Raw genomic sequence first — 138,993 nt, forward strand, 5'->3', positions numbered from 1 at the left:
ACCTCAGACTCCTGGGTTCAAGTAATCTTCCTGCCTCAACCTCCCGAGTAGCTGGGACTACAGGCATGCGCCACCATGCCCGGCTAATTTTTTATATATATACTTTTAGTTGTCCAGCTAATTTCTTTCTATTTTTTTAGTAGAGACGGGGTCTTGCTCTTGCTCAGGCTGGTCTTGAACCCCTGAGCTCAAACGATCCACCCGCCTCGGCCTCCCAGAGTGCTAGGATTACAGGCATGAGCCTGTGTTGACTATTTTAATTCCATTTCAGTCTCAGACTCCAAATTCCTCTCCCCTTCACTCACTTCTCTGACCGGCCCTTGGGAAGTGCTGGCGTCTTTAGCGCCCCTCAGTCCCTGTGCTACGGGGACCGAAGGCCACTGTTGTGATGGTCTGTTCAGCACTTCTGTATGTACTGGAAGAATGATTGTAATGAAGACACACACTGTAAATATAAGTAATTATAAATAAAATGTTTTTCATGTCCAACTGATCTTTTTGGAGGTGAGGTTAAAGCATTACTGTTTGCAAAGCACTTTGCAGCCCCCTGTTGTGGTAATAGGTAACTGATCAGAACAAATAATAATGTGATTTGCATCCCGGTCTTAGAACCTGGCTCCAAAGGGAAATGCACTGAGGGACGTGATCACTTTGCCAAGGCTGGAGGCCTGTGGCGCAGGCAGTGTGCTTAGTTAGTGGAGCTGGGACGTCCAGAGGAATCAGGGAAAGGCTCAGTGAGGAGGTGGGATGTGAGCTGGTCCTTGAAGAATAAGTCAGATTTGAACAGAAGGGTGGAAAAGAGGGAGATGTTCCTAACCAAAGGGACACCAATATAGGGAATAGGCCCTGTGTCCCTTTTTACTCTTGAGAATATTGTTCCAGGTAGGTGGATAGCCTCTTGCTTGCCTGTTACCTTATTTTGGATGCACTTCGCAGAGCAGGCAGTGAACATCTCCCTTCTCTCACCACAGCCTTTCTTCCCATTCCCTTGTAAAGGAAAATAAAAATCTCAGGACCCCCAAACTCCTTATGCCAAAGGGAAAGTTAAGCCTGGAGACTGAGTCACCCAACACTGTCATCCTTTTCCCAACTGGTTAGCTATACCTTCTCAATCTTGTGTCAAAGCGTTATGCGTTAGCCAGACTCCCACAGAAAGGCAAAGGCCTCCTTCACCTCTAGATGACTGTTCTCGCAAATTGCTTATAAGTAAATTCTTCCCACTCATTCATCCATGTACTTATTTATTTATTTAGAAACACAGTCTTGTCACATTGCCCTACCATTAAATAAGGACATGTCAACCGTAACTTCAGTTCTGCAACTTAAGTCTACCTCCTAAAGCTGAAGGCTGTTAGATTTCACACTGACCATGTCAATTACAAGCGTATCTTCCAAGGTGCAGAACAAGGACAGGATGAGATCAATCATTCCTCCACCTGCTCTGAGAAGTCTGCATACTTGACTCTTCCTCTACTCTCTTTCCTTTGAATGTTCACCTTATTTTGTGTATGATGTAGATTTCCTGGGCACTAATTCAAGTCTCACAGAAATGTAACCATCAGGCTCACAGCCTATCCCTCTCTTCCTACGTGTTTTCTCCCCTTTAAAGAAATGTGTAAGTACTGAGACTCCTGAAAACCTCTTCAGAGAGCACAGACCACAGACATTTCTGTAATTTGTGTTTTTCCCAGACGTGCCTTCAAGCTCTGACTCAAAAACTTTGGTTGATTGAGACTCTTGCCTCACTCTCTCATGTTGGGTTAATATCCTCAACTCCACGTCCCCAGTGTGGATGGTCGGGGAGGCAGAGTGCTGAGAGCCCCAGGTGGGTACAGGGAACTCCAGTCCTCCTTTAGCTTGGCCATGACCTCATCTAGATCCAGCTACATTGACAATCTAGAGGCCACAGGCTCAGAGAAACAGAATAAAATACAATGCAAGACACATGGGACTTAAACTTTCTAGTAGCCATACTAAAAAAAAGAAAAAGGTAAAGGAAACTAATGACATTAATTTTAATTTATTTTATAGAACCCAGTAGATCTAAAATACTATAATTTGAATATGTACTATTTTAATATGAGATATTTTAATTTATTTGTAGTAAACCTTAGCAATCTGGTATGACTTTTACATTTATAGCACATCTCGATTCAGATGCGAAATTTTCCTTGTAAATATTTGATCTGTATTTAGATTTCATAAATTTACAGTTGAAGAAGATTCAAATACTCAAGTTGCTCCAAACACACTTAAGCTTTCCAAAGAACTGCATCAATTATCAGTTTTTAAATTTATCAAAACAAAACAGTTTCTCATTTTAACCACATTCAAGTGCTCAATAGTCACACATGGCCAGTGGGTGAGGGATGGGGAAAAGCAGGGAGGGGGATATGCAGGGAGGGAGGGAAACCAGAGGACAGAAGGAAAATCAACCAAAATGAGCAGGATAGCAAACTTTCCGACTGGGTCTTCCTCCCCGCACCTCTGCCCCTCGCGATCCTCCCCGCCCGGGCGACGCCCCTCGGCTACACCCGGGTCCCTCTCAGCTCTTTGGCGCGGGCTGCAGGCACGTGGAGCCTGGGTAACTGCAGAAGGACCTCGCTCAGGCCTGGCCAGATGCTAACCCCGTGCACAAGCATCCACCTCCTCATCTCCTCCGAGCCCCAGGGTTCCTGCACCCGGCAAGGCGCTTCTCTTCTGGAGCCCACCAGCCCGAAGGCGCCAAAGCCGTGCGCAGCTGAAACGCGAGTGGCTTAGAATCGTAGCCCTGTCCGCCCTCCACATTGTACAGGTGGCCTTCCTCCCAAGTGTCGGGAGAAGTCCCGAGGCCCGCTCGTGGGCGGGGGGCGGGGTGGGGGGACACGAGAGCTCTGGGCCGCCTGCGGCAGTGGGGCACCTCGGCATCGCCGTCCACACTGGGGACGGCCCGGCACATGGCTGCAGCTGTCTCAGGGTGTGAGGGGAGGTGTGAGGCCCAGGCAACATGGGACGGGAGCTGGGGGTGGGGGGTGAGGGAGACGGTGAAGGGACGTGGCGGGGGCGGGGGGGGGGGGTGGTTCCCGGGCCCCAGCCGCGCCCCAGCATCGTGGACTGACGGGGCAGAGGTACGGGCCTAAGTACGGTACGCTGCTGCACTGAATGATTCGCCATAAAAAATGACTGCAACTAGGTCAGCGTCTCATCATGACTGCAGGTCAAGCAGGGATTCAGCCGTGGCTGTCACCGTGCACTCTTGACTGCTTCGGGCACCTTCGTCCGTTAGCACAGCCCCGGGAAAGGCGCCGCCTTGCCCCTGTCTTCCGAGGATCAAGCCATGCTCCCGCAGCGCTGGGATCTTGAGTGACAGCACTAGGGCCACCCTGAGCAGCTCCAGTGACACGGAAACACCTTTTTGTAATAGAATTGACCGTGCTCATCCCAATCATGCAGTAGCCTCATAAAACCACATGGGCTAATGATTTCCAGAAAGTAAACAACTTCCTGCTTCCAATCCTCTTGGTAACGTGAACCCCTGGCCTCTGCTCAGGAAAAATCTGACCAGCGATTGCCAACTGCAACTGGGCAGAGTCTGCTCAGCTCCTGAGATGCTATTCTCACCTCTTAATTTAGCAAACCAAGTTCCCAAGGACACTTTCATTGAGCTTTTTCCTTTCTTAAGGCTGAACTGGAAAGAAGGAGTGAATACACACAGACACTATAGTGTGTCTCTGTATAATGTGTGTATATATAGTGAACACACACACACACACACACAGAGTCATGCATCCCTTAATGACTAGACAACTGGGATACATTCTAAGAAATGCGTGGTTAGGCGATTTTGTCATTGTGCAAACATCACAGAGTGTACTTACACAAACCTCGATGGTATAGCCTACTCTACACCGAGGCTATATGCTATGATGCCTAGGCTACAGACATGTACAGCATGTTATAGTACTGAATCCTGTAGACAACTGTGACACAATGGTAAGTATCTGTATATCTAAACACAGAAAAGGTACAGTAAAAAATGGTATAAAAGATAAAATGTAGGACTGGAAGTTGCTCTGGATGAGGCAGTGAGTGAGAGGTGAGTGAATGTGGAGGCCAGGACATTACTGTATACTACTGTAGACTTTATAAACACTGTACACTTAGGCTGCATTAAATTTATAAAATATTTTCTTTCTTTAATAAATTAGCCTTAGCTTACTGTAACATTTTTACTTTATAAACCTTGAAATATTTTCAAAACTTTTTGACTCTTTTATAATAACACTTAGCTTAAAACACACCTTGGGCCAGGTGCAGTGGCTCACAGCTATAATCCCAGCCCTTTGGGAGGAAAAGGTGGGGGGAATGCTTGAAGCCAAGAGTTCGAGACAAGCCTGGGCAACCTATCGACACCCCATGTCTAAAAAAAAGTTTAAAAAATTAGCCAGGTGTGGTGGTGCACACCTGTAGTCCCAGCCACTCGTGAGGCTAAGGTGGGGGGATTGTTTGAGCCCAGGAGTTCGAGGCTGCAGTGAGCTATGATCGGGCCACTGAACTCTAGTCTGGGCAACAGAGCGAGACCTTATCTCAAAACACACACACACATACACACACACACACACATAGTAAAGATGTACAAAAATATTTTCTATCTTTATATCCTTATTCTATAAGCTTTTTATAAAATTTGTTTTTACTTTTTAAACTTTTTTGTTGAAAACTGAGATACAAACACACACATTAGCCTAGGCCTACACAGGGTCAGGATCATCAATATCAATGCCTTCCACCTCTACATCTTGTCCCACGGGAAGGTCTTCAGGAGTAGCGACAGGCATGGAGCTGTCATCTCCTATGATAACAATGCTTACTTCTGGAATACCTCCTGAAGGACCTGCCTGAGGCTGTCTTACAGTTAACCTGTTATATATAAGTAGAAGGAGCACACTCAAAAAATAATAAAAAGTTTAGTAAATACATAAACCAGTAACAGTCATTTATTATCATTATCATGTATTATGTTCTGTACCTAATTGCATGTGCTGTATTTTTACATGACTGGCCACACAGGTTTGTTTACACCAGCACCACCCCAAACACGTGAGTCATGCCTTACACTCTGACATTACCGTGGCTATAGCACTACTAGGTGACAGGAATTTTTCAGTCCTATTATAATCTTATGGGACCAAAGTCACATATATTAATATATGGTCCATCGTTGACCGAAACGTCGTTATGTGGTGCATGACTATATTCCATTTAATATGAAAAATTCTAAAAAATGCAAACTAGAGTGACAGAAAGCAGATCAGTGGTTGCCTGGGGAGGAGGTGGAGTGGGTAATGGAGGGATTATAAAGGTTTAAAAGAAATGGTTGAGGTGACGGATATGTTCATTATCATTTTTTAAATATTTATTTTTTATCTTTATGTTTTTTAGAGCTAGGGTCCTGCTATGTTGCCCAGGCTGGAGTGCAGTGGCTATTCACAGGAGCCATCATAGCACACTGCAGCCTCAAACTGCAGGCCTCAAGGGGTCCTCCTGCCTCGGCCTCCTGAGTAGCTGGGACTACAGGTGTGTACCACCATATCGGGCTTTTGTTCATTATCTGGATTCTGGTGAAGGTTTCTTCACATATGTCAAAACCATTCAAATTTTATACTTTAAATATGGACCATATATATCAATTATACGTCAATAAATCTGTTTTCATAAAAAGACACCCACCCCTCATGTTCACACACAGCCAAATGACACTGGGTCCCATCCTGGCATTTCCCCTGAGAGCTCATCTCCTCCTGGTCCACCTAGAGGGAGACACCTGCCAGGGCTGGCTTTATAACACCTCCCTTAGACTCGCTCTGTGGGCGGGAGCCCAGGAAGGAGCATGATCTCTACTCACACGGTAGCTATGACCGCTCAAAATTGTAAGTCAAAGTCATTATGTCTGCTTGCGTTCACATGTGTCAAATATTAACCTTTAATTACTTGCAATGAAGACAATAAACACAGGGCACTTGGGTTCAAGGGCAAGACCAAGACCTGTCATGCTCTGTGTTGGTGATGACATGGGCCTTCTTAGAAGAAGCAAAGACTTTTCTGGTGAGGGAGGTAACATAGCCAGGTAGTTCATCTGCTGAAACTAGTTTCCTAAGCTACCTAGATATCCAACAACAGATCTCATTTATCTTAGTGTCTCTCCTCAGTTACCCAACACATAACCACTTAAACAATTTTCCTGAATACGACATATTCTTTCCACGGAGAACCATGCGGCCACCAAGCTCAGGAGCTCATCACTCCTTCCTAACCACTGGATGAAATTGGATTAATCTCCAGGTTCAAAGTAATTTCCAACTGACTTTCTTCCTCATACCTACTCATTCAAAAGCAAAGATCTAATGAACAAGTACTGCCTGCTAAGCGCAGGGAAGTGCTCAGGATTCAAGCCTAATGTAGACAGAGTCCCTGTGTTCAGTGAGCTCACAGTCACGTGCAGGGAGACAAACAGAAACCACTAACCATCATATAAGAAGACTATATGTACAGAATGCTAGGTGGTATCAACAGAAGAATGACCAAATTATGGTATATCCAAACAATGGAATACTATTCAGCAATAAAAAGTTACAAATTATTGATATACACAAAACATGGACGATATCTCAGAAAATTATGTTGTGTGAAAGAAGCCAGGCATGGGTACATTTTTTGTGTTATTCCATATACGTGAAGTTCAGAAACAAGCTAAACTGAATACATGGTGATAGAAGTGGGAACCAGCAGCTGGAGGGGGGTGTGGGTGGACTGGAAGGGAACACAAGGAACCACTGAGGAAGGAAATGTCCTATATCCTGACTTGCAGTAGTTGTCACACAGGTGTAGGCATTTGTCAGAACTAATCCAACTGAAAACTTCAAAACTGTGAATTTTATTGTATGCAAATTATTCCTTGGTTTTAAAAAGAGTGTAAGGGATCAGAATAGAGAAATATATTTGCTTTTCTGAGTCTAGTCAGGAAAGACTTCACTAAGGAAGTGATGTTTAGACAGGATCTTAAAGGAGGAATGGAATGTTTTCTAGTTGGAGCTAAAAGCAAGAAGAAAAAGGTGGAGGTATGAGAGTCCACAGCACATCTAAGTAGAGGAAGCCTCAGGGATGTGAAGTTTTTTTGTTTGTTTGGTTTTTTTTTTTTTTTTTTGAGACAGGGTCTCACTCTGTCACGTAGGCTGGAGTGCAGTGGTGCAATCCTAGCTCACTGCAGCCTCTAACTCCTGGGCTCAAGTGATCCTCCTGCCTCAGCCTCCTGAGTAGGCAGGACTACAGGCACGTGCCACCATGCTTGGCTAATGTTTTTTTTTTTTTTTTTTTTTTTAGAGAGAGGGTCTTGCTATGTTGCCCATGCTAGTCTTGAACTCCTAGCCTCAAGCAATCCTCCCGCTTCAGCTTCCCAAAATGGGGATGTGTTTGAGAGTTTCCAGGAAGGGAATGGTGGGAGGCAGAAAAAAGTGGTTAGCACTGGATTTAAAAGACCTTGGACAATATACACTTTCTACCAAGGACAATGATAAATTATGGAAGTGCTTGGATTGTGGTTTTGTCTGATTAAATAATACATGCCCATTTTTTTAAAGTACAAATAATTAAGTTAGGTATAAACCAGAAAGTCCCTCATAATCCTAACTCCCAAAATAGTGTTTTATCACTAACAATTTAGTTTTATCTTTCCAGACTTTATATATATATACACGCATATATTTTTATATTCATTTTTAAGTTTTTAATAAAATAGTATAATAGGATTAGATATTACATGCTTTATAAGGGCTCCTATCATGCCTGTTTTCACTCTCATATTTTCAGTATCTAGCACAATCTCTGGCATAAGAAACATCTGTTGAATGGAAGAATGGTCTATACCTTGCTTTTTTTCCTAATGTATTTCTGGGTATCCTCATTCTTTTAATGGCTATACAATGCTCTGCTCTTTGATGCAATGCTCTATTGATAGACATTTGTTGCAAATTCCTTACTGTTACAAGACTATCCTTGTGTATTTGGATTTATTTCTATAGGATAAATTCCTAGAAAAGGAATTCTCATTCAAAATATGCACATCTCAAAATTGTATATAGTCAATTTTTCTGAATTACCACCCAAAAAAGTTGTACTAATTTGCTTTCTCACAATATGTTATTTCTACCGTATACTCAACAGTCTTTGCTTTATCAGTCTTTTTTTACCTTTGACAATCTGACAGTCCAAAAATTGTTTTGCTTTTCTTTTATTATTAGTGATTTAGCATTTTGTCTTATGTGGACTATTTGCATTTTTTCAGTGAATTATCTGTTTATGTCCTTTGGTGACTTTTTAACTGTTTCATTCATCTTTTTTTAATTATAGAAGCATTTTATATAAAAATAAAAAATACATATATAAAGCTTCTATACTTAAAATATAGAAATGAAATATATATATACATATATAAATGCAAAGAAGATAAGTGACAATCCTCTATATATGTCAAAAATATTTCTCCTAGTCTTCTTTGTATAGAGTGTCTTTTGCGGTACAGTTTTAAATTTTATATAGTCAAATATTCAAATTTTACATAGTCATTTTTACCCTTTGTGGTTTGTAGCCTCAGTGTAATGCTGAGAGAGACTCTCTCTACTTTAATATTAAACTATTCTAATTTTAAAAAATTCTTTTATGGTTTTTTTTTTTGTATTTAAATATTTAATAAGTAAAAGTGAGGTAAGGACCTAGCTTTACTTTTTTCCCCCCAAATATAATCAAATAACAGGCACATTTATTAAACAGCTGATCCTTTTTCCATTGATTTAAAATATCAATTTTATTTTTTTACTTTATATTTTTTAGAGACAAGGTCTTGCTGTGTCACCCAAGCTGGAGTGCAGTGGCCCAATCGTGGCTCACAGCAGCCTTGAACTCCTGGGCCCAAGTGATCCTCCTGCCTCAGCCTCCCAAGTAGCTGTGACTACAGGCGTGTGCCACCACACCCAGCTAAGTTTGAAAAAGTATTTTTATAGAGACAAAGTCTCATTATGTTGCCAAGGCTGGTCTCTAACTCCTGAGCTCAAGCAATCCTCTTGCCTTGGCCTCCCAAAGTGCTAGGATTATGGGCGTAAGCCACCATGCCCAGCTCCAATTTCTTCCTCTCCAGCCCCTTCTAGCCTTCCTGTCTCATCTAAAGGGTAGTGGGAGCTAAGAGATATCCAGCCTAAAGGTGGGGGAGGGCGATGCAGGCCCACTAAAAACCTGACATTAAACTTTAAGTTTACAGGACACATCTCCTCCCCCAAATCTTACTGCCACACCAACAGGGCTCCAGTGCAATAAGAGTGGATTACAGATGAACAAGCTGCAAGACACAGCCTTTCTCTGAAAAGGAGCATCTAGGGAAGGCTAAAGTCAAGAAGGGAGACAGAAACAAGATCACTAGAGGGATGTGAAGCCTCTGGCACTTATGGCTTCAGCAGACATTAAACACAGGCCAACTCCTACCCAGATTAACATAAAAGCTACACTAAAAGCTTTTTAAATTCTGTTCCTATTACCCAATAGGCGACGTCCAGCTTTCAACAAATTATTACAAGGCACGTTAAGAGGCAAGAAAAAACAAAGTCTGAAAAGATATAGTGATATTCAGATTTTCTTATTGAGTGAGCTTTGTTCTTAAGGAATTTGCATTAACTTGTCCGTAATATTCCCTTATTTATTTAATAGCATAGGAATGATAGTAATGTTTCCTTTCATTGCTGACACTTGTACCTTCTCTCTTTTTTCCTTACCATTCTGGCCAGAGCTTTATCAATTTTACTGATTTTCTTGAAGAACCAGATTTTTGTTTCATTTTCTCCATTGTTTCTCCACTGCTGTGTCTTTGATTTCTCCTCTTTTATTACTTCCTTTTTTCTCCTTACTTTAGCTTTAGTTTGCTCTTTGTTTAGTTTCTTAAGTGGAAGCATAGGTCATTGATTTTATACATTTTTTATTAATCTAACACAAGCGTTTAATCCTAACAATTTCTCTCTCTAGTCCCTCCTCAGGACTTTGCTTTGACAACTATCCCCCTCTCTCCTGCATCATCAATTTTTCCCTTTCTACAGAGTCATTCCCATTTTCATACAAACATGTACTTATAGTCTTCATCATAAGGAAAAGAAAAAGGAAGAACACCCTCTCTTTCCCCCACATCCAGCTCAGACTATCATCCCGATCTTCTACAATCATCCATGGTCTATAAGCTATGCCTCCTTCCTAATCTCTCATCCTCTATGGGCCACTACTCCACTTAGGTGTTCACCCTTACCTCTACACTGACATTGCTTTTATTAAGGTCACCAACAAGTTCTCTCTCTCCATATGCAATGAACAATTCTCTCTCCCAGCATTTGACATCCTTTCCCTGGCTCTCAGGCCACCACACTCCCCTGGTTTTCCTTCCTTCCTGACTCCTCCTCCTTCCCTTTCCAACTTCTCAGTTGGAATGTCCTAGGGTTCAGTCCTCAGCCATCACCTTTTCTTTTTGATCTGTACCCACCACCCAGATGCCCTTCATGAACCCCGAAATTTTAAGCATCTTATCTATTCAAGCTACTCTTTATTATTTCATAATTTATAGTACATTTTGCAGTTGCCTTAGAATAATACTTATGTTTTAATCTGTACAGTTAGATTATATGTTCCCCAAGAACAAAGATCCTCATCATCTTGTCTTTCCCATCCTTTTGAAGTGTCTAAGCAGTGTTCTGTGCATGGTAAGCCTTGAGTGAGCACTATCAACTCCACCTCTGATTTTGCATTGGCACTAAAAAATGTATAGTTTTACTACTAGGTAGAAGCAGAATTTACAGTCATCCACACTTAAGCGGCAAGTATGACCTACAAATTACTGGTCCTTAAAGTCAGGACGTGCTTGGGGATCATAATCTATCACGGTCACCTTAGAATATGTCTAATCCCCCAATTCTTCTATTGAGACTGGGAGCATAAACCAGTCAAATGGTTCCTTCTGTTCAGCATTTTCAATGAGGTGAAAGTAAAATACGTACTTCTTTCCACTAGAGGTTTCTCATGTGTTGAGGCTGGTCACAAGGAAATCTCTGTTCCAACTAAATGCCAAATAAATAACAATTAAATTAGAGCCACAATTTAATGTGGAAGGGCCAATGAAATTGTGTAAGAATCTAGGCTGATGCCTGAGGAATGTGCAGCTCTCCCATTGGCTTACAAGTTAGGAGCAGAGAGCTCTTAGTCCCTGAGAATACTTTATCCAATAATACAATCTACGTAAACCTGGAACAACCTCATTTCAAACCAGAGTGAACGGCACCAAATGGTTTTGAGTTTCACTTCATAATAAGTCCTACATATCCTGCCAGATGGTGAAGGTCAAGTTCGGGGAAGAAAACCAAAAGTTTTGGACTCTCTATAGGCTTCTCAGAGTCACCAAGTAGAAAGTAAATTGTATTCTCCTCTTCACCTGACTCCAAGCTTCAGCTACCATCATGTGATGTTTTATAAATTCACTATTTGACAATTACTTAGCAGATGTTCCAAGTCAGGTTCCAGGATCTTTGAGGATTCTCCTTTGCATGGGGTTTTTTTTTTTTTTTTTTTTTTTGGAGACAGGGGTCTTGCTCTGTCACCCAGGCTGGAATGCAGTGGTGTCATCACAGCTCACTGCAGCCTCTAGCTTCTGGGCTCAAGCAATTCTCCTGCCTCAGCCTCCAGATTAGCTGGGACTACAAGCATGAGCCACCATGCCCAGCTAATTTTTCTTTCTTTCTTTTTTTTTTTTTTTTTATAGAGATGGGGTCTTGCTATGTTGCCTGGGCTAGTCTCAAACTCTTGGGCTCAAGTGATCCTCCCACCTTGGCCTCCCAAAATGCTAGGATTACAGGCATGGGCTACCAAGCCCAGCCCTCTGCTTGGTTTCAGACACCTCAAAGAACTTCTCTGCATCAAACTGTTTCTGAATACACAGATATGAAATAGGCCTTATGAATTTAAAATCAGATAAAGAGTTTTTCTTTGAAAAAAGTCTAAGAACAGATCAGTCATAAATAAGAGAATGTTTTACGAGACAAAAACTGCAGTAACAGATACTGAAGGATACACTATTCCAAAGAAGAGAAAACATGGGAAATGAGTAGTGTGCTGAACAATCTTTTTATTGTTCACGGAAAAATACAGGTCTGGAAAGAGTCTATTGCATTGTGTACTAAATGCACGGTCTGATATTGCAAGTATATGTAACAGTATAACTTATATAAAATGTTACATATTTTAGAGACAGTATCCACCTCTTCCAAATACTAACATTTAATAGAATGAAATAAAGTCTCTTATTAAATAAGAAATGTAAACATTGCAATCATAAACAAAATGCTCTAAGCAAAGCACTTCAAAATTGTTTTGTGTGACATCTACCTTGCCTACCTGGAGTTAGGAGTGGTGAGGCCCAGAAAAAACTTAGCTAACAAAAAGTCAACACCCTCAAGGAGCTCTTTCCAGGAAGCAGGCCACTGATGCCCACGACAGGCTGCCACCCTGGCTGGTGGGCCAGCCAGGCACCCGGACCCACACTGACTGCTAATGCCCATTTGGGGGCTGGATTGAGGTGAGAGGGAAGAATACCAGGTAGGAGGAAGCTGCTGTCACAACTGCTTATATTGCATCCTCTCTACGGATATGAACAGTTAGCATTCTGGGGTGATCTGTCACTCTCAGCAAACACTGAAATGTGCTTGAGAGTAAAAACATTAACACCGGGAACAAAAGCCACTTTCTATGCAGTCTGCAGATATCATCATTAATTCCTTTCAGCCATGTTTTCATTAAGACGCTCTACTAAAAGAGGCTGCTGCTACTACACTGCCAGGCAGGCAGGCCAAGATAGAGGTAACAAAACTTCTCCAGTTACAACTACTGATTCAAATGAGTTAAAAATAAATAGAGAACAAAATCAATACCGTTCATGTGGCAACACTGTCAAGCACTGCAACAAAAGTCACAATTCCCAGGTCAACTCTAACTGTTATCTACCAAACAGGAAGTCCCCCCCGGAGGACAGCATACAACAGCAACACCACCTCCTCCTCTCCAATGTCCTCAGCGCTCAGAAAGCTCATTACAGATAACAAACGAAACATTTTTTTTTTTTTTTTTTTGCATCTATACACAGCAACAGAAGAAGACTACACCCTCCCCCTGGGCTTCTTTGCCGAAGCCAACCTCAGCAAGGCTCACATTCTAAGAGAAATCAGGGTTATAAAGGTCCCTCAATCACAGGTAATGAAGGAACATTAGACAATTTCCTCATCTAAGACAACAGTCTCACCATCAAGTAAAATTTTCTTCTCATCTAAGTTCCTATAAATGAGATTTTACAATATCCAGCTTCTTAATATGAAACTATTAGTGTGCAGAAAATACCTACAAAGCTCAAGTATGAGTAGTATTAATGTAATAATTCCAGGTTTTTCACACTCTACAGATCAGCAAGTATTTGATCAGAATACCCATTTAAGAGACTTGTAAGTCAATAGTAATAAGCAACTATCTATTTTTCTTATTGCATTCATCAAAGAACATCACGTTTCAATACTAGTAAATCCCAGTTTGATGAATATATTATTCCCCTCGACTCTGCACAGTAAATTTCACTGTTCAGTCTCTATCTACGTCCTTGACTCTTCCAGTTAAAGGGAGAAAGCTGGGAAGCTGCAGACGTCAGCGGAAGCACTGGTAATAGCGCTGACATAACCTTTAGGGGGATAACCACAATTGCTTATCAGACTGTTTCTAGCCTTACCAGGAGCCCTACTCCTCTTGACTCTCTAGATTGAGATATTCTAGTATTTTAAACATGGGGAGGGTGCATTGATATTGATAAAGGACTAGTTGTGTGTTAGTCTCTGGAATGATGTGCGTCTAGCTGTAAACACCGGCCACATCTGTTTTAAGCATGTCCACTGTTCTTCCCCACCACAGCACTGTCAAAACCACTTGTCCTGCCACTGTGGGCCCCCCACTGCTGCTTTCTCTTTTGAATGTTCCACTGCATATGTGGGATTCACTGAAGTATCACTTTAACATATAGGTAGTTTCTATTTCACACTACCAGCTCCTCAAAGACATCAACTGGGAACAAATTCTAGTTAGTAAAGGCACAATTCAATGGCATTTCTTCTTTATAATGAACATCAAAAGCGTTGTTTAGAAGCTGAATGAATATCTTGGGTATCTTATAAAGGGAATGCTAGATCTGCTACCAAAGCCCAGGGATGTTTATGAGACTTAAAGATTATATGGATTATGTAACAGCATGAGATTTGGCAGTTTAAGATATAGTTTCAATTTTACACGATACCATTTGGGTAAAAGTGCTGTTTAGTATCACAGGAGCAAACGAAAAGTGTCAACAATACGCTTTTGGTTTGCTTTCCTCGTGCTTTTGGTTACACTTCCACCAGCTCCAGTGAAGCCTGTCCCGGGGCACATGGCTCAGCTCCCTACACAGCTGCTCAGAGATAAAGCAATGAGCTTCACCTCAAGGAGCCCAGCAGCTAGCACTCACATGCTGAACACTGTGGCCAAGGGCCTTGGGGTAGAGCCCATGAAAAGCTGTAAACAGGGCAAATACAGATGTTGCACAAAAATCCTGCATTTTAGAATACTTTCCCAAGGAAGTCAGAAAATAATTGTTTTTAGTTAAAGAAATGCAATCTATACTAAATAACCAAAACTTAGAATGGAAAAACTTCATTAATCAATATCTCACTTTGACTAAATTATCAGAGTAAGCCAGTGTCATTTATTATTGCATTTGGAAGCAGAGCCTACCATGTTCTAAGACAGTACTAGTGAAGTACATGAAACGGTTTACAGAGGTGATAGCCCTTTAGCCTCTTGTGACCTCAGAACTTAAAAGGCAAAGGCTAACCAGGATCCTACATTCAGATACTGACTTGCTCAGCACAAGCTGAGTTAGGAGACAGTTAAACACCAGATTTTCATTCACTTATGGTGTTCTTGGGAAGTTCCCATTTGGACAGTGGTTCTCAGCCTGGATGCACATCAGAATCACCTGAGCAGCTTGCAGAGCTTACCAAATGCCCAGGCCAGTTACATCTGGAGGGGAGAAGCCCAGAACCAGCATTCCCCAGGCGAGTCTAACGTGCAGCCAGGATGCATAGCTCAGACGCATCCCTTTTGAGCACTGCTGCTTGAAAGTCACATGAAGGGGACTCGTATCTAGAGAGTTTTGTGTTTTCTCAATTCCACTGGAAAGAGAGATTTTTAGAAAAAGGCACAATTGTGCTTCCTCTAAAGGACACAGCCTGCAGCTTGGGAGGTGCTGGTTCCCGGAGGTTATCTGGAGCGGTGGCTGTAAAGAAGAAAGTCCTTGTCTTGGCAGAGCAGGCAGAGTTTCAGGGTTCGGCAGCTGCCTCCGGCAACAAAGAATGCCCAGATGCCCATGAACACCATGATTATGTATGCTGACACCAGATTGATTCCATAGTGAGGACTTATGAAGGTCTGCAACGGAAAAAGAAATCAGCCTGGTAATAACAGCAAGTTTATTAAACATGTGGAATAATAAAAGGTACAGGAAAATATGGAATAATTTTAACAGCTGCGGTGTGTTTCACCAAACATGTAACGTATCCCACGTGTTAGGGATCCACAAAGGCACGGAGAACTAAGCTAGATGACAGACACTGGGCTGTGGGTCCTGTGCTTTGCTGTATTGAAATGACAACTCTAGAAGGTAGTCATTAGGCAGAACCTAATGGAATACCCTATAGGAGATACAAGTTGTATAACCTGAGCTGGGTTTATATTCATTTCTGTGTTAACTGGCTCTTAGAATTTGGAAGAATAAAACAAGTCCAAAATTACTTTAGTATGAGTCCTTAGTATTCAAGGGAACATGAGGGAATAGCATCTCTTTTCAGCTGCCCAACTGCTATGGGTTCCAAAAGTTTATTCATTTAAAAAAACACTGATGGCTTCTGTGAATTACACATCCATATCGTTTCATTAATTGTGACAAATGTACCACACTAAGATCTGATGTTGGTGACAGAGGAAACTGGGTGTAGGGTGTGTGAGAATTCCTTACTATCTTCACAACTTGTCTATAAATCTAAATAACTACTCTTAAAAAAAAAAACAAAAAACCACTGACGGAATGCCAAGAGGTACTATGTTATGCAATGGTGAAGACCAAAGTCCCTATCCCTGTGGAGCTTATGTACTCGTAAGAGAAGCAGGTAATGAAGAAACAAATTAATTATAAATTGTGATGAATGCTAAGACAACATAATTATAATTGTGATGATGCTAGACAGTGAAAACAAGGTGATCTCCTTAGGGTAGTCAAGGAAGGCCTCAAGAAAGTGGCATTTAAACTGAGACATATAGGAGGAGTGATCCAGCCCTGTGCTGACCAGCGAGAGGAACCAAAGGAGGGCAAGGAGCTTGGTGCAGCTGACAACCCGAGAAGAGTCGATATTGAGGATGTGTAGGGATGGAGGGGGCAGCACGGGAGATGAGGTCAGAGAGGAAGGCCACGTGTTGGTAAGGGGCGTGGATTTCATTCTCAGTACAATGCAGGGTCATACAAGGGTTCCAGGCAGGGGACCTGAATGACTTGATTTAGATTTTGTAAACTGCAGAGAATGGATCAAAGGAGGTTATGTTTGAAAGTAGGGAGACTATTAGGAAGACATTGTGCTGGATGAGGAGAGTACAGGATGGTGACTTAGCCCAGGGTGGTCACAGAGGTGGAGATGGAGACAGTGGATAATATGAACTGACAGGACTCACTGTTGGGCTGACTGCGAGGGAAAGGGAGAAGCCAAAAACGACTCTCTTGTTTCTGGCATTAGGTAAATGGCGGTGCCATTTAATGAGATAAGGGCTTGAGGAAAACCCAGCTTGGAAGACCTAGGGAAAGACCAAGCTTGGAGTGATGGGTGGGAATAAAGTCCAAAGAGGACGTATTAACAGTAACATGCCCATGAGCTTTCCAAAGGCAGATGGCAAACAATCAGTAGGATATAGGCATATGGGCTCAGAGGAGAGGCCTGGGCTAGAAAAATGAAAGTGGGAGCACAGCGTGGAGACAGTACTTAAAGCCATGGCCATACATACAATTACCCAGGGAGCTACTGTAGGGAGAACTGAAGAGAGAAGTCAAGACCAAGCCCTGAGGAGTCCCAACATTTAAAAATTATTAGGAGAATAAGAGCCAGCAAAGGGATCTGAGAAGGGAGCAAACAGTGAGGTAAGAGAGACAGGACAGCGTGATGCGACGTCAAGAGGACAATGTTTCAAAGAGGGGTGCTCAACTCTTATTAAAGGCTGTCAAGATGGAAAAAGAACAATGTCCATCGGATCTGGAAAATGAAGGTCCTCTTTGACCTTGACAAGTGCAGTTTCCCCCCCGACCCCGAAACTGGGCTGTTGAGAAGGGCAAGTGCAGTTTTAGAAGCGAGGCTGAGCAGAAGCCAGGCTGGACCAGGAGTGCAGGGGGCGCGGGGGGTGAGGAGGTGAGACAGGATTTGTGGAGGTTACTCTTTGAGAAGGTTTGCTGTGACGGGAAATGGAAAGAGGGTGGCAGGAAGAGGAAAGGACAGTAGTGAAGAGTTTTATTTGAGATACGTCTATCTGCTGATGAAGGGCAGAAAGACGGGTGACGTGGGACAGAGGGCATAACCAAAGGAGTGAAGTTCTCAAGCAGGAGGGAATGGACTAGTCCAGAGCCCAAGTGGAGGGATTGGCCTTTGACAGGGGGATACCTCCTCCGCAGGGCTGGGGTAAGAGGGCGGATGGGTTTCCACCCAGCCCCTGCATCTACACCTAACGAAGGAGAAGATTTTACCTTTGCTTGTCAGGGGACTCAGGCCGAGTGTCTCCAAGGCCCCTCACTGTCCTCACCTTCCCCTACCCACACGTGCCCGGCTAAGGCACTGATCCTGACCTATAAGCTCTGGCCAGGGAAATGGGCGGATTCTGTAGTAGTACCTTATGCAGAAAGTATGCTTTTCTCAAGAGGCCTCTGTGGACACAGCTGGCAGTGAGCATTTTCTGGATTCTTCTATACCTTAAATCCACTGAATTTTAATTTATTTTACAGAGTACTAAGCTCTTTTGTATTTTTTGGTAGCTTATTTCTTTAAAAAACATTTTTTCTCTTTTAAACAATTACAAAAACAATACCTGATTGTTGTAGAAAATTAGAATACACACAAATGAGAGAAATAAAACAAAATTTAAAACTTGAGATTTAGCTAGGTTCATATTTATTAAACAGAACACAAAAAGTGACCCCATAAAGAGAAACTGATTAGACAACATTAAAATGAAGAACTTTTGTTCATCAAAAGACAACATTAAGAGAATGTCAAGACAAACCACATCATAGAAGTTATTTGCAATGCATATATCTGACCAACTATTCTCCTATAGAAAATATAAAGAAATCAAAAAGAAAAAGACACATAAACCCAATAAGTGGTCACAAGATTTGAACAGTCACTTCACAGAAGAATTATCCAAATGGCCAACAAACATATGAGGATGTGCTCAATGTCATTAATCAGGGAAATGCAAATTAAAATTTTAATGACATTATAATTTATTGATTTATGTATTTATGATACCATTACATCCATACCCAGCAGGACAGCTAACAGTAGAGAACGCCACACCAAGTGCTGGTGAGGAGGTGGAGGCACTGCAACTCATAAATGAATGATGGGAGCGTAAGTTGATACGACCACTCCGAAAAATTGAGTGGTAAGAACAGATGACACAAGCACCCCATGACCCAGTAATTCTACTCCTAGGCGTACATCCAAAAGAAATGTGCTCACAAGTTCACCAAGAGCTATACTCTAGAATGTTCACAGCAGTACTTAACTAGAAACTAGAAACTAGTTACAACTAGAAACACCATAAATACCTCTCTGCTGCAGGATGAATAAATAACGGTGCAGACACACAGTAGACTACTACACAGCAGTGAATGAGTGCGTCAGAGTTATAGAAAGACGAATTCCACAAACAGGTTGAGCAAAGGAGCCAGACAAAAGAGCAATGTTGTACATTTTCATTTACATAAAATACCAAAAGGCAGAACCAAGCTGTTGTGTCATGAGTCAGAATCATGGTCACCCTTAGTGTGGCAGTGACCGAGGCACAAGGAGGCTCCTGGGGGCAGACAGCATGTTGATTTTCATCTGGGGGCTAGTTACACAGGTGTGTTCACCGTGAAAATTCATCAAGATGTATACTCATGTCTACTTGTATATTTTTCTGTATGTATATTATTTTAATAAAACAATCATTCTCTGAAATCTGCCATTGAGCAACAACTACTGTTGACATTTTGGTATATAATCTTTCAAGTTTTCTGGGTCTTTTTTTAATTATTAAAGAGAGTAACATCAACTATTCAATATAGTTGACTATGTGCCAAGGACTGAAGATACAAAGATTGACAAGACAAAGTCCCGTCCTTGGGGATCAAACTCCAGTTAGAGAGATGTAAAAACCATATTAAATAAAATATGCTAGCCAAGGATAAGTGTCAGAACTATGAGTAAGGTCCAGGGATGGTGCTGTGTCTGGAATGTGCCACCTTCCCAGGCAGGTGTCCCATGGGATGAGTGGGGGAGACGAATCACTGCAGATAGACAGCAAGGACAAAGGCATGCCCACTGGGGACACTGGGTCAGCTTAGATGGGATTATGGTGCTGTGAATTGCGGAGAGCGGCAGGAGGTAAGTTTTGCAGCAGTAAGATCAATAAGAGGCTTACCTCAAACAAAGTCTGAATTTTACAGGCATCTCTACAGCCGACTCCTCTGCTCCTTAACACACCTGGTCTCCAGGATACCTGGCTCTCTGTCATTCCCTGGATTTCTTCCTGCCTCACTGGCTGCTCCTTCTCTTTTCCCCAAGCTCAATGTTGGAGTGTCCGCCAGGCCTCTCGTCTGTGTATACCCATTCTTTGCAGACTTTTTCATCCAACTGCTTACCTGACATGTCCACATGGACGCCCAACAGGTACCTCCACAGTAATGTGCTTAGAAGGGAACTCCAGACCTTCCCTCACAAGCTGGCCCATCTCAGCTGATGGCAACTCTGTCCTTTCAAGGGTCCATGCCAAAAACCTTGGAGACATCCTTGGTCCTGCTTCTTTCTCTCACATGCCTCATCCAGTCTGTCAAGAAATATTGCTGGCTCTACTTTCAAAAATATGTCCTGAATCTGACCATTTCTCATCACCTCCACTGCTATTTCACCCAAGTCATCATCATCCTTCCTAGAGGACTGTAATCTCTTCCTCCACCACAGTCTCATCTCAACACGGCAGAGATCCTCCTAAAACATGAGTCAGATCATGCCCCGCTCCTCAACACCCTCCTATGACTCCTCATTTCACTGAGAGTAAAAGCCAAAGTCCTACATTACCTAGATGTGGCCCTTACTTCTAGCTACTTCCCTCCCACTGTCAACCCTCTGTCAGTATCTCCTACTCAGCTCCCCGCTGCTCATGCCGCTCCGACCACCCGTCTCCACACGCACGCCAAGCACAGCCTTTACTCCCGGGTCCTTGGCCCTGGCTGTTCAGTCCAGACGCTCTTTCTCCACACAGCCACGTGGCCAACTTCCTCACCCCCACACTTCACTTCTTTGCTCAGATATCACCTTCACAACGACGCCTACTCTGACCACCTAATTGTGTGACCCCTGACCCCCCCACACACGCTGAGTCCCAGTCCCCTGCTCTAGTTTTCCTTTTTTCCACAGCACCAATCACTTCCTAAGATACCATAGAATTTATTTATTATGTCTATTATTTATTGCCTGCCTCTACCCACTAGATTATAAAGGCAGGGATCTTTGTTTTGTGCACCTAGAACAGTGCCTGGACCATAGAAGGCACTTGATATAACATTTACTGAATGAATGAGTGGCCAATTAAATCCATAAGAAGGATGTTTGATTTCTGATTATAAAAGCACTATGTCATAGAACATTTGGAAATGACAAAAACTATGAAGAAGAATCCACAAATCCCAACATTCAGAGATAAATGCTATTAATATTTTAATCCATCCCTTTTCTAGTTTTTTTTCCACAAAGATTTGGCTTTCCATAGCTGCCATCCTGTATTAAGAGTAACTTTAGTACCCTGCAGCACTGAAAGGCTTTGGGGAGGAGGGCAGTAAGATGGCACTGCAGATGGATCCGGGGGCAGGGAGCCCAGTGTAAGAAAATCTGATACAAACTCTCAATGGCTGGAGAGCAGAGAAGCACGAGGCAGCACACCGTCAGAAGGAACCTTTTCAGTGTCAGGTGAGAGATGACAAGGGTCTGGACAAGGCAGTGGAGGAGTAATTCTCATGTAAGTATATGACAGATTACAATAAAAGCAGGAGCGAAGCATTAAATAGCACTTTAAAAATATATCAAGTTTTTTTTAAACTTTATTTTGAAAACTGGCATTGTCATGGTGTCAGTGAGGAGGGCGTGAAATGGGCACTTTTGTTATTGATCAGAATGAGTAAAATTGATACAACTCTTATGGAGAGAATTTTAGCAATTTGTATCCAGTGCTTAAAAAAATATTCACATCGTTTGACTTCATAATTCCATGCCTTGGAATCTAAACAACGTATGGAAAACATTTCATGTACAAAGACGTTCGAGACAGCATTACAATAACCAAAGAAACGGAAGTGATCCAACAAGTGATAATTTTTATGTAATGATATAAAGCTATTAGATATATATCTTAAAGGATTTGCAATAAATTGGAAATTGCTTCAGATGTGCTCCATAACATAAGCATAATGCAGGACTGTTTCAGGTTTGACTACACCCATTTAAAAGAAAGATACATGAAAAAAAATCTTTAATGAGACCCACCAAAAAATTAATAGTGGTTGTCTTTCTGCTGTAAGACCTTAGATCATTCATTCATTCACTTAAACGACTTTTCTGAATTTCCTAATTTTCTCATGAGCATGTATTTCATTTAGAGCTGCAGTTCCCAACCCCTAGGCCAAGGAGGATCCTGGCCACACAGCAGGAGGCCGCACAGCAGGAGATGAGTGGCAGGCAAGAGCCAAAGCTTCATTTGTATTTACAGCCACTCCCCATCACTGGCATCACTGCCTGAGCCCTGCCTCCCCTCCCCCAACCCCCATCCATGGAAAAACTGTCTTCCATGAAACCGGTCCCTGGTGCCCAAAAGGTTGGGGATCGCTGATCTACAGTAGAATCTACCATTTAGATATACAGACTTGAGTTCCAAAAAACAGTCTGAGCATGGAGGCAACACTCACCTGGGCTGACACAAGCAGATGGGTCAGGAGAACTATAAGAAGGATGTACCAGTTTTTCTTCTCACAGCCATCAAAAAATACAATGCCCCAGAAGACGTGCAGCAATATGATAACCAGCGTCATGAAAGCTGAAAGACAGCCAACCATTAGTGCTCATTCACACAGACAACAGACACCAAAGCCCACTGAGCACCCTGCCACTGCCCGGGGACTCTGAGGTCCACTGTGCCGCAGAGTTTACCCACTGCCTGACAGAAACAGGACCTGGACACACGTTTGCTCTGATGGGAACTCGAAGAGCAACAGTTCTGAGCAGGGGATCTGCTCTGCAGCAGCTTCTCATCTAGAGTGTGAACCTGTTCAACAAAAAGTCAGCTTGGATCTGGCTTTCAAGTAGTTTCCCTGAGGAATGCAATAATATTATTGCAATGTCTAACAGCTGTTTCCCAATTAGCCTCCCACACTAATTAGAGAGACTTCAATTATTAATAAAGGAGTGACTTCTGTTTAAGCAAGCCTCCTCACTAAAGTGGAATTTCTCCTCACATCTTTTTTTTAAAAAGGCCAAGGGAAAAATAAAATACTAAAAATCACAATAATTACCTAAGATTCTTCCTAAGCAACTGGCACAGAATTTGATCAGCACCAACAAACCGTGTGTTGTGTGTGTATTCTGCGTGCTGGATAACATTCTTTATTTAAAGTGGGCAAGCCCCATATATTCTGCAAGTTTTAAAATGGAAAAAAAAAAAAAAAAAAAGCATGTAGATTTCCCCTTTCAGCCACATAATAAGATGCCATTAACACCCAGCAGACTGGCAAAAATTCAAGCCTGACAACACTCTTTCAACCTGCTGGTAGGAAGACAACCTAGCATTAACAATTAAAGTAGAAAATTTGCATTCTCTATTTCACTCTAGCAATTCCACAGCCAGGTCTATACTCTGAAGCAATTAGTTCTCCAATTAATAGATCAGCAGCACCTGGGAACTTGTTAGAAATGTAAACTATTGGGCCCCACACCTCCTGAATCAGGAATAATGGGGTGGGACCCCCAGCTGTCCATGTTTAAACAGCTCTCCAGGTGATTCAGATGTATAGTCAAGTTTCAGAACCACTACCCTAGAGACAATCTTACACATCTGCACAAGAAGGTATATACAAGATATATTTATATTGGCATTGTCTGTAATAATACACCAGAATGGATAAATGTATCATGGTGTATTCACACGAAGGAATGCTATATGATATGTATTATGAATAATCTCAAGAATATAACACTAAGTGGAAAAAACCTCTGCATACTGCGAAAAATACATATTTTCACTTACATGAAGCACTTTTTAATAGCAAAAAAGACATAACTTGTAGCTAGAGGAAAGAAAGTTGTTACAGCTGGTATAACAGAGTCATCATTTCAGTAAATGATGGTAAGTATTACTAAAGTAGAAGAGGAACAGTTTATAAAACTTTAAGGCTATGGCAGACTAAACTGACATATTTTAACCCCAGTGATGATCCTGGAAAGGGAAGCTCTCCTGTAGATAGACGCCTAGTGATGGTGGGGAGTTGAGACCACTGAAGATGCCCAAAGTTCTTTTCTTTTTTTTTTTCGAGGCAGGGTCTCTGTTGCCCAGGCTAAAACGTAGTGATGTGATCATAAGCTCACTGCAGCCTCCAACTCCTGGGCTCAAGTGATACTCCCACGTGGTTGAGTCTACAGGTGCATGACACCATGCCTGGCTAATTTTTTAATCTTTTGTACAGACAGGGTCTTGCTGTTGCCCAGGCTGGTCTTGAACTGCTGGCCTCAAGTGATCCTCCCACCTCGGCTTCCCAAAGTGCTAGGATTACAGGCATGAGCCACTGTACCCAGTTAAGTTTTAAAGTTTCTCTATGTCAGAAAAGATCAAGGCAGAAACAGGCACAAAAGCGTTTTGTTTGTTTGTTTGTTTGTTTTTTGAGACAGTTTCACTGTTGCTCAGGCTGGAGTGCACTGGTATAATCACAGCTCACTGTAACCTCAAACTCCTAGGCTCAAGCAATCTTCCCACCTCAGCCTCCTGTGTAGCTAGAAACAAATTTTTTTTTTTTTTAAATTAAAAAAATGGGCCGGGCAGTGGCTCGTGCCTGTAATCCTAGCACTTTGGGAGGCTGAAGTAGGAGGATCGCTTTAGCTCAGGTGTTTGAGACCAGTCTGAGCAACACAGTGAGACCTTGTCCCTAAAGAAAAACTAGCCGGGTATGGTGGCATGCCCTGTAGTTTCAACTACTCAGGAGATTAAGGTAGGAGGATCGCTTAAGCCCAGGCATTCAAGGTTGCAGTGAGCTATGATGACACCACTGCACTCTACCCAGAGCAAAAGAGACTCAGTCTCAAAAAAAAAAAAAAAAAAAAGTCCATACTCTAAAGGTTTTCTATAACCTAGATGACAAGCAAATGTGAAGAAAAAGCAATGACAACATTAATGTGCCATCTGTTCGGCAGCTTATGTTTGTCCTTCTCTCTGCATTACCCTGAATATTGAGATGAGCCAATTATGCTCCTACGGTCAAGTCCTAGAGTTCAGCTCTTACTAATGGAATTTTCAGTCTATTCTTGTCCAGGAGCATTATTCTGTGAGCTCCAGATAAGCATCCTCAAGACATCATTAGTCCTGACCTTTCTTTTAGGTCCATATTTCTAGATCCTTCCTGCTAAGAAGTCTTTGATGGATTGACTTTGCCTCCAGAGTCAGGTCCATACATCTCAGAAGCATTCAAGGACCTCTAAAATCTAAACCCAAATTACCTTGACATCCTATCCTCTACTAATCTTCAAATGCATCCTTGTGGCAGAAAACCAGAACACTTCTTTACTCTGTCTATACTTCTGTTTTGTTTTTTTTTTAAACAGATTATCCCTTTTGCCTGAATATTCTACCCCTCATCACCATCCCTCCCTATTTTACCACATTCAAATCTTACTTTTATTTAAGATCCAGCTCAAATGTCACCTCCTCAGTGAATTCTTTCCTGATGTCTATGTCTGTCTTTTTTTTTTTTTTTTTTTAAACACTCAACACACATTTACTGAGCACCTAGACAGTCTGGCTTGAAGATTATGTATATTGTCTTTGGAGTCAGACAATTCTGAGTTAGAATTCCAGCTCCACTCTGTGGCTTTGGACAAGTTATTTAATCTCTGAGCTTCCATTTCCTTTATTTCTAAAATGAGGATAATACCTCATAGGATTGTTACAGGAAAAACAGTGCTTGGCAAACCACAGCTTTTTAACGCATGGTAGCTACTATGTTCCATGGTCTACAGATTCAAAGATGAATAAGCCAGGGTCCTTAGTTAGCTGGACTATCAGGTGGGAAAGTGAGACAAAGCAGCTAGCAATTCCCACATTTATCCAAGTTTCCTGGGCACTTGGCTATGTTTAAAAATGCATTCTTCTTCATTTTTATAGATTATTTCTTCCTTTGACTTTGTACTACTCTTATATTTATTTTCTTCCTCCTCTTCCATCAGTCCACATAACAAATATTTATTCAGTGGCCACTATAGGCCAGGTGCTGTCCTAGGCACTGTGGCTATCACAATGCATAGCATAGTCTCATGGAACTTCCCCCCATCCTCTTAGTTTACCATTTTATTATCACAATATCCAAAGGGATCTCTTAGACGTTTATAAAAATACTATACTACATTTCCACTTGACTGCTATATATACAGCCACACTAGTTTCTGGATGGCTTTAATGGTCATCACAGGCCTTTACCATCACAATGTGCTATGTTAGAATATTGACATTTATTCTTTATTCCCTCTGCAATTGGTAAGAGATCCAACAGAAATTGAGACCTGGATATCCACATTATTCTGTCACATATGTATAGCTACAGCTATATACATATTATTTTGATACTTTTCATTAGTAAATGGAATTAATTCCAACTAGAATTGAAGATTTGCTCATAGTATCTCTAGAGTACCTTTTAATTACTAAACGTTTCTCAGTTCATGTTCCTAAATATAAAATCCTAAAAGTCCTTCAATGAATCTAACCCTAAAATTTGCTTTGTTCTAATATTCAACTTCCCTAAGTTAACCATAAGAGTATCAAAATTAGGCTGGGTGTGGTGGCTCACATCTGTAATCCCAACACTTCAGGAGGCCAAGGCAGGAATACTGCTTAAGGCCATGAGTTCGAGACCAGCTAAGCAACACAGTGAGAACTGTGTCTCTACAAAAAGTAAAAACATTGGCCAGGCATAGTGGCACACGCCTGTAGTCTCAGCTACTCGAGAGGCTGAGTCGGGAGGATGACTTGAGCCCTGGAGTTCGAAGCTGCAATGAGCTATGATCAGGCTGCACTCCAGCCTGGGCAACAGAGCAAGACTCTATTTCAAAAATTTAAAAAAGAGTATTAGTTTATAACCCAGATTAATAAAAGGAGCTTCCATAATTTCTAGTGTTTTGGAATATCAGAAAGCTGAACAATTCTAACAAGTACCGTATATATGTTTGTGCCAAATGTAGCTACCTAGTTTGAAAACGGACTTCCTCTTCTGATAATTTTCTAAGTCAAATTCTCTTGGTAGAGAATATTTCAATGTAACCTATTTCTAAGCAAAATGTTTTAACGTTATTTGGCTCTTTTACCCCTTCTGAATATACCTCAAATTCTCTAGCACACAGATTCCTACGTACCCTCATTTTCACACTTGTTCCTCTCCCTCATTCCTGATAACTACTTTTCTGTCCTTGCAAAGACAATGGCCTAAGATAGCAATTGATTCTAATACTGCATTCCTGCCAGCACGGAAATTGCTGTCATCTGGCTTCCCTTGCTAAGGTCAATGTACCCCTAACTAGGTCAGAAAGAATCCAGTGCTACTGCTGGGTGGTGGCAGCCACAGAGAGAAGACTCCCCAAAGCCAAGGCTCAGCCCAGGGGCAGGATGTGAGCAATAGAAAGGTCTAAGGTGTCTGGATTCCATGAAGTAGGAGACTCTCCTCCGCCCCTCCTGGCTGCAGATTCTTGAGGATCCCCAATCACCTACCACAAGTATGAGGCTCCAGAACTAAATTAAAGCTTTAAAATGTCTTTCCCTAATGGGGATTTAACTGAAAATTTTTGCTTTAAAAAATATAATTTTGTGGCCTGGTGTATTGTTTTTATACACACACACACACACACACACACACCCTTTCTTACTAAGCAAATAACATTCTCCGTAACTAAAAAAAGTATATTTTGAAACCATTTCATATTACATGGTGGTAAGAAAGGTATAGTATTGTTCCATAACATTAATACTAACAAAGATCAAAAAGGAGATGTCCTAAAAGCAACTCAATGACTGCAAGTGTTTACATAGTATTTATCATTTCGTATTTATAAGAATGTTCCTGAAGCATGTTTATGAGCTCAATGGACTCCCAAGGATATGATTTTATGTTTAAAGTCTTCCCAGCAAATGCTGGAGAATGATGAAACATTGTCCTCACGTTAGCTCATCAGCATGGAGAGTCAGCCTTGGGAGGCCTGTCTGAGCCAGTTCCCTAAAGAATGAAAAAAAATCAATCCCACAGGGTCCACTTCAAATACTTCCAGTTTAGGAGTTTATTTCATATCAAATGGCCACTGTGAGAGAGTCCCAAATCTGCCTTCCTTTAACTCAGTGATCCTCAACTGGGGTGATTTTGCTCACAGGAGGGTATTTGTCAATGTCTGCAGACATTTTTGGTTACCACAACTGGGGGGTGAGTATGCTTCTGAAATCTAATGGACAGAAGCCAGGGATGCCGTTAAAACACCTATAAAAGTCAGCTCCCCAACGAAGAATGACCTGGCCCCAAATGTCAATAGTGCTGAAGTTGAGAAAGCCTGCTCTAACTCCTGCTTGTTGATCCTAGGAAGGCTCTTTAAAGACACAATTCTTTTTTTCCATATGTGGCACATTAAAAAATATTTGAAACTCCCTGTATTAGTCAGCTATTATCACAAAAACACTACATGACAAACCCTGTCAAAACTCATTGGCTGGAGCTACTGCTGGGATTGTGGGGTCCAAGGCAGTGCTCACAGGAGCCTGGGGTCCAACTCCCTACTGGGGACCCACCTTCAGGCAGCAGGCAGTGGATGTGGGCTCTCAGGATTCTATTACTTTCTATTATGCTTCAGTAACTTCATGAAATTAATTTCTATATTTGTCATGGCCTAGAATAGTTTCAGCACCATCATATTTACCTTTTTAAAAAATGTTTTCTTCAAATGAGCTCTCAAACCATCTATTCCTGATGCTGTTATAAAGGAAAACCAAGTCTTATCATAAGACCTTGGATAAAGATTTAAACGGAAATTGGAGACAAGATTTGCAGTTGGATTGGATGTTATGAGAAAAACGGAAGAATCAAGAATTATTCAATGAAATAGCCACAGCAACTGGAAGGATGGAATTGCATCAACTAAGATGAGGAAGACTGCAGGAGTGTACTACTTTAAAGATTTCATTTCACCATCTTCTATCTTCCAGAATTTCTGATAAAAAGTCAGCAGTATTTCAAATTGTTGTTCCACTGAACATAAGTAGAAAGCAGCTTACCACCTGAAAACAAAGAACTCTGATTTCAAGAAAAATATTCAAATATAAGTCTTTGGTGAGGATTTTAGAATAATAAAAAAGGTGATAAAATCCCACAGATCTAGCCAGTAAAGTAAACCACAGGGTTGTTTAATTCCTCAAAAGACACAAGATTTCCAAACATTTATGCATGTAATTCTGGTTCTGGGAATGGTGCTAGAAAACTGCATAGTACACCAGTGAAACATTCTAAAATATGAACGATCCCCCTAGAAGTTGTGCAAGGCAGGGGCCCTGACGCGAACATTCTGACTCTCATTAGCAGAATTGTGGTGAGGTAGAAGAGTGAACTGGTACAGGTGGTCCCAATAATGGAGAGCATATTCGGTGAGGAGGGCCATGGAGAAGGTTGGTCAATGCTGGGATTCCCAGCACATCTTCCCAACACAGCCACGGAGCTGCATGGGATCATGCTGAGGTTGCTGAGGAAGGCTACACTGAGCAGTAAAGCTGAAAACAGTATGGTTTTTCTTTCCTTTCGAAATGTAAATATTGGATGTAATAGACAAAAAATATATTCCTATGGAGCTGAATGAAGAATGATACCATACTAGATGATGTTCAAAAAATGTGCCTTTTGTCCAACGTAAATCACCTTTACAAGGTAGTATCCTGTTCATTACAGCCATAAGAAAAAAATCTCTGAAACTCACTGAAGGAAAAGAAACAATGCCCTCCCCCATCCCCCAAAAAACCACCAAAACTTAAAGGCAGCAGTGGATGAAGAAAATAAGGATCATTTTACCCATGAAGAAACAAGGCCTACAGAGAATGGAAAAATAGAGGGTATTCATTCAACTGCCTGAGCCGAAAGGTAGTCAGCAGAGGCTAGCCACACATCCATGTGAGGAAAAAGACATCGGTGACTCAGGGTGGTCTGGAACACATCTAGAAGAGTCATCACATCTTAGAACCACAGCCCGTATCATTCTTTCAGCCAGAGAGTGTGAGGCAATACACTGAGCTGCCTGTTTACACAGCAAAAAGCCCGGGATATGCACATTTTATAATGTGTCACAGGCTACCAGAGCCAAGGTTTAATGAAAGGACATTCCAAAAAGTACAATTTTCTATTCTCAGTTATTTCAGCAGCTTGAAGGAAAAGCTATTATAAAGAAAATAATGAAACAAATATATTTGACAAAATTGATGACATATACAGCACATGGAGTGTCACTGTGTCGTAAACAGGCAGTTAGTTGTGATAATTTATTATGAGAAATTAAGATTCTAATGAATCCAGAAAAGGATAAGAATTGCAGATTAAGCTCTAGTGTCAATCATTTTTTCTGTATCATTAAGACATATTTTCTCTACTGCTTTGGAATCTGGTAATGTAGGTATTGAGACAGTCTTGCTTACAAAGAGCTTTCATTTAAAAGTCTAAATCTTTAACAAACTGCCACATTGTAGAAATTATTCTTAAAATATTGTGAATAAAAAAGTGAATTAATGACAAAATACCTCACTGGGTTACAATAACAAGGATTTATTCTCATGCTTACAGGTCTAAAGGCTGACTGTGTTGGCTGATCAGGGCTGGGCTCAGCTGGGGGTGGGGGGGCTCTGCAGCAGGCTTTTGGGTTGGGCTCTGGTCTGCTCTCTGAGTGTTCATTCAGGGGTCCAGGCTAAAGGGGCATTAAATATCCAGGGCACATTCTCCCCATGACACATGACCAGAGTCCAAGACGGCAGGCCCAACCATACAAGTGCTTTTTAAGCCTTTGACTTATCATATCCACTAATTGGCCAATTCAAGTCACATGTCCAAGCTCAAAGTCAAGGAGTAGCAAAGTACATTCTGGCCACCATGAGGCCATACAAGTGTGTGGATATATAATTCTATTACAGGAAATGACAAATTGGGACAAAAATGGAATCTTCCGCATTTTCTCTTATTTTTCTTCAAGCTCACTATTTCTCTTTCTTTAATCATATCCCATAGGACACAGTTTCTAGATCTTTCACTATACTGACAATGTTATTTTTCTTTTTTTTTTTTAATTATTTTTTTTTTTGAGACAGAGTCTCACTCTGTTGCCCGGGCTAGAGTGCTGTGGCATCAGCCTAGCTCACAGCAACTTCAAACTCCTGGGCTCAAGGGATCCTCCTGCCTCAGCCTCCCGGGTAGCTGGGACTACAGGCATGTGCCACCATGCCCGGCTAATTTTTTCTATTTTTAGTTGTTTGGCTAATTTCTTTCTATTTATAGTAGAGGTGGGGGATCACTCTTGCTCAGGCTGGTCTCAAACTCCTGAGCTCAAGCAATCCTCCCACCTCGGCCTCCCAGAGGGCTAGGATTACAGGCGTGAGCCACTGCGCTCGGCCTGATGATGTTTTTTCTATATGAATTTTAGTTCTTCAGCATTCTTGTTAAATCACAATGCTCAGAACTGAACATTAGCACTCCATATGTGGTCTGACCTGTATTGATTTTACCTAGTGAAATGTTCAGTGGCTAAAAAGTTTAAAACCCTATCTAGATAAGCTCACTGCCTAGAAAATATAATAGAAATGAAATGGTTTGGGGGAAATTTTAAAAATAAAATATCCGCTGTCCCATTTTGTTTTGTGTTTTTTTTTTTTTTTTTTTTTTTTGAGACAGAGTCTCACTCTGTTGCCCAGGCTAGAGTGAGTGCCGTGGCGTCAGCCTAGCTCACAGCAACCTCAAACTCCTGAGCTCAAGCGATCCTCCTGTCTCAGCCTCCCGAGTAGCTGGGACTACAGGCATGCACCACCATGCCCGGCTAATTTTTTCTATATATTTTTAGCTGTCCATATAATTTCTTTCTATTTTTAGCAGAGATGGGGTCTCGCTCTTGCTCAGGCTGGTCTCGAACTTCTGAGCTCAAACGATCCGCCCACCTCGGCCTCCCAGAGTGCTAGGATTACAGGCGTGAGCCACCGCGCCCGGCCCCATTTTGTTTTTTTACTGAGTATTAGTTCAAGACATTTTTTTCTTCTAAAGCATAAGGGAAGTAATTCAGAGTAATAAATCCAGTTTCCACATAATATTAGAGAAGTTACCCTCTCTCTAAATTCTGTTTTCTCATCTCAAGAACCAAATTCTCTACCTCAATAATATTCTTAGGCCATTTTAGAGTTTATAAAGCACTTAAATATATATTCTCTAAATTAATTTCATTTAATTCTTAACAACTCTGAGCTAGGCATTATTTTTGCCCTGCCTGAAAGATCAAGAAATTGAGGGTTAGATGGGAGTAGAATACTTCCTTTGCCCAGTGAATAATTCTCTTACCTCCAGGCCTGCAGGGGAAAAAAAGAATTAACTTATTCATACACATTACTTATAGACTATGCTTGTCTATAACATAGAAACTTACGTACATACAGGCATCATACAACTAACATAGATATACTACAGGTTGAGTATCCCTTATCTGAAATGCTTGGAACCAGGATTGTTTTGCATTTTGGACTTTTTAGGATTTTGGAATATTTGCATATACATGATGAACTATTTTGGGGATGGGACCCATGCCTAAACATGAAATTAATTTATGTTTCATATATACCTGGTACACATAGCCTGAAGGTAAATTTTATACAATACTTTTCATAGTTTTGTTCATGAAACAAAGTTTTGACTGCATTTTGACTGCGACACATCATCACGTTGGTGCTCAAAGTTTTGGATTTTGGAGGATTTGGGATTTTTGCATTAGGAATGCTCAACCTGTAATTAGTGACCCTACATTCCTTACTTATTCTGATTATTATTTAGGCATTTGTAATGGAATATGTTAAACATATTAAGGTATAGATTTAACTGAAATAAATGAGCTCATGTCTAAATGAATGGTAATAACAGTAGTTACAAAGAATATATAACATAAATACAACACATATAAATTTGGGGGTATTATCTTTAAATGTAATAAAAATTTCTTAAATTTATAACTCAAAGTCATGCTTCAAAGAATGATGTTATAACAATTAAGAAACTTGCACATGATAAAATAACTGTTCTTCCGTTCTTTAGGTACACTTTCACAGCATGGCCAGTCTGCCATCCTAACTTGGACAAAGACACTAAGCTGTCTTATTGAATACTGAATTTTTCCTTGAATTCACAGAAATTACAAATATAATCCGCAAATCTCTTACTTTCCTCCAAAAGAATCATTTTAAGGATCTTATGAAAACAGACTAGGTCACTGAAGGGAATTAGCACCACCTAGTGAAAGAATCCAGCAAAACTTGAGGATCAAAGAAAACTGCTTCTGTGGCAGCATAAGAGAGCTGCATAAGAGACTGTATAAGACAATATAGAAAACTGTAGCACTAACACCCCCTTATGACTATGTTTTATTAATATATATTGAACTCTAACAGACTTTAACTATGAACATTACATTTGTTTTTAAAACCTAATACTCAGTGTAATCAATCATTAATAATTTGCCAGGAATATTCTAATTATGAAATGTTTAAAAGGAAGATAATTTGCATGGATAATTTGTTGGAGGCATCATTAAATAAGTATGATCCATTAACACACTTTCCTGTCCTCTAACTTGTAGCCAGATTTAAAGCGCCTTGACTTTATCCTGTAGACCTTGGAAAGTCAAAATATTTTTGAAATAGGGAAGATTATTTTTGTGGCTGCATACGGGATGGATTCGCATGGAAAGTGTGTCAAAGAAAGACTAACCGGTTGGGGACTGAGGGTGGTGATCTAGACTGGAGATGTCAAGGCCTGAACTGAAATGGAAACAAAGGGTGTACTGAGAAGAGTGAATGAGTGTCCACCGCGGGATCCACTTGGGATCACTACAACATGCAGGATGTCTCTGAACTACTACAGTAATTTTTTAAAAACTGATCATACTTCTTTATATCTTTTCCATTATTACCTTAAACTGTTACTGGAACTCCTGCTTTTTAAATCTTATTCCTCCTACTAAAGGGTAAGCTCCTTGAAGACCTTTAGCATTGATGTTAAATAAGTAACGATGTAATTAAAAGAATGCGCTTGTGGGATCACTTATTTCAATGGCATAACTGTTGTGGAAATGACTAAAAATAGTGGGTGTTTTCTCCCTACTGTTTAAAGAATCTTCTTGTGGAATTTAGGAATTTTGCGTTAATTATGTACATTACAAACTCTCAAATTTGTGAGCATTGCATCACAATTTTTTTGCTGGTGGATGAAAAGCCAATTTGAAATGAGTTGGTCCTTTTAGCTGAATCTTTGGATAAAAAGACTAACTCACCGATTATCCTATTTTTCCTCTCAATTTCAAGATTAAACTATACTGCCTATCCCCCAAAAGTGCCACAACAACAAATTACAGATCAAGGTTTTACTGAAGATAAATATGAAATCATAAAAACCAAAAAGAGCAAACATACAGCCTTTAAAAATTTACTTCTAATATTTCAACTATACAGCAACATTGTTAGTATTGCAAAATAAAATTTAATGTAAGCTAAATTCTACTCTAAAATTCTAAAACACTCTAGCCAAAATTTTTATTTTCCTAAATGTTTTTGCTTTGTAGTGCCTAAGAATATTATGCCTTTAAAAGGCATTAACATAAACTTCTATTCACTGGAATTCCTAAGCCAGTAAATTTCAATAAGAATGATCATTTAGACCAGAAGCCTGAGGAGTCACAGCTATGAAACACATACCTGAATTGAGGAAGAACTGAGGAGAATCTCCATGAATGCCCACCGTACCTGGCCCCAGGGAGTCAGACAGGGTATTCACAAAGGAAAATACTCCACTCATGATTCCAAAGCCCAAGCCAGAAACTAAAGAGGGAGAAAAACACTGTTAAACCCTTTTCCTGCTATGATTTCTCTGCAAATCAAATTTCCAAGCACTAGGTATTAATAAGACTATTTTGTTGGCGGGGAAAGGGTGCATATGCGGTTGTTGAAGAGCAGCTGACTCTGGAAAGGCATGTGCTTGGCTGCATGAGTGGAGGGAGAAGGGGGAAGAGCAAAGGCAATGAACAGCAGAATGCAGCAGAGAAATAAAAAAAGGAGAGAAAAAGAAGATCGGGAAAGGCACAGAAGAAACAGGTGCCACAGAGGAGGACACAATGCTGAAGCTCTGGCTTTAGTTTATAACGGAGTCTACAGAGTTGTTTGGCTTAGAACTGGAATTGAGCTTAAGGGGGACTATGTATTCCTGGGCCAAACTGGGGGACCTGGATCCAATCTATAAACATAATTCTGAAAGAATAATATGCAGAGGTATTAACTGCATTAATATGAAGAATCCTTCTAGAGTAGCCAAAGTCATGCTAAACATCCAAAGTAATAGTTACATCACTTAGAAAATCTTAGTTAACGAGAGTATATACATGTTAAAAACCTAACTTTCAAACCTGGTTAATATTTAATGAACATATAGATAAGGGTCACCTGCAATCACTTTCCTTTACATAAGGAACCCAGAAAATTGGAAAAATAAATACTATACACCAACAGACTGAAGCAGTAATAAAATACTATTTGAAATTTAAAAAGATACAAAAGATAAAAATGACTTTAATGCCAAATCAGATTTTTTTTTTTTATGACACCACAGTTCTAACTTACCATAGGCCAGTAGTTGCATAGAGGGTGCTGTCTCACCTGGGCTTACACTCTTCAAACCCTCACTGGCTTTTCTAAAATAAGAACACACACATAATTAAAAAAAGAAAAGAAAAGAAAAGCAGTATATCAGGAAAGCACACAAGATACTTCAAATCCAGACATCTGAGGCTTTGGATCAGATAATATTCTACTCTAAATTTAGAATTCATTCAAACAAAACCCAGCAAAAATTTTTAATGAACTAAAATCAACCAAAATTTCCAATTAACTTTTGTCTTTTATCTGACTTCCACATAAAAGAAGTAAACAAGCCATCATGAATTGGGTTTAATGAGAAAAAAAGCAATACTTCTGAGTACTTTCTGAGCTCAGTAAACATTTAGTTTGATATCCTATGAGATCTATCACTCTGAATTTTTTTTCTCTTCCCAAAGTACCGTATTTTCATTCCCACTTTGTTGTATCTTCCACCAGGGCTATACTTATTCTGCCACTCTCCCTTGTACCTCTACTCCACAGAACCTAAATTGTACTCATCCTTCAAAATCCAGTTCAGGCAGAAATTTGTTAAAGAAGCTGCCCCTACCAATGGTTGGTAATCACTAATCTCTCCCTAATCTTAAATCCTATAATACTGATGGTCTGAACTCTCATATGGGCACTCAATCATATGATCTTTTGATTCTAAAATATTTTACATATTTGTTTTATATCCCCAATTAGGCTTCAGAGATAAAATGCTCCCCTCATACCAGGAGATAAATGAATACTTGAATGAAAGGATAGTATATTGCTCAATAAGAAATGATCTTCAGAGTGATGCTTCTGATATGGCCAGCTCACAAGCTGATCATGAGCCCCCACCCCCCACGCAAATGTGTTAGGAATTCGAGGTGTGGCTGGGCAGTTCTGCTACCTTCACTGTTACCAATCCCTGTTAGGTAGGAAACTCTGCAACAATGTAAGATCCTGACTCAAAAGATATTTAAATTATATTTACTATAAAGTACATTTATTAAGGCAATAATGGAAACAAAACACTTTAGAATGATTTTTCAGCAAGTGTTAAAACAAAACATTTAGGTTAACTCTAAGAACAGAAAAATTAACCAGGACATATTTATTTTCTGGGCATTGTGTTATTTTAAATTTCAGGGTATGCATATTCATTATGGTTGGCTTATTATTACATAAACATAAATACCATTGATTACATTAAGTTAAGGCAATACAGAATTCAACCAAAATAGTAATAAGACTAATGAAAGAGGTCCTTTGCTTTTCTAGACAAAAAAAGAAAAAAAACGATTTGCCATTTTGATGCCCTCCATTTGGAAGCACTGTTTGGTAGTGAGGACATGAGCCAGAAATGTAAGTGACCCTTTTTTCTCTGGAGCAGTAACCAACTAAAATGCCCAATTTTCCTAAGTAAAATAAACTTACCTGTCACAGTGATGTTAAAGGCTAATTAAAGCTTATGAAATACATAAAGTAGTAATAATCTCCATCAACATAATAATACAGTAGAATCAATAAATTCAGGAGGATTTGTTTTATATAAATTGCTCAGTAATAAATACAAGATTTTAGTTATTTGGTATAGCAAAATACCACTATCACAAATATATTAAGTATATAAATTCAAAAGTTTAATAAACTTCCTCATTCATGTTATAGGAGTTTGTGAGAGGAAACGAACACTAACAGTTCTCAGTGTTAACATTAGGAAGTGAGAAAGTACAAAACATTATCAGTTTTCATGTTTACTTTTGTTTTACTGAAGTGGAAAATTCTTTGTTTGCATTTACTATTGTGTTTCTGAGAACAAAAAAAGAAAATAAACAACTTTTCAAATATAAACTTTGAAAAACTACCAACAAATCATACTATCTTTCTTATTTGTTCTATTCTTTTTTGAATGGTTGTATAAGAGAGGGAGAGTATGCAAGAATATGCATACAAATTAAATATATACCATTTTAGGAATTTTAAAAAATAGATATGCCACCTAAAAATTGTAGCAATGGTTATCTTAACATATTTTTCTATAAATGGATGGTTTTCTAAAATTACAAAATATTTATGGTATCAGCATTGTAAGACAAAAATTAAATTAAATTACAAAAGTTTCAATCCAAACAGGAAAAACTCTGATGTTTGTTTTAGGCAACATACAGGAGTTTTGAGGAATGCAGAGTTGTCTGAATTGTTTTAGGCAGCATACAGTTATGTTTTAGGCAAGCTAACTCAATTCTTAAAAAAAAAATTACTGTAGAAAGGGCTACCACTTGTGGCCACATGCCAATTTCTCACTATGCAAGGCTCTGCCAGGCTGAAAGTTACTATTCATTCATTCATTCAAGACGAAGTGACTGTTCCTAAGTCAGACTCATGAAATAAATTTATTATTAGATTGCAACAATAGATATTTTGATTCAATTCTAAGTACTTATAAAAACTGGTACAAACCCTCTCTCCACATTTTAATCTTGGCACCAAATTCAGGTAGGAAAAATTTGGTGAAGGCAGTACTTTAAACTTAAAAGTTCAAAATCTACTTTGGCAGTGGAAATAGTTAAATACTTTTTTTTTTTTTTAAGAGAGAGGGTCTCACTCTGTCACTCAGGCTGGCGTACAATGGTGTGACCATAGCTCACTGTAACCTTGAACTCATGGACTCAAGCCATCCTCTTGCCTCAGCCTCTCAAGCAGCTAGGAGTACAGGTAGCACCATCACGCCCGGCTACTTTTTTATTTTTTGTAGAGATGGGGTCTTGCTGTGTTGCCCAGGCTGGTCTCAAACTCCCGGCCTCAAGTGATCCTCCCACCCTGGCCTCCCAAAGTGCTGGGATTACAGGCATATGCCACTGTGCCAAGCCTAAACAAAATATTGCTTAAGCCAAAGCCCCTATATTTTAATGTAGTATAGCATAAGAGAGCAATTTAAATGTATCTATATAAATGTTAGTCATAAATATTATAATAATTCTCACTTGTTTTAACACAACTATGTAACATCCAACATTTCTAAAATTTGCGGGGAAAATTTTGAACATTCTGAAGGCTTGGCAAAGATGCATTCTGCAAATGCAAACAAAGGCACCTGTTAATACAGGTTTGTCCTGCGAATTTCCAAAGGTCCTTTCAGAATAGTAAACATGGCTTCTCCCGGAAGCCAAAGAGGCTTCTCTGAACTTCCTATTATGAAAGCCTACAGACTGACAGCCGTAATTCCTTCCTCATGTGGCTCTACTCCCTTCCTGCCCTCATTAAAAATGCAGACTGATATTCAGCTTACAGTCCTTTGGAGCCAGAGTTAGTGCCAAGAAAAGGTTGCCATTTTAAGTGGAAACCAGGAAGAAACAAGGTAGTGAAGAGCAGCAGATATCCACTTAGTCACTCTGGTTAAGTCAGGTTTCAGAACATACAACTACCAAGGGGTTAGTAAACTCATGGGCTTAACTGTGAAATTCTGTACTAGAAATTACATTTTTTTCAAAATTAGAACCATCACATGAAAATGCAAAATGAACATGAGCCAATGATGTTGCTCACAGGAAAACCCAGCGTAATTCAAAGCTAAGTTACTAAGGGTTCAGTGCCCAGCCAGGGGCACTGCTTAGACCACACTGCAGAACACCATGCTAGACCCTGAGCACAGGTGGAAACCAGGCGCTGACAAAAAATACAGACTTTCTTTTGGAAAGGTTTGGAAGCCATAACCATGCCTTCTGAGGTCCAGGTGAAGAAAAGAGAAATGTTTAGCCTTGAAAGGAACATAATGACTACCTGAAAGAAAACATGGTTCAAACTGTGTTTCAAATCAGCGCTTTCATGTGAGGTCCTGATGAGGCCTACAGAAGACCTATTTTCTGGTCAAAAAGGGAATCTAAGGCTTTTCTTTAATGTATTTTTTTTATTATAGATTGGAAACTACAGGAAATATCATGAAATGAACTTCTCCTGTGTTCCCCTACTACAGTCAAAACAATGGAAGGCATGATCACCATAAAAATTATTGGTCTTAGGTGGTGGCAAAGAGAAGCACATATAAATTCTAAGCTAGAATGGTTTCTGTTGTTGTTTCAATGACTATTTCCCTAGCTTATTTTTCTCTGTGGCACTTATCTTCTAACATATGGTGTTAATTCATTCTTGTTCATTCATTTGTTGTCTGTCTCCTCCCACATGAGGCCAGAGACTCTTTTAATCACTGATGTACCCCCAGTGCCTAGGACAGTGTCTGGCATTGAATAAATTCTCAAAAATATTTTTTGAAGGAAGTAAGGGAGGGAGGAAGGGAGGGAAATGTCCACAAGTTAAAAGAATACTCAATATTTTCAGGCTGGAAATGTACCAATGTCTTTGCTTAGAACTACGTAGGAAGGTATGGACCCTAAATACCATCCTATAGTTAGGTTTCAAATGACCAAATCATACCTCAAATCTAACTGGGAAGAAAAAGCTAATGCAAACATTTAACTTACTTTAAAAGTTTATAATATGCAAACCGGAACAGTTCTTGGATAAAGACTGAGACCAACACTCCAAAGATCAGCAGATATTTCTGTATTGGTCCATCTCTGTTGTCAGCAATGGCTCTTGCCACGAACCAAACAAGGGATGAAAACAGTAGAGACACCAACCAGAAGAAAGCTCTGAAAAATTGGGGAGAAAAAAGTTAGAAGTGAACACAAATACAAGATTAATAATGATTTAAAAGTGAAAAAAACCTGCTTGAGAACGAACAGATTTCCTGACTTTTCAATAAGGAAAAAAAAGTCCTCATAAAGTGATGCTCTGGATCAGTTGTACACTTTCTCTGGTGAGAAAATCTTGTAGTCCAAGAGGAATGTGATATTTTCCAACAATTACTTTTTGGGTGACCCTGCTATTTGCAAGTGCGCCTGCAGACTCTATCTGCCAAGGACTGTCTAGCTGGAAACTTGGTTATTTGCTACTCTTCCTAATCAATGCTTCACCCATCAATATGCCAAAACAATAAAACATACAACCTGTAACTATTGCAATTTTCATATCCTTAAAACCTACCAGAGATTATGGACTTAAGTTTCAGATATCTGCAAAGATGAGTCTTTTCCAGGAAAATGTGTACATCTCTAGTAATAGAGTGATTGGTATAAAGTCAAAAGGTTGAAAACCTCTGCTCTGATCTAGATCAGTTTTCCAGGGTCTTACAACACTTATGTAGACTCTAATGATTACAGCAAGCTTTACAAACCTTTATCTGAAATCTCTATTGTTTTAAAAATGAATGTGATACAGCATTTTCAATACAGCTGTGGGAGATGAAGCAGCTCAGAAAAGCTGGAATCACAGGCCTAGTATGGTGCCAAGAGAGACTCATGGGGGGAGAGGAGACGTGGCATGTCCCACTCAGAAAGAGCTGCCAGACAGGTGAAAACAGGGATCATGACCACACTGGCCACCAGAGCTCGGTATTTATCAAGCGGTATTTATCAAGCTCCCAGGTGGAGCTGCACAGTCAGGTGCTTCAGTGTTTTCACAGGTGTCCACCCTTCGCTGCACACCTGAATCATCTAAAAGGAGCTTTAAAAAAAGAAAAAAACACTGAAGCCCGAGTGTCTCCTAGACATTCTGATTAAATTGATCTGGGGTAGGAGGTGGGCATCAGCATCTTTTAAAGCACCTGGCCCCCAGGTAATTCTAATTGGCAGAGAGTGAGAAAACTACTATCCTAGACTCTAACGGTTCTTAACCCTTTTTGGATTACATATGCCTTTGAGAATCTGAGGGCAATTAGGCACTCCCTCTCCAGAAAAATGAAGGATGCATATATGAACTTATCCATAATTTTTTCATACAACTTTGGCGGCTCCACGGTTCACTAAAACCCACCCATGGTCCCTAGGCAAAAGGTCTCAGGAGCCAAGCCGCGGGGCTCCGACCCACAGTGTGAGCTCCTTCCTAGGAGGGCGAGGAGCCCTGGGGGAGCAGACCTCCGCTTTCCCCTCTCAAACCTCCCCCTGTCCAAACACCCAACAAGGTTGAGCCGTTTGGTGGGTACCCGGGGGGTCGCGGGTAGCCCCGGTGGGGGAGGGGTGCCCCGGGGTCCGGGTTTCCCGGCGCAGCCGCCTCACCCGGCGATGAGGAAGATGATGCGCAACGACTCGGTGGCGATGGTGAAGATGTAGAGGGCGAGCGCAGGCCCGAAGGCAATGAAGGCGCAGCCGAAGAACACGGCCGCCGTCATGGCGACCGCGGAAGCCTGCCCGGGGGCCTGCAGAGGACGGGAGATGCTCCCGGCGCGCGCGGGGCGGGACGGAGCGGTGCCGAAGGGCGGGGCGTTGCATGGGGCGGGGCGCGGTCGCGGCGTGGGGCGGGGCGGGGCGGGGCCGCGGCGCGGGGCGGAGCGGTGCCGAGGGGCGGGGCGGGGGCGGGGCGTTGCATGGGGCGGGGCGCGGTCGCGGCGTGGGGCGGGGCGGGCCGGGGCCGCGGCGAGGGGCGGGGCATGGAGCGCGCACCTAACGGCAGGTCCCTCGGACGTCTGGGGCCGACTGCGCTATGCCGCATGTCCTGCTCCCTAGGCCGGGGGTGGGGGGTCCCCGGCGACTTTAGAGCCCAAGACGTAAGCCTCCACCATCACAGGTACACATTTATCGATCACCAGTGCCAGCCGCGAGGTGGCTGAGAAGAGGGGAGGTCCCCATCCTACCTTGAAGCCGCATGCGCCGAGAACGGGAGCAATTCCAGGTCAACTCAAGAAAAACAGCGCTGGACGGAGGCGGGATTCCTTTTGAAATAAGAGTGTTTTTTAATGCACATTTTCCCGGTCTGTATTTCCCCCATCCTCTTCCCGCCCCCCAACAACAACAACAACAACGGCACATTTTTTCTATTTGCATAATTGAGGGAACTTCGTGCTCCAACAACGTGTAAAATCTGGGCTGATAACAGCAGTGACCCAGGCATTACCCAGAGGTGGTAAAATGATGAAATGGTGGTGGCGGAAGCTGTCCTTCACAGGGATGTTTTGGCCAGCTGGTTTTAATTTTTTCTCCCAAATCTTACAAAACGTTTTTGAAGGCATTCTCTGACCGTCCTATAGCAATAGCAACATCACCCTGCTCCATCCTCTGGCAGCCCATTTATTAATAACTTGCTCATTTGTCTTCCCCATTAAAATGTAAACTGGAGGACAGGGCTTTGCTTTGTTCTTTGTTGTTTCCTCAGCGCCTGGAAGCAGCTCACTAAGTATCTGTTCAATGAATGAAATAATTTAAAAAGTGGAACTTATAAACGTCTACTATTTTATATTAATTTAACAATTTCTGAGAGGTTTAAAAATTAAAACTGGAAGATTAAGCTCCCTGACCATTTACATTTAAGATAGATTTTTCTCTATGTTGAATGAGAATAAATAATAATAATAGTTAACTCCTGGGTTATTTTGAGGAGAGTGCCTGGCACAGGGAAGTGCTATATTAAGTGTTAGCCACCCCTACTCATTCTTTAATATCCATCAGGAGTAAAACTCTTGGCAATCCACATTGAAAAGACAAACAACCAGTGGACAAAAGTTGGGACCTGAAAGGAGATGTTTTGCATTTCACCTCTGAAAATGGGCCTTCAGATAACACAACGGCAAGTATTTAGTTCTTACAGAAGAACAGAAGCACCTTTGCCCATTTAAAACAGTGATAGAAGCTGGGCGGTGGCTCACGCCTGTAATCCTAGCACTCTGGGAGGCCAAGGCGGGAGAATCGCTGGAGCTCAGGAGTTCAAGACCAGCCTGAGCAAGAGCGAGACCCCGTCTCTACTAAAAATAGAAATTAGCTGGACAACTAAAAATATACAGAAAAAATTAGCCGGGCATGGTGGTGCATGCCTGTCGTCCCAGCTACTCGGGAGGCTGAGGCAGGAGGATTGCTTGAGCCCAGGAGTTAGAGGTTGCTGTGAGCTAGGCTGATGCCACGGCACTCTAGCCTGGCCAACAGAGTGAGACTTTGTCTCAAAAAATAAAATGAAATAAAACACTGATAGGTCCTTTCAACTTACTCCCACAGAATGCTTCTTCAGACATCAGTGATGGTATTTTGAATATCTTACACAGCACCTATCAAGACTTACATTGAGACAAAAGTTCAGAGTGATAGAGTGACTTGATATTAGGTAGATTCTTCTGGTTTTATCCTGAATCAAAGTTATCAAATGCAATACATTACTTCAGCTTCATGCAAAAATGCCTTCACAGAAGCATAATACACTATGTCCTTGGTGTAAAGTAAGAAATATTCAAGAAATTTCCTGAATGCTTAATAATAACTGTTTATCATTGCTCAATATCCCTAATAGATCCATGCTTTACGTTTTGAGTTCAGGACTAGAAAAAAGTTTTGTTTCTCCCAACATATTCATATCCTCAGATTGAGAGCTAACATTATATTCAGGCTTCGCTTTGACTCTCAGGAAGCTTGGAGCTAAATTTAATACTCAGTTATAGCAACTACTCTTCTGATTTTTTTTTAAAGTTATAATTACTGCCCTGACTTCACAATAGGACTTCTTTTCCTTTACCCCCTTTTAATGCTTTGATTACCCCTATTTTACCTGAGATCTTTGTGTCTTGGTTAAAGCTGCCTCACACACTTTGGAAGTAGGCAAGGTAATGAATAATAAATATTATTCATAATGTTATACATAAATTATGTATAACAACATCCTTACCCCACCCTCAACATGTGGAACTACAAGTTGGGGGGATTTGCATTCATGATATTTTTACCATATTTCTGTTCAATTTTGGTCTCCAAGTCCAGCTGAAAAATGGGAAGGCATATGAAATGTAATGAGTCTGCCTCTCTATCTATGAAGACATCTTTTAACTGATGTCTGTTCAAATAGAAGAGGGGAAAGCAACTAGAAAACTGGCAAAATCTCCAATAAAATAGTCACCTTAGCATTCATGGTTATTTACTAGAAAAACTTACTTCAAGCTTTCACTGAGTAATAATATCATTTTCCATTCATATAATGCATTGCTGTTGCAAAGCACTTTTACACTGATTTCATCAATCCTGTTTACAAGTGACGAATTTGAGGCTAAGTAATGGTGCTATTGACTCCTGAAGTTTTTATGAACTATTAGTTTACTCCAAAGACGTGAAAACAACAACATACTAAATGATGTTGGCTAAAAGGTGATTGGGAGATGGGGACAGGTACTCCCTGTGGATATTGTTCAATAAATGTACTTGAGCTTTGTTTGTGTTCTGGAGTGTTGGTAGATTTATATTTATTCAATCATTTATTCATTCATTCAAAATATAAGTATTAGGTGCAATGTTGGGCATTGGGAATATACCAGTGAAGCAGATGTGCTCCTGTCTCCACGGAGCTTACATTTCCGCGGGGAAGGCAGACAGGGTGCTGTGGGAATATACAAGAAGGGGGAAGGGTACCCAATCCAAACTTGTGAGGTTTTGCTAAAGAAGGTAGCACCTGCTCATTCTTCCGGTCTCAGCTTAGGAGTTAGCAAAGCTAGGCAGTAGGGCAGAGATGGAAGGATGAGTGGGAAGTCCTCAAAGTGAAAGAAAAGGCATCTTTGAGGGGCAGAGGTAGTTCAGGATGGCCTGAGTGTGTGAGGAGAGGAATAAAAGACTGGAAAGGCTAACAGGGGCCAGACCACAAAGGGCCATGCAAGCAGTTGTATGCATTTTAGAGATTACCCAAAGTCATGCATTTTAACCAGTGACATAATCAGATTTGCTTTGTAAAGATATGAAAAATGGGATTCCAGGCAGGAGGTCGTTGGCATACTGCAGCATGAGATGACAGCAGCCCAAATCAGGGAATTAGCAGGAGTCTGGAGGGAAGCAGACAAACTGAAGAGAGATTCAGGAACCGCAAACAGATTTAATGACTACTGAACTACATGGAACAAGAGGGACACGTCAAGGATGATGACTTCTAGAGGTTTTTGGCTCAAGTGGTTGCTGTGGAGACAGGAAGAGGAGAGAGTATGGGAAAGGAGACGTGATAATGGGCACCATTTTGGATGCTCTGAGATTGAGAAGCTTGAGAACACTCCAAATGGAGTTGTTCAGTCGGCAAATGGATATTCAGGATCAGCACGGACCTGGATTGCAAACCTAGAATTGAGACTCTTCTGAACACTTGAAGCCTTGATAGTGGGTAGAGTCACTAGAGAGTCAGTAAAGCAAGGACAGGCCTTTGCCAAAACACCAGCACTTTAAGGTATGACAAGAGAAACTCAAAGGAAACTGAAAAGGAACAGCTAGGAGGGCACCAAGAAAACTGGAGGAATGTGGTGTGGTGGAAGTCAAGGGGAAAGACATTCCAGAAAGAAGGGCTATTAAGAGGTTAAATAAGCTACTAGTGAAATATGTCCATTGGATTTAGCCATGAGGTCATTAGTGACCCTAACAGACACAGGAGCAAAAGCCAGTCCACAAAGTGTTCTCGAATGAACATGTGGTGAGAAAAAGAGAAAAGAGGAGAAATTTAGGCTTGGAGGAGAGGAGACAGGACACCGTCTGGAGGAAGACATGCGATTGAGGGATCCATCAGAATACCCAACCCAGTTTCCTTGGTAACAAGTGATGTAGTTTGATCCTGCCGGGATCCTGCAGGACAGAGTGAAGCTACTTGCCCTGGAGGAGTCAACCTGAAGACCCAGGTTTTATTAAGCACTGTTTTGTTGACGGTACAGTATGTGAGTCTTAAGGAAGTAACACTTAGAAATAACTACATACTCAGAATTCAGCTTCAGCTTGCAAACAATACTCACTACTGAATTTTTTTTAAAAAAGGCAATGCAAGAGGAAGAAATCTTAAGAGAGAAAAACAAGGAGGGAAAATGGGTCATAAAAAATCAGATAAAATATTACTTAGCTACCTAGTTTCTTCTAAGTATCCATGGTCATAATGCCAAGATGATTTAATTTGTATTCAAATTTACAAACCATAAAAAGAAATAGCTTCATTTAGACGTCAGAGAGACAAATTACAAAGATGGTAGAATATCAGATGATCTGCAGTAGAGTTATTACCAGTGTTTCATAGAATTTCAGAGCTGGGAAAGGATTCAGGGATCATCCAATATAATTAAAAAAAAAAAACCAAACAGATAAGAAAACAAACCTAGAAAATGCCCCATTAATTAGCAGCAGAACCAACTTGCAACCTGGAAGTCTTGATTTGTAGCTCAGGCCTCTTTGTACTAGATCCAACTGCCTCAGCTGAGATATTGTTATTTTTGATAATTTATTGACCCCTGTAGCTACCTATATGAAATACTTATTTTCTCTAAAATTTATTACAATATTTACTCCAAAGGAACAAAGACTTAGTTCATAGATATTAAGCAGTTGCTATTCTTATACACAGCAGTTGCTACTTTCCTTTCATGTCATCATCCAACTACTTTTACCTTAGAAGGGTAAATATACATATTTATTTATCTTATTATTTATTTATTTTACTTGCTATGGGGCATTCTCATGTGTCCCTGGAACTAATATTGGAAAACCTAAATCTTGAGGGTAGGAAACAGAAAAGGGCAAAGAGGGTTTACTCAATTTATCAATACCTCAACAGTGTTCTGAGTGATTGATCTTAGCAAATGGAAATTCTTCTGTATTTAATAATGGTATTAAAAAAATAATAGTATAAGGTAAGGACCAGAATAAAGGCCACATAATGAAGCTTCTCATTTTATTGCTGCAATTACTGAGGCACTTATGGATTTATAATACTTCAAATCTTTCTTTAAATTAAAAAGTAAATCAAGAACAAAACTTATAAATTACACATGGCTTTCTTCAGTGGCATGTTAATTTTTATGACTACCGAAGTTCACCGATCCTTTCAACATTTATTAAATACCTACTATGTGCCAGACCCCTTATTGGGTATGGTGGATACAAAAACTAAAGATGTGTTACCCACCCTTCAGGTGCTTGGAGTCTACCTAGTAGGGAAAGAAAGTAAACAGACGACTCGAATCCAGTGCAGTAAGCAACACTTTGGGCATACACTGGAGGCTTCTAACCAGGGATGGTTGGTGGCTAAAATCTTCCCAGAGACAGCATTACTGTAAGTCTTGAAAGGCAAGCGGAAGCTAGCCAGGCAAAGAGGTAGGAAGGCAGCAGAGGGAGCAACACAAGCAAAGGAATGGAAAAGCACGATGTGTCTGGGGAACTGCAATGACTGGCGAGGTTCAAAGGTTCAATCCATTTCAGAGAGTCGTGAGTATTTTCATTACATAGTTTTTATTTTAGACGAACATTATTGTAAATAAAAAAAGTTCACCTGGAATAAAATCCATTTTTTTTTTTTTTAAAAAAAACACAGCATCAGTATCAGTACACAGTTAATGAACTGGCTTAAACAAGATTAAACACATGACAGGTCCACTTTATCTGCAGGAGCTTTTCACATTAAGCCATTGGAGCAAAAATAAAATATGTTTAAACATACACAGTAGGATAATTCTATGGAAAAACTAGATATTCTCCATTAGGGGCATGATTTTTGTCAAATAGTTTATGGTATTTTGCATTAAAGGAACTGCAGTGTCAGCTGCAAACAAACAAAATAAAACCCATCTGTAAGGCCATAGGAATGAACTATGATTCACATTTTTAAAAAAGGTAAGAAAATGAAATAAGATGTTCTATTAGTTCTTGGCAACAAGAAATGCAATTGCATATGGCACATGCATTTCAAGAAATTAAGTAAAATCTGAAAATATTCCTAAAATAATTTTTTAGGGATAAAATAATTGTTTGCTAATTTTCATTTCTGTACATTTCAGTCATTTAGATTTTTTCATAGTGAACATGAATTAATTTTATTAGTCTAAAAGAAAGATTGATTCTACTCTAAAATTGTGCTAGAATTTGAAGTTTTATTAGCATATCCTGTCCTTCCAGGTCACTCTATACATCAAGGGATTTCATTTTTAGACATTCCTTTCTGCCCACCCAGGCCCTCCACGCTTTGGATGTAACAAAAATGAAAAAGGAATGTCTTTTCTGTTTAAAAAATAAATTCTAAAAACCCTGATTACAGGAATGAGTGCTTAAAATTTGAGATAAGTAAACCAAACATACTGAAATTCAGTTTTAAAATTTTAAGCTTAGAAGCTCTTCTTTAAAGATTAAGAACTAAATTTGTAAAAGAATTTAAGTCATGAATTTGCAAAGAATGTCTGCTTACATGTATCACTTACTTATCACAGGAAAAACTTTATAAGCCTTAATACAGACTCTCAGCATTCAGAACCTGTAAAATGGAGTTATAATCTCTTACTTAGAAACTTCTGCAAAAATGTATCTATATTGCACAGCTAAATTTATTAATGGAGACAAGGAGATAATACTCTTTTTACTCTACTGGATATGACATGTATGTTCTACTCTAAACTAAGGTATCTCCTATCTTTTTCAAAGATGCCTTCAGTTCAAAACAAAACATATAATCTAAATTTTGTTGGATGCTTAAAGGCTGGCTCACTGTTTTGCTACCAGGTATTAGAATACTATTATAGTTAGCTAAATGAGGTATAATTAAAAAATAGTCCTTCAAAGTAAAGAGTATAGTCTTCTGAAAATTTATAACAAAGACTGCACAAAATGTTTATGTAAGTAGTAAGAAACCCTGCAGCACCTCCTAACTGATGCACAGGTGGATTATTTTATCATAATCTGTCTGAAGTAAAATATAGCTAAAATACGTTCCCAGTGAAACATTTTACAATCAACTGACTTACATGCTACTTAGTTACAGCTACATTTTCACTGAAACCCTCAGCATCTACTTGAAAAGGTCTAATCCAATCATTGTCAAAACTTAGCACATTGATAATAAAGTGCAGCCACTGAACCACTAATACTGCTGCAAAAATCTTCATGTACCTTACCCATAAGACCACAAAAATGTTCACAAAAAACTAGATCTTGTCAGTTTCAGCAGGGAACAGACAATTATCTTTCACTAAATTCATCTACAAATAGAAAAAATAATGCACTATATGTACATTATTAAGCAAAGTGGAATATTTATTGGGTCATTTTACCATGCAGAAAGTGAATTTCCTATGGTCTTAGCTCGATTTATATACAATTTAGCAAAGCTAAATGTAAGAAAATAGCAAGGACAATTTATTTTTATATAACAGAGCATATACTCCCAATTTGCTGCTACTTCAAAGAGCACTTTTAGACTCATCTAACTTTTTTACAGGCTCTTTCAAAGGGAAGTTCATGGAGACTAGTTGTTAGCCCATATAAGACAAAAGAAGAGAGGAAATTGAACAAAAGCAAAGCATTCTGTTAAAAAAAAAAAATGTAAAAAGCTAACCACAGAATATGTCAGTTTTGGTTTGCAGACAACCCCTGAGATATAAACCAAAGTGTTAAGACACCAAATAGTCAGAGGTAAATTACTAAGAGAATTACATTCATACATGGTGTCATAGCACTTGCCTTTTAGAAAGTACTTTGTTACCATCCAGAAAGCTTAACTGCTTGGAATTTTTTTCAGAAAATTAGTGAAAACAAGATGTTTCTAAGAAATTATTTTTTCTTTTTGAGAATATTTAACTTGAAGACAGTAGATTTACAATCAAGTTTCAATCATGGAACTGCTGATTATACTGGGACAGCAATGGCTGACTTTTAAGCCTATAGGTAACTATAAAAATTATTAAGGAGGCTAAAATTTGTCAACAGTAAGTTTGATGTACCCATTAAAAATAGCTCTGGTACATTTGCAGTTACTAAATTGTTCCCAAGTTTTCAAACAAGTAGTAAAGGTTGACCTGGTCCAAGCATTTTAAGGACATATCTTAATATGAAGCAGAATTCTCTGTGCTAGGTAACAAGCAATCCATTTAGACTTCCATCTCCTGTTCTTAACTATCAAGCACGACAGTAGCCGTTGTGAAGCAAGTTAGGCATAACAGGAAAAATAATTAACAGAATTCATTTCCATAATCACCTCTGTATTATTGCCTTCTGTGTTATGGCACTGAAGGCTAGAATAACAGCAATGACATAGTGATCTGAATTTGGCACATAATTAACACTAAATACCTTTTTTTCTTATGTGACGGTTTCATCTACAAAAGGTATACCAGTACCAGTGTTTGGTGAGAAAGGCAACTAAGCTTTCGGTGGGCTTTAGCCCACATGACTAGACTAAGTTCTATAACAATTAACCTAAACAGATGGAACTTGGTTCTACATACTCAACAACAGGTGTTATAAAACTGAAACCGTGATCATATTTTCTCTAATGAAAAGGTTGAGACTTTTCCTAGAGGCTGCACTAGGTCTAATTACCTTCATTAAAAAAATAACTCATTCAAATAAAAACAGAACCAAAAATCATTATTTTCACCAATACCAAGAGCTATCTCTATTCAATTTATATCAAAAAGTTAATCTCCCTATAGGTAAGCTTTCTGCGAGCTAAAATCTAAATCTAACTTTTGTTAACTTTTGCAGACAGGGATTATGGTAAGAATTGGGTATTACAACTAAACCAGCAAGCTAAGGGGTGAAGCTTAGAAAAAATACATTACATACCCTTATGTGACAGAACCACAGTTATATGCTGATATAAAGCCCTAAATGGTACATCTTTCTGCCTATAAAATTGCAGCTTAAGAAGTTCACAAATAGAAAAACAACAACACTCAAATATGTTACTAGTTTTAGATAAGTGAATAATTACAATAAGTCAAACGAGAGAAAGAATAGCAAATACAAACCCCAGGAAAAGTGAGATTATGGTAATTTCCAAATACAGTTTCTATAGATTAGGCAGAGGTAATCAATTTATAGCGTGATTCATTCAGCCACCCAGACTCTCTGACAAAAAGGTCAGGAGTGAGGCAAAACTCTTAATGATCTGAAGAAATAAAGACATTGTAGCCTCTGACGAATAGATGGGCATTTTTATAAAATTTTAAAATGCATTTAATGATTCTTATTTAAGAAAATCACAAATCAAAGCATTTAAATAAACGCTTCCAATGCAGTAACATTTGGCCACATGAACCAAACCAAATATCTTTTAATTTTAGTTTATTAACCTCTGCTCTAAATGTTCTGCTCTCTTTTAAACATCCCCAAATGTACAAATCTGTCTCAAATTTCATGACACAAAAGTGTGCAAACATACGTCTAAGATTGTGCTGTAATAGGGAAGGCTAACACTGATGTGCAAAGTGAAAAAGAAAGATAGCAGCTTCTGCAAAAGGCAATAAAACAAAGAAAAAACAAGTTAGGTCCTGCAAGTGTCTCCACTTCATTGCTTCCATGTTTGAAAAAAGGAGCCTGTTCCGTGAGGCTGGAATCCACGTGGCATTCTGTGTTGAGAGGTCTAAGTTGAGTGGTGCTCTCAGCAGCAGCCGGCGGTGTGATTCTGAGGCTGGGTGACCTGTGCTTTCAGAGAAGCAGGAAAGGGCCCTCTAGGTGTGCTGCAGTCTCTCAGAAAGAGTTCATCAAAGTAACGAACAACGGAAGAAACTGGTCTTCTTTGATCGGTTTTCTGTTATTTTCACTGGTCCACCTGCTCCTGCTGAATTGCTGTCGTTCTAAAAAAATAGAATATAAAGTTACCAAGGAAATAAAAGTTTCATGGTTTGATCCCAATTATCTAAAAAATGAAAATAGCAAACCAAACTGTGTGAAATATGTATTCTAGTGAAATTTCACTAGAGTATTTTATTAGAAAAGGAACTAGTTAAGCACCAGTGTTGTCTTTTTCTTTGGAAATGATGGAGTAAAAAGAGAAAAATGTCCTTAGGATAGCACTTTTTATGTTAATAATACATTAGATAGGAAGTTCCTATTTCTAGTTCAAAGAAATTATAACCAATGAAGTATAAAGTTTCAAAGGTAATGATGGAAACAATGTCAAGATACTGGTATAGGCAATCGTGTTAGAGGTAAGAAGAGTTGGTAACATAAGGTATATGGTTATATTCAGGACTCAGGTTAAAACAAATTTCCAAGGTTGTCCTAATGATCCATCACTTGCGACAGTTTCAAATTTAAGCAAACTTTAGCAACTTCAGTATCATAATTATATAGATATAAATATCTGTCACATGAAAATTGAACTAGATAATTTTATGGCAAAAATCTAATTTGTGCCATTATTATTTTCATTATTCTGATCAACATTCAATTAAAGACCACTTAAAGAGACAGATGAAAGAACTTAAACAGCTGTAGTTCAGAAATAAGAATCCTTAACAAACAGAAATGAGAACCAGCATTCAACCAAGTGAGTATCTGAGTCAGGAAAAAAATGATTTTAATATGAATATATTTTAATCAAGCCTATCATTTTCATCAAATACAAAATAAAAAAAGAGCATAATGGAAATAAAAATTATAAGTGACACAAACCATTTTTCTGTTGAGTTTTGTCATTATATCTCGTGCAAGTGTAAAAAATGCCTACAGGTAAAACAAAAATTTTCATTATTATTTAGTCAATATATTTTAAAATAGAAATATAGAATTTTCATTATTTCATCATAAATATATTACTCTAAAGTTTTAAATTGAGAAAATAACAATTGTAATCATAATATGCACCTGAATGTTACATGCTTTTTCAATTATATCATAAACGTTTTCCAAAGTTATCAAATTGTCATGCATCAAATATTTCCTTCATATAATATCTGATACAAGTTCTTAATATGATACATGTTGAGTTATGAGTAGCTTCCTCAGTACACCAAGAAGAGGGCAGAGGCTCTGTCTAAGCCACCCACATCCCCAGAGCAGGCAGGGCACAGTGTCTGGTCTAGGAAATGCTGAATGTCTCTTCAATGAGTGAATGAATGATTATGTATTATCCTGTAGCTCTAAAATTTGTCTTCACAAGCACATCTACTTTTTATTTCTGATCTCCTCTTTCAAATTACTCTCACTCTTACACTTGAGTATGTATAGTCTTCCATGTCTTCACACTCCAATATCCCAACAGTTCCTGCAGCTCAGGAAATTCCCCTCCAAGGAAATCAGTCCAATGGAAGCAGGACAAATCTGATTAATCTCAGTGATACTTTATCCATAGTGTCTTTTGACTCAAACCAAACATTTTTTAAACCCATTTAGTTTTGTTTCTACAAAGCCAAGAACCGTAAAAGCTTCTTCAGTTGTCTCACTGTTGAACACACTGTTATGTCAGCCTCTTTGTTCCCAACTACTCTTGATCCCCAAAAACTGTTTAGGAAAGGGATTATTTCCAATCCAATCAAATAGAAACAATATGGTAACTATTATTATTACTCATTGTCAGCGTCTCACTGTCACACTGGCCACCTATGAGTCTAAGTTTCTAAATAAGCCCATCTCAGTTTTCATGAGGCTAACCACACTAATTTAAAGCTCTGGAAAAATTGCTAACATTTGTATAATGCCTGGCTAGAGCAAGCAGCTCAGCAACTCCCAGCTGTATCCTTCCCTAACTCAACGCTCTCTCTAAGCCACAGCTATGATCAGGGTGCAGGTACTAACGGAGACTTAGCCTGTTCCATTAAGTCAGGGTTTATTCTGTGGAAGCAATCCTATGTGGGCCACCCCAGTGAGCGAGCTTTTCTCCTGCCTCCACCATTCAAGCTGACTTAAGTAAGGCTCCCCTCTTTCTGATGGAGTGAAATCCTTTTGTGGCAAGCAGAGAGAAGTGTTTTTCTGCTTAAGTAAGTTTGTGTAAATAAATCAGTAGAGACTTCCTGTTTCCTAACTCCCATTAGCCAACCTGAAAGAATGACTATTAGTTATTCAAAATAAAAAGTTCTGATCCGTGTCCACTGGCTAATAAAGTCATTTCAATCTCAATTTTTAGGCCGGGCGTGGTGGCTCACACCTGTAATCCTAGCACTCTGGGAGTGCCGAGGTGGGTGGATCGCTCAAGGTCAGGAGTTCGAGACCAGCCTGAGCAAGATCGAGATCCCGTCTCTACTAAAAATAGAAAGAAATTATCTGGCCAACCAAAAATATATATAGAAAAAATTAGCTGGGCATGGTGGCACATGCCTGTAGTCCCAGCTACTTGGGAGGCTGAGGCAGAGGATTGCTTAAGCCCAGGAGTTTGAGGTTGCTGTGAGCTAGGCTGACACCACGGCACTCACTCTAGCCCAGGCAACAGAGCAAGACTCTGTCTCAAAAGAAAGAAAAATCTCAATTTTTAGCCATTATGCTATGATGAACAGTGAGTAGCTTAAGAAATTAAATGTTTATGAGACCCCCAGTATTTATTAAATGAATATTACATGTATTGTTTTTATGGTCAGTTTAAAATATGTTGTTTTAAAAAGAAAACATCATCAGCAATTCTGCTCTTGTGATGAAAACCTATTCTTAGAAGATTTTAGATGATTTGGTTTTCATTAACAGCTTACTTAATGAAAATTTATTAAAGCTACTCTCTGATAAACACACTTTCTTATTTCTACTAAATGCCACTGTAGTACAATGTATTGTGTGTAATCTACTTCAAATGTGTACACTAAGGGAATCTGTTCAATAACAGTTCAACTCTCTCTTGAGAGACTGCAGACACGAAAGTAATTTAACTCTTCCGCTACAGGCTACGATAGGATGACTTGAATGATGACAGATGAGCAGAGAACACTGCCTGGTCTGCTAGTCAGGATTTCAAGCTTCCCAAACAAAGGGCAAAACTGAACTTAAACTGAACTTCTAATCTCCTGTTCAGCGAATCTTAATTGAGCAATCTAATATAACCCACGTGGAGGCTGGATGCTAGAAATTCAACAATCAGAGTCCACAAAAAAGTCAGAAGCACAAAGTGCACAAAGTGGAGGTGGGTCAACAAAAAGCAGATTTCACTAGATCAGAAAATGCCAAGGCTTTGAGAGGTGCTTGAACACAGGCACCTACGCACTGGTGCCACCACATAACAAGTCACCAAATGTTTCCTTCTTACCTCTTCTACATTTGTACTGGATTTTGCACTTGTCTCCAAGAATTTAATTCCATAGTCAATTGCTAGCTGAAAGGCAAACAGAAACATTTAAATTCAGTGAAACTTGCTTGAACATAGAAAGCATTTCTATTTTTTAGATTTTTCAAAGGTAGTATTTATTTTAGAACTCCTGTGGTTCTCAAATTTCTTTGCTTTCTTCTATTGTTTTTGGAATTTACTACTTCAACTTATGAGAAAAATGGCACAACTTCCATTTAAAATACAATTTAAGTACTTCTTTTTTTTTCTATTGTACTTTAAGTTCTCTAATATACTTACAAGAAAAACTATGAGATAAATTCCCACCCCTACAATTAACTTGGGATTAATTCGCCCCTTTTATCTGCTCCAAAAGTACAATTCTCCAACAGTTACTCTACTACTTTTAATTGCTTTTAATAAATTGGTCCATAATAGAACAAAAGCTTAAATACTGAAGTACTCCTTGCTTTGATTTCTACTGAGACAAATTGTGAACTCTTCCATATTTCCATCTACCCCCAGAAGAGTTTCTAGTTCATTTACAACACTAAAATTAAGTTTGCAATCAGATTGAAAAACAAAACACATTCTGCATATATCATTAAAAAAAAAAAAAAAAGGCTAAAGCAAAATTCCAAGACTTAAAAAGTGAAGTCAATTTAGAAAATGCCATAGAAGTAATAAGGTACACAACATAAATCTTTTTCATTACTGGACACAAAAGAGAGAAATACCTCTAAATGACACCCATAGCTTATCCATTATGACCTAAATCTAAAAAATGATTACTGTTGAAACTTCACCTATCCTATAACCTTTTGAAAGAAAACGAATTACTTTAACTTTAAAACTGAGCATTTTCACACAAATCTGAAAGAAACAGCCTGAAGTCTAAGCTGCAGGAATCCTAGAAAGGACCAATTTGTATCTCCCAGAAAACATTAGCAAATTCTTTAGGAATGAGTCATGACCACACAGTGTAAGGAGTTGGATCTCGAATACTAATTCCCACCATTCAAGTATAGATTACCTCTCTTTGTTGCTGATATCCAATTTTAAAGGATTTAAGCAGAGTTATGTTTAAAACTTAAATTGATAATTAAATACTAAGAAAAAAAAAGTTTAATGTGAGCAAATTCCAACTTTTATCCATTCAATTCAAATTTACCTTCTCCCCTCTTTCTTTTGACACTTGTCTTTTGTCATTCATATCACATTTGTTACCCAGGATCATTCTTTCAACATCTGAAGAGGCATGCTGCAGGGAGAAAACAATATGCTACCAAAACAGCCTGAGAAAAATTGGTTATTCAATAGACAAATCCTAACCTGTCAGAAACACATCTGTGGATTTAATAATTAGGCAAATAATCTTTCATTCCACACAGGGCTTGATCCAGAGAAAGTTTAAAGACGGGAGGAGGGAAAAAGTCACAGCATAAGAGCCTTCGCGGAGCCTGTGCAAACCTTTTTCCCCAGAGGGCCCACAGTCATTCTCATGTCATTTTCTGCACGTGAACAAACAGAAATAAAACTTATGGTTATCTAACAACAAAACTTCCAAATGTTTGTTTGGGTCAAAAAAGGAAAAAAACTTGGTACTAAGTGACCGAATGGAGAAAGTATTCTGGATTCTGAACTATTCAAAAAATAAATTCATGTGGGTTAATATAAATGTGTACAAAATTATTCCAGAGTCAGATTTCTATCTGAAATGTCAAAGACATAAAAAAAAAATTTAATAACAATTATCCTGGAATTAAAACAAATTTCAGATGTCTAAGATGGAGAAAATGTCAGAAGGGCAGAAAGCTGCCAGAGTAAAAATATATTTTTGCTAGTCAAACAGCATGGTGGAATAGCTAGAGCCTGCGAATCACGTGTTTTAATCCTGGCTCTCTTTTTTAAAGGCTGTATGAGCACAGGCAAGTCACTTCTTTTTGGCCTTAGTTCCCTGGTGTGTAAAATGGGGATTTGGATGAGATTATTTCCCAGATCTGGCCTGAGTTTAAAATTCTGTGAAATTGCTCCTCCTCTCCCTGCCGCCTCCCGCCTCCCCACAGTAGTCAGGCCGGCAGCAACAGAGACCCAGGCCTTTGTGGAGCTCCTCAGAGCCAGGACGCAGACTGCCCATGCCTGCTTCTCACAGCCCAGCTGCCCTCAGAGACAGAGGAGCCCTTCACAGGCACCCAGCAGGACTCTGCCCCAGTAGCAGCCTTTGCTTTCCGTGCATACCTCTTCGATGTTTCTTATCCAGTTTTTAATATTGTCAAAGGACTTTTCATTTGTGATGTCATAGACCAGCATAATTCCCTATAAGACGAAAAAAAGATCTTTATTTAGTACTGCATATATTTAAAGTTGTAGTATATAATGTCAGTGTATTCCTACCCTCTAGAAACCTATTGTTGTCCTTTTTTGTCTTCAAAAAGGGGTTTATAATAAATTTGAAGAGTACAGAGAAACAAAAATCAATAGATAAATTCTTCCATTGTCTCACCATGTAAATAAATAAAAACTCGGGTAACATTTTCACTGTTAACCTTTAATGAATTAGTGATTGTTGTAAAGGTGATACACCCTTTCTACCTGACCTAACATGATAACAATCGGCACCAACTGGGGCTGAAAGAGGATTTAAGTTAAAACAGAGATAACGTTGAGAGTAAGAGGTAATCACTTCCATTTGTACACTTGCTTATTCCAAGTAGAAACTGTCTTGCTTCTTGTTCCTCTACTAAGATTGAGACCACACTGCTTTAAAATTATTTTTATATAGGCTGATCAAAATGTCACTCTTCATGTAAATCACAGACACTTAAAATATAATGCATTTGTCACACTGGTTTAATGAAAGGCATTGTTGTCATATTTTTTAAGACTACATGTCTGGGATTTCTCAAAGATTTACCTTCCAAATGTTTCAACTAATGCCTGTATGCTAACTATTCCAGAATCTATATCCCCAGACCACACTTCCGTACTCACTCGCCTGTCCATCGATTCAACGAATATTTAGTGAGTACCTACTGTGTGCTTGATACTATACTAGTGCCACCAGCAGGGAACAAGCTAGACAAGGTCCCTTCCTCTTGTGGATGGCTAGCAGAAAAAATAGACAATGAACTAATAACTATACAATTAATTAAAATTTTGACAATTGCTATGAGGAAGCACATATCCTAGGGATGTAATCTAATCTGGCTGAGAGGCTGAAGCGGTCAGGGAAGGCTTCCCTGAGAAAATGACATTAAAGCCAACGTCTGAGGGCTGAGTAGACAAACTAGCCAAAGGGGTGGAGGCTGGAGTAAAGAGGGGAAGACCACGGTGCCTGGCAAATAGCAGAAACATTATGAATATCTTTCTGACACTGAAGGTCCAGAGTCCACTGGACTCAGTGAAAGCAAGTCTGCGTGGCAAGGACGCACAGATCTAATGGGAGAAGGGCATGAGATGAGGCCAAATAGGTAGGCAGAGGCCAGATGTGCCTTGGAGACCACTGTCTGGACACTGGCTGCTAGATATCCCCTGTAGTCACTGCACACTCAACTAAGGAAAACGTGAGATTGTCTTGTCTCCTCCGAATCTTCTATTCTTCCTTCTATTATCATTTTGGTGAATAGCAATACAACCTTATCTTCCCCTCCGCAGACAACCCAGACAACCGCTCACTAAGTCCTGTAGCCCCAACAACCTCAATATTTACACAATCTGGCCCTTCCCCCCACACATACATGGCCTTATTCAGATTTTCATCAATTATTCTTTACCTAGATTACTGTCATAGCCTTTAATTGGTTTCTCTGCTTTCATTCTTAAACTCTTATTTATTTATTATTTTGACCAGATGAGTGCTGTGAAATGATTTACCTTTTATTTATTTACTTTTTCAAATAAGTATAACATCTTTTTTGGGGAGAGGGGTTATCCATAACCTTGGGCATTTATCATTTCTTTGTGTTAGGAATATTCTAATTCTACTCTTTTAGTTATTTTAAGGTATACCCCAACTTATTGTTGATCACAGTCACTTTGTTGTGCTATCAAATATTGTCTTAACCTCTTCTAATCCACTTTCCATAAAGGCACCAATGCTATCACTTCATTGCTCAAAATCCTTTAGTATCTCTCCAATGCACTCAAAATTAAATTAAAAATTCCTTAGTATGGCAGGCAAAGTCCTTCAAGGTGTGGCTTCCAACTTTGTAAGTAAATGTAAAATATAAATGTAAATAAATATAAAACATATAAAACACACATATATACAGACAAAAGAATTCAGGAAATAAAATATTAACAGAAGGTATCTCTCAGACTGGTGGGATCTTGGGTGATTTCCTGGGATTTTCAAACATGTTTATACTATCTGTATCCTTTTTGCAACCAGAAAAAAATATCTTATTGTTTAAATAACAAACAATATTCTCCTCTATCCTCCCTCCTCCCTGCCTCAAATGCAAATGCTTTGAGTCCACATTCTAAAGAAGATTTTATAATTGTCTCATTATAAATAATTTTATTTTTAAAAAATCAAAATGGAGAACTATACAACCTAAAAATGGTTACATTGGCAAATTATATGTTATGTATATTTTACCACAATAAAAAAAATCAAAGTGAATTCTGAATAATTCTTTTTTTTTTTAATTTTATTTATTTATTTATTTATTTTTGAGACAGAGTGTTGCTCTGTTGCCCAGGCTAGATGCTGTGGCATCAGCCTAGCTCACAGCAACCTCAAACTTCTGGTGTCAAGTGATCCTTCTGCCTCAGCCTCCCGAGTAGCTGGGACTACAGACATGTGCCACCATGCCCGGCTAATTTTTTTTTTCTATATATATTTTTAGCTGGCCAGATCATTTCTTTTTATTTTTTAGTAGAGACGGGGTCTCGCTCTTGCTCAGGCTGGTCTCGAACTCCTGACCTCGAGCGATCCGCCCGCCTCGGCCTCCCAGAGTGCTAGGATTACAGGTGTGAGCCACCACGCCCGGCCTGAATAATTCTTGATTAAAAGTGTTTGGCTGCCTATATTATTAAAACTGACCAAATAACTGCCATAGTGCTACCATCCTTCGGGTTGTATGAACAACCTTGATCACTTACATGCCATGCCATCATGAAATTTCACTTCTTTGGGTAGCACAGAAAGTGTGAACACAGTGTGGTGTTAAGAGTACAGGTCTAGCTTGGGCTCCAACATGTATTAACTGAAAGACCCTGGGGACATTATTTTATTCCCCTTAATTTCCATTTCCTCATTTGTAAACTGAGGACAATACCTCTTCTATGCTGGATCATTTCGAAGATCTACTGAGATATTATTTTTAAACTATTTAACCTAGAACACAGGACATAATTTAGATTCAATAAATGACAGCCATTATTAATTTATATCTTTTTTTGGTTTCAGTAGTAGAAATCATTTGACTATTGCTTATGTTTGTAAGCTAAGTGATATTATGAATCAGTTGGAAATACAAATTCAAGTATACCAGTTAAAACTTTATATATCTGCTATTTAGCAATAAAAAAGAACAAAATTCTGTCATATGTGGCAATATGGATGAGCTTGGAGGACATTATGTTAAGTGAAATAAGCCTGGCACAGAAAGATAAATACCACATGTTCTCACTCATGTAGAAGCTAAAAAAGTGGATCTCATAGAAGCAGAGAGTAGAATGGTGGTTACTAGAGGTTGGAAGGGGGAGGGGTAAGATAGGGCTAACCAGAGGCTGATTAATACAAAAGGATACAAAAGTACGGCCAGATAGAAGGAGTAAGGTCTAGTGTTCTATAGTACTCTAGGATGACTGTAGTTAACAATTTATTGTACATTTTCAAATAGCTAGAAGAAAGAATTTTGAATGTTCTTAACACAAAGAAATGAGAAATGTTTGAGGTGATGGATATGCTAATACTCTGATTTGATCATTACACACTGTATACACATATCAAAATATTACACTGTACCTCATAAATATGTACAATTATTAAGTATCAATTAAAATAACAGTAATAATAAAAAAGAGAATTTTAGAAAACACTTATGTATCTAGTGTGTACCCACAATAAGAATAGCTTCCTAAGAATTCAGAAGATGGTGTTGGTCTATGAGAAAGGCTGATAATGTAATGATATGGTCCTTTTTTTCCCCAAAGCCTGATTGTTCATTAGGATTACTGCTATGCCTGTGACTGTTGCTGAAGTGTCTGAAATAGACCAAAGAATTGTGCCTCGGTGGAGATTCCAGTACAGTGCTTGTCGACATGGTGCATGCCTGAACCAACAAACTAAACCTGCCATAACCCCACTTGGTGAAAATGGTACACCCCAATGGGAACAGGATGGTCCCACACCCCGCTGGAATAGATGACCTGAGAGATCCAGGACTCAAGCAGAGCAGGATTTCCTGAAGATTTATCTAAGACTGTTTCTAGGTCTGAAATTTTCCAGTGAGTCACCCCTTCAGCAAGTACTTACTGAGCATCTACTATGTGTCAGACACTGGCAGTGTATATAGCAGAACAGAAGAGACAAAAATCCCTAGCTTCAAAATGGAAAAGACAACGCTATATAGAATGGCAACAATTTCTAATTATCTGAACTAATGTGAAGAAAGACTAGTAGTAGATAAAACAGACAATCCTCAATTCTAAATTAAATAACACATTCCAATGCCCTCTTTCTTCATACCACGAACTGGAGCCAGACATCTAAGTGCAACTGAACATTTAATCGCACATTCTAAGTGTTCCTGCGCACCCTCTAGTGAAAATGAATGTGCAAATGGTGCCAACACATCACTCCCAGAATATAAAAAAACCGGTCAATAGAAAGGCTTGTGTGTCTAAGATGCCGCTACTCAGAATTACCTGTAAACGATTCCAAGTCATCCTTGTTATAATGTTCTTTTTATCCCTAAAATCCTTCCTGGGGGAAACAAACAAACAAATGTCTTCCTGGCACATACAATAAGTCCCTTTCCTTTGATTCCAATGTAAGGAAATAGAGAGCAGCTGGCAACTATCTTTATTAAAATGATGATCTTTCACAATCTTAAAAGTATTATAGGGTGGAGTGTGGTGAACCTGTACAAATAAAATAGTTAGTGGTATACCTTTAAAAAGGCATCCCTAATTGTTTTGTGGGGATGAGTTATATCTTCCTGGAGGCAAAGGACAGCTATCACCCCTTCAGCTCTGTCACCCTGGCACCACTCCCAGCAGTACAAGTCTTTTAAGCCATGAGTTGGGTATGATGGCAGCTGGTACCCTACAATATACCAGGTTAGGCTTCATAATCTCAATTGTTCAACCTTCAAAGACTCTCTGAGCATACTGGGTTTCATCATAACTCAAGGCTCCAACCTGTGCATGGCTTAGGCCTAAAGGCCAGAGATACAGCCTCGGTGTGGGCCTGGCGTTTCAGGCATGGTTCAGCACAGCTCTGCTTCCAGGCTGCCTTTTGCACCACTGTACTCCCAGCACCACACAGGACCTGCCCAGAGCCAACAAGCAATATAAATGCATTGAATAGATGAAGCCTCTTAGGATGGAAAATAACCAAGTAATGAAGTTACGATAATCAGGATAAGGCCAGGAGGCAGCAAACAAGGACTTGATATAGTCAAGATTCACTAGGTTCTAAGCCTCGAAGTGTCACAGACCATTCGGCTACTTTCTAGCCAGCTGGCAGAATACTAGTCAAGGAGACTCCAGAGATCTGAGCACAAGCAGTGGATGTTGCGGAAGTGGTGGGAGATAAGGGATGCTGATGGCAGGGCACAAGGAGAGAGTGCAAGAAACGACTACTTAGTCACAGGGCTTGTGGTTTGCTAAGACTGCCGTAAGGTATTAATAAAGGAAAAATCATAAGAATATACAATCGCCTAAATGTACAGAGCAGTTCTAGAACATTTACAAGCTAATTACCTGATTATAATTATGAAGACCAATGGCAAAGTATACAGCTATTAAACACAAAACATAACCAAAAAACCCTGTAAATGTTTTGTTTTCACATCAAAAATGTATTTTTCCCCATTGTACTAGACTCCAGCTTGAATCCTATAATCTTGGCAAATAAATAGGCATGTTTTATTTCCACTTGAAGAGTTACAAAACCCTCAAACACACTCACCATGGCTCCTCTATAGTATGCTGTTGTGATTGTTCGGAATCTTTCTTGACCCGCTGTGTCCCTAAAATTTGAAACAAAGGAGAGTGGTTTTAACAGTCATCACCCAGCATCACCGAGGAGAGACCTTCAGCAAGAGGAGATATAATTCTGGTCTGCTCACAGTGCACGGGTTGCAGGGAAAGCAGAATGAGACACAAAGGGAGCCCAGGGCACATCCGAGAGCTGGAGGCGGTGGTGGCCACGGGAGCCTGTCAGAAGCTCACAATGACTTGGGTAAAAAACTTGGATCTTAACGATAAAAGCAGCAAGGGGAAAATACACGAGCCCTGCTAGGAACTGGCATGTTGTATTAGTCAACCACATGTGGGAGGGAATAGGGAATAGTTCTAAATTCTTGGACTCCCAGAGGTAGTTATAATCCTTTTTATGAGTGCTTAGTGATTAAGGCATTTTGCTTTCTTGACTGAACGTCTGATTTCTGTACAAAGCAAGCAGTTGAGCTGGACTTGTTACTGTGTACATTCTGCTCAGCAGAGCACAATAAAATGGATCTCCTCGAGAACTTTTTCAGTTATGGAGCCCATGATTTCATGGGAACCTGGAGTTCAACGCATAATTCTTGACAATGTTTCCAAAGACTTTTAAATACGAACACCTCAAAATTACATGAACTTTCATATATTGCTTTTTAGCTGATGACATAACATTAAAATACAGTCTAAAAAATACAAAAGTTTCTAATTACATTTATAGAAACAATCCTATAAAGGAAGTCGAATTTCCTTGATATTTGGGAAAATCAATGTTCTTAACTTTGCAACACACAGCCAGAATTAACTCACTCTCTGCGCTACTACGACAAACCAAATTGTACAGTTTAATTGCAGGAAGGAAAGAGGCATTTATGGAAAAATATTAGAAATCTAGTACATACTAAACCCTAACAAAAGATGAAGGCCCAAGGGAAATGCAGTAAATTAAAAACAATAAATACCTTATCATTTGTGTATATATTATAAAACACTTTCACACTGCACTCACATGATGCCCACCACAGCTCAGTGTGTGTGTGTATGTGTGTTGGCGGGGGAGGGGGCGGTGTTACCATCGTTCTCGTTCTGCAGACAAGGGAACAGGTTCAGAGGGGCTGTGTTCCCAGCTCTGCCGCTAAACAGCTCATACTCTTGAAGGAGACAAGCATCCTAGGTCTCAGCTGGCCAGTGCATGGCCAGGCCTCACACAAAACCATCTTATTCTGTCATTCTCTCACTGATCAGGATTAGACATATGGGGTACTTGTTTGGTGCACAGCAAATGAATCACGGGGAACATGGAAACCAAGCACCTCTGGGCAAACTAACCATATTTTCTTGACTCAAACACACTGGTAATCTAGAACCAGCTTTGCAGTGAGGATGGAGGAGAAATCCTACCACACTAAATGTGGGTTGTGAGGACTGAATGGAGACAATTTTGCTGCTAAGAGTAATGATGAATAGACAGGGCCATGATGTTCTGGCTACTCTATATTAAGTTCTAATGAGCTATGATCACCCACAGCTTCCTAGAAACCCTCCTCATTGCTATGATCAGGACTGTCAGCACAGAGTCAAAAATTCTCTTTGCTTCCCTCTTATTAATAAAACGTTTTTTAATAATCTTTAAAATATTTGGCGTCTTCCTAAATGCCAACAGATAAAAAGGGTGGCCTGTGGTAACCTTCACAATGTTCTCCAATGAAATATACCAGGAACCCTTTGAAGCTGACCAGGAGATTTGGGTAGTTGTCCTGGCTTTATCACTAACCCAGACATACACTCTCAGATGGATTTAAACACTCTAAGTCCTAGTTTCCTCCTAGGAAGGGCTGGGGGATTTCAACGTAATATTCTCATTCTATCCACCAATCCTGAGATTCAAAGAAGAGAAAGATCCTAAGGAAAAACCTGATATTATATTACTTTACTACTTATCCCTGCCTCCTTCTTAGCTTATGCTGCTCCAAATTCTAAGCTTTGTTTGTTTTTCTTTTTTTTGAGACGGAGTCTCACTCTGTTGCCCAGGCTAGAGTGCAGTGGCATCAGCCTAGCTCACAGCAACCTCAAACTCCTGGGCTCAAGCGATCCTCCTGCCTCAGCTTCTCAAGTAGCTGGGACTACAGGCATGCGTCACCATGCCCGGCTAATTTTTTCTATATATTTTTTAAGTTGTCCAGCTAATTTTTTTCTATTTTTTTTTTTTTAGTAGAGACGGGGTCTTGCTCTTGCTAAGGCTGGTCTCAAACTCCTGAGCTCAAACGATCCGTCCGCCTCAGCCTCCCAGAGTGCTAGGATTACAGGAGTGAGCCACCGCGCCCGGCCTCTAAGCTTTGTTTACTGCTGTCATCTTTACATACTAGATCAGCAAACATCACCAAAAACCTTCCTCAAGGTTCCAGATCTGCATGGCTCCAAGCAAGCTACTGTACTGAAAAAAATTAAGCCACTTCTAGGAGGTTAAAAAAAATCTAAGAAGAGCTGCTGAGTTCAAGTCAAAAATATTCAACCTAGCAACTTTGGAAGAACCATATTTATCCACTGTAGTTTAACAAATTTTTAAGGAATTTACCAGACAGAGTTGGGTTATCATAAGATCTTTGCCTTACATATTTCAAAATCAAAGTTGGGAGAGACATGCTACAGACTGACAGTTTGTGTTCCTTCAAAATTCCTATCTTGGCCGGGCGCGGTGGCTCACGCCTGTAATCCTAGCACTCTGGGAGGCCGAGGCGGGTGGATCGCTCAAGGTCAGGAGTTCGAGACCAGTCTGAGCAAGAGCGAGACCCCATCTCTACTAAAAAAAAATAGAAAGAAATTATCTGGCCAACTAAAATATATATAGAAAAAATTAGCCGGGCATGGTGGCACATGCCTGTAGTCCCAGCTACTCGGGAGGCTGAGGCAGTAGGATTGCTTAAGCCCAGGAGTTTGAGGTTGCTGTGAGCTAGGCTGACGCCACGGCACTCACTCTAGCCCAGGCAACAAAGCGAGACTCTGCCTCAAAAAAAAAAAAAAAAAAATTCCTATCTTGAAGCCTAATCTTCAATGTGATGGTATTTGGACAAGGAGCTTTTGGGAGCTAATTAGATCATGAGGGCCCTCATGAATGGGATTAGTACCTTTATAAGAGACACCAAACAGGTGATCTGTCTCCAGGTCACATGAGGACACATGTGAGACAGCTGTCTACAAGCCAGGAAGGAAGCACTACTAGACATTGGATCTGCTGGCATCTTGATCTTGACTTCCTAGCTTCCAGAACTGTGAGAAATGTTTATTGTTTAAGACACCCAGTCTATGGTATTTTTGTTATAGTAGCTGTGACAGTGTAATATAATAAGAAATACACATTTGGTCTCTGCCTCTGGTTCTTGGCACACAGCTCCTAAAATCCTTGGAATGTCCAAAGTGATAAGTTTCTTTTTGTATGCTAATAAGATATCTGGTGCCTGAGGCTCCTGATTAGTATCAGGATGGGACACTGGTTGCCAAGAGAACCAACCAAGTGATTAGAGGGTTGGAACTTCAGTTTGACCATGTAATCTCTGGGTAAGAGAGAGGGGCTGAAGGTTGAGTTGATTACCAATGGCTAATAATATAATCTATCATGCCAACATAATAAAGCCTCTATAAAAACCCCAAAGGGGTTAGGTGAGGTGGTTCACGCCTGTAATCCTAGCATGCTGGGAGCCCAAGGCAGGATTGCTTGAGGCTAAGAGTTCCAGACCAGCGTGAGCAAGAGCAAGACCCCATCGCCACTAAAAATAGAAAAATTATCAGAAATTAGTGGGGCATGGTGGTGCACGCCTGTAGTCCCAGCTACTCCGGGCTGAGGCGAGAGGATCACTTGAGCCCAGGAGTTTGAGGCTGCAGTGAGCTATGATGACGCCATTGCACTCTAGCCAAGATGACAGAGTGAGACTCTGTCTCAAAAAAACAAAACAAAGCAAAGCAAAACAAAACAATGCCCAAAAGGACTAGGCTCAGAAAGCTTCCAGATAGCATGGGGGTGCTTGGAGTGTGGGACGCCCCCTCCCACATGGAAGGTCTGCACCCCTTCCCACATGGCTTGCCCTGTGCATCTCTTCCATCTGACTGTTCATCTGTATCCTTTGTAATAGCCTTTATAATGAATAGGTAAACATAAGTGTTTCCCAGAGTTCTATGAGATGCTCTAACAAATTAATGGAACCCAAGAAGGGGGTCATGGGAACCCTTATTTATAGCTGGTTGGTCAGAAGAAGTATAGGTTACAACCTACTACAGGTTGAACATCCCCAATCCAAAAATCTGAAATCCAAAATCTACAACTTTTTGAGCGCCAACGTGACACACAAGTGGAAAATTCCACACCTGACTGTGATGGGTTGCAGTCAAAATTCAGGTATATGACACACAGTTTATGAAAAATATTAAAAATATTTTACTAAAACTATCTTGTAAAATTACCTTCAGGCTATTTGTATCAGGTGTATATGAAACATAAATGAATTTCATGTTTAGACCTGGGTTGCATCCCCAAGATATCTTATCATGTACATGCAAATATTCCAAAATCTGTAAAAGTCTAAAACCCCAAACACTCCTGTTCCCCAGCATTTCGGATAAGGAATACTCAACCTGTACTTGAGACTGGCATCTGAAGTAGACATAGTTTTGTGGGAACCAGCCCTTAACCTGTGGGATCTGATGCTATATCCAGGCAGGCAGTGTCAGAATTGAGTTAAATCATAGGACACCCAGTTGGTGTGTGCTGGAGAATTTTTGGTGTGCAGTGGGTAGTGGGGGGAAGCTCCCACATCTGTAGTCAGAAGTGTTGTGCTGACTGTGTAAGAGAAAAACGGTGTTGTTTTTTTTCTTTTTAATATCTCACAGAGCTGTCCAAATTAAGACATGACTTTTTTTCCTCCCTTATTTTCCAGTCCAATAGTTTTCATTTTTCCATTCAATGAGAAATATGCAAATAAACTATAAAATATCAGAGCTGGAGGGAAACTCCGATGTTATCAACAAAACCAATTTACAAATGAGGAAAAGTAGACCCTGAGAAGGAAAGTAACTGGCCCAAAGTCCTCAATTTAGAGGACTCCTGGCCAGAACCTACATTTGTACTTCCTGCTCTGGGATCCTACTGCTTGACCACTTTGCCTTACCTCATTTCAAAGCTGAAACAACTGCGATGAAGAAGTAATTTGCACTCTTTAGAATTTAGTTTCCTCTCCCCCAAAACTAGAGTTTTGGAGGAATGAGCTGTCATATCTCTTCTGGCTCCAAGAGTTAGTACTATCCCTCACCTTCCCACTCTTGGTGGAAGACACCTTTGAAGGATGCTCAATACTTACCCATTTCCCCTTGGCTCTGACAAAGAAAAGACATTTTAGCTATCATAGGATGCCTCTAACTTATCACAATTCACATTTTAATTCCCACTTTCAACTCCCAATTAAAGTAGAAACTCTGCGTGTGTGTTTTTTTTTAACTTACCATATCTGAAGCTTAATTTTCTTTCCATCTAGTTCTATTGTTCTGATTTTAAAATCAATTCCTGCCAGAAAAACAAGAAAGACATGCTAAGTTTCTTCAAATGTAATTTCTTCAAACATAATCCAAGTCTTATTAGGAACAGGACAAAGATTTCTATTGAAAAAAAGCTCTCCAACGCACTGGAAAATGTGAACACAGAGAGGGTGTGAATGGTATGTTTCCTCTGAATACAAGCTGAAGAAAGGAATGCTAATTACTCAGCAAAGAATTCCCACACATGTTAAATGCAACGTATTATATGCCTCATTATTCTGACACAAATGGATCACATCCTGCAAAGTTACATAATTTAGATAGATTGAGAACATGCCACATTTTCTACTTTCTGAAATATTAATACATATAAACAATGCTTCCCACCTCTCACCCCCCATCCTTCCCTGGGACCTCTTTAAAATATCTTCCTCCATCTCCCTCCATTGTTTCTTCAGAATTTGCGACTGAGGAAAAAGAAAGAAAGAAAGAAAAACCCAACCCCCAAACCCTGCCTATTTGATGGCAGGGGAGGGAAAGCTGGCATATCTACTTTATATGGTTAGCAAGTGTTTTATATACATTTTAATAAATGTTCCCCACATATAACTGGCTAGACCTGAAATAGCCAGGATGCATTTTAGCCCTGGCTGCACTTAGGAACTACCCAGTACTATGATTTGAATGTCTCTTCCAAAACTCATATTGAAATTTAATTGCCACTGTGACAGCAATAAGAGGTGGGACATTTACGAGGTGATTGGGTCCTGAGGGCAGAGCCCCCAAGAATGGATGGTCCTCATGGCAGGAGTGGGTTAGTTATCCCTCATGCTTTCTCTCTTGCATGTGCTCGCTTATCCTTCAGCTCTTCTACCACAGGACAATGCACCTAGAATCACCGGATGCCAGTGCCATGTCCTTGAGTCTGAGGACTTCCTAACCTCCAGAACAATTTGCTAAATAAATTTCTGTTCATTATCAATGACCCAGTCTCAGGTATTCAGAAGAAAATGGACTAAGACACCTGGGGAACTTTAAAAAAATATTCATCCCAAAATTCTGAGATTCTGACTTAACTGGTCAAGGGTGGGACCTGGGGACTAGTAATTTTAAAAGTTTCCCAGGTGATTCTAACCTGAAGTGAAGTGAAGAAGCACTTAACAGGGCCTGACTGGTAGCACGTGAAAGTCGTTTGGAGCTCTGGTACTTCACAAGTTCAAGCTCTCCCTTACCTACTACCCCCTACTATGGTAGCTCAAAACTTATTATTTATCAATTTCAAAACAAAGAACCACAAAACCCTTGACAAATATCAGCATGCTCTATCACATACCAGGAATAAGCTTTCTGAGAAGACCAGTTAGTGAATACAACTCAAGTGCAATTTGCTAAACCCTCATCATCTGGCTACTCAGTTCATTTTATATTTTTCTATTTTTTTTTTGCATGCTGTACAAAAAAAAACCCCTTAAAGGGTTTTCCAAGACATTTCAAGAAAACACGTAAATTATGTATCCTCTAAGTTGACTTAAACGTTAATTGCAGTTATTCTGGGGAGAGGGGCTTCAACTGCTATGTTACTACAATGCACTTTCATATAAACATTGAAAGCACCCCAAAATGCTGCTTCACAGCTCCAGCTTTATGTATGTGTAGGCATAACCAATTGGATTTTCCCTTCTTTTCTATGTGGTACTTTTCCTCCAGGGAGTCTTGTGAATCTTGAAATAGACAACAATCACACCCAAGCTAATCTAGCAGAACAGCTTCTTAATCATTCTTTCCCCTCACCAATAACCATGGATTGTTAACAAACACAATCTGACACCCAATATCTCCAGGTTATCTGACTCTCATTTTCTCCTCTATGGCACCTCGCTCAGCATTGCAGGGTCTGCAATGTTGGAAGCAAAACTTAGCAACACAGCATGATTATTATTGCTTGCGTCCCACAGAATTTACTGTGGCCATCGCTCATTTAAGACTTAATAGACATTGATTTTTACTGTGATTTATGTTTTTCTAAACACAAAGTAACAAAGACCCTCTAGGAATCTTCCTCTATCCTTTATCTCTTTCTGTCCTGGCATCAAGAACAATGTCCAACACCTGGTAGGTATTTAGTAAATGTTTCTTGAGATTAACATTTTGAAAAAATTCAAGACTTTCCAAATCCATAGAAAGAGAAAAGTAGTTACCAGGGGCTGGAAAGAGGAGTAGAAGGGAGTTGTTTAATGGGTGAGTTCCAGATTTACAGGATAAAATCATTCTGGAGGTCAGTTGCACAACGATGTGAATATCCTTAACACTACTGGACTGTACTTTAAAATTGGTTAAGATGGAAACTTTACAGTATACATTTATTACCACAATAAAAAAGGGAAAAAATAATGACTTTCAAAGTGTCTACTGTATATTTGAAGAACAACTTACTCAAAAGGCTAATGTCCAATATTTCATCATTTAATAGTTCATTCACATTTTAAATAAAAGACAATGTATATAAAAATGTCTGTTCAGATTAATACTTTCCTTATTCTGGTTTATTAAGATGGTAACTCCTGTTTTCTCAAGGTCCTTCACCACCTTCATTCAACAAAGCCATTTTGAGGGTCCCTTAATGTCTCACTCTCCATTCAGTTAAAATGCTTTGAAAACTTTCCACTAACCTAGCCTTTTAGGTTTTTTGTATTTGTCAGAAATAATTACCTTTCAGTTATTTGAGGAAGTTCTAAAAGATGGTGATACTTAACCATCTTTTCACTATTCAAAGGTTTTCAATGTTTTAAGAGTTGTGAACTGTGGTATTTCGCTTTTGCTTATGTTGCTGTCAAGGGCCAATGGATAGACAAGTGCTGTGAAGGCCAGTCAAATTAGCACAACACAGGGGAAAAAAAAAAAAAAAAAAAGCAAGCAGGGATCTAAAATAGGTAACATTTCTAGAAAGTAAGAATTTTGCTAAAAATGTGAAAAAATCATTAATATTATTATTGAAAAGCACTGAATCATAGGTTAGGTTCTGTCATTAACAACTTTTAGGCACGTTGTTTAACTGCTCTGAACCTCTATATCCTCATCCATAAAAAAGGCCAAGAGGATCTAATTAGATAAATTATATAATGTGTGTGAGCGCTTTGGGAACTCTGAAATTCCATATAAACCTAAGAGATTACATACTCACATTCTATTATCCTACAGCTTTTGTCACTTCATGCATGGATTATTTATAATAGCTTCCCAGGATACTATGCCAACATCTCTCCCTGGTCTAATTCCCCTACGTGCCACTTCTAGAATAACTTTCAACAATCCTTGTGGTCATGTCACTGCACTATTTAAGAAGCCATGGATCCAACTTCCTCAACCTGGTGATACAGCCCTTCCCACCGGATGCACTTTTCTCCCGACACTGCAACCCTCAGAGTTTCTCCAACTTAGGCCTTTTGTTTCTCTCTGTAGGCCCCATACCTCCCCCTCCTTCACTTCCGCATGACCACCTCACTGCAGCCTTCTTTGAGGAGCCCACTCTACCCATGCAGTTCTCTCTCTCCTCAGCTATTTCCATCTCCACCTCAAGGCTTGGCTTTTGCACAGTGATTTAATCCCATATTATTTGGTTTTATTGGTCTGTAACTGCTCTCAAATCGAGCAAGGACCCCATCCTCTCTTTGCCGGTTAGGTTGTGCACAAATTAAAAGTTAAACACTCTTACACAATTTAAGTAAAGGTTAAATGCTACTAAATATGAATATGGATTAAAAAACCTTGGAAGCTCAGTTTTCTTAATATACTATACTAACAATAGTTAGGATGCTGAGAAATCTTATTCAAGTAAGAAAATGAAGATACATTACAATTAATTTGACAATAATATCAGTAGAAATATATAGTGGATTAACATTCACTTTAAATTTAAAGTAATTTCCTGAGGCTACTCCAGGGATTAAAAGAATAATTAGCTGTAAAATGATAATATAATTATATCAATTAGGATGCTTTCAGCTGCAAACAACAGAAACCCCACATCAAACTATTATAGTTGAAGGTAATTTGTTGACTCATACAACAAGCCCAGTGGTGAGTTGGGTGGGGTTCAGAGATGGCTCAGTCTAGTGTTCTGGCTCCTTTCTCCGCACCTCCCTTGGCTCTGCCCTCCTGGGAGTATCAATTTTATCCTCTGACTGATAGCAGTTCCTGACCACAACAGCAATACTGAGAAGGAAAGAGATCATCTTTCTCTGCCTCTCTCTTAAAGTGAGAAAGTGTTTCCCCAAAGCCTCCAATGACTTTTCCTTCACATCTCATTTCTGGACTTGTAACTACGTGAATGTCATGTTCTGGCAGTCTAACAGTGAGTTCCTGCACCAATCCCTGCCATGGGGAGTTACCAAGATTGGATTAATCTAAATCTATCCCTAAATTTAGATTAATCAAGGCCCATCCCTGGAGCTGGGTCACTCCTCCAATCCACAGGCCTGCTAAAAATAGTAGAGAGGGTAGAAAGGCTGTTGAGATCAATCATAATATCCTCTACAATAACACTCAAATCTAATTAATAAAATTTTATATTCACAGCTATATGAAATCAACAAATTATAACAGCTGTCACTACTACGCTGTCATGAATGTAATTGCATTTAATGATAAGCTGTAGTACTTTTCTGAAGGTAATTTTGTCTAGTGTTCAGCCAATAACCAGGAAAAAAAAAAAGGGCAATAAGCAACCCAAGTAACTACTACAACATGTCTGTGCTAAACTGATTGTAGTTGCCAGGAGAGTCCTGAGCCCACAATTCTAAAGACTAAAAAGAAGGAGCGTGCTGTCATACTGAACCACAGCTTATCCTGGCAGTAAGGGAGCAACTTTTCTTTCTTTCTTTTTTTTTTTAATTTAAAGGGACTATACAATCTCAAAAAACACAGCTTCTGAAGGGTATTAGATTCAGGGTCAAAAAGCCTGTCATATTTCAATAGCCTTTTAGAGAGCATCATTTTTTGGCAGCACGTAATACAATAATTCATGTTCAAAATGGTGACCCTGAGTCATCCCAACTCATGAGCGATCCATGACCCACTGGGAGGTGTGCGGCCTACCTAGCTGGCCACACAACCCAACATCTCAGTTCAGGAGACGAGATTCCATGTTGTTCAAATAGGCCCCACCATTAATTTTTTGATGGTTTTAAAGTAGTCCCAGTTTCCTCATTAATATTTATCTAGTCAATAAGATAGGAACTCTAAATTGTAAAAAAAATTCCCAAGGGACTCAAAGCCATTTTCATTTTGAATTTAAATACACATACTTTCTTTCTCTCTCTAATAGATTTTTTCTGAATTGATTCATATGATAAATGGTTGCTCATAAGTGATACATATTATGCACTGTGAAGAGGCAGGGAAATTAGTATGAAAGAGAATCATACAATTATAGACTTGGGAAATACTTTAAAGATCACTGGTCCAATCCTCCCTTTTTGGCTAAGAAAACCGAGGCCCAGAGAGATGCAGCAGTTTACCCAGATTCACAAAGACCAATACAAAAAGGGGAATCAAATAAAATTTTGGCATTTAAAGATCAGGCCTTCCTAAAGAGACACGTACAAGAATGTCCACATCTCGCTGAGGAAGCCTGATCCTTAGGGGTTATCGTATAAAACACTGGCAACAACTGAAATGTCCACCAATAGGAGAATGTCCTGGTGTACAAGGGAATGAACACTCTGGGGCAGTGAGCAAGAGCCTCATGTATCAACATGGATGAATCTAAAAAAACATAATGCTAAGGAAAAAGAACAAGTTGCAGAAATATACAAACTAGTTCTGAAAAAAATATTTAAAAATGCCAAAACAACAGTATTTATCATTTATATATGTAATTAAAGTATAAAACATACATGGAAATGATTATTAACAAATTAAGGGTAACTGTTACCTCTGGAGAGAAATGGAGGAAGAGAGATTCACAGGGGGCTTCAACTACCGCCCTTGTTCATACAATACAAAGAGGGCCTGTGAGTCTTTGGTGACCCATCCCATACCTGGTCACCAAGGGGGCTCACAGGCCTTCTTTATACTGAACAAGGATGGTAGTGCCTGCTTTTCCCTGAATAAATCTTCTAAGGTATCTTTCATCTCTAAAATTTGGTTTGATTTTTCTGCTACCATTAATGAATGTGCGCTTCCACATGTCAGTTTTCCAGATAACTAATAATAATACTGGATCAAGTTCAGATTGGATCAAGTTCAGAAAGTAAGGGACAGAGCAGTGAACTGCGGTGGCAAGGAATGCTGGCTACTCTGATTTCAAGCAGGAAGTTCAGGGACATTTCCTTGCCCCTTCTTCAGGAAAAAGAGCTTTGATTTGGGCCAAGGAAAACTGAAGAATACACATTTGGGTCACTATGTTGGGAGTGGCACTCTGGCAGGAGGAACGAGGAAGTTCCGATTTTCCATTCAATGACAGAAGAAAGAGAACAGCCACCACCCACCCCTTGGGGTGGGAGGCACAGGAGGGGAGGCTCTGCCCTGCACTTCTGACAAGGCAAAGTGGTACTTGAGGTCTCTGCATTGTCCAGGGTGACCCAGATGGCACAAGAGCTGGCAGATACCTGGCAGTGAGGCACTAGTGAGGAATACGGAGTGAGCACTTACCCAGAGTACTGCCATTAGGTATTTCTTAGAAACCAGCATTATAGTTGGAGGCAGCTGGATGGAAGGACTTGGCCAGCAGGACAGAGAGAAGGAAACTTTGAACCTGGCTCAAGGCCACAGTGAACAGACTTAACAGGGAAAAGAAGCCTGGAATAAGTAGTATTGGGCTACCTTTCATTTCACAAATGAGACATAATTTAACATTGAGAAGGAACAGATTGACTCCTTTACATTTAAAGTCAAATTAGTCAGTCAACATAAGTTAATAACATAACTTCTTCTGTTTCGAGAAAATAAGGAGTTTGCCCATGGGTTTGTGAATGGGTGAAAGGATGCCATTGCTGGAGTGTGGGAAAGAGTACTTTTCCTGGCCTTTGGGAATTTCTCTCTAGGGCCAGCGAGTTCCCCTGACCTCCAACGTAAGCTGTGACTTGATGCATTTTGGCCTGTGGGTGCTGTAGCTTAGAATACACATGGCTCTCTCTTCTATCTCGGGTATTCTCTTAGGTCACTTGGGGAAGTCTGCTACTTGGCCCAGTAAAATCAAGGTAGAGAAACATCAGGGACCTGCAACGGAGGTTTTTCTACACCTGGTTCCCACTAAAGTTCTTTTAAAAGTCCAATTTGGCTGCAGTCATGAGAACCATTCAGCCTTTCAATGAATGCCAGCAATGCAGGATCTCAATACTGGGTGTACTGACAGCGCTGCACATTTTTCTACACGGGTTATCTATCCCCTTTGACCCACTTTAAGAAGCAGAAGTTTAACATTGTGCTTTTACAATTAAAGAGGAAAAAATGTACTTTGTTTCAAAAGTACATTTGGAAACATCTGTGATCCCAGGCTATCTGAATATGGGTTATGTGGTTTGTCTATTTACATTTCAGAGATCTTCCAGAAATAGAAAAAAAGTTTCCCAAATATTGAAGTTCACTTTAAAGAAATGCTACCTTCACTTCCTTACTCAAGATTTTTATTATTAACAATGAAGATAGTTCTTCATTGGAGGGATCTTGCCAGCTTTGAAACTTTCTTTGACAACCACATTTTGCTTATGCTTTTTTTTTTTGTGGACTTTTAAGCATGGAGATTAATGAAATTTTAGAGTAGCTGATTTAGGATAATTAGTTGAAATCTCTAATTAGAAAAATGGATTACTGAAATAGGAAAAAATGAGTCATAAACTGAAGCCTTAAAATATTTTTTTAAAAAAAGCATTTGGGCCGGGCGTGGTGGCTCACGCCTGTAATCCTAGCACTCTGGGAGGCCGAGGCGGGTGGATCGCTGGAGGTCAGGAGTTTGAGACCAGCCTGAGCAAGAGCGAGACCCCGTCTCTACTAAAAATAGAAAGAAATTATATGGACAACTAAAAATATATATAGAAAAAGTGAGCCGGGCATGGTGGCACATGCCTGTAGTCCCAGCTACTTGGGAGGCTGAGGCAGAAGGATTGCTTGAGCCCAGGAGTTTGAGGTTGCTGTGAGCTAGGCTGACGCCATGGCACTCACTCTAGCCCGGGCAACAGAGCAAGACTCTGTCTCAAAAAAAAAAAAAAAAGCATTTGTATGTGTAAAAGAAATAAAATTAAGAATGTCACTTAGATAAAAAGAGAGGAGTTCAAGGCATTGTTCTAAGTACAGATTACATGTAGAAAGCTATTTTCACCCAAGTACAAATTTTGCTGGATATATTTTAGAACTATTTAACTTTTTGTTTACTTGTATTAAAATTTACTATCTATTTTCTTGTTTGAAAATTAGAAAGTCTAAAGTTTAGGAGGAAAAACACATTAAAAGCAAGTTTAGGCTGGGCATGATGGCTCATGCCTATAATTCTAGCACTTTGAGAGGTCAAGGTGGGAGGATTACTTGAGGCCAGGAGTTAGAGACCAGCCTGAGCAACACAGTAAGACCTCATCTCTACAAAAACGAAAAAAATTAGCTGGGTGTGGTGGCACACGCTTGTAGTCCCAGCTACTTGGGAGGCTGAGGCAGGAGGATCACCTGAGCCCTGGAGTTTGAGGTTGCAGTGAGCTGCGATGATGCCACTACATTCTAGCCTAGGCAATAGAATGAGACCCTGTCTCACACACAAAAAAATTAAGTTTAGAAGACATTTTAACAACAGTGCGAAATGATCACTGGGAGCCAAACACATTTATGTTAGCTTTGTTGAGTCCAACAGAGGACTAAGGGGAATCTTTTTTAAAGGGGGACTAATAAATGGTGTTTTTAGGGCAAATATAACTTGCCCTTAAAAAAGACACCCGATATACTAAAAAGACAGACTAGAATTTTCAGATTTCTTTGGTTCTTCTATGAATAGGAAATGGTAAATAAAATGCCATTTATGTATAAATCAACAGTGACACACATTACCACTTCCTGCTGAAAAAGCTGCATGGCTTTACAGTTTTTCAATGTTCTACTTGTTACTGAATTAAATTCAATTCCTGGCATTTTTCATATGACAGCCAGATCCATAAAATCTAATCATACCAACAAATGATAACAAACTCCTAAACTAATTCAAGAAATTAGGAAGAACTTATTAATTTTTCTTTGAGCCATAAACATGCATGACAGATAAATAGCACAGTGAAGAATAGTTATATGTAATGTCTATGTTTGAGAGTCTCAAAGTGCTTTAATCTATCAGATTAAAATATAATGATCTAATTAACCCTTAAAATATCATTGGAAATAAAAGGGTAAAATAATTACATATCAAATGATATCTACTAAAATGTAACTATGTGTTGAATCACAAATAAAAGGTTTCTAAAAGCTAGAACTACCAAAAGTCAAGAAAGACAGAAATAGCAAATGAATTGTAATAACACAGCTAAAATTCAGATAAAGTATGTAGAAACAACTAGGAAACACTGAAAATTTTAAATCTGATTAAGGAGCTAGCAGAGATTACCCAGCATTCAGCTTAACACTTGAGACTGGCCAAATGAATGCATGACAAGTCTCCTTTGCAAATGTTGCACTTTGAAAAGGAAATGTGTTTTAAGTGTTACTCAATCTGGAAGTAGCAATGAGCCTGACGATGTCAAAATGTGGATCTTAGAGATTCTCACTGAACAGATGTTTTACTTTCAACAAAATCTCTTCTCATAAAGGGACTAATTTGTGAACTAACCCTTTTTTATTTTTATTTTTTTTTAATTCTTGCTTTTTTTTTTTTTCTTTTTGGAGACATGGTCTCCCTCTGTTGCCCAGGCTGGAGTACACTGTAACATAGCTCACTGTAACACTGAACTCCTAGCTCAAGGGATCCTCCCACCTCAGCCTCCCAAGTAGCTGGGGCTACTATAGGTGTGTGCCACCACACCCAGTTAACTTTTTTATTTTTTGGAGAAACGGAGGTCAGTTGCCCAGGCTGGTCTCGAACTCTTGGCCTCAAGCAATTCTCCTGCCTTGGTCTCCCAAAGTGATGGGATTATAGGCCTGAGCCACGGAGCCTGGCCCATGAACTAACTTTTCTTGAAGAATAAAAGTTCAGAACACCTTTGAGATTTCCATTTCTTTCCCCATTATTAATTCATGACCATCTCAAGAACCAAGCTGTTCCAAAACAAAACCAGTTGCATCTCCTCTGCTCCATGCATTGTTTCCAAGAAAATGTACCCTTGTAGCAGGAAAACCCTTCTAGTATGAATCACTATCATTTTTTTAAACCTAGAATTTCCTTGTTTGAACTTTGACAACTCAGAATCCGGTCTGTTTCATTTAAGGGTGAAGGGAATGCTCTTTAGTCATTCAAAAAAATGAAGATTTTAAAGAAGCAAATCCCTGATTTTAAGCACAATTGCTATGGGAAAAACATACTGCCAAATCATTGGAATTATCACTGGAAAAAATTACAACTACATTCCAATGATGCTGCACCAAAAATGCAGCAAAACTGATCCTTTGGATCTTCCCAATATTGACCACGTATCATATTTTCCACTCATTTAGAGGTAAGTAAAAGCTAAAAAGAAAACAAAATTATAGAGTAATAGAACTAAGTAATAACACTACATGGTACAACTAAAAATAATAACGTCTGTTTTCTCTTCGAGTTCTTAAAACAGGAAAAATTTTAAAAATTATTACCCATGTAATATATCAGATAACAACTAGGGTTAAAATAAACTTTAGCTACAATTTTATTATATTCCAGGAAAATTTCCAAGTTACTTTGTTTCGAAAGATTTCAGCTCATATTGTTACAAAATGTAAAATTTATTTAATAGTAATTTTCTCCACCCAGTTAATACAATCAACAATTTTTGGGTGGAGGGGAGATATGTACCAAATTACTGGAGGCAGAAGAGAAGAATCTAAAGTCATATTCTCTCTCCTGAAGGCCCACTTATCCCTCCTCCCATCCTCTTCTCTCACTGACTTTTCTCTAGATAAAAGGAAAGTGATCAGAAATTATAAAATAAACAAACATAACTGCAAACTCCCAGTGCTCTGAATCTAGTTAGCAAGAGCTTTTTCTTGATCAAAACCAACACCAATGCTATGAAAGTATAGTAAAATTAAGCAGCACTTAAAACTCACTGCAGCCAGTGTGATGGACTGATAATTAAAATAAGCTATTTCTAAAGAGTAAGGTTAAAACAGATGGAGTATATGCAAGTAAAAGGATGAGACAAAAGTCAACAAAAATGGCACAAACAGCATATAATTTTTCCCAATCAAAAATGAAAAACTAACAATGATTACATTCCCTGGATTTGTAAGCACAATCCTGTAGGATACAAAAGTTTAAAGTTGACAATACTCTATAACCTTCATGCACATAGTACATACTTCCACAAGACAATTATATATATCTATACACGTAGCCATTCACCTTAAAATAATTAAAACATTTTTCTAACTTTACAGGGTGCCAAAGCATTCTGTCCTCCACAACTTCCTTGGCTTTTAAAACAGAGTACAGTATTACAACTGGATTGGTAAATCCAAGATAATCTCTAACCTATGTTTCAGACTTAAGGACATAGTCTGGACCAATGAAGGAGCTAGAACATGTCATATTTTCTTTTGTCTCCTTGTCCCCCAGCTCATTGCCACTTTAAATACACAAAGAATGAGTAATAATTATTTTCAAAGCATAAATAAGTGGATTGTCAAAATATACTACAGCAGACTTCACATTCAATCATTATTCTTCTTACTTCCAGATCCCAAAAAAAAAGAAAAGAAAAGAAAGAGGGGATGGTGAGGAAGAGAAAGAAAAACCTAAAGGACATTCATAATCAACTATTTTAAAAAAGCCATCCTAATATTTTAATGGTCCAGAGAATCATCCAGTAGTACCGCATATAATTTTCTAAAATTGACTAAAAATTTATTTTAAATTATATTTTATCAAATTTATTTCAAATTATATTTTATCAGCTTGTTTTTATAAAACCAAATTCAAAGTAGAACATCCCATTGAAGGCCCTCCTCTTCCCTGTTCCCTCCCAATAACTAAGGAAGAGGCTTCAGGCATTAGAGCAAGAAACTGTAGTTTCCACTTACTTGTTCACAATCTTGGATAGGAGAATTATTTTTATGTTTCCCTTTACCCACTTCTTTCAAAATGGACAGTTCTTTTCAAACTCAGGAGAAGTACATTAAGGATCATTGAATGTCTATGAGCACCTGTCATCCTCAAACAAGTTTTTCAAAGTTACAGAACATGCTTTTTAAACAGGTCAACATCAGGCAGTCGGCCCAACTCTCAGGCATGTAAGATACAAAAGACACATTCGGAAGTCTCTAGTCTGACCTCGAGCCCGGAGAGCAATGGCCTTTATTTCCATAACAGAACATCAGGCAGTGAGCAACCAAGAGCTATGTCTTTTCTTAGGCAAGTACAGGCACACTTCCTGGAAAACGGTTTCTCCCTCCCTCTCCCCAACTCCTTACTCCCCAGTGCTGGAGTAGCCACGGAACACTTTGTGTTTTATTCGCCATGAAGGAATATTTTGAAGCTATTAAAAATGATCCTTGATCACTATCAAGATTATACAGAAACTTGGAAAATATTTATGCTATAATGTTATAAAAGTAGCAAAATATAAAACGTACTATGTCTGCAACTATGTAGCAATATATGTGCATATGGAAAGCAACATGTAAAACTATAAAGTAATTATGTTAGGGGAAGTATGTTAACGGTGAGATGAATTTCAAAATTACATACTAAAATTTTCATTTATTCTTATCTTTTCATTAAGCACTTTTGAAGAAAATATTACACATGCAACAGTGTAAATTACTAGTATTTACTACAAGTCAACTTCAAATTCTGGATTAAGGAAGCTTTTGGGGCCTTCCCTTGTAATATCTTAACATTGAGTATAATGTTGTTTCTATGGGAAAAAAGCAAAAAAAAAGGCACACCAGAGAACCAATTCACACACTCCATCTGAAAGAGCTGGTGTTAAATGGGGACTGGTACCAAATAGCCCAGAGAAATTTGTTCTTCTCTCCCTAATGCTATAGTTCTAGTTTATTTGCTGTCACCTGCAAAAGAATGTGTGGGAAACAAAGAAAGGAATAATGAAATGTGAACTTGCTTTCACATAATGCATTTTGTGGCATCTGTAGAAACAAACCCAGTAGGAAAGGCATGATCTGCAGATTTCATTTTTCCATGCTATCTTGTCCCTAATTAACGCAGATAATTCTGAGTTTGCCATACCATAATTTATTAACCATATTCAATTAATCTAATCAGCTGTAAAACAGGAGAGGGCAACAGTGCAAGCTTTAATAAAGTGAACTCACTGGATCTTAAAAGCTGCTCAGCTGAGGATCGTGGTGAATTCCCACACAGACAAGGCAAAAGTGGCATTGAGGAATAATTTGCTTTGTTACATTTGTAACTTATCTTTCTACTCATATGGGCTCATATTGCAATGGAGTTAAAAACAAAACAAAATAGGTATACATAGATTATTTTAAAGTAAATTCAGGGGTGCAGAAAATGGAGAATTCTGGGTTCTTGGGTGTGTAGGGCATGGATAGAGCCAGAATGTCTCCCTATATAAACAGTTGAGAAAAATAAAAACTAAACAAAACAAAATTGAACATCAAGTTGAAAAATTTACCTCTGCAATTGAAAAGCTGGTGCTTTACAATGTTAAATTCATTTACCAGTTTTGGACTGATCTAGATGTACTTTTGCAGTACCCTAACTGTAACCCTAAGTTACTAACATCCTTTGAGGTCAGTAGTTGGAGACTAATACGAAGAACAAAAACAGAACTGTTCACTCACATGATCACATTACAGACACACCACAATTTCAAGGATGTCCTCAAGCAAGCCTGGGGCAGGATTTCCAAATGTGGTGGTCACAATGTTAGTGCTCTCAGTTAGGCCACTCTCATCATCAGGTCAGGAAACGCATACAAATGTGACGCAAAGAAGTTAAGAAACATGAAACACAATGACTATGTATTTTTAACCTCAAATGGTCTGACAGCAGAATGAGGAGTGTAAAGGAAAATGTCACTGGGAACAGAAGAGATCATAACCATTGGCCTGTAGTTCTTTGCATGAATTTCTGAGTGACAGAAGAAAGCAGAAAAAATGGGCACATTCAGAAAAATGGATATTTAATCTATTTTGGATAAGCAATAAATACACCTTTGCAGGCCTCCAAGTTGAAGGCCGAAGTCCATGCTTGGAGATTATGAAACTGAAGTAGAGAAGTGGCAGATTTGGCCCCTTCTCAGACTTACGACCAGTTCCTCAGCCTATGTGTGAGTATAATCCATTTCTCAAATTATAGAACAGAAAGCTGACTGAGGCTGTTTCATTTTAGCTACATAACAAGTATGGATAAAGTGTGCCCAACCATATGTGATAGATACAATAAGGTTTAGCTTAGTCAAATGTAAGTCATACTTAATAGAAATTAAATTGACTAATGAAAGAGCAAATTTCAATATTTAGTTTGACAAGGATTAACAAGCGTCTCCATGAACCTGATACTATTGTTAGGCACTGAGGAGTACAAAGATGAAAAGTTATGGGCCTCAAGGAACTCCTAGGCTAGGAGTCATTAAAACTTCATAATGTGAAAATCCTACTCCATACTTGTGAATTTTGTTAAAGATAATATTATTATGTATATATATATAATTTTTTTTAAGAGACAAGGTCTGTATCTCCCAGGCTGGAGTACAGTGGCCTCATCATAGCTCACTGCAACCTCAAACTCCTGGGCTCAAATGATCTCCTTGCCTCAGCCACCCGAGTAGCTAGAACTACAGGTATATGTCACCACGCCTAGCAGCACAGCCATTTTATTACGAAATTCTTATTTCTATATTAATCTAAAATAGATCTCATCATCCTGGCATCTTTCAAACTAGAAAAGACTCCATCCATACAGGTCTGTTTTGAATCAGATTGAGTATCTTTCCCAGGGCAAGGCTCAAAATAAGGGATGTTTAGGAGATGGAGCAATAGGTCATTTTCTGATCATATACCTGAGATACATCCCATGTTAGCCTATGTAACAGGAACTGTGACACTCATGCTGCCCCAGGAACCAAAAAACTTTGGGATACCTGGGGAATTATCAGTGGTCAAATGTACTTGGCCGTATGAAGGATACCTTTTAAATGCACATATCTTCCAACATGAAATGAATGCTTTCTATAACCTTTTTCTAATTATAGTTGCATCTTCCAATTTTGAGTTTATAATGAGGAAGAAACTATGTTGGAAACAACTACAAATGCTCAAAAAATTGAATTAAAGGATGACCAGCTGGTAGACTGTTCTGTAACATTATTGAGGCTCCCTAAATCACCTGAATAAAGCCTGACAGTTTAGAATGCATTTTCTTGTTTTGATCATCACAGACAACCCCAAATATATAGGTATAATGGGAGTTATAAGTACCTCTACTAAGCGAAAATGAATGACTCACCCAAAGCTACAGTACCATAGTGAGAGGGCTAGTATCCTAACGTGGACCCAGTGATTCCAAATCCAATACGCTAACCACTATACCCCACAGCTTCATTAGGAGACATTTTGTGGGCTATGATGGGTTGTTTTAAACCTATTTCTCAGGCTTCACTATAGAGAAAACAACATTAAAAAACAAAAGAAAAACTCATTTTTTTGTAACAATGTGTCACGTTCTAATCAGGAAAAAGAAATCGCTTCAAGTACAATCATGCGTCACTTAACTACAGGAAATGTTATAAGAAATGCTTCATTAGGTGATTTCATCTTTGTGTGAACATCATAGAATGTATTTACACAAACCTAGATGGTATAGGCTACCATACACTGGGGCTATACGGTATATACCCTATTGCACCTAGGCTATAAACTTGTACAGCATATACTGTATGGAATATTGTAGGCAATTATAACACAATGTTAAGTATTTGTGTATCTAAACACACCTAAACATGGAGAAGGTACAATATAAAAGATAAAAAGTGACATACTTATAAACAGCACTAACAATGAATGGAGCTTGCAGGACTAAAAGTTGCTCTGGGTGAGTCAGTGAGTGAGTGGTAAGTGAATGGGAAGGTCTAGGAGCTTACTATACACTGCTGTAGACTCTACACACTGTACATTTAGGCTACATTAAATTCATTAAAAAAATAAAGTAACTGCAGTACGATATTACAACAGTAACAACACTACTAGGTGAGAGCGATTTTTCAACTCCATTATAATTTTATGGGACCACCACCATATATATGGTCCATCATTGACCAAAATGTTATGTGGCACATGACTATATTTACAACAGAAGAAATTCTTTTTTTTAAAGGCAGAGTCTTGATATGTTGCCCTGGCTAGAGTATAACAGTGTCATCATACCTCACTGCAACCCCAAATTCCTGGGCTCAAGCGATCCTCCGGCCTCAGCCTTCTGAGTAGCTGGGAGTACAAGCACAAGCCACCATACCTGGCTAATTTTCTCTACTTTTAGTAGAGACAGGGTCTTCATCTTGCTCAGGCTGATCTTGAACTCCTGACCTCAAGTGATCCTCCTGCCTCGGCCTCCCAGAGTGCTAGCATTACAGGCACGAGACATTACACCCAGTTAACAGAAGGAATTTAATAGAGGGAATTGGCTACACAAGCCATGAAGTTGCTGAAAGCCAAATTGGGGGTGATAAAAGGTTTAAGAACGGCAGGAAGCCACTACCACTCTTAAGCTGGAGAGACAAAAGGAGGAGATGGTGTTACGGGAGCTGGAGGCCTACAGTCACCTTATAAGAACCATGGTGGGCCTGTCCAGTGGGAGCTAGAGCCACATAGAAACAGTCTCTGCTGGAAAAGCCACCTGAGGCAAAAAGGAAGAAGGAGAAATACCCTGGTTTCTCCCTTTCTCCTCTTATGTAATCTGCCACAGTCTCTGATCAGGTGAACCCAGTCTGAAGCCAGCCGAACCAGGATCCTGGGCAGGTGAAGAAGGAGGATTATATCTGAGGGGAAACTGGCCAAGGACTACAGTTAACTCTCAGCTGCAAAAATCAAATGAGTGACTATTATAAGCAACTGTGATTTTGGGGTTTTATAACAGCAAAAGCTGACCAATACACACCTCCACAAACATCAAGTAGGTAAATAAAATAAGCAGACAAAAGTGAAATAAATGGAGAATCAAAAGTGAAATCAGAAGCTAGGCGTAGTGGTTAATGCCTGTAATCCTAGCACTCTGGGAGGCCCAGGCAGGAGGATCGCTTGAGGTCAGTAGGTCAAGACCAGCCTGAGCAAGACTGAGACCATGTCTCTACTGAAAACAGAAAAAATTAGCCAGGTGTGGTGGTGCGTGCCTGTAGTCTGAGCTACTTGGAAGGCTGAGGCAGGAAGATGGCTTGACCCCAGGGGTTTGAGGTTGCAGTGAGCTATGACGATACCACAGCACTCTAGCCAGGGTGACAAAGTGAGACTCTGTCTAAAAAAAAAAAAAAAAAGTGAAATCAGAGCAATAATTATATTTTCAATAATTGCTTTGAAAAAAGCAATTTCACTATTAATTTGTGAGTCTAGGGTAGAGGGTAAGCACATGTGCAGACCCCAACCAAGCCCTGGTCCTGAAGAAGTCCATTCAGGAACTTGTCTAGGAATGTGGTGGGATCCCCAGTTAGAAGTGGAAAGTAACCCTGGCCAGGACTGTCTTACAGCTGCACAATCAACTGGGCAGTTTGGGACAGGATGACCTGGTGAACTGGGAGTGTCATATGCTGGCAAGTCAGGAGCCAGGCCTTCTAAAAAGGAAGTCTGTCACTGAGTCAGCAATGTTGCCAAGCGCTAAGCCAGAGCAGTGCTAATATAGCTCAAGGGTAACCACGGACATGGTGACTTCAAACTTTTTGCTTATATCCTTTTTATTTTATTTTATTTATTTTTTTTTGAGACAGGGTCTCGCTCTGTCACAACAGCTGGACTGCAGTGGCACCATCAGAGTTCACCGCAGTCTAGAACTCCTGGGCTCAAGTGATCCTCACATCTCAGCCTCTGAAGGAGCTGAGACTTCAGGCATGTGCCACCATACCTAGCTGCTTTCTGCTTATAATATTTCCATCACAGTAATAGCTTCTATCACAATACTCACAGTATAGCCTCATTAGTTATTTATAATCCCCCCCTTCTTCCAAAGTAGACTGTAAGCACGTCAGAATGTGGGGTACCTTTTTAGTCATGTAACTCTAGTATTACCCACCTTAAAATACATGGCCCCACCCAACATATCCAACCCTATTTTTCACAGTTCCTCAGCATGAAATCTCAGAAATGCCTTCTTCATGCTCTACTCTGTGGTATCCCCAGCTTCTAAGCATTTTTCACGACTCCCCCATTGTCTGGAATATTCTCTGTCCTTTCCACATGAATTTTGAGAGTGGTTCAAGACTCAGAAATTTTACCTCCTCTGTCCTCCAGCTATCTCAGCCAACTCTGCTCACTCTCTACCCTAAGCCCCTACACAATTTAGAATAAATATCATTAGCGATGGCATTTAATTATTTTTGTTGTTTCGTATAAGTTTTATCTTCCCAACTACACTTGAGCAGAGAACCTAGCACTGTACACAGCTGACTAAGTGCCTGAGATGAATGTTTAAAGGGATGAATGAAAGATAAGCCCTTTAAAAGAAGGAGCCTCATCTTTTAATTACAGCATGTTGTTTGGAACTTCACTCCTGTTTGCCAAGTGAGTAACAGGCACTCGATAAATACTTCTTGACATTGCTTAATTACTTTGGAATATACGCAGGTTCACATATCTCCAAACTGATCCTACTGGAATGCATCTTAGTCTCCTTTTTTTTTTTTTTTTTTGCAACAGAGTCTCACTCTGTTGCCTGGGCTAGAATGCAGTGGCACCACCATAGCTCACTGCAACCTCTAATTTCTGGGCTCAAGAGATCCACTTGCCTCAGCCTCCCGAGTTACTAGGACTACAGGCATACTCTGCACACCTGGCCAATTTTTCTATTTTTTGTAGAGACAGGGTCTTGCTACATTGCTCAGGCTGGTCTTGAACACCTGGCCTTAAGCGATCCTCCCACCTCAGCCTCCCAAAGTGCTAGGGTACAGGTGTGAGCCACCGAGCCTGGCCTGGAATGCAACTTCATGACTGGCAAATGAAGGTACATATTTGGATAACTTTAGGTGATAAATAAAAAATGAAACACACAAAAAAACCATTAGAATATTTAAGAAAAATTAAAAAACCCCACAGTACTCAGAACGGATAAAGCAGATGTCTTCCTCAAGAAAACAATGAAAATCCTCTCTGATTTGCCCAATCAATGCATTATGATTATAATTCTCAACTTTTTATCTCAGTCAGTGGTTCTTAAACTTTACAATGCTTAAGTACCACTGAAGGATGATAATTTATTTTATTTACTTATTTATTTGTAGAGAGGGGGTTTCGCTCTATCACTCAGGCTAGAGTGCAGTGGCACCATCATAGTTCACTGTAACCTCGAACTCCTGGCCTCAAGTGAAGCTCCTGCCTCAGCCTCCCAAGTAGGGAGTTAAAAAACTGCCTAGGTACAAAATTCTGTACTGAATATAATGTTTTTCTCAAGATTTTGAATGCATTGTTCCATGGTCTTCTAACACACAGTGTTGTTAATGAAAAGTCTAATGATAGATTTCTGATTGTTTTATAGGTGACTTTCATTTTAATCTCCGAAAACTTAGCAGATGTTATCTATAATGCTTGATACTCTGAAATTTCATCAGCTGTGTTACACAAATAAAAATTAACTTACAAAATAAGAGGAGTTGAACAGACAAAAATAAAGTAGATGCATTCAGTTTACAATGAAGAAAAGACAACAATGCAGTCTCATCCAGAGAAATGGAATTGAATAAAAAGTTCTTGTACCATTGTCTCAATTTGAGTCCTTAAAATCACATATTAATTGAGACAAGCTTAGAGGTATGGATGGCTTTTAAAAATCCAGCACATTATGTATGGAGTGCGATGCGCACTGTCTAGGGGATGGACACGCTTGAAGCTCTGATTTGGGGGGGAAGGGGGGGCAAGGGCAATATACGTAACCTAAACTTTTGTACCCCCATAATATGCTGAAATAAAAAAAAATCCAACACCATGAAATAAATGCTAATTCTGTAATTGTATTAGGAAGGCTAATATCAGTGCTACCACCAGGGGAGAAAAGAACTGGATAGGTCATGTTGGTTAGAAAGTTTTACTTTCTTCAGAAACCATAATTTTCTTAACACTTGGACAACAATCACAAAACCATGTACTGCAGATGTCGCTATGCTGTGTGGGAACTTCTGCCATTGCTCCAACAGCTAGAATGGCTTCCAGGGTCCACACAGAAAGAGCAGAAAGCAGGAAACCAGAAAAGAAAAGAGACAATAGGCTCATTACCCAAAAGACCCTAACAAAAACACAGCCAGCCAAGCCAGCAGCCAAAGCCCCTCCATCAATAATGGCTCAAGAGTTAAAAGGCCCAGTTTTCTTTCATGGAAAAAAGGGGATTTGTCTGATCAAATACAGCCTCCATAGAATTGGTTTTTTAAAAAATGAGACAAGTCTTCAGAGGCAAACTGACCCCACAGCAGTGGCTTTCTAGCTTTTTTGATCCACAGTTAAGAAATACTTTTTATATAACAACACACTTCACATACATACATACTTACATAACTGAAACAAAAGTTTCATAAAAGAGCACTTGACCCTTATTCCTTATTACTCCTGTACATGCAGTGGATTTTATACTCTCTTTTTTATTCTCTTCTGTTCCGGCCTATTCTCTTACCCTCCATTAAAAAAAAAAAAAAAAAAGTTGGTCTGGACACACTAAATTGACCTCATGACCCAATAATGGGTTAAAACCTACGTTGAAAAACATTGGCCTAAAAAACATTCAGGAAGTCAAGCAAAGGTCACATGCTCTTTCTTTCAAATCCATTGCTGGTAAGGAAAGGCCACTCTAGCTTCACTTTTTAATGAGAGAGAAAGAAAAATGACAACTTCAGTGCCTTGCATATAGCACATTAACTAAAATTTGGCCTCTTAAATTCAAATTTAAGAGGCCATTATAAGTGGGGTTTTCGTCCTCTATTTTGTGGATAAAGTAACATAGAAAAGAACAGAGAGCTAAGACTGAAGAGAGAAAAGGAGAATTCCAATAATGGAAATACTGCCTGGACAATGTGCTCAATATTTTGAGCATGACATTGCCAGGAGTTCTGCTTCCTCTATCACCTGAGATGCTTTGATCTATCATCTTAAGGCCAAGAAGCAAAAGAGAGAAAGGCCCACAACAAAAGAGTAGAAGAGTTCAACAGAATTTGGTAATTGACCCTATTTCAAATGGGACCATTCCCTTTAAAGGAGGGAATAATTGTTTGCAAAATTAAGGACTCCACTTTAAATCAATCCGGAATGGCTAAAGCACAAACTATACAAAGAACAAAGTGTAGCCAAACAAAATGACCATCAGATTAGAAAACCCTGTATAATGGAGTCAAATAATATCTCTCTAGATACTCTCCTAAGACACCCCTCCATAACAGATAATGATGCTGACAGCTCTAATGGGATAGGCTTTCATTAATAAAAATAGCTATCACTCCTCAAGAGCCCACTTAGTGCTGGGCACTGTGCTAGGTACTTAATATACCTTATCACTGTTATCATAACAAACAAGCCTGCAAGGGGGCTATTATCCCCATTTTACATAAGAGGAAATAGAGGTCCAGATAAGTAACTTACTTATAATCATGCACTTAAAAAGTGACAGGGCTACGATAATGAACTTGACTACAATACTTTAAACCCTCATCTCTCAGTGGCACATTTCTTTTCCAACATAAGGGATATGTTCATAAAAATAAAGAATAGATAACCAAATGCACAACATACATGGAGTAATAGGAAGGAAGGAAAAGAGGAAAAATGGAATTGGTCCTTTTACATAAGAAAGACAAATTATTTCAGAAAACAGCAGCTTCCTTTAGTTTGGAACCTAAGCTTCAGCTCTATAGCCCTAAGTGTTTATTTTCATAGCAGTTATTACTATGTAAACGCTGTACTGTCAATCTAGGGGAAAGAATCTTGCCACTAGGAAGAATTTCAAAGTGAGAATTTGCTTTTGATACATATTTGCTTTTGATACATATCTGATACAGATACTAAGTTGCACAAATATAGCAAACTACCTTTCCCTTTCCTGAATATCTGTCTTTACGAAATTTTATTTTAACTTGTTTAGATTTTTAAATTTTCCTCAAATTAAAAAAATAAGCTGAATTAAAGGGAATCAAATATCACTAAAGGCGACACTTTAATTATAAATTGAGGAAACCATTTATTTGCACACTGAGCATCTTCACTGAATGAAACTCTTCTCAAGCTTTGGGAAATCACTCAGCGGTATTAAAAATCATTAGTCCGTTGATCTTTCATTAGTTTTGAATAGTCATAAATGACTCTCCAAACTTGGTCAAGGATCTGGAATTGTTACACAGAGTACCAATAAACAATAATCTTAGTTAAGGCATTCTCATTGACCCAAAAACATGGTACATAGTGAAATAAACATTTCTCTTAAATGTATCCATTGCTACTGGAATAAATATTGGAAAAGATTAGAACATTCCAATGGAAAAGCCCCATACGTTATTCAATTTTTTTTAAATGTAAAGGACTTTTATTTTTACATCTTCTACACAACAAGAAAATCATCATATGGAAAAACCTCAACCCCATTATATGACTTATTCCTCAAATCAATGGGTCCCCATATATAGGTACCATCTCTTCATCAGTATCTTGGAAGTACATCTATATTCCTTTTATCTGAATGATTATGTATGTCTTCTCTGATGAGATGCCTGATTATTCTTTTTAAAGATGAAGGGAACTACCATGAGCTCAGATAATAAAAGGAAATGAAGGACTGGGCACAGTGGCTCATGCCTGTAATCCTAGCACTCTGGGAGGCTGGGGTGGGAGGATCTCTTGAGCTCAGGAGTTTGAGACCAGCCTGAGTAAGAGCAAGACCCTGTCTCTACTAAAAATAGAAAAATTAGCTGGGTATCATGGCACACGCCTGTAGTCCTAGTTACTTGGGAGGCTGAGGCAGGAGGATCACGTGAGCCCAGGAGTTTGAGGTTCCAGTGAGCTAAGATGACATCAATGCACTCCACCTGGGGCAACACAAGAGACTCTGTCTCAAGAAAAAAGGAAATGAGAGAAAATCAGATTCAATGGAACTAAGAGAAATGTAGATGTAATCAACCCACGTGCAACTAGTCAGAGCCCAACTTCTCTCAGGGAAAAGTCCCCTATTGTGGTAGCAGCAGAGACAACTGCATTGATACCATCTTATGAGTAAAGAAGGAAGAATACTTTACAGGTTAAAACTCTTAAACCAGTGGCACTCAATATTTAAAAGTTGGACTGAAACATTTATATGGACATTAAAAGAGAGGAGAAGTCAGAGTAGATTATACATACGAAAATGTTATAGAGAAGAGAAACATATCACATGGTGCTAAGATGCTGACTTTCGTATAGCCTCTTGGATAGGGTAAAATTTTTTTTTTTTTTGAGACAGGTCTCACTCTGTTGCCCGGGCTAGAGTGCCATGGTGTCAGCCTAGCTCACTGTAACCTCAAACTCCTGGGCTTAAGCAAATCCTTCTGCCTCAGCCTCTCGAGTAGCTGGGACTACAGGCATGTGCCACCATGCCTGGCTAATTTTTTTTCTATACATATTTTTAGTTGTCCAGATAATTTCTTTCTATTTTTAGTAGAGACGGGGTCTCGTTCTTGTTCAAGCTGGTCGGTAGGGTAAATTTTTAAGGGCAAATATAATATGGTTCCTCTTTCCTCTGTATCTTCTGCCAATTTCCACTTCAACTTTCCATAAAAAATAAAGGGTGGTGAAAATAAGATTGAATTGACTATTATAAGCCTGGATAAAATTAATAAAAATGAAAATTATGAGGACCTAGGTCATTTTTCAAACTAGAAAGAACTTTCCTTTTGATAGTCCATTTTATAAGTACAAAGTATATTACATAGGGACTCCCAATTCCTTAAAAGACTACAAAGAAACATAATATGACCAAGATACAGTATTAGATCAGTTAAATATTTACCTAAGCATGAAAACTACTTCCTACTCTCTACAAACTTGATATTGATCATAAGGCAGTTTTTCACTTAATATCTTTGAAAACCAAATAGTTAAGTAAAAAATTCCAAGACAACTTTTAAAACATTTTAATCAGCAGAATGGAAGTATACAAGTGAATTTTAAAATACAACCAATGCATCAGTGAGTAACATCTAATACGAAAGAAAGTACTCACACCTCACAGTGAGACTATGATCAGCAGGAGGAAGGCAAAGGCCAAATCACAGAGTAGAGGAGGGATAGGTATGAGGGAACAAGGGCCCCAGGAATGAATTATCAAGAGTGATGTCTTCAGCTTACAGATTCCCAGGGCCCCAGCGGGTGGTCTGGGACAAACATGGCATTTGGTCACAAATAGCAACAGTAGGTATCTCTTGTGTCTGGAACAGGAAAGGAGCACACGCAGACTCTATGGTAATGAGGTGGGAGGTATAAGGACAGAAGAGCTCTAGAGAGTTTAGTCAATTTTAAAGACCTTAATAAACAACAAAAATGCTACACGTGTATTCCACAGAAAATATTTTTTCTTGCTTCTTTGCAGTTTTTAAGTTAGGAGTAAAAGACAAGAAACATGAATTCTCAGACGCAGAAACTCGTATCTCAAGAGTTACATGAGAAAAGAGAAATGAACTGCTGATGAAATTGGAGGCAGCAGAATCCGCCCTGGGTCTGGTTCATCCACTGTCAGAGCAAAAGCTTCGTCAAGTATTAGAAACTGAGCACACCCATTTGCAAGGAATTCAACACCACTGGTAAACTCTTTTTCAAACTGAAAGTAAGCTCTTGGATAACTGCTTTGACCCTTTACCTCTTACACTGTAGCCCCTTGAAAGGAATGATCAATTTGAATTTTTAAATCTGGAGATTTCTACATTTTACAAAGTTGGTAGAGAGAAGCCACTTTTGTTTTGTTCTTGAGAGCAGATAGAGAGATGGGAATAAATGAAAAATATAGAAAATTATTTGGAAGACAGAATTTACTCATTTTAAGTTTCAACACTCATATAAACAAAAGTAGTTGGAAAGAACTCATGTAAGAATTTCCCAAAACCAGAAGAAAGATTGTTTTGTTGTGGGTTTGTGGGGGTTTTTTTAGTGTCTATATTACAACTTAAATTTACAACTTAAGCTTTTAGCATTATTTTTAAAATGAAAGCTGGATCATCTATAGTCATAAATGCACAGCCTACTGAATTTAAAAGAGGCACATATTCCAGTTTTAGGCATAAGTAGAGTAACTAAACAGATTTGAACAAGAAATTATGTAGCACAGTAGATTTTCTGAGCATCTGGCACTATACAGAGGACCATGATTTACTAAGCACCCATCAACTGACCTAAGCTACATTATGATTGCTCCCCTAACCTAACCTCTGCCTCCCTCCCTCCTACCCCCTCCACACATATCTACCTGTTCTTGGCAATCAAATAGTGCCTAGAAGACATTTATCCTAACTGGATTTTATTTGAAGGAAGAAGAAAGGAATTATCTAGTATAACTTGGTTACAATTTTAGGTACCAGCAGGGAAGCAGAAATAGGAAAATTAACTTAATCTGTGTACAAGTTGAAATTGTCCCTAGTTTTGAAAAGAGAATAGTCAGAACTTAGAGAGTTTCCTTTTGATTCCAAAGAGGAGGGAGGAAAGAAAAGGAAACAGGGGAAGGAGGGAAGAAAGGGAGGAAGAGAATAGGGAGGGAGGACTTAGACACGGGAGGATATGCTTTAGGTTTTTGCCAAAGTCTTATAAAAACCTAACACAAATCTCATAGTTAACTACTGACAGTGACATGTGCTTTTAATTATATTCCGAAAATGTGCAAGCAAGCAAGGCAAAATTATATCATGGTTCTCATTTACATTTATCATTCCCTCACTATGGGAATATATAATCACATATAGACATCTGTGGATGATTATATATGAAGACAGGCCTTTCAAGATCAAGTTTAAGAGTTCTAGTGTCTTTCTATTCATACAATAATCATGAGCAACTCACACTGCTGTTTTAGGGAATAGGGAAATATTTGGGGAAGTCCAGAGACTATCTCTCCACCACGTATGAAAATTTTATGACAATTTCCTTAACCCGCCCCCTTCCCACATTAAAGCTCAGCAGTGACATTTCCTTTCCCTTACTCATATACACATCACTTTTCTTTGTAAGGATTCTGTATTTTTTTCCTTGAATCAAAAGTGATGCCAAATTATTAGTACTATATCTTGACCTTCTGATCCCCAGTCAAAATTTCTCCTCCCTTGTTGAAAGTGACATTTTCTAGTACAAAAAAAATTTCAACCAAAATGGGCTTAGACTAGAATAAGTATGAGTCACAGATGAACATGAACCGAAACAGAAAACGTGCTGGTGAAATCCCTCCCTTAACGACTTTATCTTATAACCCCAGATGTTTAAAAATGATAAACATGGAGACCTATCCGAGAACAACCTGGATATCAAGTTTTCATTATTGTTTTTTGCTGTGAACTAGTTCAGCATGATCTGCTTGCTGTGCACCAAGGATGCTTCTAAACCAACTCAGAAGGAAGGACTGCAATGCATCGTGCAGGAAGAACGGGCTCTGAAAGATGCTGAGTGATCAACGAGGGACACTTCCCCTGCAGATACGATAGATATCAGATGTACTGGTCAGCCAACATGGACAGTACTAACAAAAATGTGGTCCTTGGCAAAAAACTCACCAAAACCATGACTGGATTTAACTGGAAGTTAATTCTGAACTCTACCACACTCACTTTTACTTTTAACAAGATACTAGACACATTTAAAGTATCTACTAAATACAGCACCAAGGAGATTTATAAAGGAAATTTCAAACTGAGGCTCTCTCTAAAGTCTTGCTTAAACAGTCTTCCCTATTCAAATGACCATCAAAGTTAAGGAAATAATAGGGTTAAATGAGCCTATCTATGAGAGCTATGGAGAATATGTACAGTTTGGGGTGGAACACGGTTATAGCATCCCAGTAAGTGAGACAATAATCTTCCAACCTCCTAACATGGAAAGGGACAATAATTCACTCAATATGGCTGTGGCTTCAGGAACATCTGTGAAGCATTTCCCCATAAGCTCAGTAATTTCTGTACTTCTGATCTACAAAGGATATTCTATTATTTGTTCCCTTGTCAAAAAAGAAAAGTTAGGCCATGGAAGCCAAAAGAGATTTTAATACAAAATACTTAAGCTAATAAAAGCAGAGTTGATCTTTCACTTTTATTTGGGCTTTTGCAGATAAGTCACACATGCCAAACCACTGAATCCTCCTCCGAACTCTTTTTCTGCTTTTTATCTTTGATACTGCAAGGGCTCTGATGGGTCCCTTTGTGTAGTGGTATCTTTTTGGCAACAGAGGTTTTCTCAGGTGGAGTTAAGCCCTGGCTCTTCAAAGCTAATTAGAACCACATCACCTAGTATTGTGAGGCATGCTGCTAGAAAATGCCTGTGGTGTGATGTTAAGCTTTCATCTCTTGAAGAGACAATTCAATTTCTCATCTTCTATTTGCATACCAGTCACTCATAACAAAAACCAGCCTGCAGCCTAGAAGAAGAAGGCCAAAGCTGCCCACAGCTGTAACCACCACCACTGCCTTCACCACTCACCACCACTCCCGCCCCCCACCACCCCCTTTTCAGTAGAAAAGATAAGATGGAAGAGGCAGTAGCACACTCTTCCTACTCCTTTCAGGGTCTTCCACGTCAGAAACCCTGCCACACTCCCCAAGTCCAAAATGATCTCAGTACTTTGTAAGGAAAAAATTGAAAAATGCTCCACAGAAGGTCGGGGACCTGGAGGTAGAAGGTACTCGGCCAGCACTGAAGGTTGCCTCGTACACGTACCAGGAGGCCCAGCTGGGCCACTACCCAATTCCCACCCAGGTTTGCTTTTACACAATTCAAACTCAGTAACAAAAGGTTTGGGGGGAAAGAGTACAGGTAGACATAGCAGAAGTGAAATAGAATTCATTAAGAAAACATGTTTTTAATGAAGAATAAAAGTGACAGGCTCGTACGCAGCACAAAGATGGCTTTCTCCAAGACACAGAGAAAGCCTCATTGTCTAGATCAGGCCAATGTTCACAGGACACTGACAGCTCTAGAGAGGCCCAGAGGCAAAGAAATGGTAGCCTATTACCTGGGGAGAAAAGGAGATTTTCAGGGCCTCTTTGGTGAAAATGAAATCAAAATCAACTTTTTAACAAAAGTTTCACAGAAGAATGCCATGTGTAACATATAATTTCTCAACTTCACCACCACAACCACAGCAGGCCTGAATCCCACTCTAAGATGCCTAGTGTTGCAGTCTAAGATTAATTTATCTTTAAAAGATAAATGGGCAATCGTTCCTAACATGTTTCAGTAAGCAACTGTAAGTCTAATTTCAGAATCATCAGGAAAAAAAATGCCTAAGCTTGTACATTTAAAGGTTCCCTTCCCCCAAAAGATGAGAGTTTTACTTCATCAAATTATGTCATCAGTATCATCCTGAAACTTCAGTTCAATGACAGTTTTCTCGAGCATCAAATATGTACCAGGTACAGTGTTTGGCAATGCAAAGAACACAGAGGTAAAACAAGTTTCTCTCCTAAAGAAATTTATCATGGGAGTGGGGACTTGGGGAAGTAGAGAAAGAAGACAGTTCTACTTATAACATAGGAAAAACATGGTAAGTGCCATGCAAAAAGCCAAATTCAATATACCTCCTACTCTTCTAATTAGAAGTGCCTTCTGTTTCCATTGGTAGTCTCATTTTGCCTTTTAATGAAAGTCATTAAAAGTACATGTACTATACACTTACAGGTATACAAAGTACCCCTGAGGAAAGAGAAAGCATCTTGGAGCAGGGGAGGTGGGGGAGGTAAGGGGGTAGAAGGCTATGATACAGCCTCATAAAGAAAGTGACATATGAGAAGCACCAGGAAAGACAGGTGGGATGTCAAAAGGCAGAAATGAAGTATGTTCCTGGAACCCCCCTCGCGCCCCACCATTCTGGGTACAGCAGTGATTCCTAGACTTTTTAATTTCATGAATTGGTAAAACTGCCAGGTGGCGGGGGAAATAGGTGGTGGTAGGAAGAATGAAAGAAATTAAAAGCTAGGAATTGTGTATTCCATAAAATTTTCTTAGGGAGAAAACTGAACTGGAAATAGCCTGTTTTTCCCTCAGAGAAACAAAACAGCAAGAATTCTATTATGCTAGTTTTTTACTTTGCAAATGCTAGTGAGATAAATAATGACCATTATAACCAGCATTTTATATGGAGCATTTTACTTCCAAAAATGTAGGAAGCACATTAGAGACTTCAAAATGGCATTTTTTTTTCTCATGTAAGGGCCACTAGTAACCTCACAATGATCAGTTGAAAAGGTGGCCACAGCCGGCTCATCACAGGTTTCAGGGTCCCTAGGTTAGGGTTTAGGACTCCTGTAAGGAACAGAAGGAGACATAGCTGAAGCCTCACTGGGGGGAGTTTGGAGCAATAGGCTGAGGATGATGTATTCAATTGGGCAAAGTAAAAAATAAAACTTTGAAGAGGAGGGGTAAGGGATTAAGACGATAATCAGAGCTATGCTCTAAAACTAATTTGCTCAAAGTGTGTAGGATGGAATGGGGAAGGGGAGATGCTGCCCGCGTGAGACTGGAAATGCTCAGGCCACTTAGAAGGATATTGCAAAGTCCAGGTGAGAGGTGTTGTGGGCCTAGACTGCGATGGTAGAAGAAAGAATAAAAAGGACTTGGCAACAAAGTGTATGTAGGGATTGAGGAAAAGGAGAGAGTCAAAGATGACTTCCAAGTTTTGAGCCTAGATAACTGAAAAAAAAATTATGGCAGTGTTAACAGATACATGAAAATTCATGAAAGGTACCAGATAGGAGGAATGAATTCACTGTGGGGTGGGAGGGAGGAGTCAGAAAGGCTGGGGATATAATGAGATAGAAAGTTGGGGAATCATACGTGGAAGGGGACAAGCTTACCTCCATCACCACGTGGGGATTTCTGATCGCTTGCTACATGCCAAGCACTGGTCTAGGGGCGAGGGACACAGTGAAGAACCACAACAGATCTGGTACCTGCACTCATGGAGTTTACAATCTGGCAGGAGAGACAGGCATTAATGCAATAATCACACAGATGGGTGTAATTACAAATTGTATTAAAGTGTGCAATTTCCAAAAGGGAAAAAAAGGAAAACAAAGAACAGACACCAGGAAATGACTTTCATTAAAAGGCAAAATGAGACTACCAATGGAAACAGAAGGCACAATTAGAAGAGTAGGAAGTATATTGGAGCAGACAATTCCTGGAAGCTGATGAAGAACGAGTTTCAAGGAGCAGATAATAAACAGTGCCAAATGCTGCAGGGAGACCAAGGAGGATGAAGACTGAGAAAGGGCCACTGGACTGTTGTTCAGTGAGGAGGCCATGATGACCTGAGTCAGTTTTGAAGGGGGTGCAGCAGGATTTCGAGGGGTTAATGAGTGAGGAGATGGTAGAAAAGTGTAGGTGACAAGACTTCTCTCTTTCAAGAAGTTAAACAACAAACGAATGGAGATGGGGAGATGGGTGACTTGAAGTAGTGAGTTTACAGGATCTCCTTATTAGAATGGGGATGATTTCAACAAGGTTGAAAGCAGAGCAGAAAGGGCCAGTAGCGAATGAGATAGAGAAGTCAGAAGATGTAGGAGAGGAGGGGAATGATTGCTAGAGCTGGCTCCCAAGAGAATGGGAAGGTATTACACCAAGAACATAAACCAACAGGTTAGCACTGGCTCCTCAGAGAGAAGGGCAAAGATGAGGGAAGGTGAAAATATCCAGAAATTAGAGATTGTAAGAAAGGATATTGAGGAAGGACTTGTTAGGGGGTAGGGGGGCTTTTCAGTAAAATGAGAGGAGAGGGAAGTCATTTGCTGTGATTTCAGTGAGATATGAACAGTTGGGACTTAAAAAGATTGCCATCAGCTGTCAAGTGTATAATCACTCAACAAACATTTACTGAGGGTGTTCTATGTACCAGGAACAGTGCATCTATGCACAGGCATAAATGAAGTGAGCAGGCATTTATTACTGGAGATAAATACTCTGGCTAAAAAAATAAACAGGTTGATTGTATTGCTCTCACATCCAGAAAAAGACCATAAGCAGTAACAGGTGATAATGACACATCCTTTGAAGCTTATATAAGTGTTAGTGGATGAGATATCTCTATTGCAGGAGCCCAAGATCCACTCCTCAGAAGGAAATACATGGTGTTAGTTACTTTATTCCACAAAGAGGAACTGTGTGCCTGAGCATCAGATAAATGCACTCTGAAGAGACAAGTCATAGTTCCTGTCCTTTAGGAGGTTTCCACTCAGGTGTGACAGGTCCTATACTTTCTACCATTTCAGCACATCACTGCTTCGTACTACCCATTAACTGAACTCACCATCACAAATCTTTATGCTTCATTAGAAAGCAAAACTCTCTCTACCTGAACATTTTTAACAAGATACTTTTCTGGATATATCAAACTTTTAGGGAGCAGACTGGACCAGAGAGTCCCATGGCATGGTGTTTCAATGCCATTAGACTCCAAATGAACTCTCTTAAAACCACTGCAGCTTTTAAAATTATAAATCAAATGTGCCCACTTGCCTGCATGTAACCCTTTCAACTACAGTCAGAAGAAAACATATCCTTCGTACACTGCCCTGGAGGCCCTTCATGACCTTGTCCCTACCAACTTTTGTATCATCCTTGCATATACATTTCTTTTATGTTTAAAAACACTTTTAAGCTCTCACCTCACCTTCCTGGTCCAGAGCAAGTACTATATGAAACCAAATCCAATTTGGGCTTTATGCCTACCAGGTATGTGTAATCATGGTGTACTAAATATCACAAGGGGAAAAAGTGTTAAAGGGGAAAAAAATCATGTTTTATGCTCACACTGACACATTAATTTTCCTAATTTTCTTGGTGAGACAATTTAATGATTGAAAAGAAATTAATAGCATATATTGATATTGTAAAAGTATGATTAATGGCTTTTTTGAGATTAAAGTATCATCATCTTGATAGGTAAAGAAAAACCTATTAACTAACTTTCAAGTTGGGTAATTTACTCCATTAAAATCAGCTATGGTGTTTCAAGATTTAATGTATTGTTCAAATTCATGTATGCAGACAAACTCATTAAAATTCAGGAGACTTCACTCAGAAACTCACTGCACTTAAAATTCAGGGCCCTAACAGAGGGCATTGAGCTAGAATATTTAAATTGAAACATTTGTCCCTTCTAGACAGGGCATTCTACACTGTTTTTTGTTTATGTTTTCAACCAAAGTCAGAATTCAAGATGCCCCAAGAGTATGCAGAAGTTGGAAGGCCAAGAAGAACTTGCTTCTTATGTTACACTGACATGCTGCACCTCAGGTCAAGGGCTGCTTTTCAACGCCTTCTTACCTCTTTACTTCAGCTGATATAAGGGACAATACTTATTTAAAGATAAATATTTTTAATCCTAGCTTTATAAAACACATGTAGTCCTAAACTTTCTTAAGAACTAATTTTCTAGAAAACTGAAGCATATCCCATTAAGTAACCAAAATGTTCCCATTCATATTTTTTATGAAACTCATTCTAACAGGTCCCTCTTAAGTTCCCTGTATAATACATAAACTTTCACCATTTACTGAGCCTGTTTGCTAGGCCCTGTGCTAAATGCTTTACTACATTTCTGCATTAAACTGCCTCACAACAGTCCTCTGCAGAGAAGAGAATCTGAGACCAAGCTGGCTAAAGAACTTGGTGAGGTCAGTAAGGAGCAGCCTACGGTCCACCCTAGACCATACCGCCTCCCTGAAGATAATGAATTTAAAAAAAAAAAAAAAAATTCTGAGTCACCATTGAGGCGGAAAAAAACACAGTGGTTAAAAACAGAGACTGTGGGCCGGGCGCGGTGGCTCACGCCTGTAATCCTAGCACTCTGGGAGGCCGAGGTGGGCGGATCGTTTGAGCTCAGGAGTTCGAGACCAGCCTGAGCAAGAGCGAGACCCCATCTCTACTAAAAATAGAAAGAAATTATATGGACAGCTAAAAATATATATAGAAAAAATTAGCCGGGCATGGTGGTGCATGCCTGTAGTCCCAACTACTCGGGAGGCTGAGACAGGAGGATTGCTTGAGCTCAGGAGTTTGAGGTTGCTGTGAGCTAGGCTGACGCCACGGCACTCACTCTAGCTTGGGCAACAGAGTAAGACTCTGTCTCAAAAAAAAAAAAAAAAAAAAAAAAACAACAGAGACTGTGGAACCATACTGCCCAGGTTCAAATCGAGTCTGGTTCTCAATTTACTGGCTATATGACATTGAGAAGTTATTTAACCATTCTGTGCCTCCATTACCTCATTTGGAAAATGGGGATAATAATGGAACACAAGATGCTGCTGTGAGAATTAAATGGGTCAGTCCATCAATAATGTTAATGCTTAGAACAGTACTTGGTATACAGTAAGCACTCAATAAATATTAGCTCTTATTAAAAGCAAGTGCTGGCTGAGTGGTGGCTTACAGCTACAATCCTAGCACTCTGGGAAGCTGAGGTGGGAGGATCACTTGAGGTCAGGAGTTCCAGACTAGCCTGAGCAAAAGCGAGACCCCATCTCTACAAAAAATAGAAAAATTAGCCAGGCGCAGTGGCATGCACCCGTAGTCCCAGCTACTTGGGAGGCTGAAGCAGAAGGATCACTTGATCCTGCTGTGAGCTATGATGATGCCACTGTACTCTAGCCTGGATCTTGCTTAGGGGAGACCCTGTCTCAAAAAAAAAAAAGAAAGAAAGAAAGAAAGAAAAGAAAAAGAAAAAAAAAAGCAAGTGCTATAACAATGAAGCCTCCAAGGATTACCAATGTTCTATAGCTGTCTGGACCTACCCTCAGTGACATGGGGACTCATTGCATTCATGCACATTCACACATAACACACCTTTTGTTGGTGCTTCTCATGTGCTGAACATATTATACACATAACAATGCATTTAATTCTCAAAATTAAAAAAAAAATCCTGCAAGGGAGTTACTATCTTTCTTTTAACAATAAAGGAAATGGTTAAATAATTTGCCCAAGGCTCTCAAATAGTAGGAGAATCAGGATTTGAACTTTAGAGTTTCTGTCTGAAAAGCCAAGTTCTTTTATCTACACCATTATTTTGAGTTCTTATGTCTACTTTTTCCATTTTCTCAGTGAGTCCACTGGTTATAACTTGGGGTCAGAGTTTTAAAAGGGATTTTAGAGTGTATCTAAGTACAACATTCCCTTTTTACACACGAAGAAACTGAAGCCCAGGAAGTTTACTGTTGACTTGCCTGAGGTCATACAATGAATGTCATTTCCACGGTACCACACTACCGCTTGTTCCTCTCAGATGCTGGTAGCCTGCCTCTAGGAGGCCCTCAGCCTTGCTTCTAATCTTTTAGGGGCAGAGAGAAACCAGCGACCACCATATAAATCAAGAATACAAGGCTAAGTGAGGGCCCAGACACTTCCCTATGAGGCAAGTTATGAGTTTTAGCAAGTGGATTTTGTTACATCAGGTTTTGCTTCTCGGGCTTCTCTGCTTTCTGGCTCGAAGTGGCATTACGGACTTAGAGTTAACAAACAAATCAGGTGTTAGTCTAGTCTACAATGCCACTGTGTCTCCAAGGAAAACTCTGCTAAAATGGGTTTTCACAAACAAAAGCTACAGTAGATAGAATTTCACCCTAAAAAAAAAAAAAAAACAGGCTAGCATGAAGTTTAAACGTAACTTGCTAAAGGAAGGAAGCTCACAATTAAGGTAGCCTGTTCCTAGCACATTACATCTAAGGCCAAAAACATAAAATCATAACAAACCAACAGCCCCATATGGAGAGACAATGCTGAGATTTCTGATATAATTAGTTTCCTTCTCACAAAAGAGGCAGATTTTTAATTAAACTCTGTTCCCTCCTGCCCCCGTTCTGTCGTGCACATATTTGATTGCTTCCTAAGGGACTGGGTTAGAGGCCAGGAGACAACCCCAAACCACAAGTCCACTGACCTCCCGGGGCCAACAGGCAATTCGATGCATGTTTGCATTAGCTATTACTGGGGCTTGTCCAAGGAGAGGTTGATTTCATCTTCCCACTCAATACACTTCTCAAGGGTTTGTTGGTCAGTTTAAACAGTTCTTACAGACCACGGAAAGGGACTGGTCCTATGGCTAAGCGCCCAACACATTGAGTCCTGTGGAAAACTCCAGCACCTATTCTGAGAGGAGCAGGTTCTTGTGGACAGAGTGCTGTTCAGAACTGAAGGGGGGGGCTCATATCTTGGCTCCTCTACCTGCTTACTTGCTTGATTAAATCAATCACCTTCTCTGAGCTTTAGATAATCTCTTTTCACTTTATGATTATTGAGTTTACATAAAGTAATGCAAGTGAAAGTACTTTGTAAAAGTGTAAGTGCAGGGAAGGGCAATTGATGTTGTCTTACTTTGAGGGGTTTTTTTGTTTGTTTGTTTTTAGAGATAGGGGTTCACTTTGTACATTATTGCCTGGGCATGAAGGCAGTGGCATGATCATAGCTCACTGTAACCTCAAAGTCCTGGGCTCAAGTGATCTTCCTGTCTCAGCCTCCCAAGTACCTGGGACTACAGATACAGACACATGCCACCATGCCTGGCTGATTTTTTCTATTTTTTGGTAGAGATGGGGTCTTGCTCTAGCTCAGGCTGGGCTCGCGCTCCTGACCTCAAGCAATCCTCCCACTTCAGCCTCCCAAAGTGCTAGGATTACAAGCTTGAGCCACTGCACCTGGCCTGATGTTTCTAACCTCCTACTTGGTCTCCCCATTTAAGATCATTCAATGGTTCCCTACTGCTCCCAGGATAAAGTCCAGACTCTTGAACAAGGTTTAGACGCCCTTCACAGTATGCTCTCTAACTGCCCTTCAACTTCACTTTTTGTCACATCCCCTTCACCTGAGGCTTCAGCCAAACAGGACGTCCGAGGTCCTCCAGAGGAGGGCTGCGCTGTCTCTCCCATCTGCAGCAGCACTTTGCCTGGAGAGCCCTCCCTCCTTACTCCTTCATTCTACCCAACTGATTCCCCCCCACCCCCGGGTTCTGATTTGAGCTGAGATACAGTGCCCTCCTAGAAGCTTTCCCCACCCTCTCCTCTGCATGTTTCGTAACATTTTATATTTATCCCTTTTTACTCTTTTCATCACTGTTTTAAAATTGTCTGGATATTCAACTGTTTCCCCTCTCAAAATTTTGCAGACTAAAAAAATGTTATCGACTGAATGAGTGAATGTAGTGAAAATGATAATGTCAATGTTTGGCATGAGTAGCTGACTGACTAATCACTACAGTTCCCTCACCCAACCCAAGAGGTTCTTGGAGAACGAGTTCAAATCTCACCCCACCGCCAGCTACACTCCTTTTTAACCCAAAAGCAAATGGCTAATGAAGGGCCAGAAATATGATGGCCCAAAATGATGACTATGTCTAGACTGTATGCTAAACCATCAGTGTCTTTTCATGGCAAAAGAACTGAAGGCAGATGAGGTGTAAGAGAAAAAAGACTTGAAATCAGAAAATGATGTTCAATGTCAGGTTCCATGTGACCTCGGGCAATTGTGGTGCCTCTGGGCCTCAGGCCTATCATCTGTCAAATGGAAATTTAGCACCGGCAAAAGGCTTCCTATTACTTTAAATTATTTTTCACCTACTTCACCATGTTTTGTGGGAAGAAAACGAGAATATTTGAAAATGCTTTATACATCTCTTCTCAAAGAAATATTTTTACAACTTTCAAGTAGTTATTTTTCTGGTGACATTTAGCTTTATTACTCAAACCAAAGCAATTTTAAGGACAGTATTCAAAAACATTAGACAGTCTCTTTAGTAGAACAAAAATTTTAATCAATTTACAAGATTAACACAGGCTTGTTTGAACTAACTAATGCTACTACTTCTTCCGTCTCCATGTCATCAAAATACTAGTGTCCACCAGTGCAAAGAACCCTAGCCCACAATCATTAACAGAACAGAAAAGACAAACCCTTTTTTTTTTATAGACACTGATTTCATAGACTCACAGAACACTGCAGCCAGAAGAGAGTGTGAAGACCATCGAAGCCTGCACTGGCCTTTCATGAGAAAACAGGCCAGTCTTATGTCTCCGAGCGGGGCTTGTGCCACGAGTGACTGGAAACACGCAACAACTGTTTTCACAGTAAGTTACATACTTTATTTTACAATAATTAAAAGACGGTTTTAACAAAAAATGTGATAAATCATATAATGAGCTCACAACATAAGTTGAAAATATAATGGTGTTTATCAATTGAAGGCTGCAGGGCCAAGATGGAGACATACCTCTGATAATATTATATATGCATGTTTTTAAACTTAATTATAATGAAATTTTGTGTATGTAAAAGAAATTATTTCACCTTTCCCGCAAATTTTTCATAGTTTCAAAACTATGTACATTGATAAAATAGGAAATACAATAACTCAAATGATTTTGTTTGTGGACAGCACCCTGGTCTGTGCATCACTGTTCATTGCTGGCTGTAACTGAGACAAGCACCAATTTCTTATTATCTGAAGTTCTAAATAATATAAGAGAGTAATAGCAGTCAAAGGTCACTATTAATTCTCAAACTATTTTATGCAGTTATTTCAGCTCATTCTAACTCAGTTCACTGCAGCTGCTAACAAAAGCAAGAGACTGAACAAGTAGCCAAAGAAACTGACCGGGAAGTTGTTGTTTTCATTCTTTTCTTCCCAACCCAATCCTTTCTTCCCAATTCAATCCTTTCTCCCCAAATCTTGGTATGAGTGAGGTGCTAATGGGCAGTGAAATGAGAAAGTGGTCTGAGTCATGCCAAAAATGGAACAGTTAACTCTCAATAAAGAATTGTTTTCCATGCTGTATGAAGATTTTATTCAGAGATCTTTAGAAGAGAAAAAGCAAAAAAATTCCTTGTTGCAAACCATAAACAGCTATCCCATACAATTCATAAGCAATAAACAAATTACAGTAGGGTTAGTCATCGACATCTCACAATTCAAACTCTTTTTCCTCGGAATGGATTTTGTGTATTTGTGTGTATGTGTGTATGAGGAGATTATAGAGTATTTTGCAATACCTATTCCAGATAAGGAAACATTGCATAAAAAACAAACTTACAATTCAACTTTTAAATCGATCGCCCTATATTTCACATCAGAACTTGATTATACACCTTTAGAGTTTGTTCTTCTACCTTATACATCAGGAAAATATCTACGATTTATTATAATAATTACTGCCAAGTTCTTTGCCAAAATATGCAAAATTATAATGTGATGTGGGAAGCTATGCCAGGCCCAGCTTTGCCAGCACAAGGCTGTGCAATACTGCACATTGCTTAATAGCTCTGTGGTTGGTTTTATCATGACGAGGTGGGATTCACACCTAACCCAGCTTTTACAAAGTGCTTTGAAATCCTGCAGTGCTGTCACGAGACTACAAGCACCACTGTTGTCCAGACTACCTTAGTGACAGCAAGCCTAAATTTGATGAACATAATGACACGCAGAGCTTCAGCATTTAGCCAAAGGGCCAAGAATTAAAATTCTGGGCTGAGGAAGATGAGAGATCCCTGGAAAATAGCCAAAGGTTCAGCAACAGGTAGATTACCAAAGCACCTAATTAAACTGAGACTAAATGTTACAGGTAGAACAGTTAGAAAATACTTCAGACCTAACAGGGCTGCTGTGGAGAACTGTTTCCAAACTGCTTCCACTACTTTATTTGGCTTCCCAAAGGAAGTCCTGAGAAAGACAATCCAATATCTACTTCCTTTCAGGTTCTTTTTTTCTTTTTTCATTTTGTATGTGTGTATGGAAGGAGTGAGAAGGGAGGCTGGGTAGGTAGGAGGTGGGGGGCTTTCAGGTTCTTATTAATTCAACTTGAAATAAGAAAAACCCCAAAACACAAAACTGAACATAAGAAAAGGACATATCAACAGACACAATATATTCAATAATTATTCACTAATAATATCATTTATACTGAAATTTAGCCATAACATATTAGACAGCAAATAACTACCTATTCACTTTAGAAAACAGCGTATGTGTAGGAAGTTGTCACCCTCCCTCTCCCCCCTGGCATTGTCCATGGCAGACATTAAGAATTCATCACAGCTCTCAGTCTTGCTGAGCTCAGATAGGACCTCAGAACTCTACAGAACACAGCATTCCAGGTAGCCACTGCCAATCGTCAGTATGGGCATTTTTCATTCCAGCTTTGGGTATTCCTCAACATACCATGCCAAAATATTGGTTCTTTAAAGAAAGCTACTTTGTGACAGTTTCAAGACTAAAGTAAAACCGTCCTTTAAATTATAAAGTGGTAATTTTTTTTCCGTAGTAAGTGGAGAAAACATAACCATAAACATTAGTTTTCCTCTAGACACATGCTGTTCCAGTGAGTTACACAAGTGGTCTATATAAAAATGTTTACATACATCTTTTAAAAAATAGAATTTGGCTTTATTCAACCCAAATGCCCAGTTCAGCTCCAATCCACTCACTACCCTGTCACTCAAATGAGTGCCGGGCAGAACACAGACACAAATACAGCTCCATCTGCTAATTAAAAATGGGCCTGAAACTGTTAACAGGCATCTGTTGCATTGTTTGAAGCTAATGGGCAGAGACAAAGCTGAAATGGCTCTTCTAATGCAAACCCAGTGATTTCACTCATTTTCTATTTGGTATTTATGTTAGTAGGGGGTTGGAAGCAGGGTGTTAAAACAGCTTATTATGGAGACTGAAAGATGAGTGAAATATCTTTGATATTCTAAAACAATCTTCTAAAACTGATAATAGAAAGATATACAGTGTTTTGTCCTAGGGGAAGTACCATTTTTGTGTTAAGAATTCAAATTAAACACTTTTAATCTTAACTCAGATATCATATAATTCTATAATAATATGAAAGATAATAACAAATTCATGCAATGCTTTATAGCTCATATAGTGTTTTCACAATTCATCCACTTATTTCATCCAGTTGAGTAGTCATTTAATATAGGACTTGGAGATTTAAAAGGTGAATAAGACTTGATTCCTGCCTTAGGGAACTAACAGCAACCCTCAAAGGTAGGTTCAGTATCATTACACTCTGTTATAGCTAAAGGAACTAAGGTCCTAGGATATCTGATTCACCAAAGACCACAAAGCTAAGGAGCAGCAGATGCCCATTTCTCTTAATTCAACATGATATATCCCTAACACCAAATATGAACCATTCCACTTCATCTGCTTAGAAAATAAAAATAATTTAAGGGTTTTTTGGGCAAACCCCAGCTCTGATAAAGGATCCACTTTACAGTACCGTAACCACCATACATCCTTGACCATCCTTGACCAGTTTGCCTGCTTTGCAAACTGATGGCTTACAAGCCTCATCTAGCCCACAGACATCTATTTGGCCCTTACTGTAATGGCCCTCACACTGTTTTTTGTTTGTTTTGTTTTTTATGACTTGCCCATAATTTTGCATTTTTACAAGAATTTTTCAGCAAATCTTGAAATATATGATGATTTTCCAGCATGGCAATAGTAAAGCTGCAGCTGAAAAGCAGCCATTCTCTTAGGAAATAAATATACTGTCTGGTTCGCCTACTGCCTACTGCCTACCGCCTCCCATTCTAGGCCCACTCCCCCTACTCATGGTTCCGACCTGACCCATGTGAGTTTGCAATCCCCGACCTAGGCAGTTATGGTCTATAATCTTACCCTGAATTTCCCTTTTTATGATTCCATGGCTACTTTAATTTCAGAAGCTCAGTGATATCATATTCTACAACATTACTAGCCACCTAAAATCTATTTCCCCATTCCCACTCCAACCCTCTTCTCATCCTGCTATGAAAACTCTTTCCTGCAAAATTTTCCCAAGTAACAATTCTAACACACAGGAGAGCTGATCCCCAGAAGAGGGCTGAGCACAGGCAGGCAGACAGACCTACACTAGAGCCAGCCTCAGGCCATGTCGGCAGCTCCCTGGTCTTCCACTTTAGGGCTCAATGGTTCTTTTCAGAGATTCAGTTATCCGATTCAATTCAAAAACCAACTGGTAAATTTTTCCTTTTCTTCAAAGACTAGACTTATTTCCCTGTAAAACAATATCCAAACCTATTTCTCTCCAGCTTTCTCAGTGGATCCAAACAATCTTGCTGCTGTTGCCAAGAGAACCTCCTCCCTGACTTGCTGCCTGCAGAACAGCTGGTGAAGCTCTTCATTAAAGTACACTTATTCTTAAGACAAATCCATATTTGTAACCAAGACTCAGTTTCCCCACACCCATCCTTAATCTGTAGAAAGGCTTTTTTATTCACTAGGACACTTTCTGAGGAGATGACTTTAACCCTTTATAAGCAAGTATTTAATTCTACTTTTTATAAACTAGTCTTGTTATCCAAGCTATCGCTTAGATGGGAAGTCTACCGACAGCTTTGAAAGAACACAATGACATTAAAATAAAGCTTTATGTACAAAATGTTCAATTTGAACTTGCATGTTCCTTGCATATTTTTGTTTGAGAAGTTGAAACCAAGGAAAACAACTAAGAAAATGAAAATCAACTTGCTCTACATATCTGGATTATGCTCTGCCAAATGTTGATATCATCTTGGATAAAAATGTAAATATGACAAAGTTTGTTTTTCGGTCAATAAGTCTTGATAAAAGCTTTGAAATACTACCAACCAAAAACAGTTTTTAATTTTAAGCAAGGGTCAGCAAACTTTTTCTACAAAGGACCAGTTAGTAAATATTTTTAAGTTTTGCGAGACACATATGGTCTCTGTTGCATATTCTTTGTTGTTTTATTTTTTAATAAGCTTTTTAAAAAATGTGAAAACCATTCTTAGCCTGTGAACTGCACAAAAACAGGCTGCAAGCCACAGCTAGTCCATGGGTTATAGTGTGCTAACTCCTGATTTTAAGGAAAGCAAAACTAAGAAAAATGTGCGATGCTACAGGATAAAACATCTAAAAGTGCTCTGATGAGACTAAGCCGCAACAATTACCAACATGCCACTATTAATACGATTTCGTTAGTTATCTTGCACAACGAAGAAATTTTAATGACAGGATGTATGTACTTTGATATCCTAACCTGAAACTACAGACACAGAAAGAAAGGGCAAAGGACAGCTCTGTGCTGAGAGTTATCTCAGCATAAACTCCAATAGGACTCTGAGTCATTGTATTAACATTTACCATTTCCCTGAACAGACTTAGCTAACCAAAGTGAAAACATCTTAACTTTCCTCACATAAAGACGTATGTGCAAAATTTAATTCCTTCCTGGAAAAGGTGGTGACCTGAATTTATTGAGATGATCATATCAATCAGAAATAGCAGGAGCTCAATTGTGAAAAGTGACACACAGACTTGGATTTGGGATTTCACTAGAGGATCTGCTATAATCAGCTGTGTGATTTTGAGGGTGTCAGCTAAACCTTCATTTTCTCATTTATAAAATTGGCACGGGGAATAAAGTAGATGATTTCTAAGACTCTTTGTGCTGTTAAACTATGACTATACTAAATAATGAAACCACTCAGGAAATACCTAACAGGAAGAGGGGGCAGGGCAGGGGAGAGATGGCAAAGGGAAGAAGCTCAGATTGTCCTGTTAGAAGTCACAGCTGGGTTGTCTTTTTTTGTTCTACCAGCACTTGTTCAGTACAGGGCCATTTCAAGATATCGCTCTTGTATCAATATTGAAATGCATCTATATCCCATAAGAATATAATATATAGATAACTGTGTTACCATTCCTAGTTGTTACATTTTATTACATTTGTTACATTTTATAGCATTTAATTAAATGTTAATTATGAATATGGGCTGGGCATGGTAGCTCATGCCTGTAATACTAGCACTTTGGGAAGCCAAGGTGGGAGGACTGCTTGAGGCCAGGAGTTTGAGACCAGCCTGAGCAACAGAGCAAGACCCCGTCTATACAAAAAATAGAAAAATTAGCCAGGCATGGTAGCATGCACCTGTAGTCCTAGCTACTCTGGAGGCTGTGGCAGGAAGATCATCTGAGCCCAGGAGTTTGAGACTGCAGTGAGCTATGATGACACCACTGCACTCTAGCCCACTTTCAACAGAGTGGGACCCTGCCTCAAAAACAAAAAAAGCAAACAAAGAAAAAAAAATTATGATTATATAATGATTTTTTTGGAGCCACTCAAAAAATTTTCAATTTTCAAACATTTGAACTGAAAGACTAGTTGGTCCTATGCACTGGGCCAATAATTTCAAATGGATAAAACACCTTTACTCCACAGTTAACAAATATTATCTGACTGATATGCTGGAAAATCCCCAGTAAGTCAGATGCAAGAAAATCTACCTTCCACCACCCCAAAGTACAGAAAGGAAATGAGGGGAACCAGGACATCAGAGAAGATAACGAGACCTTAGAGAAGTGAGAAGAACAAAGTATCTGTGAGACAACTATATCTGGAATCAAAACGACTAATTGTCTCCTTCCTTTCATGATGACAGAATCCCTATGAAAACAGTGTGTAAAGGTGGCAGATTCACATTTTTAAAAACTACTAAAACCTTGACAAAGCAAAATTAAGACTTAAAATGTATCTTCATGGGAAGAAACTAAAACGCATACATATCTACCAAAACACACACACACACACAAACCCCAAGCATTAAGATCTTTTCTGTGAAGCAGAGCTTATCAAGTTTCATCAGCTATGCTGTGGCAGACCCTGTCAAAACCCAGTCAGAAAAGCCCAGGAACTTACACACCTAGGTACTTCAAGAAACAATTTTGACTGGGGAGAATATGGACCACCAACTGTCACTTCAACAATTTCAGATCACCTGAGGATGGCGTGAGGGGTTTAGGGGGAGTGGCTGTTAGAAATGTGGACACCCAAGTCTACGTTTGTAAGTAAGGAGTCTGTGGAACTTTTCACTAGAATGGTCTTAACACTCATTTTATTTCCCCAGCTTAATTTCAACTGCAAAGCATAAGGTTTCAGGTACATAAATTCTTCTGCTGTTTGAGGGCAGTGTGCTACCACTTCCTGTTGGAGCTCTGGGGCTAAAGAAGAGGCATGGGATTTCCCCTCCTCCACATCAACTGAAGACACAGCTCACAGCCTCTTTTTACCACAGACATCACACAGAAAATATACAGACTAAGATTTCACATGAGATTCACCCCCCTTTAATGTCTACCACCTATTCTAAACTGTTTCAGGACAGTGTTCACGCCTTAATAGCTGCTACCCTCCAAAGAACCTCATTTCAATCATTTTTTAAAGATCCACTCAAGAAAGATTCTAATCCCTCAGAATGAAAAGTAATTTTTAAGAGCTACTGTTTTATTTTATTATTTTTTTTTGGAGACAGAATCTCGCCCTTTTTGCCCTGGCTAGAGTGCCATGGCTTCAGCCTAGCTCACAGCAACCTCAAACTCCTGGGCTTAAGCAATCCTTCTGCCTCAGCCTCCCAAGTTGCTGGGACTATAGGCATGCGCCACCATGCCTGGCTAATTTTTTCTATATATTTTTAGTTGTCCAGATAATTTCTTTCTATTTTTTAGTAGAGACGGGGTCTCACTCTTGCTCAGGCTGGTCTCAAACTCCTGACCTCAAGCGATCCTCCCACCTCAGCCTCCCAGAGTGCTAGGATTACAGGCGTGAGCCACTATGCCTGGCCAAGAGCTACTATTTTAAAAGGAAGCAGAAACCCTTACCTGAAATGTGAGACAAAAATTAAGGGAAAAAGAGAAAACTAATAAAAAAGTACAAACAAGCAAAAGTCATTCAAGGAGCTTAAGAGAGACAGCAAGAGTGAGATTCGCTCACTTTCAAGACAGGAGATACTTCTGGGAGGGTCACATATAGAATGGACAGAAGGCCACCCACTGAAGTCGTTAGACATCATCTTTTACCATATGCACATCAGTATGCAGTCAATAGGGAAGAAGAGTTAGTAGAGGTTTTGAAGTTAGTACCAGTGTCAAAAATTAATGCCCTTTAGTTGCTGTACCAGCTCTCACCAAATCTTTTACGAATATACTTGAGAGATGACATTTAAAATCTGCTTCCTCAGAAAAGAAAAAGTCCCACTCAAGACAGACTGCCAAGAACTTGCAACTCAAACTTCCCTAAGCCCAGACATAACACCCAGGAGGTTTTGGATCATCCAATCTGTATGAAAGAGGCCAGAACAAACAAACAAACCCTAACCTTTTCTAATACTTAAACAGTGCTCTATATTCAAGTATTCTTTTGTTACAAAAAGATGAATTATCCTTAAAATACAGAAACATTTAAACACACTTGGTACCAAAGCACTAGCTCCCTATTATTTCCCAACCCAGAAAGTCATGGTAAAATCTGCTGTTAAGAACCGTTTGAAAGATCGCTACATAAGCTACTATTAGCAGCCAGAAACATCACCCAGACAACCAAAAGCTGAGATTCTTAAGGTACTTAATTAACTGCAACTATTTAACAAGGGAAATGATGTTAAGGTCACTTATAAGGTAGCTTAAAATCAGCTTTGGCTCTTCAGTTTATGGTAAGTTAGAGATTTTGTTACCTGAACACAATGTCTTCCAGTACAAACGAAGGAAGGACAGCTCCCAGCCCAGATTAGAAAAAACTCTTAAATCAATTGGAAGTAATTGGGAAGTATATCACATGTTGTGATTCATTTAACAAGTAGTAATTAGAACCAAAGCAAAATATACAGGGATGCAGAAAGGATGTAAGATCAGTTCCTTGGCTAAAGTTATTAAACATTCAAGCGCCAAAACTTAAAATATTGAGAAGTGTTGCTTCTCAAGGTAGTAAAGGGGTAAACTATATTTTCCTGACCACATCATTCCCAAAAGTCACCAACTCTCTTAACATACATTAACATTCATGGAATAAATTAACAATACATAGACATAATTCCATTATTAGTCACTTTTTGCTTTCTTCTGCATTTGACCCAGAGGAAGTAACGAAGAAATGGTAACCAGTGCTCCCAGTTACTGAAGCAAGTCCTTCACCCCACTACTTTCCATTTCCTCTCCCTTTTCCATCTTTGTCTTCTCCGCTCCAACTCTCTTTACTATATATGCTGCTTCCTCTTTCCCTTTTTATCTCACACCCAGCTCTTTACTTTCTCCACCAAGTATCCTCGTTCCGCCCTCTGATCCTCTGAACTCTTCTCCCACCTGCAATTTTCTTCTGCCCCTGCTACGGCATCTCTGTCCAGACCTCTTGTGGCCAGTGTCCCCTCATTCCTTACCTGATCACTCATTCCCCTCAATTCCCTTCCGATCGCCTCTCTCGTCCCTTGCGTCCTCTATCCCTTTACTTCATGTCCCTCTCATTTCCCCAACCCTTCGTTTCCCCCTTCACATTTCCTTCCTCTTTCCTGCCTTTTAATCCAATTTCATATCCACTAGCCTCTTCTCTCTCTCCATGAGATTTCCTGTGTCCCCCTCACTCTGTCCCTCTAGACTCCTCCCTGTTAGCCCCCGAACCCTCTCGATTTCCAATACCCCTAGTCCTTGTTCCTCTGTTCCCCTTCCCGTTCCTTTGCCCCCAAGTTCCCCCTTTACCCCCAGCCTCACGTCCCTGCCCGCCCCTCTCCCTCACGCCTTCGCCCTCTCTCACTGCCCCAGCCGCCCCGCAGTCCCCGGGGTCTCCTCTCCCGGGCTCCCAAACGCCCCCGCCCTCTCCCCGGTTCCCTCGTACCCGCCCCCCAATTCTCACCCCCTGTCCCGGGCCGCGGCCCCTCCCTCACCGATGGTTGAGATGAAGGTGGTGTTGAAGGCGTCCTCTGAGAAACGGAACAGGAGGCAGGTCTTACCCACCCCCGAGTCGCCGATCAGCAGCAGCTTGAACAGATAATCGTACGTCTTCGCCATCTTCTCGCTCCGGCCCTCTGACCGGGGAGCGAGAGGAGGCGGCGGAGAGAGGCGGGGAGGGGGCCGCGGGCGAGGGGGCGTGCCCGCCAAGCCGCCGCCACTCGCCCCGCCCCTTGCCCCGCCCATCCTCTAGGAGACGGCCTGCGTGCCCCGCCCTGTGCAGCCAATCCGCGGGGTGTTCGTCATCACCGCCCGCGCCCCGGGGTTTCATGGGACTTGTAGTTCCTCCGGGGAGACACGGGCGTGCCCGGCGCGGACTGTCCAGGCAGCCCCAGTGGATAAAAGAGCCGCTCTGGGCGGGATGACGGGGTGGATGAGGCGTTTCCACCCAAGCTGGAAAGGGAGGGCCCGTTTCGAACTCTGCTCGTTGCGCTTCCGGAACTTAACTTCGTCGTTTCTTTGTGTGCGGGCTCCTTTCAAATCAAGGACCTCAGAATCAAGAGTCCCGTAGTTCCCGCATCTCTTCCGCCAGGTCGGAGCGGAGACGCTTTCTTTCCTTGGCGCTGCTGTGGCGCAGCCTGCGGATTATCTGCAGGGTGTATTACCCAGCTTCTCAGTGCCTGCCCAGCACCACCTCTAAGCCCCCTCCCGCAGCCCCTCAGCCACAGAGCTGGAAAAGAATGATTAAGGTGCTAACTTGAACCCCACTCGTGCCCCTGTCTTCACGGCACACAGACCAGGGCCAAAGACGATGGGTATTTAGAGCATCTGCTACACTGATCCTCTCCCCGCATAAGAATGGATAAAAAATCTGGGAAGGCTTCTGTTACAGGTCTTTGCCCCATAAAATTGCAAGCATCATATCAGGCGGGAACTATGGCCAGGGGAACTTAGAATAAAATTTGGATTTAGTCTTGGCTCTGCTGCTTAACCGCTGTCACGCAGGCTCTGTACCTTTCGTTTTCTCATCTGTAAAATGGATCTAAAACAAGCTACGTCATAGGATTGTAGTGAAACTTGAATGAGATACCAAATGTGAAAGCACTTTGAAATCCATAAGGTTAGTGGTGATAGTTATATTCATTATTTTTCAGGAGGTTGTCACTTACGGGTGACAAAGGAAGGGGGGCAACAGCATTCTGTTCTACTCAACTTAATCCTTTGTTATTTATTGTCTTATACAATTCTTTGTTTTGTGGATGTATTTTTCAGTCCTCTCGTTCGCTAGTGGCAGAAGCCCAACCAGATAAGCTCTCATGAAAGGGGTGTTTACTGGTTCATGGAATGTGAAAACGCAGTGCTAAGGTGTGGTACCGGGAGCTCCATCCAGCCAGGGCTCTCTATCTCTCATCCCGTCTTCTCCCTTCGCAGTTTTAATTTCTAATATGTCAAATACTAACAGTAAAACCCACACGAACAAAAGCTCTTTGGGGTCCTCAATTTTTAAGAGAATAAAGGGGTCTTGAGACCAAAATATTTGAGCACCACTGGCCCAGGTGTTTACCTTAGATATAAGGAAACACCTTCTAGAAGATTCGAGATTATTAAGGGAACCAGTAGACTCAACCATTAGTGGAATAAGAAAAAACTTGCACAGTTAGTTGAACAAGACAGCAGGCTTTTCTAAGACACATCTTGGGTGCCTTGTGAATTCATGTATTATTATAATACAATGCCACTGATATTCCATTCTCAGTCCTATTGTGGCAGAAGACTTAGTTGGCCCTAGGACTGACCTTCACTTTCTATGTGGATGGAAGATGAAATGCATCATCATTAACTCAACACTTATTGATCATACAGTACCCAGAGGGCTGCTGCTGCTGCTGCTGCTTACTGAATGTCTAATTCCTAGAGCCCACTTGATGGGAACAAAGCTCTAACGAGGTCAAAATCACAGTGTCTGCCTCCTAATGCGGAGAGATTCTGCCCTCAGCACAGGCTGAGCCCCCTTGCCCACACCAGCCCTTGGGCAAGCTTCTGTACTGGGCTTCAGCCAGGGTCTGAACATGTGTGGACATCTCAGTTCTATACCTTTGTCCTCATTCCTGGAAGAGAAGGGGGAAAAAAACCTTCAAAGACCAGTGGAATCTTCTTTCTTTTTAAAAATATTTTCTTATTAAAATAACTTTCAGTCCTACCATCTGCGTATAACTATTGTCATTCTCTTTCTGTATGAATAAAGAGTATGTTGATATGGTAAAGAACGTAAGTTCAAAAGAAAAACTAGAGTTAGGAATTTTAAAGTCCCTAAATTTCCTTAGGGGAATTTTGTTAATTGATGGGAATTTAAAAAAAAATTTTTTTGGTCTTATTTTCACTTCCCCAGTTTTTCTCTACTACCTAGTACATATAATATTGGGACTTTCTAGCTGGTGAGTTTGTGCACCACTCTTGAACCACTCAAGCATTTTGATATGTTGAAACTACAAGAAGAATCAGATTTTTTTTCTTTTATGCATTATTTTCATATTTTGTACAACAATATGTTATTTAGAGAGCAGATTCTGGTAGTAGTAACTGAGTACTATTCAATCAAGGCATTTTGCTCAAAGGACTGGACATTCAGTATATTTATAGAGCTGGGGGTACCATGGGTGCTGGTTGCCATTGTTCCTTCTTTCTTGAAGTGGTATCAGTAGACTCCTTTCTAAATATCCCTGTTAACAGTGCTCTGAGGAAACCACATCAGTATTTTTCTCAGTTGCCCAAACCCACCCTGGAAATGCCACATCACTGCAGAGCACTAGGCAGACCAGCATATTCAATTTAATTTAGAGAATGTTTATTGATGCCTTCTCTAGGGTTAATATTTGTACATGACAGCTTGACTATAGATATCTAGGTGTCCAAGATGTTTACCCTCTGTAGATTTTGTCAGGCTAACACTATTTCTTCCTGCTTTTGGGAAGCTGTTCTTCCCCCAGTGGTGGCTGTGAATCATGGTAGTTTACTCCTCCAGACACAGAAGTGGGCATATGACCCAGGCTGGGTCAATCTGAGTCCTTTCCTGCGAACTTTCTAATATAGTGGGTGATGATGCTGAAAGAAGGTCTGTCTGGTATGAAGTCTGTGTGAGCTTTAGGCTGGTTTTGATTAAAGCTTCAGTTCATTCTCCCATGTTCTCTTGTTCCTGCCCTCCTCTATGTTTACTTTGTCCTCAGGCTGGCTTTCCTTGTGGTAGCAAGCAAAACTGTCATGTTGCACAATTCCAAGGGCATCATTCACTTCCCACAGGTCAAAGACCTCCCCCCCCACCCCCCGACTCCAAGAATCTACAAACATAATCTCAAGGGTCTGTGTGTTCTCTATGCAAATTTTTGAAATAATTTAAGAGTTTTTAAACTGGTTTAAATTGCTCTGTGACACTGGAAAACAAGAAATGTCATCTTTCAGCCAAGGGCAGTGGCTCACACCTGTAATCCCAGCACTTTCGGAGACTGAGGCAGAAGGAATGCTTGAGACCAAGAGTTCAAGACCAGCCTGAGCAACATAGCAAGACCTCCTCTTTACAAAAACGTGGAAAAATTAGCCAGGCACTGTGGTGCTTGCCTGTAGCCCCAACTAATCAAGTGAGGTGGGAGGCTCACTTGAGCCCGGGAGTTTGAGGTTGCAGTGAGCTATAATGATGCCACTGCACTCTAGCCCAGGCAACAGAGCAAGACCCTGTCTCAAGAAGAAAGGAAGAAAGGAAGGAAGGGAGGAAGGAAGGAAGGAAGGAAGGTTGGTTGGTTAAAGAAGGAAAAGAAGGAAGGAAGGAAGGAAGAATTTGCTTAAATTGCTTAAATGAAATTAAATTTGGCTGAGACCTCTACTTAGCAAGGGCTGGCAAAACTGGTATCAGTCATTATTGGGACTTTTCTTCCCCTTAATTGTACCCTACAAGAAGCCAGGACCTTACATGGCCCTGAAAAATTAAAGGCAAAGTCTCTGGCCATCAGTCTGCACCCATCAATGTTGACGTTTCTGCCCAACCACTCTTGGGTTCTGGCCCTCTGCCATTTGTTGAACACAGCTGTCCTGGTGGGCTACAAAGATGTCCTTTATGGTCATTATCTTCACTGACTGATGACTCAGCTGTTGAATTACTTTTCTCTCTGCTATTGAATAGTTTGTGTACTTCTTTGTCTTCTCCCTTAAAACTTGAGCTCTCTGAGGAAAGAGACACTGCTAATCTCTTGCTGCATCCCCAGCATGCTTAGCATGATACTTTACACATAGTAGGCACACAATTAAGTTCTTGAAATGAATGAATGAAGATCCGTCATGCCAGAAGTTTAGCTAATTTGAAAACATCTGGGACACCTTTAGTTTATCATTTGCTATAAGACTTAGGTATTTGTGGTCTCACCAATACCTTTCTAATTGTAATCTACCCTGTATTTATATGTTATTCATTCTGTAAGTATACTGTCATTGTTTTGTTTAAGAAATCAGTATGTCTAGCTTGTCAAGATCACATTGAATGATAAGCACTTAAAATACCAGTTTCTCTTATCACCTGTGTGTCACCCAAAAACATGCTATTTGTTTAGTGATAGTCCAGTGTATAATTCTATAATTATCATCATCAGAGAGGGACAAACTGTACTCTTTCCACTCACTGATATTTCCTGAGCAATCACTGGGTGAATAATGTCCACTCAAACATTCATTAAGTGCACACTATGAAACCAGCTCAGCAAGGCCACCTGGAGGATACAAAGAAATCTGTCATGTGGTCCCTGCCCTCACTTTGCTCCCAGCTAATTGAGGGGAGAGCCCACGAGTAAAATGTTCAAGGGTAAATGTGAGGTAGATATTTGGCTGGTACATATACTGCATTTATTCTGATGAGTCAAGTGCCCATTCTGATGGGTTGGCTTTAATTCAGATTGGTGAGGCACTCATTCTGATTGGTTGGAGGTCCATTTTTATTATTTGAACATCCATTCTGATTGGTCTGGCTTCCAATCTGATTGGTCAAATGCTCGTGCCAAACTGTTATGTATTTTGCATATCACCACTGGATGCAAAAGTTAAATAAAAATGAGATGACAATACCAAAAAAAATTGCTATTAATACATGAAAGTACAATTTCTGCTTGAATAACAGGTCTGTACAAACCCAGCTTCTTACAACAAAGTCAGCATGGTGCAGAAAGGATGGGAGGACATTGCATATCCTTCAACCCTGAGTTAACAAACACGACTAAATGAGAGGCTGTCTTTGGCCTAGGCCCCTAGAAATGGACAAGGGCCAAGGCCAATGCGCAGATAAAGGCAAAACTCTTTTCTTGGGGCCAGGGGTAGATACCTAATCACCTAGAATAAAGAACAAATCTCCCAAGTTGCAACTATTCTGGGTGGCTCCATTTCTGGGTGGGTCTAGCCCATAGAAAGGGGAGGTGCAGCTTTGCATACATGGAGAGTAGGGCTCAATATTTTACTACACTAAACGGTGACTTGGAAGGAATCTATTCTAATATCTCCTGTATTATTTCTTTCTCTGACAATAAAGTTTCTGACCATAAAATGTTAGTAAAATTCATTCATTTTATTAACCTAGGCATTGCTATTTTGTAGGGTTTTACAGTAAGTACTATGCATTTTCGGCAGAGCTTCTTGCAAACTTGAGTTATTAAAGGAAGTCTTTTGGGGCCAACTTTAAAATGGTCCCAAATAGCATCCAATAGCAAAGTCAAGATGTGCTGAAACTCACAATTGCATCAGAAGGGGTACTGGGATGCTTATCGTAGTAAATAACAATACTAAATGACTGAATAATATTTATTTAAGTAATAAAAATACTTATTTAATCACATACTAAAAGAATCAGATATAGGTCTAGTGACAGGTGAGGCTTAACCCAGCAACTCAAATGACAGGCCTCAGACCTGGTTTCTCTCTCTTGGTCCCCTAGCATTGCTTCCTCAAAGTAGCACTTATTCCAACAGGCGGGCCCCATTGTGGTTGCAAAATGTCTTCCTGAAATTCCTGGGGCTCCTTCTGCTCAAACAGAGCAGAAGGCAGAGAATCCTCTTCTCTAAGAGTTCAAATAAATGCCCTGAAATTGAGTTCCATGGGCCTTGACTGCCCTTCCCTGAACCAATCCAGGGCCCAAGAGTGGCCTCAGTTAACTGGCATAAGCCCCCTGGAAGGGGATATGGGGTCAGTCTCACCCAAAACACAGGGTTCTTCTAGAAAAAGAAAAGACTGGCCGGGAGGGTTACTTGAGGCCAGGAGTTTGAGAACAGCCTGAGCAACATAGCAAGACCCCACCTCTACAAAAAATAAAAAAATTAGGTGAGTGTGGTGGCGCATGCCTGTAGTCCCAGCTACTCGGGAGGCTGAGGCAGGAGAATCACTTGAGCCCAGGAGTTTGAGGTTGCTGTGAGCTAGGCTGACGCCATGGCACTCTAGCCTGGGTGACAGAGCAAGCCTCTCTCTCAAAATAAATAAATAAATAACATAGGCTCTTGAACACCTGGTCCCTTTTCTGCCCTACTTCAGCAATCAGCTAAGGTTAAAGCTCAAGTTAAACACTTTGCAGCCTCAAACTTTCTAATTTTTCTATCAGGTTCTGACAAACCTGTTCTGGGACTTTGTAATGTGAAAAGCACTGGACTAAGCATCAGGCGACCTGGGTTTTATTTCCAGCTCTGCCACTAACTTAACTGTGACCTGAAACAAACATGACTTTTCTGTGCCTCAATTCCTCATCTGTAAAACGAGGGGGGCTGGAGTAGATAACCCCTTTCCATCTGTAAAATCCTTTTGGTTCCTGAATCCAGGGTCCCATAGCAGATGTCCTGAGATCTGAGGGTTCTGGTCTAATAGACATTGGTCTCCCGAGCCACCCACACACCCTGGTGAATCGAGAGGATTTATGAGCAGCCTCAGAGGCCTTGCGGGTCCCATGGAGGCCATGAAGGGTGTGGTGCTGGGAAAGGAGCCCAAGACACCTAGTTCCCTGTTCTAAACAGCATTCAGTTCACCCTTATGACTCAGTTATCGGTACTTCTCTCTTTCCAAGGAGTACAAAGTTTCAGTCCTTTCGGAGATGGCAACAATGATTTATTGGGTTGTCAAAGATTTATTGGGTTGTCAAACTATTGTATTTTGAGCTTTGTAGTTTGAGCCAAATCCAATCAGATTCATGCCTGCAATTCCTTCTTAATGTGGATAATCATTTCATGAATAATCTTAAACTGACTTTTTTTACATAATTTTTTTTCTAGAGGCAGGGTCACTCTATGTTGCCCAGGGGCTGGAGTGCAGTCACTACTCACAGGCGTGATCACAGCCCACTGCAGTATTGAACTCCTGGGCTCAAGTGATCCTCCTACCTCAGCCTCCTGAGTAGCTGGGATGAAAGTCACGTGCCACCACTCCTGGCTCCTCCTTTTTTTTTTTTTTCCTAATTTAATAGCAGCAAGGGCTTATAAACAGTTAATAAGAGAGCATGTTGAATTGCTTCAGCACTTACAATAAAACATCATACCTCTTGTGAAATTCCTTGTTCTCACTATTCAGATAGCACTGAAGAGTTAATATGAAATCAAGCAGAACTCTTTGATTACTCATTTTTAAGATTGCAATTATAAGTGATGGTGATAACCTAACAGAATGCTGAAGAAATAAAACTGAATAGGTGATTCCTCTGGGCCAGGATGAATATTCAGATTAAGAAAAACTGTTAATGACATCCCAATCACATAGTAATTTCCCACTTATTACTTTCTGAAACTCAAGTGGCTATATGGCCTAATTAGGCCTGTTTGGGGGATTATTACAACATTTTATTTCTCCAATGAATGGTATCATTCGGGGTTTAATATTTATTGAGGCTTTTATGAAACAGAGAGGTTTCCATATGTCTCTAGAGCAAAACATTTGTGTTTGCCATCTGCTACTCAGGAGTATTTTTGTAGAAAAAGAATGCAAATCATTTGCTTCTTTAATTACTTTGGGGATAGGCTATACTATAGTTGGGACTGTGAATAGCCAATTCCTGCTGGGAGAAGAGTGTTATTTACTTAGGCACCAACTTAAAGAATTCGTTACAAGCAAACTGCATGAAAATAAATTGAAACCTAAAATTATTTTTGTTCGTTTTATTTGAGGCAAAGACCACGTGAAAGAGATGTGTGAGACTTTTTCAAGCTGCTGCAAAGGAGACACTATCTAGGATCCTGGGCTTTAATGTGAGCATAGATAGTATCAGTTCTCTTTTCCTATTCCTGATGGCAGAGGAATTTATGAGTCATACTTAAAAAATAAAAATGAAAGGATCTTCTTGAGCTCAGTATCAAAAAAAGGTAATTTACTCTTCATCACCAGGAGCAAATTACCTGGACTTTGGACGCAATGCTGTGTGTTCTCCCTCCCCTCTTCTCATTGGCTTCTTGAGTTGCAGATAACTCTCTATTCAGCAACACCGCCACTAGCCTACATACAGGTGGACATCGTTAGAAAACATAGTATTTGAAAACAATTTTGCTTAATCAGAAGTAACTTCAACCAATAGTGCTTCACCAAAAGTGCAAACTCTGGAGCTTAGGGATTATCTGTAGATTTCACCTACTGATGCTTTCTCTAGCTCTCCTCATAGTAAAATTTTATTCGTCAGGGTTATTAGAATACAGAGTGCAAGAAATTGACAAATGCAAGGGACCTAGTCTGCCACTGACTAACTGTGAGGTCCCTGACAGAATACCTACCCTCAATAGGCCTTTGACTTCTAAGACTATATTCTGGTTAAAGATACAATAAACCAATGACTATAGTGTTTATTTCAGCGTTTCTCAAAGTGTGTGCCTCAGAACATTGAGTGAATCAGTGGATGCTAGCAGGTGATACCAGAAGAAAGGGTTCCATGGTGGAAGCCTTTTGAGGGATGCCACCATCATATTGTTTTGACGGTACAGCTTCTCAGACCTTTACGATGCTGGGGTGTGTTGTGACTTCCCCTGACAGGTTGAGGCACACAGCTTTCCCCATACTCCTTTTCGATGGAGCATCTTATGGGACCTGTGTTCTGCAGAATATTGAGAAACTCTGATTTAATCTAAGCCCTTAGTCCTAGATAGAAAAAGATACTAAATTGCAAAGTCCTACTGTCAAGTTGAAAATCAGCATGTTTACAAGAAGCTGCCAGGAAGGGACACAGCATCCATTATCAGAGTTCATGACAAACTGGACCGAGAACACCTGTCCCTCCCTGCCCCCCGAGTTGCTTCTGAGTCCCGGGGCAGGACTCCCTGCTGCTGCCGCTGTCACTGTCACACCCAGGGAACGATCAGCCACGGGGGTGGGGCACTGTGATGGCTGTTTCCTCACAGCTGGGGCAGCTGCTTTACCCTCAAGTCCTGGGTGACCCGCAGACATTGTACTAAACGGAAATGAAAATCACCTTACATGCAGAAGCATATTTACCCAGAATTCTGCAAGTGCAAAAAACTAGATTCTTAAATGAACATTCTGTATGCCGTGTTTTTGAGAAAAAGACTAATGTCAAGTAATTAAGCTAACATTGACATCTTTTCTTTGTATTGTTCTGTATTTTGAGTGAGTTATAGGACAGGCAAGAGGGTCACGTCACACCCAGGCTAATTTCCTGCACTGACATTTAAAGTGCTGTAAAATGATCTGCACAATGAAATGTTTTTAGAGATGAATTATTTAAATTTCTTGAGGGCATGAATTATATTCACATTGTATCCCTAATGACTAGCACAGGGCTTGGCATACATTATCCACATAGTGACAAATGTGTTTGCATTAATTAGTAAATTATAATCTAATGATCGGGCTTTAATAAAATTAAATAATGCTAATACACTAACAGCACTAATGTTATCCTATCTTTTCAGAAAATCTCAAAGACAGATTTCTTGATCTATAATGGTCAGGGACCATGAATTCTAGTTAAGGCTTATAAACAGAAGTTATTAACCACTTTTCATTTGTAATCTTCTGGTTTCATAAATAATTGCACTGTGATGTGACATTAGGTAATAATAAATGCAGTCATTTTTATGTTTGACTTTTAAACACATGCATAGAATTGGAATGAGTTGGTGGATATCAAGTCCTATCTTCCAGTCACTGCAGAATTTCCCTTTAAAGCACTTGACCTGTACTTAAACATCCCCTGAGATAACACAGAGTAACAACCCTGAAGAACTGTGCGATCCTGGAGGGCCTTCTGAGTCATCAAAGAAAAACTAGGTCATGTTGGTAAATTATAGTTTGTATTATATATTTTCATTCATTGAATAAGAACATTTTAGCACCTACAATATATAAGGCAACTTCCTAGGTACTATAAGGGGAATAAAGATGAAACAGACACAGATCATCCCTTAAGAAGCCTATGGCCTTACAGGAGGGGTGGGGCACGCCCATAAGTAATTACAGTACTAGGGTGATATGCTGGTGATGTGTTGTGTTAGTTTATAGTTCTTTCAAAACTAGTTTATATTTCTTTCAAAACTGGTAGTCTATAATTAAGCAGATTACCCAGTGTGTTAGACCATCTCGTTCACTAATGATTCTGGATAAATGGAAGGTTACGACACTTGGTAAAATGACATCAGGTTTTACTAGCAGTCATCAGCATCACCCAGGAGCCATGCTTCTCATTAGAGGACAGGGCAGGACCATCCCAGCAAGGTTCTGCTGACCAGCACTGAGTCACTTACAATTGACACACAATTCTCCTTAACTGGATAGGCAAGGAGGATGAATCACAATGACATGGGAACCCAAACTGTGTTACGGGAGGTCGTTCAGAGATGCTTTCAGGAAGTTAAATACTTGTGCATGCTGCAACACAGTAGTAGACAGGGCGAGCTATGTTCAAGTGACAACCAGAAATGGGGTCAGTAGGGACACACAAATTGTCCCTGGCTTTGTGGAGTGGCTCTTTCTGAACAGATAGTGGATCTGTGGGGGGAGAAAGTTATGGGCGGAGGAGGGAGCACCTACCTGTCCACACCTAGAAGTGACCACAACCTGAGGATGTGAACCAACTTTTTAATTCTGATTTAGGCTGAATTTTTACCTCCACATTAAAAGCAAAAAAGTTTAAAGGACCAACCGCCAAAGATCATTAAAGAATGTGTCCTTCATTTATTAGGAACAATGCTGTTGGAAAAGATTGGACTAGACCTTTTGTGAACCAAGAATCCATAATTCAATGCTGTTAGCATTGAAATACACAACAACTTAGCCAGGCATGGTGGAGCATCTATAGTCCCAGCCACTCTGGAGACTGAGGGAGGAGGATCGTTTGAGCTCAGGAGTTTGAGGTTGCAGTGAGCTATGATGACGCCACTGCACTCCAGCCTGGGTGACAGAGAAAGACCCTGTCTCAAAAAAAAAAAAAAAAAGAAAGAAAGAAACAAAAGAAAAGAAAAGCGCACATTGTACATATTTCCCTATTTGTATCTTTTACCTTGAGAATTTGGTGATAAAAATACTTTTTACATGTGGACATATTTCTCATAACATTAAATGTTGTCAATCATTAATTTCAACAAAATTGAGATATGGGTCAACAATAAGGATGCTCATACTTTAACTTCTTTGCATCTCAAACCAGGACTGGGATCATGACCCCTAATTCTGAGGAAAATAATGTGGACAAAGGATCCATTTTGTTCTACAAGCTCCTTACAATCTTGGATGACACAAAGACCCCCACAAAGAGCAATGCCCAGTGGTCAGGGAGTCGTACTTCTCTTCTTCCTCCCATCTGGTCCACTCTGGGGAGGCGGCAGCAGTGGCACCCACCCTAGGATCCCGTCTAGAGTTTTGATATCTGTTTTTTTTTTTTGTTTTTTTTATGGGAGCTCAACCTCACCAGTAATTCAACTACAGAGTTCATTCATTTGTTTCCTGCTCTTATACCTACTGGAGATTGTGCCTACTTTGGCTTATCTATGATTTGGGCAGATATGATTTGCTATTAGGTCTTGACAAGAGGGGCCCTCCCCTGGGGCCTACTGTTTAGAAAGCCCTACCCTGTCCTCTTCTGCTCCGGCCTCCCCACCGGGCAAGGAGTCCATGGCTAAGTGGATTTGCTCACCGGGGCCATGCCCCGCTTTTAGGCTGTATTCCAGACCCCAGAATTCCCTGCCTTGCTTCTAGGACTGGTGTGGGCCTCTTCTCCTTATTCTTCTGAGGATAGACTGCACACTTGGTGTGGCACCATAGGCCCGAGTGGCAACCACAAAGAGGTGGAGCTATGGCCGGAACTCGTACATGTGGGGTGGGGTGCACATCCTGCCTGCGTGAGGCCCTTCACGATGTGGGCTGGGCCCGGGGGTGGGAAGGAAAGGCATCAGTCTGGGCTAGGACTGCCCTCTCTGAAGCACTGTGTTTTGGTGTGGAGCCCTGAGGAGCTGAAATATTCTAAATTCAAACTGATTTTCCTGTGTCATTATAAAAGTATATCTGTCAAGGTAAAAAACTAGTCTTTTGGCTTTGGCTGTAATTCTTAAATATTTAGACATATGTCATGTGGGTTTTCATTTTCACTCTTGCCCCAGGCCCCACAAAATGTGGGACTGGGCTGCTCTTGGAATAGTATTGATTTTTGAGTTTGTTTAAGATTCTAATATAAAGGATCTGGTACTATAAAGGGGGTTGAAGTGCGGGTGATGGGTGGGCAACCAGGTCAAACATAGCATTGCTGCCAAGCGACCTTCCAACTATGTCCCGAGGTCCTGCTCCTGCTCCCAGACTGGACAGTAGAAACTCCTGTGTGTGTGTGTGTGTGTGTGTGTGTGTGTCTGTGTGTGTGTGTGTGTGTGTGTTTAATATCCACTGAGAACCAGAAAAATATGACATGGCTGTTTGCAAATAATCCAAACCCCACGCTGATGCTCTGCCAAGCTCCTCTTCCCAGCGGACTTGCTTAAACTGCTTGGGGTTAGGAGCTGAGCACTCTGAGGGACTCTTTCCTCCAGGCAAACAAGAATGAACTAGAAAGGAAATCTGGCCAGGCTTCCTTGAACCCCACTTCACTTCAGCAAATCTCTAAGCCTTTCTGTTTTGTCAGCTGTAAAATGAGCAGACTAATTCAGCCCTAGCTCGGAGGGCAAGGAGTGGCAGGTTTAATTAATGATGATTGTGACGGGCTTTGTAATGTAAAGTCGTATATAAATGAGAAGTTTTAGAGCCATTTTATCCCAAGTTAGCTAAGTTTGGAGTGCATCCCGCTTTCCACTGCCATGGTTAAGCCTCTGAGCCCTGATCACAGACTGCTGCAGACTTCAGGGGTGCAGGAAGGCGCAGCTGGACTCACATTACCTGAACAGAAAGCAGGGCTTGGTAACGGGAGTGGAGGGCAGAGTGCGTAATCAGTGCAGTCTCAGATGTCTGGGTGGCAGGCAGCCCCAAGATTCACGGGGTCCAGCTGGTGGCAGATGATAGGCTGCTTTCTGCAATCAGAGTACAAAGCACAAGGTGTCTCCATTTGTTCCTGGGACTGTTCTGGAGAGATCCTTGAGATCTAAAGTGTCACATTGCGGGAAGAGCTCTTTCTTAAGCTCTCCCCTGCAGTTCTCCCTGTCATCCCTGCTTTAGTTTGCTGGCTGGCAGCTCATGACAGCAGTATTTGCTTCAAGGGCAGCGTTTACTGAGAACATGCAACAGGAGTCAGACCATCTAGGATCCATTCCTTCCTGTAAAGTCTCGTGTCTTACTCATGGGGGTTTCCTTCCATGGTTCACTTAAAGACATGGCTACACGAGTTACCAGAAGTCACACTGGTCCTGCTGAGAATCACACCTGGGAATCGTTGATCACTCTGACCAACATGGGATTTCTGTCTCTCCCACATGATTCACCTAACAGCATCCATACACAGCACATCATAACTTTTACATACTTAGTGGACATGACCACTCCCTCCATCGATCCCCTGGAGCCTTGTGTTTCTAGGGTGGCATGTCATATTCAGCATCACGTTATAATGACGCTTGGACAGCCTCTTCCTTAACATCAGATGACCTTGAGCTTCTTGAAAACCCCGAGAGGATCTTAATCATTTTTACATTGCCCTCAAGATCAGTGCCGTCCTCATAGGAGACACACAAAAATACTTGTTCAAATGCATCGGAAATAAAAAGACCTAAAGAGTTGTGAAAATGACAGGAAGGCCTAATGTGCACTAGGTAGCTTCATTTTCAAAAATAATAAAAAATTCTTGGTGGAAGAGCTAAGTATAGTATATTGGTTAAGATCAAAGGTCTTCAGCTTCAGCCAGACTTAGGTTTATATCTTAGTTCTGCAAGTGACCATTCATGAGATCTTGGGAATGGCACTTAACTATCTCTGTGCCTTCGTTCCCTTATCTGTAAAATGGGGATAATCATACTATCTGCCTCATAGGGATGTTGTAAAGATTAAATGAAATGATCCATATGACATGCTTAGCACGGTGCCTGGCACAAAATAAGTGTTCAGGTGGTATCATCATCATCACCATCATCATCATCAGAGACTGTAGGGAAAAGAGTCTTAGTTGCTCTCAGAGTCTAAGAGTAGAGCCCTTGCATTTAACAACTTGCCCCATAGTTCCCTTAATGCCACCTTATAAGTCAGAAGCAGGAACCCTCTTAGGTCAGAATCTCCAGATTTTCTGCTTCTCACCTCTAATTTCAGATGTCATTGTTTGGCCACGTGAAGAAGTGTGAATAAGAATGTTTTCATTCAGACATACCGTGAGGGCTGTTTAAAAAGACACTTTGCAAATAAACTACTTGTATGTTACGCATAGTAATTTTTGTGGTTGTGAAATATATTGTTAGGCACATGTAGATCCTTGTAAACTGACTTAGTCCCAATATACGTGGTATGTCTTCAGTTTAAATGGTTTCCCTCTTCAACATGTGGTCCCCAGATTTGACTATTTTACGTAAAAAAATGGCTTTGTTATAAACATTCATCACCAATTTGCAGAAGTTTATGGAGAAAATGTTTTTAGTTAACAAACTATGTCCAATTAATGTTCGGTGTTTCAGAGAGAAGGCAGAGCAACAGTGAGACAGCCGGAAGCAGAGGACTTAAGGCCACCAGCTGTCTTGTCAGAGGCAGCAGAGACGACTGTTTGGACGCCTTGTTAGACACCTTGAGAGGCTTCTGTTCGGTCCGTGCCTCCTTTCTCAAGAACTTTCCCCGACCCCTGCCCCAGGGGTGGGCCCCACTATCACCCCAAGTGCTTCTGCTGCTCTGGCCAAGACGATTGGGGCAGACAATCCTAACCCAAGCGAGACACCCTATTCTCTCTCCAGGGCACCTGAAATTGGGACACAGTCCTCTGGTCAGTCACAGTTGGCCCTGGAACTAGGACAGCATAAAACAGGGGCTGGCGTGGCCATTTTCACTATGTACCCTGGGAGGCAGAGAAAACCGGCCGTGGAGAGAGGACACCGAAACAGCGTCAGGGAGAAAGAGAGATGAGAAACCAGGTCACCCCAAGAGAAAAAGGGAGGTGGCAAGAGCATAGCTGTCTCTGTTCCCAGTGGCCTCTCAGGGCTTTGTTCCCACCCTGTGAGGCCCGGCTGCCCTTCCTGCCCGGGCCCGTGTCCAGTATGTGCTCCATTTTAGCTCAGGCAAGTGCGAGACGTCTCTGTTACTTGAAACCCAAGCAGTCCTGGCTAAGTCACTGGGCTGGCAGGGAGAGAGGCTAAGCCAGGGGTTCTGACTGCACAGAAAGGGGCTGCCTGTTCATGCCCAGCCTGGTAGTCTCATCACACCCGCCTGTCAAAATCACACATGCACGCAGGCAATTTTTGCTGATCATAAGATTAAATGCAACAGATTCATGGTTCTTCCTGAAACAATGTTCTCTCTTAGTCACTTTCTTGTGTAGCAGGGAAGTAGGTGGCATTACAGATGGCACACCCAGAATTTTTTCCAACACTGAATATTTCTACAGGGGTAGTGTACCTGCGGCTGACATTGGTCATGTGTGTTGCAGCAACAAAACAAAACAGGATAGGCACTGGTCTCACCAATTCCTTTAATAATTGGTCAGTCCCGTTGCTGGGGCATCTGACACTCATTTGAAGCTTTGGCCCTGCCCCAGGTTCAGGAGCAAATCTTGTGTCTAGCTAAGGGCTCTAAGGAACCCCATTTCAGTAGTTCAGGGGACACAGTTAGGTTACCCTGTGACTTGCCCTGCTTTGATCAAATGCCCCAGTTCTGGCTTCTGGGCTTCTGCCTTTATCCTGAGATTAAGTCTAAGTTCTAATTCCCTACTGTAGGACTTGAGTCCTTGATTCCCCAGGCTTCAGCCCCTGCCTCCATCACCCAACCAGGTCCCTGGTCCCTTCCAAATCAGTACTCTAACTTGCTTATACCTGTTCTCCCAGGGAAACGCACTGAAACACAGACCAAGCTGAGACCTTGCACCTGCCCCTTGTCCTACCTGCCCCACGCGGCCAGTCTGAGCCACTCACACTCCTCTTCCCAACATCTCCCCAGCACTCCACCACCTCCAATTTCACTGCTGCCAATAACCATATTTGCTTACCTATGGGATACCTACCTTTTGCTGCCTGCTAGATCTTTCTATCCTTGACACTCCCTAAACCACCATAGCACCTGTTACTACTCTGAGGGTCCACGTGGTCCCAAAGCTCTGCCTGCCTGGCAGACCTCCTTCCACAGACTTCAGCTGGGCACCAATCACAATGCCTAGCATGCAGCAGGGTGACAAAGACGCAGTGTGGTACCGTGGAATGAGAGTGACAGGAGCATGGGCACCTTAGTGGAGGTGGGTTTAAATCCTTGTTCCTCCACTTGGACAAGTTTCTTAATTTCTCTAGAACCCAGAAGGATTGCTGAAAGCATTGTATGAGATAATGTGCCCGGCAAAATTTAGCAGGTATTTAATAAAATACACCTGTCTTTCTTTCCTGCACTTAGATTTTTCTAACAGCTTTATTGAGCTATAATTCATATACCACACAATTCGCCAATTTAAAATGTACAATTCAATGGTTTTTAGTATATTCACTGGGCTTAGATATCTTAAAATACAATTATGGCATGAGGGATATGAGGTCTAATAACAGTTTTAAAAAGACCTAGGATTTTAGTCAGCTATAAATTTATGTAAATCACTAGTGAGATACCATTGCATTGACAAAGAAATCACCCTTTGTTATATTGGGCTGTATGGATACACATATGATAATCAGAACAAGACAAGTCATAATTCCTTGTTATTCTGAGCTGGAAGTGTGTTCCATCACTGGGCCTATTTTAAGAGGAATACGGGCAGACTGGAGCAAGCCTAGAGAAATGTGGTAAGAGTGATGAGAAACTGCAAATACTGTTTGTAGGAGCCAGTGCTACTCATCCTGGAGAAATAAAGTCTTAGAGGCAATGAAACACCATCCTCAATTAGCTCTAGGGCCGTTGTTCAGAAAATGAGTGATACGTATTTCTCTGTTCCCTCCCTAGGCCAGAAACTCAATAGGTGAATTTAAGTCAAAAAGCAAGCAGATTTTTGACACAATATAAGGTACAATTAGAGCTATCTAAAATTAGAGTGGATTGTCCCTTCCTAACCTGAAATTCTATAGTTAATACATTACCACATTATTAACAAGTCAGAAAGCAGTATCTTATAGAGCTCTTACTCTATGTGATGTGTTGCACTCAGGCTGGTGAAGTTATCAAGTAAGTCAATTCTTCTTTATTCAAGGCAAATGGTCCAGTTTATAGATTAGTCTAGTGGTCCATTCTTCCTACTATTTTTCATTCCTGCTCCCTACTTTTTGATCAGAGGATAGGGAAAAGGAAGCCCCAAAGCATCAATATGGATATTTTATTAGCAGTTCTGATTATGATGGACATATTCCAAAAATAAGACTTAGGCATTACCTGGTCAAGAGAGTGTGCTCATTTCCTCCCAACTATCTGTAAAGTGACTTTACCTTAGTAGCTCAAAATTGGCCACAGTAGGAATATTTCCACTACAGAAATTAGCAAACACTGCTGATCAGCACACATATCCCCTCCTCCTGCCCACCCCCAGCCCATTGGCCAGTGCCCCACTGCTTGCGAGTCTGTGCCGCCCAATGGCTACAGAGTTGGCACTGCTAATAATGATAACAGGCCTTCTACTAGACTGTTGGGCTGTGTGTCTCTATAAAAAATATGTTTAGGCCGGGCGCGGTGGCTCACGCCTGTAATCCTAGCACTCTGGGAGGCCAAGGTGGGCGGATCGTTTGAGCTCAGGAGTTCGAGACCAGCCTGAGCAAGAGCGAGACCCCACCTCTACTAAAAAATAGAAAGAAATTATATGGACAGCTAAAAATATATATAGAAAAAATTAGCCGGGCATGGTGGCGCATGCCTGTAGTCCCAGCTACTCGGGAGGCTGAGACAGGAGGATCGCTTGAGCTCAGGAGTTTGAGGTTGCTGTGAGCTAGGCTGACGCCACGGCACTCACTCTAGCCTGGGCAACAGAGTGAGACTCTGTCTCAAAAAAAAAAAAAAAAAAAAAAATACGTTTAGAGGCAATGGTATTTAACTTTCATGTAGGGCAATTTGGAATTTAAGTAGTTTAATTTAGTTAACTAGTTTCAGATAAGTAGAATATTTAGAGGAAATATTAAGGGAGCTCTAGACTCACTCTCAACTGCCTTCTAGGCCACATATATTTGCTTTAGGAAAACTCAGAATCACCACGGTCTGTATCTTTAAGGAGCCCGTCACGCACGGCTACTTGTGGAGTGGCTGTGTAACAGGCTAGAAGACATCTCCAAGACAAAGGCCTCCTGGAAACGGGAAGACGAAGCTCTCTGCTGGCCAGAGCTTGTCCTACACAAGTGGCTCCTTGTGCCACCTATTGGACTGTGAAAGAACAACCTCTCAGCTTTTGAGTCAAAAGTAAAAGACTCCAGCAAGTATTTTCTGCGGATGGAACATATTCACAACCTTCCTTAAGGCAGAACTACTGTAAAGACATGCATTTTACGAGTTGTTATGAGGGAAATCACCATCAGCCCAAGATTGCCAGAGCCAACTGATTCCCTTATTGTCAACAAGCACTAGGAATTACAGCTGGTGTGTACTGAGCACTTGCAGTATACTGTGCACTATCTCATTTATCTTCATACAACCTTATGAAATAGGTATAAATATTTTCATTTTGCAGATGGAGAAACAATTTAGAGAGGTTAAGCAGCTATTAGAATTAAGTTCTTGGAAACAGGATTTACGTTGCCCACTGCTTTGTATCTAGCAGACATTCCATAAATAGTTGAACAAATTTTTTTAATGTGAATACATCGAGTACCATTTTTCTTAATACTTTGAGCCCTTTAACCTATTAGCCTTTTAATCAGATTTTATCTCATGAAAAAACAGAATGTTTTTCATTTATTTTGCTTGTACACACCTCCAAGGAAAGAAGCAGCAGAGCTCGCTGTAGTGTCTCATGAACTCCACAATAACTTTGAATTATTTTCCTAATTTTAGAAACAAGTTAACTGAGGCTTAGCCAGAATTCAGTGGCCTTTTGGTCTATTCATCACACAAAGTTGAGACACAAAGTTGAGACACAGGAATAATCAAAGGTATGCATCCAGAAGGATTGAGTAACCTTATAACTGGAAGGAAGGATTCTGGATAACTGGAAGGGTTAGTCCTCAAAGCACAAACATTATGTTGGTCGTGTTGAACATGGCACTCAACCAACTGGAGTGCCGATTATGCACTGCACTAGGCATTGGGGAGGTGAGACCAAATCCTGATCTTCAAGAAGCCTATGGACTTTTAGAGACGAGAAGACCTAGATACAGGAAGAGAAATAGCAATACAAGAGCATTAAAAAAAAAAAGCTACACAAGACAGCAGTGGTTATTGGGAAGTGATTAATGTAGGCAATAAGAGTTCAGAAAAGGGAGAGATTACATTTGCATAAATTTATGCTGGCCTCAGCATCTTTATAAAATATCTTTGCTATGAGCCATGGGGTTACAATGAAGTTTGAGAAAACACCTTGCTTCTAAGTAACTCACTTTCTTCTCTGGAGCCTCAGGCAGATAGTGAGAATGTTTGGAGGAAGGAGGAACAGGCGAAATGAGAAGGCCACAGACCTGATCATTGAGGCAGGCAGGAGAGGTGCTCGGAGATCTCACCTGGCTACCAAGCTTGGATATTTTGAAATATTAATTGATTTTTTTTCTCCCAGTGTTTCCCCCTCTTTCTTCCTTTAAGCAGTAGGAGCCTGTAGTTATTCCTGGGCTTTGCTTTTGCAAATTCTAAGCCTTCCAGAGAATTTACAGCAGTGGGTCTCAACTCTGGCTCCTCACGGAATCACCTGGGGAGTTTTAAAAAGTACTGCCGCGTGGGTCCCACCCCCAAAAACTCTGATTTAATTGACCTGGGCTGCTCCTTTGCTGATTCTAATGTGCAACCATGTTTGAGTATTATTGACTTAAAGGGTTCCTAAATATGGCAAGAGAAAATGAGCTTTTCTAGAATGAACAAAATGTCTTGGAGAAGCAGGGGATGAGGGGTGCTTTCCTGCTCCGATCTAGAGAAATATCCTTGATTTGTTACCCTGGAGTAGCAGGAATCTGGGCTCTGGCTTCCTTACAGCCTCACTAGGGAGGTGGGAAGACTCTAGAAAGAATGGCAGCGAGGTGTATCGGGGCCAGTGCTTCTCACACAGGGATGTGCATGTGAATCACCATTGTGAAAATGCAGATTCTAACTCAGTGGATCCAGGGTGGGGCCTGAGAGTCTGTATTTCCTCAACATTGTAGTTGATACCAATGCTGTTGGTCCACAAAGTGTCTACACAGCTAGGATTATAGGCCATCTCCCCGGAAGATTCCCAGATTCATTTCAGGAACAGAACAGGAGGAGCCACAGCCTGTCATACCTGAAGGGTCGCATAGGCAAGGACATTTCTGCAGTGACCTAGTTTGATTGATGACTGAGGAGCAGATGGACCCCAACTGCAAAGCCTTCCAGACTAAAAGGGGAGCACATCCTTGCAGGGGATACTCATGTTAGGGTCCTGGCAGATCACAGATGACCCACTTAAAAGGGATGACTGAAGAGAGTCATATTTACCAGGTTGAGGCAGGAAACCAACAAACGATTGTGAGTCACCACTACTTAGGTAGAAGGGCCAAAAGGGGAGGAAGTGGTGACGGGAACCCCATGAGAACTGTTGGACAGGGACACCGGAAGCAACTGTTGCCTGTAGATAAGCAGCACTTGAGAGCAAATGGGCCATCGAGGATAGCTCCAGGGCAGTAAGTACCCCAACCTGGCTCTTCTCTGGCCCTCTGATTTCCTGCTGATGTCTCCCCTTGGCCCAACCCACCTAGAAACCAGAGGACAAGGGAACCCAGTTGATACAGCCCACCAAAGCCGGCCTCAGAGCAGGGTGAAGGATGGAGAGCAGATCTGGAGGGCGACACATGCAGAAAACCCAGCATGGTCCCCAACAACAAGGTGGAATGTTCTGCCAGCCCAGCCCAATGGGAGCTCAGCCCCAGCTAGGAACTAAGTTGGTACAGAAAATAAAGAAAATCAACTCTGAGAGGCTGAGGCAGGATGACTGCTTGAGGCCAGGAGTTCAAGACCAGCCTGAGCAAGAGCAAGACCCTGTCTCTACAAAAGATACAAAAATTAGCCAGGCATGGTGGCCCACATCTGTAGTTCTAGCTACTTGGGAGGCTGAGGCAGGAAGATCCCTTTAGCCCAGGACTCTGAGGCTGCAGACTGTGCCACTGCACTCTAGCTTGGGTGACAGAGCAAGACACTGTCAAAAAAAAAAAAAAAAAAAAAAATGCTAAGAAAAGAAAATCACACCAGAGTTTGCTTCTGGGTCTTACCTGTTATTGATGGGAGCTTGCCTGAGAGTGTCAGCGTGTCAGCATCCTCTTGAATAACCAATGGATTGCAACCACTACAGTTGGCACTTTGGGGACAATGGCTGTGATCCTGTTGGAGAACTGTTATGCAGGAGAGAGGTGGACTTTCTGAAATTACTTCTGATTTCAGGAGTGTGTTGAGTATGAGCCACCAGCACTTTGATACCTGCCAACAGGTGGACAACAGAAGGAAGAGAAAAAGAAGGCAGCCTTGTTAGAGTTTGCTGATAATGCAGATTTCTTTAAGCTTCTCGGAAAAATACTTAGAAAGGCAGAGGTATGAAAAGTAATCTTTAGGGCCCCCAACTCACACTCTGAATTTCCTAAAAACAAAACTAAACTAAACCTCCTGATCATCTTTCTGGGAAAGAACTTCAGCCCAGGAGAAAGGTAGGGATCTGACTTATTTAGAATAGCTCTTGGGGGCCTGAAATTTAGCACTAGTTGGGTTCCTGGCTTAACCTGTCTGAACACCTGTGAGTCTTCCCAGTGTCTGAAGCTGGTAAAGGGAGAGGGAAGTATATACATGGC

The 138,993-nt window shown here is 40.2% G+C and overlaps 2 protein-coding genes across 3 annotated transcripts; both read right to left on the minus strand.

Annotated features, from left to right (window-relative positions):
- Nucleotides 1-12,604: 12,604 nt before the first annotated feature.
- On the minus strand, nt 12,605-41,861 carry APH1B (aph-1 homolog B, gamma-secretase subunit). Of its 2 annotated transcripts, XM_069459172.1 has the most exons (6): nt 41,715-41,861; nt 40,080-40,250; nt 35,593-35,663; nt 34,675-34,797; nt 22,379-22,506; nt 12,605-15,552 (listed from the first exon to the last, which is right to left on the minus strand). In XM_069459172.1, the coding sequence occupies exons 1-6, from the start codon at nt 41,825-41,827 to the stop codon at nt 15,385-15,387; spliced, it is 774 nt and encodes a 257-aa protein (XP_069315273.1). In that variant the 5' UTR covers nt 41,828-41,861; the 3' UTR covers nt 12,605-15,384. The 2 variants fall into 2 exon arrangements, with proteins under 2 accessions (XP_069315273.1, XP_069315281.1); XM_069459180.1 differs by lacking the exon at nt 34,675-34,797.
- A 9,463-nt stretch (nt 41,862-51,324) lies between these two features.
- On the minus strand, nt 51,325-116,634 carry RAB8B (RAB8B, member RAS oncogene family). Its single transcript, XM_069459193.1, has 8 exons — nt 116,497-116,634; nt 69,259-69,319; nt 63,737-63,797; nt 57,832-57,909; nt 56,765-56,854; nt 55,576-55,641; nt 53,022-53,072; nt 51,325-52,201 (listed from the first exon to the last, which is right to left on the minus strand). The coding sequence occupies exons 1-8, from the start codon at nt 116,618-116,620 to the stop codon at nt 52,109-52,111; spliced, it is 624 nt and encodes a 207-aa protein (XP_069315294.1). The 5' UTR covers nt 116,621-116,634; the 3' UTR covers nt 51,325-52,108.
- Nucleotides 116,635-138,993: the final 22,359 nt, after the last annotated feature.

The sequence above is a fragment of the Eulemur rufifrons genome, chromosome 2 (genome assembly GCF_041146395.1).
Source record: "Eulemur rufifrons isolate Redbay chromosome 2, OSU_ERuf_1, whole genome shotgun sequence".
NCBI classification, from domain to species: Eukaryota; Metazoa; Chordata; class Mammalia; order Primates; family Lemuridae; genus Eulemur; species Eulemur rufifrons.

Excerpts from the sequence above, each read along its gene's own strand:
- RAB8B (XM_069459193.1), bottom strand. The coding sequence starts at position 116,620 with ATGGCGAAGACGTACGATTATCTGTTCAAGCTGCTGCTGATCGGCGAC. Across the intron at positions 63,798-69,258 it reads AAAATTAAGCTTCAGATATG|GGACACAGCGGGTCAAGAAA; the intron begins GTAAGTTAAAAA and ends TTCAAATTTTAG. Across the intron at positions 53,073-55,575 it reads CCAGTACAAATGTAGAAGAG|GCATTTTTTACACTTGCACG; the intron begins GTAAGAAGGAAA and ends TTTTACCTGTAG.
- APH1B (XM_069459172.1), bottom strand. The coding sequence starts at position 41,827 with ATGACGGCGGCCGTGTTCTTCGGCTGCGCCTTCATTGCCTTCGGGCCT. Across the intron at positions 34,798-35,592 it reads TATGCAACTACTGGCCTATG|TTTCTGGCTTGGGCTTTGGA; the intron begins GTAAGTTAGAAC and ends CTCCCTCTTTAG. Across the intron at positions 15,553-22,378 it reads ATCTGCTTGTGTCAGCCCAG|ACCTTCATAAGTCCTCACTA; the intron begins GTGAGTGTTGCC and ends TTTCCGTTGCAG.